Raw genomic sequence first — 139,754 nt, forward strand, 5'->3', positions numbered from 1 at the left:
GGGATCTGTGCTTTCCCAGAGACGCAACATCTCATGGCGCTCGGCCGCGGTAGAGCCTCTTGCCGAAAAGGCAAACGTCCGGCTCCTTCTCCCACAAGGAAGGGCCCAGCCCTGAAAGCTGTTGCTGCTCTTCACGGACGCTTGGCGCCCTATCTACAGGCACAACAGCAGTGGGGATCTGTGCTTTCCCAGAGATGCAACATCTCATGGCGCTCGGCCGCGGCAGAGCCTCTTGCCGAAAAGGCAAACGTCCGGCTCCTTCTCCCACAAGGAAGGGCCCAGCCCTGAAAGCTGTTGCTGCTCTTCATGGTCCCTTGGTGCCCTATCTGCAGGCAGAACAGCAGTGGGGATCTGTGCTTTCCCAGAGACCCTACATCTCATGGAGCTCGGCTGCAGCAGAGCCTCTTGCCGAAAAGGCAAATGTCCGGCTCCTTCTCCCACAAGGAAGGGCCCAGCCCTGAAAGCTGTTGCTGCTCTTCACGGTGCCTTGGCGCCCTTTCTACAGGCACAACAGCAGTGGGGATCTGTGCTTTCCCAGAGACGCAACTTCTCATGGCACTCGGCCGCGGCAGAACCTCTGCCGAAAAGGCGAACGTCCGGCTCCTTCTCCCACAAGGAAGGGCCCAGCCCTGAAAGCTGTTGCTCCGCTTCTCCTACCCTTGTCGCCCTATCTACAGGCAGAACAGCAGTGGGGATCTGTGCTTTCCCAGAGACGCAACATCTCATGGCGCTCGGCCGCGGCAGAGCCTCTTGCCGAAAAGGCAAACGTCCGGCTCCTTCTCCCACAACGAAGGGCCCAGCCCTGAAAGCTGTTGCTGCTCTTCACGGTGCCTTGGCGCCCTATCTACAGGCACAACAGCAGTGGGGATCTGTGCTTTCCCAGAGACGCAACATCTCATGGCGCTCGGCCGCGGCAGAGCCTCTTGCCGAAAAGGCAAACGTCCAGCTCCTTCTCCCACAAGGAAGGGCCCAGCCCTGAAAGCTGTTGCTGCTCTTCACCTACCCTTGACGCCCTATCTACACGCAGAACAGCAGTGGGGATCTGTGCTTTCCCAGAGACGCAACATCTCATGGCGCTCTGCCGCGGCAGAGCCTCTTGCCAAAAAGGCAAATGTCCGGCTCCTTCTCCCACAAGGAAGGGCCCAGCCCTGAAAGCTGTTGCTGCTCTTCACCTACCCTTGGCGCCCTATCTACACGCAGAACAGCAGTGGGGATCTGTGCTTTCCCAGAGACGCAACATCTCATGGCGCTCGGCCGCGGCAGAGCCTCTTGCCGAAAAGGCAAATGTCCGGCTCCTTCTCCCACAAGGAAGGGCCCAGCCCTGAAAGCTGTTGCTGCTCTTCACGGACGCTTGGCGCCCTATCTACAGGCACAACAGCAGTGGGGATCTGTGCTTTCCCCGAGACCCTACATCTCATGGCGCTCGGCTGCAGCAGAGCCTCTTGCCGAAAAGGCAAATGTCCGGCTCCTTCTCCCACAACGAAGGGCCCAGCCCTGAAAGCTGTTGCTGCTCTTCACGGTGCCTTGGCGCCCTATCTACAGGCACAAGAGCACTGGGGATCTGTGCTTACCAGAGACGCAACTTCTCATGGCGCTCGGCCGCGGCAGAGCCTCTTGCCGAAAAGGCGAACGTCCGGCTCCTTCTCCCACAAGGAAGGGCCCAGCCCTGAAAGCTGTTGCTCCGCTTCTCCTACCCTTGTCGCCCTATCTACAGGCAGAACAGCAGTGGGGATCTGTGCTTTCCCAGAGGCGCAACATCTCATGGCGCTCGGCCGCGGCAGAGCCTCTTGCCGAAAAGGCAAACGTCCGGCTCCTTCTCCCACAAGGAAGAGCCCAGCCCTGAAAACTGTTGCTGCTCTTCATGGTGCCTTGGCGCCCTATCTACAGGCACAACAGCAGTGGGGATCTGTGCTTTCCCAGAGATGCAACATCTCATGGCGCTCGGCCGCGGTAGAGCCTCTTGCCGAAAAGGCAAACGTCCGGCTCCTTCTCCCACAAGGAAGAGCCCAGCCCTGAAAACTGTTGCTGCTCTTCATGGTGCCTTGGCGCCCTATCTACAGGCACAACAGCAGTGGGGATCTGTGCTTTCCCAGAGATGCAACATCTCATGGCGCTCGGCCGCGGTAGAGCCTCTTGCCGAAAAGGCAAACGTCCGGCTCCTTCTCCCACAAGGAAGGGCCCAGCCCTGAAAGCTGTTGCTGCTCTTCACCTACCCTTGACGCCCTATCTACACGCAGAACAGCAGTGGGGATCTGTGCTTTCCCAGAGACGCAACATCTCATGGTGTTCGTCCGCGGCAGAGCCTCTTGCCGAAAAGGCAAATGTCCGGCTCCTTCTCCCACAAGGAAGGGCCCAGCCTTGAAAGCTGTTGCTGCTCTTCACGGTGCCTTGGCGCCCTATCTACAGGCACAAGAGCACTGGGGATCTGTGCTTTCCCAGAGACGCAACATCTCATGGCGCTCGGCCGCGGCAGAGCCTCTTGCCGAAAAGGCAAACGTCCGGCTCCTTCTCCCACAACGAAGGGCCCAGCCCTGAAAGCTGTTGCTGCTCTTCACGGTGCCTTGGCGCCCTATCTACAGGCACAACAGCAGTGGGGATCTGTGCTTTCCCAGAGACGCAACATCTCATGGTGTTCGTCCGCGGCAGAGCCTCTTGCCGAAAACGCAAACGTCCGGCTCCTTCTCCCACAACGAAGGGCCCAGCCCTGAAAGCTGTTGCTGCTCTTCACCTACCCTTGACGCCCTATCTACACGCAGAACAGCAGTGGGGATCTGTGCTTTCCCAGAGACGCAACATCTCATGGCGCTCTGCCGCGGCAGAGCCTCTTGCCAAAAAGGCAAATGTCCGGCTCCTTCTCCCACAAGGAACGGCCCAGCCCTGAAAGCTGTTGCTGCTCTTCACCTACCCTTGGCGCCCTATCTACACGCAGAACAGCAGTGGGGATCTGTGCTTTCCCAGAGACGCAACATCTCATGGCGCTCGGCCGCGGCAGAGCCTCTTGCCGAAAAGGCAAATGTCCGGCTCCTTCTCCCACAACGAAGGGCCCAGCCCTGAAAGCTGTTGCTGCTCTTCACGGTGCCTTGGCGCCCTATCTACAGGCACAAGAGCACTGGGGATCTGTGCTTTCCCAGAGACGCAACTTCTCATGGCGCTCGGCCGCGGCAGAGCCTCTTGCCGAAAAGGCGAACGTCCGGCTCCTTCTCCCACAAGGAAGGGCCCAGCCCTGAAAGCTGTTGCTCCGCTTCTCCTACCCTTGTCGCCCTATCTACAGGCACAAGAGCACTGGGGATCTGTGCTTTCCCAGAGACGCCACTTCTCATGGCGCTCGGCCGCGGCAGAGCCTCTTGCCGAAAAGGCAAACGTCCGGCTCCTTCTCCCACAAGGAAGGGCCCAGCCCTGAAAACTGTTGCTGCTCTTCATGGTGCCTTGGCGCCCTATCTACAGGCACAACAGCAGTGGGGATCTGTGCTTTCCCAGAGACGCAACATCTCATGGCGCTCGGCCGCGGTAGAGCCTCTTGCCGAAAAGGCAAATGTCCGGCTCCTTCTCCCACAAGGAAGGGCCCAGCCCTGAAAGCTGTTGCTGCTCTTCACGGTGCCTTGGTGCCCTATCTACAGGCACAACAGCAGTGGGGATCTGTGCTTTCCCAGAGATGCAACATCTCATGGCGCTCGGCCGCGGCAGAGCCTCTTGCCGAAAAGGCAAACGTCCGGCTCCTTCTCCCACAAGGAAGGGCCCAGCCCTGAAAGCTGTTGCTGCTCTTCATGGTCCCTTGGTGCCCTATCTACAGGCAGAACAGCAGTGGGGATCTGTGCTTTCCCAGAGACCCTACATCTCATGGAGCTCGGCTGCAGCAGAGCCTCTTGCCGAAAAGGCAAATGTCCGGCTCCTTCTCCCACAACGAAGGGCCCAGCCCTGAAAGCTGTTGCTGCTCTTCACGGTGCCTTGGCGCCCTATCTACAGGCACAACAGCAGTGGGGATCTGTGCTTTCCCAGAGACGCAACTTCTCATGGCACTCGGCCGCGGCAGAACCTCTGCCGAAAAGGCGAACGTCCGGCTCCTTCTCCCACAAGGAAAGGCCCAGCCCTGAAAGCTGTTGCTCCGCTTCTCCTACCCTTGTCGCCCTATCTACAGGCAGAACAGCAGTGGGGATCTATGCTTTCCCAGAGACTCAACATCTCATGGCGCTCGGCCGCGGCAGAGCCTCTTGCCGAAAAGGCAAACGTCCGGCTCCTTCTCCCACAAGGAAGAGCCCAGCCCTGAAAACTGTTGCTGCTCTTCATGGTGCCTTGGCGCCCTATCTACAGGCACAACAGCAGTGGGGATCTGTGCTTTCCCAGAGATACAACATCTCATGGCGCTCGGCCGCGGTAGAGCCTCTTGCCGAAAAGGCAAACGTCCGGCTCCTTCTCCCACAAGGAAGGGCCCAGCCCTGAAAGCTGTTGCTGCTCTTCACGGTGCCTTGGCGCCCTATCTACAGGCACAACAGCAGTGGGGATCTGTGCTTTCCCAGAGACGCAACATCTCATGGTGTTCGTCCGCGGCAGAGCCTCTTGCCGAAAACGCAAACGTCCGGCACCTTCTCCCACAACGAAGGGCCCAGCCCTGAAAGCTGTTGCTGTTCTTCATGGTGCCTTGGTGCCCTATCTACAGGCACAACAGCAGTGGGGATCTGTGCTTTCCCAGAGACCCTACATCTCATGGAGCTCGGCTGCAGCAGAGCCTCTTGCCGAAAAGGCAAATGTCCGGCTCCTTCTCCCACAACGAAGGGCCCAGCCCTGAAAGCTGTTGCTGCTCTTCACGGTGCCTTGGCGCCCTATCTACAGGCACAAGAGCACTGGGGATCTGTTCTTTCCCAGAGACGCAACTTCTCATGGCACTCGGACGCGGCAGAACCTCTGCCGAAAAGGCGAATGTCCGGCTCCTTCTCCCACAAGGAAGGGCCCAGCCCTGAAAGCTGTTGCTCCGCTTCTCCTACCCTTGTCGCCCTATCTACAGGCAGAACAGCAGTGGGGATCTATGCTTTCCCAGAGACTCAACATCTCATGGCGCTCGGCCGCGGCAGAGCCTCTTGCCGAAAAGGCAAACGTCCGGCTCCTTCTCCCACAACGAAGGGCCCAGCCCTGAAAGCTGTTGCTGCTCTTCACCTACCCTTGACGCCCTATCTACACGCAGAACAGCAGTGGGGATCTGTGCTTTCCCAGAGACGCAACATCTCATGGTGTTCGTCCGCGGCAGAGCCTCTTGCCGAAAAGGCAAATGTCCGGCTCCTTCTCCCACAAGGAAGGGCCCAGCCCTGAAAGCTGTTGCTGCTCTTCACGGTGCCTTGGCGCCCTATCTACAGGCACAACAGCAGTGGGGATCTGTGCTTTCCCAGAGACGCAACATCTCATGGCGCTCGGCCGCGGCAGAGCCTCTTGCCGAAAAGGCAAACGTCCGGCTCCTTCTCCCACAACGAAGGGCCCAGCCCTGAAAGCTGTTGCTGCTCTTCACGGTGCCTTGGCGCCCTATCTACAGGCACAAGAGCACTGGGGATCTGTGCTTTCCCAGAGACGCAACATCTCATGGCGCTCGGCCGCGGCAGAGCCTCTTGCCGAAAAGGCAAACGTCCGGCTCCTTCTCCCACAACGAAGGGCCCAGCCCTGAAAGCTGTTGCTGCTCTTCACGGTGCCTTGGCGCCCTATCTACAGGCACAAGAGCACTGGGGATCTGTGCTTTCCCAGACACGCAACATCTCATGGCGCTCGGCCGCGGCAGAGCCTCTTGCCGAAAAGGCAAACGTCCGGCTCCTTCTCCCACAAGGAAGGGCCCAGCCCTGAAAGCTGTTGCTGCTCTTCACGGTGCCTTGGCGCCCTATCTACAGGCACAACAGCAGTGGGGATCTGTGCTTTCCCAGAGACGCAACATCTCATGGTGTTCGTCCGCGGCAGAGCCTCTTGCCGAAAAGGCAAATGTCCGGCTCCTTCTCCCACAAGGAAGGGCCCAGCCCTGAAAGCTGTTGCTGCTCTTCACGGTGCCTTGGCGCCCTATCTACAGGCACAACAGCAGTGGGGATCTGTGCTTTCCCAGAGACGCAACATCTCATGGCGCTCGGCCGCGGCAGAGCCTCTTGCCGAAAAGGCAAACGTCCGGCTCCTTCTCCCACAACGAAGGGCCCAGCCCTGAAAGCTGTTGCTGCTCTTCACGGTGCCTTGGCGCCCTATCTACAGGCACAAGAGCACTGGGGATCTGTGCTTTCCCAGAGACGCAACTTCTCATGGCGCTCGGCCGCGGCAGAGCCTCTTGCCGAAAAGGCAAACGTCCGGCTCCTTCTCCCACAAGGAAGGGCCCAGCCCTGAAAGCTGTTGCTCCGCTTCTCCTACCCTTGTCGCCCTATCTACAGGCAGAACAGCAGTGGGGATCTGTGCTTTCCCAGAGACGCAACATCTCATGGTGTTCGTCCGCGGCAGAGCCTCTTGCCGAAAAGGCAAATGTCCAGCTCCTTCTCCCACAAGGAAGGGCCCAGCCCTGAAAGCTGTTGCTGCTCTTCACGGTGCCTTGGCGCCCTATCTACAGGCACAACAGCAGTGGGGATCTGTGCTTTCCCAGAGACGCAACATCTCATGGCGCTCGGCCGCGGCAGAGCCTCTTGCCGAAAAGGCAAACGTCCGGCTCCTTCTCCCACAACGAAGGGCCCAGCCCTGAAAGCTGTTGCTGCTCTTCACGGTGCCTTGGCGCCCTATCTACAGGCACAACAGCAGTGGGGATCTGTGCTTTCCCAGAGACGCAACATCTCATGGTGTTCGTCCGCGGCAGAGCCTCTTGCCGAAAACGCAAACGTCCGGCTCCTTCTCCCACAACGAAGGGCCCAGCCCTGAAAGCTGTTGCTGTTCTTCATGGTGCCTTGGTGCCCTATCTACAGGCACAACAGCAGTGGGGATCTGTGCTTTCCCAGAGACGCAACATCTCATGGCGCTCGGCCGCGGCAGAGCCTCTTGCCGAAAAGGCAAACGTCCAGCTCCTTCTCCCACAAGGAAGGGCCCAGCCCTGAAAGCTGTTGCTGCTCTTCACCTACCCTTGACGCCCTATCTACACGCAGAACAGCAGTGGGGATCTGTGCTTTCCCAGAGACGCAACATCTCATGGCGCTCTGCCGCGGCAGAGCCTCTTGCCAAAAAGGCAAATGTCCGGCTCCTTCTCCCACAAGGAACGGCCCAGCCCTGAAAGCTGTTGCTGCTCTTCACCTACCCTTGGCGCCCTATCTACACGCAGAACAGCAGTGGGGATCTGTGCTTTCCCAGAGACGCAACATCTCATGGCGCTCGGCCGCGGCAGAGCCTCTTGCCGAAAAGGCAAATGTCCGGCTCCTTCTCCCACAAGGAAGGGCCCAGCCCTGAAAGCTGTTGCTGCTATTCACGGACGCTTGGCGCCCTATCTACAGGCACAACAGCAGTGGGGATCTGTGCTTTCCCAGAGACGCAACTTCTCATGGCACTCGGCCGCGGCAGAACCTCTGCCGAAAAGGCAAACGTCCGGCTCCTTCTCCCACAAGGAAGAGCCCAGCCCTGAAAACTGTTGCTGCTCTTCATGGTGCCTTGGCGCCCTATCTACAGGCACAACAGCAGTGGGGATCTGTGCTTTCCCAGAGATACAACATCTCATGGCGCTCGGCCGCGGTAGAGCCTCTTGCCGAAAAGGCAAACGTCCGGCTCCTTCTCCCACAAGGAAGGGCCCAGCCCTGAAAGCTGTTGCTGCTCTTCACCTACCCTTGACGCCCTATCTACACGCAGAACAGCAGTGGGGATCTGTGCTTTCCCAGAGACTCAACATCTCATGGTGTTCGTCCGCGGCAGAGCCTCTTGCCGAAAAGGCAAATGTCCGGCTCCTTCTCCCACAAGGAAGGGCCCAGCCCTGAAAGCTGTTGCTGCTCTTCACGGTGCCTTGGCGCCCTATCTACAGGCACAACAGCAGTGGAGATCTGTGCTTTCCCAGAGACGCAACATCTCATGGCGCTCGGCCGCGGCAGAGCCTCTTGCCGAAAAGGCAAACGTCCGGCTCCTTCTCCCACAAGGAAGGGCCCAGCCCTGAAAGCTGTTGCTGCTCTTCACGGTGCCTTGGCGCCCTATCTACAGGCACAACAGCAGTGGGGATCTGTGCTTTCCCAGAGACGCAACATCTCATGGTGTTCGTCCGCGGCAGAGCCTCTTGCCGAAAACGCAAACGTCCGGCTCCTTCTCCCACAACGAAGGGCCCAGCCCTGAAAGCTGTTGCTGTTCTTCATGGTGCCTTGGTGCCCTATCTACAGGCACAACAGCAGTGGGGATCTGTGCTTTCCCAGAGACCCTACATCTCATGGAGCTCGGCTGCAGCAGAGCCTCTTGCCGAAAAGGCAAATGTCCGGCTCCTTCTCCCACAACGAAGGGCCCAGCCCTGAAAGCTGTTGCTGCTCTTCACGGTGCCTTGGCGCCCTATCTACAGGCACAACAGCAGTGGGGATCTGTTCTTTCCCAGAGACGCAACTTCTCATGGCACTCGGCCGCGGCAGAACCTCTGCCGAAAAGGCGAATGTCCGGCTCCTTCTCCCACAAGGAAGGGCCCAGCCCTGAAAGCTGTTGCTCCGCTTCTCCTACCCTTGTCGCCCTATCTACAGGCAGAACAGCAGTGGGGATCTATGCTTTCCCAGAGACTCAACATCTCATGGCGCTCGGCCGCGGCAGAGCCTCTTGCCGAAAAGGCAAACGTCCGGCTCCTTCTCCCACAACGAAGGGCCCAGCCCTGAAAGCTGTTGCTGCTCTTCACCTACCCTTGACGCCCTATCTACACGCAGAACAGCACTGGGGATCTGTGCTTTCCCAGAGACGCAACATCTCATGGTGTTCGTCCGCGGCAGAGCCTCTTGCCGAAAAGGCAAATGTCCGGCTCCTTCTCCCACAAGGAACGGCCCAGCCCTGAAAGCTGTTGCTGCTCTTCACGGTGCCTTGGCGCCCTATCTACAGGCACAACAGCAGTGGGGATCTGTGCTTTCCCAGAGACGCAACATCTCATGGCGCTCGGCCGCGGCAGAGCCTCTTGCCGAAAAGGCAAACGTCCGGCTCCTTCTCCCACAAGGAAGGGCCCAGCCCTGAAAGCTGTTGCTGCTCTTCACGGTGCCTTGGCGCCCTATCTACAGGCACAAGAGCACTGGGGATCTGTGCTTTCCCAGAGACGCAACATCTCATGGCGCTCGGCCGCGGCAGAGCCTCTTGCCGAAAAGGCAAACGTCCGGCTCCTTCTCCCACAAGGAAGGGCCCAGCCCTGAAAGCTGTTGCTGCTCTTCACGGTGCCTTGGCGCCCTATCTACAGGCACAACAGCAGTGGGGATCTGTGCTTTCCCAGACACGCAACATCTCATGGCGCTCGGCCGCGGCAGAGCCTCTTGCCGAAAAGGCAAACGTCCGGCTCCTTCTCCCACAAGGAAGGGCCCAGCCCTGAAAGCTGTTGCTGCTCTTCACCTACCCTTGACGCCCTATCTACACGCAGAACAGCAGTGGGGATCTGTGCTTTCCCAGAGACGCAACATCTCATGGTGTTCGTCCGCGGCAGAGCCTCTTGCCGAAAAGGCAAATGTCCGGCTCCTTCTCCCACAAGGAAGGGCCCAGCCCTGAAAGCTGTTGCTGCTCTTCACGGTGCCTTGGCGCCCTATCTACAGGCACAACAGCAGTGGGGATCTGTGCTTTCCCAGAGACGCAACATCTCATGGCGCTCGGCCGCGGCAGAGCCTCTTGCCGAAAAGGCAAACGTCCGGCTCCTTCTCCCACAAGGAAGGGCCCAGCCCTGAAAGCTGTTGCTGCTCTTCACGGTGCCTTGGCGCCCTATCTACAGGCACAAGAGCACTGGGGATCTGTGCTTTCCCAGAGACGCAACTTCTCATGGCGCTCGGCCGCGGCAGAGCCTCTTGCCGAAAAGGCGAACGTCCGGCTCCTTCTCCCACAAGGAAGAGCCCAGCCCTGAAAACTGTTGCTGCTCTTCATGGTGCCTTGGCGCCCTATCTACAGGCACAACAGCAGTGGGGATCTGTGCTTTCCCAGAGATACAACATCTCATGGCGCTCGGCCGCGGTAGAGCCTCTTGCCGAAAAGGCAAACGTCCGGCTCCTTCTCCCACAAGGAAGGGCCCAGCCCTGAAAGCTGTTGCTGCTCTTCACCTACCCTTGACGCCCTATCTACACGCAGAACAGCAGTGGGGATCTGTGCTTTCCCAGAGACTCAACATCTCATGGTGTTCGTATGCGGCAGAGCCTCTTGCCGAAAAGGCAAACGTCCGGCTCCTTCTCCCACAAGGAAGGGCCCAGCCCTGAAAGCTGTTGCTGCTCTTCACGGTGCCTTGGCGCCCTATCTACAGGCACAACAGCAGTGGGGATCTGTGCTTTCCCAGAGACGCAACATCTCATGGTGTTCGTCCGCGGCAGAGCCTCTTGCCGAAAACGCAAACGTCCGGCTCCTTCTCCCACAACGAAGGGCCCAGCCCTGAAAGCTGTTGCTGTTCTTCATGGTGCCTTGGTGCCCTATCTACAGGCACAACAGCAGTGGGGATCTGTGCTTTCCCAGAGACCCTACATCTCATGGAGCTCGGCTGCAGCAGAGCCTCTTGCCGAAAAGGCAAATGTCCGGCTCCTTCTCCCACAACGAAGGGCCCAGCCCTGAAAGCTGTTGCTGCTCTTCACGGTGCCTTGGCGCCCTATCTACAGGCACAACAGCAGTGGGGATCTGTTCTTTCCCAGAGACGCAACTTCTCATGGCACTCGGCCGCGGCAGAACCTCTGCCGAAAAGGCGAATGTCCGGCTCCTTCTCCCACAAGGAAGGGCCCAGCCCTGAAAGCTGTTGCTCCGCTTCTCCTACCCTTGTCGCCCTATCTACAGGCAGAACAGCAGTGGGGATCTATGCTTTCCCAGAGACTCCACATCTCATGGCGCTCGGCCGCGGCAGAGCCTCTTGCCGAAAAGGCAAACGTCCGGCTCCTTCTCCCACAACGAAGGGCCCAGCCCTGAAAGCTGTTGCTGCTCTTCACCTACCCTTGACGCCCTATCTACACGCAGAACAGCAGTGGGGATCTGTGCTTTCCCAGAGACGCAACATCTCATGGTGTTCGTCCGCGGCAGAGCCTCTTGCCGAAAAGGCAAATGTCCGGCTCCTTCTCCCACAAGGAACGGCCCAGCCCTGAAAGCTGTTGCTGCTCTTCACGGTGCCTTGGCGCCCTATCTACAGGCACAACAGCAGTGGGGATCTGTGCTTTCCCAGAGACGCAACATCTCATGGTGCTCGGCCGCGGCAGAGCCTCTTGCCGAAAAGGCAAACGTCCGGCTCCTTCTCCCACAACGAAGGGCCCAGCCCTGAAAGCTGTTGCTGCTCTTCACGGTGCCTTGGCGCCCTATCTACAGGCACAAGAGCACTGGGGATCTGTGCTTTCCCAGAGACGCAACATCTCATGGCGCTCGGCCGCGGCAGAGCCTCTTGCCGAAAAGGCAAACGTCCGGCTCCTTCTCCCACAAGGAAGGGCCCAGCCCTGAAAGCTGTTGCTGCTCTTCACGGTGCCTTGGCGCCCTATCTACAGGCACAACAGCAGTGGGGATCTGTGCTTTCCCAGACACGCAACATCTCATGGCGCTCGGCCGCGGCAGAGCCTCTTGCCGAAAAGGCAAACGTCCGGCTCCTTCTCCCACAAGGAAGGGCCCAGCCCTGAAAGCTGTTGCTGCTCTTCACCTACCCTTGACGCCCTATCTACACGCAGAACAGCAGTGGGGATCTGTGCTTTCCCAGAGACGCAACATCTCATGGTGTTCGTCCGCGGCAGAGCCTCTTGCCGAAAAGGCAAATGTCCGGCTCCTTCTCCCACAAGGAAGGGCCCAGCCCTGAAAGCTGTTGCTGCTCTTCACGGTGCCTTGGTGCCCTATCTACAGGCACAACAGCAGTGGGGATCTGTGCTTTCCCAGAGACGCAACATCTCATGGCGCTCGGCCGCGGCAGAGCCTCTTGCCGAAAAGGCAAACGTCCGGCTCCTTCTCCCACAAGGAAGGGCCCAGCCCTGAAAGCTGTTGCTGCTCTTCACGGTGCCTTGGCGCCCTATCTACAGGCACAAGAGCACTGGGGATCTGTGCTTTCCCAGAGACGCAACTTCTCATGGCGCTCGGCCGCGGCAGAGCCTCTTGCCGAAAAGGCGAACGTCCGGCTCCTTCTCCCACAAGGAAGGGCCCAGCCCTGAAAGCTGTTGCTCCGCTTCTCCTACCCTTGTCGCCCTATCTACAGGCAGAACAGCAGTGGGGATCTGTGCTTTCCCAGAGACGCAACATCTCATGGTGTTCGTCCGCGGCAGAGCCTCTTGCCGAAAAGGCAAATGTCCAGCTCCTTCTCCCACAAGGAAGGGCCCAGCCCTGAAAGCTGTTGCTGCTCTTCACGGTGCCTTGGCGCCCTATCTACAGGCACAACAGCAGTGGGGATCTGTGCTTTCCCAGAGACGCAACATCTCATGGCGCTCGGCCGCGGCAGAGCCTCTTGCCGAAAAGGCAAACGTCCGGCTCCTTCTCCCACAAGGAAGGGCCCAGCCCTGAAAGCTGTTGCTGCTCTTCACGGTGCCTTGGCGCCCTATCTACAGGCACAACAGCAGTGGGGATCTGTGCTTTCCCAGAGACGCAACATCTCATGGTGTTCGTCCGCGGCAGAGCCTCTTGCCGAAAAGGCAAACGTCCGGCTCCTTCTCCCACAAGGAAGGGCCCAGCCCTGAAAGCTGTTGCTGCTCTTCACGGTGCCTTGGTGCCCTATCTACAGGCACAACAGCAGTGGGGATCTGTGCTTTCCCAGAGACGCAACATCTCATGGCGCTCGGCCGCGGCAGAGCCTCTTGCCGAAAAGGCAAACGTCCAGCTCCTTCTCCCACAAGGAAGGGCCCAGCCCTGAAAGCTGTTGCTGCTCTTCACCTACCCTTGACGCCCTATCTACACGCAGAACAGCAGTGGGGATCTGTGCTTTCCCAGAGACGCAACATCTCATGGCGCTCTGCCGTGGCAGAGCCTCTTGCCAAAAAGGCAAATGTCCGGCTCCTTCTCCCACAAGGAACGGCCCAGCCCTGAAAGCTGTTGCTGCTCTTCACCTACCCTTGGCGCCCTATCTACACGCAGAACAGCAGTGGGGATCTGTGCTTTCCCAGAGACGCAACATCTCATGGCGCTCGGCGGCAGCAGAGCCTCTTGCCGAAAACGCAAATGTCCGGTTCCTTCTCCCACAAGGAAGGGCCCAGCCCTGAAAGCTGTTGCTGCTATTCACGGACGCTTGGCGCCCTATCTACAGGCACAACAGCAGTGGGGATCTGTGCTTTCCCAGAGACGCAACTTCTCATGGCACTCGGCCGCGGCAGAACCTCTGCCGAAAAGGCGAACGTCCGGCTACTTCTCCCACAAGGAAGGGCCCAGCCCTGAAAGCTGTTGCTCCGCTTCTCCTACCCTTGTCGCCCTATCTACAGGCAGAACAGCAGTGGGGATCTATGCTTTCCCAGAGACTCAACATCTCATGGCGCTCGGCCGCGGCAGAGCCTCTTGCCGAAAAGGCAAATGTCCGGCTCCTTCTCCCACAAGGAACGGCCCAGCCCTGAAAGCTGTTGCTGCTCTTCACCTACCCTTGGCGCCCTATCTACAGGCACAAGAGCACTGGGGATCTGTGCTTTCCCAGAGACGCAACATCTCATGGCGCTCGGCGGCAGCAGAGCCTCTTGCCGAAAACGCAAATGTCCGGTTCCTTCTCCCACAAGGAAGGGCCCAGCCCTGAAAGCTGTTGCTGCTATTCACGGACGCTTGGCGCCCTATCTACAGGCACAACAGCAGTGGGGATCTGTGCTTTCCCAGAGACGCAACTTCTCATGGCACTCGGCCGCGGCAGAACCTCTGCCGAAAAGGCGAACGTCCGGCTACTTCTCCCACAAGGAAGGGCCCAGCCCTGAAAGCTGTTGCTCCGCTTCTCCTACCCTTGTCGCCCTATCTACAGGCAGAACAGCAGTGGGGATCTATGCTTTCCCAGAGACTCAACATCTCATGGCGCTCGGCCGCGGCAGAGCCTCTTGCCGAAAAGGCAAACGTCCGGCTCCTTCTACCACAAGGAAGGGCCCAGCCCTGAAAGCTGTTGCTGCTCTTCACCTACCCTTGACGCCCTATCTACACGCAGAACAGCAGTGGGGATCTGTGCTTTCCCAGAGACGCAACATCTCATGGTGTTCGTCCGCGGCAGAGCCTCTTGCCGAAAAGGCAAATGTCCGGCTCCTTCTCCCACAAGGAACGGCCCAGCCCTGAAAGCTGTTGCTGCTCTTCACGGTGCCTTGGCGCCCTATCTACAGGCACAACAGCAGTGGGGATCTGTGCTTTCCCAGAGACGCAACATCTCATGGCGCTCGGCCGCGGCAGAGCCTCTTGCCGAAAAGGCAAACGTCCGGCTCCTTCTCCCACAACGAAGGGCCCAGCCCTGAAAGCTGTTGCTGCTCTTCACGGTGCCTTGGCGCCCTATCTACAGGCACAAGAGCACTGGGGATCTGTGCTTTCCCAGAGACGCAACATCTCATGGCGCTCGGCCGCGGTAGAGCCTCTTGCCGAAAAGGCAAACGTCCGGCTCCTTCTCCCACAACGAAGGGCCCAGCCCTGAAAGCTGTTGCTGCTCTTCACGGTGCCTTGGTGCCCTATCTACAGGCACAAGAGCACTGGGGATCTGTGCTTTCCCAGAGACGCAACATCTCATGGCGCTCGGCCGCGGCAGAGCCTCTTGCCGAAAAGGCAAACGTCCGGCTCCTTCTCCCACAAGGAAGGGCCCAGCCCTGAAAGCTGTTGCTGCTCTTCACCTACCCTTGACGCCCTATCTACACGCAGAACAGCAGTGGGGATCTGTGCTTTCCCAGAGACGCAACATCTCATGGTGTTCGTCCGCGGCAGAGCCTCTTGCCGAAAAGGCAAATGTCCGGCTCCTTCTCCCACAAGGAAGGGCCCAGCCCTGAAAGCTGTTGCTGCTCTTCACGGTGCCTTGGCGCCCTATCTACAGGCACAACAGCAGTGGGGATCTGTGCTTTCCCAGAGACGCAACATCTCATGGCGCTCGGCCGCGGCAGAGCCTCTTGCCGAAAAGGCAAACGTCCGGCTCCTTCTCCCACAAGGAAGGGCCCAGCCCTGAAAACTGTTGCTGCTCTTCACGGACGCTTGGCGCCCTATCTACAGGCACAACAGCAGTGGGGATCTGTGCTTTCCCAGAGATGCAACATCTCATGGCGCTCGGCCGCGGCAGAGCCTCTTGCCGAAAAGGCAAACGTCCGGCTCCTTCTCCCACAAGGAAGGGCCCAGCCCTGAAAGATGTTGCTGCTCTTCATGGTCCCTTGGTGCCCTATCTACAGGCAGAACAGCAGTGGGGATCTGTGCTTTCCCCGAGACCCTACATCTCATGGAGCTCGGCTGCAGCAGAGCCTCTTGCCGAAAAGGCAAATGTCCGGCTCCTTCTCCCACAAGGAAGGGCCCAGCCCTGAAAGCTTTTGCTGCTCTTCACGGTGCCTTGGCGCCCTATCTACAGGCACAACAGCAGTGGGGATCTGTGCTTTCCCAGAGACGCAACATCTCATGGTGTTCGTCCGCGGCAGAACCTCTGCCGAAAAGGCGAACGTCCGGCTCCTTCTCCCACAAGGAAGGGCCCAGCCCTGAAAGCTGTTGCTCCGCTTCTCCTACCCTTGTCGCCCTATCTACAGGCAGAACAGCAGTGGGGATCTGTGCTTTCCCAGAGACGCAACATCTCATGGCGCTCGGCCGCGGCAGAGCCTCTTGCCGAAAAGGCAAACGTCCGGCTCCTTCTCCCACAACGAAGGGCCCAGCCCTGAAAGCTGTTGCTGCTCTTCACGGTGCCTTGGCGCCCTATCTACAGGCACAAGAGCACTGGGGATCTGTGCTTTCCCAGAGACGCAACATCTCATGGCGCTCGGCCGCGGTAGAGCCTCTTGCCGAAAAGGCAAACGTCCGGCTCCTTCTCCCACAAGGAAGGGCCCAGCCCTGAAAGCTGTTGCTGCTCTTCACCTACCCTTGACGCCCTATCCACACGCAGAACAGCAGTGGGGATCTGTGCTTTCCCAGAGACGCAACATCTCATGGTGTTCGTCCGCGGCAGAGCCTCTTGCCCAAAAGGCAAATGTCCGGCTCCTTCTCCCACAAGGAAGGGCCCAGCCCTGAAAGCTGTTGCTGCTCTTCACGGTGCCTTGGCGCCCTATCTACAGGCACAAGAGCACTGGGGATCTGTGCTTTCCCAGAGACGCAACATTTCATGGCGCTCGGCCGCGGCAGAGCCTCTTGCCGAAAAGTCAAACGTCCGGCTCCTTCTCCCACAAGGAAGGGCCCAGCCCTGAAAGCTGTTGCTGCTCTTCACGGTGCCTTGCGCCCTATCTACAGGCACAAGAGCACTGGGGATCTGTGCTTTCCCAGACACGCAACATCTCATGGCGCTCGGCCGCGGCAGAGCCTCTTGCCGAAAAGGCAAACGTCCGGCTCCTTCTCCCACAAGGAAGGGCCCAGCCCTGAAAGCTGTTGCTGCTCTTCACCTACCCTTGGCGCCCTATCTACAGGCACAACAGCAGTGGGGATCTGTGCTTTCCCAGAGACGCAACATCTCATGGCGCTCGGCCGCGGCAGAGCCTCTTGCCGAAAAGGCAAACGTCCGGCTCCTTCTCCCACAAGGAAGGGCCCAGCCCTGAAAGCTGTTGCTGCTCTTCATGGTCCCTTGGTGCCCTATCTACAGGCACAACAGCAGTGGGGATCTGTGCTTTCCCCGAGACCCAACATCTCATGGAGCTCGGCTGCAGCAGAGCCTCTTGCCGAAAAGGCAAACGTCCGGCTCCTTCTCCCACAAGGAAGGGCCCAGCCCTGAAAGCTGTTGCTGCTCTTCACGGTGCCTTGGCGCCCTATCTACAGGCACAACAGCAGTGGGGATCTGTGCTTTCCCAGAGACGCAACTTCTCATGGCGCTCGGCCGCGGCAGAGCCTCTTGCCGAAAAGGCGAACGTCCGGCTCCTTCTCCCACAAGGAAGGGCCCAGCCCTGAAAGCTGTTGCTCCGCTTCTCCTACCCTTGTCGCCCTATCTACAGGCAGAACAGCAGTGGGGATCTGTGCTTTCCCAGAGACGCAACATCTCATGGCGCTCGGCCGCGGCAGAGCCTCTTGCCGAAAAGGCAAACGTCCGGCTCCTACTCCCACAAGGAAGGGCCCAGCCCTGAAAACTGTTGCTGCTCTTCATGGTGCCTTGGCGCCCTATCTACAGGCACAACAGCAGTGGGGATCTGTGCTTTCCCAGAGACGCAACATCTCATGGCGCTCGGCCGCGGTAGAGCCTCTTGCCGAAAAGGCAAACGTCCGGCTCCTTCTCCCACAAGGAAGGGCCCAGCCCTGAAAGCTGTTGCTGCTCTTCACCTACCCTTGACGCCCTATCTACACGCAGAACAGCAGTGGGGATCTGTGCTTTCCCAGAGACTCAACATCTCATGGTGTTCGTCCGCGGCAGAGCCTCTTGCCGAAAAGGCAAATGTCCGGCTCGTTCTCCCACAAGGAAGGGCCCAGCCCTGAAAGCTGTTGCTGCTCTTCACCTACCCTTGGCGCCCTATCTACAGGCACAACAGCAGTGGGGATCTGTGCTTTCCCAGAGACGCAATATCTCTTGGCGCTCGGCCGCGGCAGAGCCTCTTGCCGAAAAGGCAAACGTCCGGCTCCTTCTCCCACAAGGAAGGGCCCAGCCCTGAAAGCTGTTGCTGCTCTTCATGGTGCCTTGGTGCCCTATCTACAGGCACAACAGCAGTGGGGATCTGTGCTTTCCCCGAGACCCAACATCTCATGGCGCTCGGCGGCGGCAGAGCCTCTTGCCGAAAAGGCAAACGTCCGGCTCCTTCTCCCACAAGGAAGGGCCCAGCCCTGAAAGCTGTTCCTGCTCTTCACCTACCCTTGACGCCCTATCTACACGCAAAACAGCAGTGGGGATCTGTGCTTTCCCAGAGACGCAACATCTCATGGCGCTCGGCCGCGGCAGAGCCTCTTGCCGAAAAGGCAAACGTCCGGCTCCTTCTCCCACAACGAAGGGCCCAGCCCTGAAAGCTGTTGCTGCTCTTCACCTACCCTTGTCACCCTATCTACACGCAGAACAGCAGTGGGGATCTGTGCTTTCCCAGAGACGCAACATCTCATGGTGTTCGTCCGCGGCAGAGCCTCTTGCCGAAAAGGCAAATGTCCGGCTACTTCTCCCACAAGGAAGGGCCCAGCCCTGAAAGCTGTTGCTGCTCTTCACGGTGCCTTGGTACCCTATTTACAGGCACAACAGCAGTGGGGATCTGTGCTTTCCCAGAGACGCAACATCTCATGGCGCTCGGCCGCGGCAGAGCCTCTTGCCGAAAAGGCAAACGTCCGGCTCCTTCTCCCACAAGGAAGGGCCCAGCCCTGAAAGCTGTTGCTGCTCTTCACCTACCCTTGTCGCCCTATCTACACGCAGAACAGCAGTGGGGATCTGTGCTTTCCCAGAGACGCAACTTCTCATGGCGCTCGTCCGCGGCAGAGCCTCTTGCCGAAAAGGCAAACGTCCGGCTCCTTCTCCCACAAGGAAGGGCCCAGCCCTGAAACCTGTTGCTGCTCTTCACGGTGCCTTGGTGCCCTATCTACAGGCACAACAGCAGTGGGGATCTGTGCTTTCCCAGAGACGCAACATCTCATGGAGCTCGGCTGCAGCATAGCCTCTTGCTGAAAAGGCAAACGTCCGGCTCCTTCTCCCACAAGGAAGGGCCCAGCCCTGAAAGCTGTTGCTGCTCTTCACCTACCCTTGACGCCCTATCTACACGCAGAACAGCAGTGGGGATCTGTGCTTTCCCAGAGACGCAACATCTCATGGTGTTCGTCCGCGGCAGAGCCTCTTGCCGAAAAGGCAAATGTCCGGCTCCTTCTCCCACAAGGAAGGGCCCAGCCCTGAAAGCTGTTGCTGCTCTTCACGGTGCCTTGGTGCCCTATCTACAGGCACAACAGCAGTGGGGATCTGTGCTTTCCCAGAGACGCAACATCTCATGGCGCTCGGCCGCGGCAGAGCCTCTTGCCGAAAAGGCAAACGTCCGGCTCCTTCTCCCACAAGGAAGGGCCCAGCCCTGAAAGCTGTTGCTGCTCTTCACGGTGCCTTGGCGCCCTATCTACAGGCACAACAGCAGTGGGGATCTGTGCTTTCCCAGAGACGCAACTTCTCATGGCGCTCGGCCGCGGCAGAGCCTCTTGCCGAAAAGGCAAACGTCCGGCTCCTTCTCCCACAAGGAAGGGCCCAGCCCTGAAAGCTGTTGCTGCTCTTCACCTACCCTTGACGCCCTATCTACACGCAGAACAGCAGTGGGGATCTGTGCTTTCCCAGAGACGCAACATCTCATGGTGTTCGTCCGCGGCAGAGCCTCTTGCCGAAAAGGCTAATGTCCGGCTCCTTCTCCCACAAGGAAGGGCCCAGCCCTGAAAGCTGTTGCTGCTCTTCACGGTGCCTTGGCGCCCTATCTACAGGCAGAACAGCAGTGGGGATCTGTGCTTTCCCAGAGACTCAACTTCTCATGGCGCTCGGCCGCGGCAGAGCCTCTTGCCGAAAAGGCAAACGTCCGGCTCCTTCTCCCACAAGGAAGGGCCCAGCCCTGAAAGCTGTTGCTCCGCTTCTCCTACCCTTGTCGCCCTATGTACAGGCACAACAGCAGTGGGGATCTGTGCTTTCCCAGAGACACAACATCTCTTGGCGCTCAGCCGCGGCAGAGCCTCTTGCCGAAAATGCAAACGTCCGGCTCCTTCTCCCACAAGGAAGGGCCCAGTCCTGAAAGCTGTTGCTGCTCTTATCCTACCCTTGGCAACCTATCTACAGGCACAACAGCAGTGGGGATCTGTGCTTACCAGAGACGCAACATCTCATGGCGCTTGGCCCCGGCAGAGCCTCTTGCCGAAAAAGCAAACGTCCAGCTCCTTCTCCCACAAGGAAGGGCCCAGCCCTGAAAGCTGTTGCTGCTCTTCACGGTGCCTTGGTGCCCTATCTACAGGCACAACAGCAGTGGGGATCTGTGCTTTCCCAGAGACGCAACATCTCATGGCGCTCGGCCGCGGCAGAGCCTCTTGCCGAAAAGGCAAACGTCCGGCTCCTTCTCCCACAAGGAAGGGCCCAGCCCTGAAAGCTGTTGCTGCTCTTCACGGTGCCTTGGCGCCCTATCTACAGGCACAACAGCAGTGGGGATCTGTGCTTTCCCAGAGACGCAACTTCTCATGGCGCTCGGCCGCGGCAGAGCCTCTTGCCGAAAAGGCAAACGTCCGGCTCCTTCTCCCACAAGGAAGGGCCCAGCCCTGAAAGCTGTTGCTGCTCTTCACCTACCCTTGACGCCCTATCTACACGCAGAACAGCAGTGGGGATCTGTGCTTTCCCAGAGACGCAACATCTCATGGTGTTCGTCCGCGGCAGAGCCTCTTGCCGAAAAGGCTAATGTCCGGCTCCTTCTCCCACAAGGAAGGGCCCAGCCCTGAAAGCTGTTGCTGCTCTTCACGGTGCCTTGGCGCCCTATCTACAGGCAGAACAGCAGTGGGGATCTGTGCTTTCCCAGAGACTCAACTTCTCATGGCGCTCGGCCGCGGCAGAGCCTCTTGCCGAAAAGGCGAACGTCCGGCTCCTTCTCCCACAAGGAAGGGCCCAGCCCTGAAAGCTGTTGCTCCGCTTCTCCTACCCTTGTCGCCCTATGTACAGGCACAACAGCAGTGGGGATCTGTGCTTTCCCAGAGACACAACATCTCTTGGCGCTCAGCCGCGGCAGAGCCTCTTGCCGAAAATGCAAACGTCCGGCTCCTTCTCCCACAAGGAAGGGCCCAGTCCTGAAAGCTGTTGCTGCTCTTATCCTACCCTTGGCAACCTATCTACAGGCACAACAGCAGTGGGGATCTGTGCTTACCAGAGACGCAACATCTCATGGCGCTTGGCCCCGGCAGAGCCTCTTGCCGAAAAAGCAAACGTCCAGCTCCTTCTCCCACAAGGAAGGGCCCAGCCCTGAAAGCTGTTGCTGCTCTTCACCTACCCATGGCGCCGTATCTACAGGCACAACAGCAGTGGGGATCTGTGCTTTCCCAGAGATGCAACATCTCATGGCGCTCGGCCGCGGCAGAGCCTCTTGCCGAAAAGGCAAACGTCCGGCTCCTTCTCCCACAAGGAAGGGCCCAGCCCTGAAAGCTGTTGCTGCTCTTCACGGTGCCTTGGCGCCCTATCTACAGGCACAAGAGCACTGGGGATCTGTGCTTTCCCAGAGACGCAACATCTCATGCCGCTCGGCCGCGGCAGAGCCTCTTGCCGAAAAGGCAAACGTCCGGCTCCTTCTCCCACAAGGAAGGGCCCAGCCCTGAAAGCTGTTGCTGCTCTTCACCTACCCTTGGCGCCCTATCTACAGGCACAACAGCAGTGGGGATCTGTGCTTTCCCAGAAACGCAACATCTCATGGCGCTCGGCCGCGGCAGAGCCTCTTGCCGAAAAGGCGAACGTCCGGCTCCTTCTCCCACAAGGAAGGGCCCAGCCCTGAAAGCTGTTGCTCCGCTTCTCCTACCCTTGTCGCCCTATGTACAGGCACAACAGCAGTGGGGATCTGTGCTTTCCCAGAGACACAACATCTCTTGGCGCTCAGCCGCGGCAGAGCTTCTTGCCGAAAAGGCAAACGTCCAGCTCCTTCTCCCACAAGGAAGGGCCCAGTCCTGAAAGCTGTTGCTGCTCTTATCCTACCCTTGGCAACCTATCTACAGGCACAACAGCAGTGGGGATCTGTGCTTACCAGAGACGCAACATCTCATGGCGCTTGGCCCCGGCAGAGCCTCTTGCCGAAAAAGCAAACGTCCAGCTCCTTCTCCCACAAGGAAGGGCCCAGCCCTGAAAGCTGTTGCTGCTCTTCACCTACCCATGGCGCCGTATCTACAGGCACAACAGCAGTGGGGATCTGTGCTTTCCCAGAGATGCAACATCTCATGGCGCTCGGCCGCGGCAGAGCCTCTTGCCGAAAAGGCAAACGTCCGGCTCCTTCTCCCACAAGGAAGGGCCCAGCCCTGAAAGCTGTTGCTGCTCTTCACGGTGCCTTGGCGCCCTATCTACAGGCACAAGAGCACTGGGGATCTGTGCTTTCCCAGAGACGCAACATCTCATGCCGCTCGGCCGCGGCAGAGCCTCTTGCCGAAAAGGCAAACGTCCGGCTCCTTCTCCCACAAGGAAGGGCCCAGCCCTGAAAGCTGTTGCTGCTCTTCACCTACCCTTGGCGCCCTATCTACAGGCACAACAGCAGTGGGGTCTGTGCTTTCCCAGAAACGCAACATCTCATGGCGCTCGGCCGCGGCAGAGCCTCTTGCCGAAAAGGCAAACGTCCGGCTCCTTCTCCCACAAGGAAGGGCCCAGCCCTGAAAGCTGTTGCTGCTCTTCATGGTGCCTTGGCGCCCTATCTACAGGCACAACAGCAGTGGGGATCTGTGCTTTCCCAGAGACACAACATCTCTTGGCGCTCAGCCGCGGCAGAGCTTCTTGCCGAAAATGCAAACGTCCGGCTCCTTCTCCCACAAGGAAGGGCCCAGCCCTGAAAGCTGTTGCTGCTCTTATCCTACCCTTGGCAACCTATCTACAGGCACAACAGCAGTGGGGATCTGTTCTTACCAGAGACGCAACATCTCATGGCGCTCGGCCCCGGCAGAGCCTCTTGCCGAAAAAGCAAACGTCCAGCTCCTTCTCCCACAAGGAAGGGCCCAGCCCTGAAAGCTGTTGCTGCTCTTATCCTACCCTTGGCAACCTATCTACAGGCACAACAGCAGTGGGGATCTGTGCTTTCCCAGAGACGCAACATCTCATGGCGCTCGGCCCCGGCAGAGCCTCTTGCCTAAAAAGCAAACGTCCAGCTCCTTCTCCCACAAGGAAGGGCCCAGCCCTGAAAGCTGTTGCTGCTCTTCACCTACCCATGGCGCCGTATCTACAGGCACAACAGCAGTGGGGATCTGTGCTTTCCCAGAGATGCAACATCTCATGGCGCTCGGCCGCGGCAGAGCCTCTTGCCGAAAAGGCAAACGTCCGGCTCCTTCTCCCACAACGAAGGGCCCAGCCCTGAAAGCTGTTGCTGCTCTTCACGGACGCTTGGCGCCCTATCTACAGGCACAAGAGCACTGGGGATCTGTGCTTTCCCAGAGACGCAACATCTCATGCCGCTCGGCCGCGGCAGAGCCTCTTGCCGAAAAGGCAAACGTCCGGCTCCTTCTCCCACAAGGAAGGGCCCAGCCCTGAAAGCTGTTGCTGCTCTTCACCTACCCTTGGCGCCCTATCTACAGGCACAACAGCAGTGGGGATCTGTGCTTTCCCAGAAACGCAACATCTCATGGCGCTCGGCCGCGGCAGAGCCTCTTGCCGAAAAGGCAAACGTCCGGCTCCTTCTCCCACAAGGAAGGGCCCAGCCCTGAAAGCTGTTGCTGCTCTTCATGGTGCCTTGGCGCCCTATCTACAGGCACAACAGCAGTGGGGATCTGTGCTTTCCCAGAGACACAACATCTCTTGGCGCTCAGCCGCGGCAGAGCTTCTTGCCGAAAATGCAAACGTCCGGCTCCTTCTCCCACAAGGAAGGGCCCAGCCCTGAAAGCTGTTGCTGCTCTTATCCTACCCTTGGCAACCTATCTACAGGCACAACAGCAGTGGGGATCTGTTCTTACCAGAGACGCAACATCTCATGGCGCTCGGCCCCGGCAGAGCCTCTTGCCGAAAAAGCAAACGTCCAGCTCCTTCTCCCACAAGGAAGGGCCCAGCCCTGAAAGCTGTTGCTGCTCTTATCCTACCCTTGGCAACCTATCTACAGGCACAACAGCAGTGGGGATCTGTGCTTTCCCAGAGACGCAACATCTCATGGCGCTCGGCCCCGGCAGAGCCTCTTGCCTAAAAAGCAAACGTCCAGCTCCTTCTCCCACAAGGAAGGGCCCAGCCCTGAAAGCTGTTGCTGCTCTTCACCTACCCATGGCGCCGTATCTACAGGCACAACAGCAGTGGGGATCTGTGCTTTCCCAGAGATGCAACATCTCATGGCGCTCGGCCGCGGCAGAGCCTCTTGCCGAAAAGGCAAACGTCCGGCTCCTTCTCCCACAACGAAGGGCCCAGCCCTGAAAGCTGTTGCTGCTCTTCACGGACGCTTGGCGCCCTATCTACAGGCACAACAGCAGTGGGGATCTGTGCTTTCCCAGAGATGCAACATCTCATGGCGCTCGGCCGCGGCAGAGCCTCTTGCCGAAAAGGCAAACGTCCGGCTCCTTCTCCCACAAGGAAGGGCCCAGCCCTGAAAGCTGTTGTTGCTCTTCACTGTTCCTTGGTGCCCTATCTACAGGCACAACAGCAGTGGGGATCTGTGCTTTCCCAGAGACGCAACATCTCTTGGCGCTCAGCCGCGGCAGAGCTTCTTGCCGAAAATGCAAACGTCCGGCTCCTTCTCCCACAAGGAAGGGCCCAGCCCTGAAAGCTGTTGCTGCTCTTATCCTACCCTTGGCAACCTATCTACAGGCACAACAGCAGTGGGGATCTGTGCTTTCCCAGAGACGCAACATCTCATGGCGCTCGGCCCCGGCAGAGCCTCTTGCCGAAAAAGCAAACGTCCAGCTCCTTCTCCCACAAGGAAGGGCCCAGCCCTGAAAGCTGTTGCTGCTCTTCACCTACCCATGGCGCCGTATCTACAGGCACAACAGCAGTGGGGATCTGTGCTTTCCCAGAGACGCAACATCTCTTGGCGCTCAGCCGCGGCAGAGCTTCTTGCCGAAAATGCAAACGTCCGGCTCCTTCTCCCACAAGGAAGGGCCCAGCCCTGAAAGCTGTTCCTGCTCTTATCCTACCCTTGGCAACCTATCTACAGGCACAACAGCAGTGGGGATCTGTGCTTTCCCAGAGACGCAACATCTCATGGCGCTCGGCTGTGGCAGAGCCTCTTGCCGAAAAAGCAAACGTCCAGCTCCTTCTCCCACAAGGAAGGGCCCAGCCCTGAAAGCTGTTGCTGCTCTTCACCTACCCATGGCGCCGTATCTACAGGCACAACAGCAGTGGGGATCTGTGCTTTCCCAGAGATGCAACATCTCATGGCGCTCGGCCGCGGCAGAGCTTCTTGCCGAAAAGGCAAAAGTCCGGCTCCTTCTCCCACAAGGAAGGGCCCGGCCCTGAAAGCTGTTGCTGCTCTTCATGGTCCCTTGGTGCCCTATCTACAGGCAGAATAGCAGTGGGGATCTGTGCTTTCCCCGAGACCCAACATCTCATGGAGCTTGGCTGCAGCAGAGCCTCTTGCCGAAAAGGCAAATGTCCGGCTGCTTCTCCCACAAGGAAGGGCCCAGCCCTGAAAGCTGTTGCTGCTCTTCACGGTGCCTTGGCGCCCTATCTACAGGCACAACAGCAGTGGGGATCTGTGCTTTCCCAGAGACTCAACTTCTCATGGCGCTCGGCCGCGGCAGAGCCTCTTGCCGAAAAGGCGAACGTCCGGCTCCTTCTCCCACAAGGAAGGGCCCAGCCCTGAAAGCTGTTGCTCCGCTTCTCCTACCCTTGTCGCCCTATGTACAGGCACAACAGCAGTGGGGATCTGTGCTTTCCCAGAGACACAACATCTCTTGGCGCTCAGCCGCGGCAGAGCTTCTTGCCGAAAATGCAAACGTCCGGCTCCTTCTCCCACAAGGAAGGGCCCAGCCCTGAAAGCTGTTGCTGCTCTTATCCTACCCTTGGCAACCTATCTACAGGCACAACAGCAGTGGGGATCTGTGCTTACCAGAGACGCAACATCTCATGGCGCTCGGCCCCGGCAGAGCCTCTTGCCGAAAAAGCAAACGTCCAGCTCCTTCTCCCACAAGGAAGGGCCCAGCCCTGAAAGCTGTTGCTGCTCTTCACCTACCCATGGCGCCGTATCTACAGGCACAACAGCAGTGGGGATCTGTGCTTTCCCAGAGATGCAACATCTCATGGCGCTCGGCCGCGGCAGAGCCTCTTGCCGAAAAGGCAAACGTCCGGCTCCTTCTCCCACAAGGAAGGGCCCAGCCCTCAAAGCTGTTGCTGCTCTTCACCTACCCTTGGCGCTCTATCTACACGCAGAACAGCAGTGGGGATCTGTGCTTTCCCAGAGACGCAACATCTCATGGCGCTCGGCGGCAGCAGAGCCTCTTGCCGAAAAGGCAATCGTCCGGCTCCTTCTCCCACAAGGAAGGGCCCAGCCCTGAAAGCTGTTGCTGCTCTTCACCTACCCTTGTCGCCCTATCTACACGCAGAACAGCAGTGGGGATCTGTGCTTTCCCAGAGACGCAACATCTCATGGTGTTCGTCCGCGGCAGAGCCTCTTGCCGAAAAGGCAAACGTCCGGCTCCTTCTCCCACAAGGAAGGGCCCAGCCCTGAAAGCTGTTGCTGCTCTTCACGGTTCTGTGGTGCCCTATCTACAGGCAGAACAGCAGTGGGGATCTGTGCTTTCCCAGAGATGCAACATCTCATGGCGCTCGGCCGCGGCAGAGCCTCATGCCGAAAAGGCAAACGTCCGGCTCCTTCTCCCCCAAGGAAGGGCCCAGCCCTGAAAGCTGTTGCTGCTCTTCACGGTTCTGTGGTGCCCTATCTACAGGCACAACAGCAGTGGGGATCTGTGCTTTCCCAGAGACGCAACATCTCATGGAGCTCGGCTGCAGCAGAGCCTCTTGCCGAAAAGGCAAATGTCCGGCTGCTTCTCCCACAAGGAAGGGCCCAGCCCTGAAAGCTGTTGCTGCTCTTCACGGTGCCTTGGCGCCCTATCTACAGGCAGAACAGCAGTGGGGATCTGTGCTTTCCCAGAGACTCAACTTCTCATGGCGCTCGGCCGCGGCAGAGCCTCTTGCCGAAAAGGCGAACGTCCGGCTCCTTCTCCCACAAGGAAGGGCCCAGCCCTGAAAGCTGTTGCTGCTCTTCACGGACCCTTGGCGCCCTATCTACAGGCACAACAGCAGTGGGGATCTGTGCTTTCCCAGAGACACAACATCTCTTGGCGCTCAGCCGCGGCAGAGCTTCTTGCCGAAAATGCAAACGTCCGGCTCCTTCTCCCACAAGGAAGGGCCCAGCCCTGAAAGCTGTTGCTGCTCTTATCCTACCCTTGGCAACCTATCTACAGGCACAACAGCAGTGGGGATCTGTGCTTACCAGAGACGCAACATCTCATGGCGCTTGGCCCCGGCAGAGCCTCTTGCCGAAAAAGCAAACGTCCAGCTCCTTCTCCCACAAGGAAGGGCCCAGCCCTGAAAGCTGTTGCTGCTCTTCACCTACCCATGGCGCCGTATCTACAGGCACAACAGCAGTGGGGATCTGTGCTTTCCCAGAGATGCAACATCTCATGGCGCTCGGCCGCGGCAGAGCCTCTTGCCGAAAAGGCAAACGTCCGGCTCCTTCTCCCACAACGAAGGGCCCAGCCCTGAAAGCTGTTGCTGCTCTTCACGGTGTCTTGGTGCCCTATCTACAGGCACAACAGCAGTGGGGATCTGTGCTTTCGCAGAGACGCAACATCCCATAGCGCTCGGCCGCGGCAGAGCCTCTTGCCGAAAAGGCAAACGTCCGGCTCCTTCTCCCACAAGGAAGGGCCCAGCCCTGAAAGCTGTTGCTGCTCTTATCCTACCCTTGGCAACCTATCTACAGGCACAACAGCAGTGGGGATCTGTGCTTTCCCAGAGACGCAACATCTCATGGCGCTCGGCCCCGGCAGAGCCTCTTGCCTAAAAAGCAAACGTCCAGCTCCTTCTCCCACAAGGAAGGGCCCAGCCCTGAAAGCTGTTGCTGCTCTTCACCTACCCATGGCGCCGTATCTACAGGCACAACAGCAGTGGGGATCTGTGCTTTCCCAGAGATGCAACATCTCATGGCGCTCGGCCGCGGCAGAGCCTCTTGCCGAAAAGGCAAACGTCCGGCTCCTTCTCCCACAAGGAAGGGCCCAGCCCTGAAAGCTGTTGCTGCTCTTATCCTACCCTTGGCAACCTATCTACAGGCACAACAGCAGTGGGGATCTGTGCTTTCCCAGAGACGCAACATCTCATGGCGCTCGGCCCCGGCAGAGCCTCTTGCCTAAAAAGCAAACGTCCAGCTCCTTCTCCCACAAGGAAGGGCCCAGCCCTGAAAGCTGTTGCTGCTCTTCACCTACCCATGGCGCCGTATCTACAGGCACAACAGCAGTGGGGATCTGTGCTTTCCCAGAGATGCAACATCTCATGGCGCTCGGCCGCGGCAGAGCCTCTTGCCGAAAAGGCAAACGTCCGGCTCCTTCTCCCACAAGGAAGGGCCCAGCCCTGAAAGCTGTTGCTGCTCTTCACGGACGCTTGGTGCCCTATCTACAGGCACAACAGCAGTGGGGATCTGTGCTTTCCCAGACATGCAACATCTCATGGCGCTCGGCCGCGGCAGAGCCTCTTGCCGAAAAGGCAAACGTCCGGCTCCTTCTCCCACAAGGAAGGGCCCAGCCCTGAAAGCTGTTGCTGCTCTTCACCTACCCTTGGCGCCCTATCTACAGGCACAACAGCAGTGGGGTCTGTGCTTTCCCAGAAACGCAACATCTCATGGCGCTCGGCCGCGGCAGAGCCTCTTGCCGAAAAGGCAAACGTCCGGCTCCTTCTCCCACAAGGAAGGGCCCAGCCCTGAAAGCTGTTGCTGCTCTTATCCTACCCTTGGCAACCTATCTACAGGCACAACAGCAGTGGGGATCTGTTCTTACCAGAGACGCAACATCTCATGGCGCTCGGCCGCGGCAGAGCCTCTTGCCGAAAAGGCAAACGTCCGGCTCCTTCTCCCACAACGAAGGGCCCAGCCCTGAAAGCTGTTGCTGCTCTTCACGGTGTCTTGGTGCCCTATCTACAGGCACAACAGCAGTGGGGATCTGTGCTTTCGCAGAGACGCAACATCCCATAGCGCTCGGCCGCGGCAGAGCCTCTTGCCGAAAAGGCAAACGTCCGGCTCCTTCTCCCACAAGGAAGGGCCCAGCCCTGAAAGCTGTTGCTGCTCTTATCCTACCCTTGGCAACCTATCTACAGGCACAACAGCAGTGGGGATCTGTGCTTTCCCAGAGACGCAACATCTCATGGCGCTCGGCCCCGGCAGAGCCTCTTGCCTAAAAAGCAAACGTCCAGCTCCTTCTCCCACAAGGAAGGGCCCAGCCCTGAAAGCTGTTGCTGCTCTTCACCTACCCATGGCGCCGTATCTACAGGCACAACAGCAGTGGGGATCTGTGCTTTCCCAGAGACGCAACATCTCATGGCGCTCGGCCGCGGCAGAGCCTCTTGCCGAAAAGGCAAACGTCCGGCTCCTTCTCCCACAAGGAAGGGCCCAGCCCTGAAATCTGTTGCTGCTCTTCACGGACGCTTGGTGCCCTATCTACAGGCACAACAGCAGTGGGGATCTGTGCTTTCCCAGAGATGCAACATCTCATGGCGCTCGGCCGCGGCAGAGCCTCTTGCCGAAAAGGCAAACGTCCGGCTCCTTCTCCCACAAGGAAGGGCCCAGCCCTGAAAGCTGTTGCTGCTCTTCACGGTGTCTTGGTGCCCTATCTACAGGCACAACAGCAGTGGGGATCTGTGCTTTCCCAGAGACGCAACATCTCATGGCGCTCAGACGCGGCAGAGCTTCTTGCTGAAAATGCAAACGTCCGGCTCCTTCTCCCACAAGGAAGGGCCCAGCCCTGAAAGCTGTTGCTGCTCTTCACCTACCCTTGGCAAACTATCTACAGGCACAACAGCAGTGGGGATCTGTGCTTTCCCAGAGACGCAACATCTCATGGTGCTCGGCCCCGGCAGAGCCTCTTGCCGAAAAAGGCAAACGTCCAGCTCCTTCTCCCACAAGGAAGGGCCCAGCCCTGAAAGCTGTTGCTGCTCTTCACCTACCCATGGCGCCGTATCTACAGGCACAACAGCAGTGGGGATCTGTGCTTTCCCAGAGATGCAACATCTCATGGCGCTCGGCCGCGGCAGAGCCTCTTGCTGAAAAGGCAAACGTCCGGCTCCTTCTCCCACAAGGAAGGGCCCAGCCCTGAAAGCTGTTGCTGCTCTTCACGGTGCCTTGGCGCCCTATCTACAGGCAGAACAGCACTGGGGATCTGTGCTTTCCCAGAGACGCAACATCTCATGCCGCTCGGCCCCGGCAGAGCCTCTTGCCGAAAAGGCAAACGTCCGGCTCCTTCTCCCACAAGGAAGGGCCCAGCCCTGAAAGCTGTTGCTGCTCTTCACCTACCCTTGGCGCCCTATCTACACGCAGAACAGCAGTGGGGATCTGTGCTTTCCCAGAGACGCAACATCTCATGGCGCTCGGCCGCGGCAGAGCCTCTTGTCGAAAAGGCAAACGTCCGGCTCCTTCTCCCACAAGGAAGGGCCCAGCCCTGAAAGCTGTTGCTGCTCTTCACGGACGCTTGGCGCCCTATCTACAGGCACAACAGCAGTGGGGATCTGTGCTTTCCCAGAGATGCAACATCTCATGGCGCTCGGCCGCGGCAGAGCCTCTTGCCGAAAAGGCAAACGTCCGGCTCCTTCTCCCACAAGGAAGGGCCCAGCCCTGAAACCTGTTGCTGCTCTTCACCTACCCTTGGCGCCCTATCTACAGGCACAACAGCAGTGGGGATCTGTGCTTTCCCAGAGACGCAATATCTCATCGCGCTCGGCCGCGGCAGAGCCTCTTGCCGAAAAGGCAAACGTCCGGCTCCTTCTCCCACAAGGAAGGGCCCAGCCCTGAAAGCTGTTGCTGCTCTTCATGGTGCCTTGGCACCCTATCTACAGGCACAACAGCAGTGGGGATCTGTGCTTTCCCCGAGACCCAACATCTCATGGCGCTCGGCGGCGGCAGAGCCTCTTGCCGAAAAGGCAAACGTCCGGCTCCTTCTCCCACAAGGAAGGGCCCAGCCCTGAAAGCTGTTGCTGCTCTTCACCTACCCTTGACGCTCTATCTACAGGCAGAACAGCAGTGGGGATCTGTGCTTTCCCAGAGACGCAACATCTCATGGCGCTCGGCCGCGGCAGAGCCTCTTGCCAAAAAGGCAAACGTCCGGCTCCTTCTCCCACAAGGAAGAGCCCAGCCCTGAAAGCTGTTGCTGCTCTTCACGGTGCCTTGGTGCCCTATCTACAGGCACAACAGCAGTGGGGATCTGTGCTTTCCCAGAGACGCAACTTCTCATGGCGCTCGGCCGCGGCAGAGCCTCTTGCCGAAAAGGCAAACGTCCGGCTCCTTTTCCAACAAGGAAGGGCCCAGCCCTGAAAGCTGTTGCTTCTCTTCACGGTTCTGTGGTGCCCTATCTACAGGCACAACAGCAGTGGGGATCTGTGCTTTCCCAGAGACGCAACATCTCATGGTGCTCGGCCGCGGCTTAGCCTCTTGCCGAAAAGTCAAACGTCCGGCTCCTTCTCCAACAAGGAAGGGCCCAGCCCTGAAAGCTGTTGCTCCTCTTCACCTACCCTTGTCGCGCTATCTACAGGCACAACAGCAGTGGGGATCTGTGCTTTCCCAGAGACGCAACATCTCATGGCGCTCGGCTGCGGCAGAGCCTCTTGCCGAAAAGGCAAACGTCCGGCTCCTTCTCCCACAAGGAAGGGCCCAGCCCTGAAACCTGTTCCTGCTCTTCACGGTGCCTTGGTGCCCTATCTACAGGCACAACAGCAGTGGGGATCTGTGCTTTCCCAGAGACGCAACATCTCATGGAGCTCGGCTGCAGCAGAGCCTCTTGCCGAAAAGGCAAACGTCCGGCTCCTTCTCCCACAAGGAAGGGCCCAGCCCTGAAAGCTGTTGCTGCTCTTCAACTACCCTTGACGCCCTATCTACACGCAGAACAGCAGTGGGGATCTGTGCTTTCCCAGAGACGCAACATCTCATGGCGCTCGGCCGCGGCAGAGCCTCTTGCCGAAAAGGCAAACGTCCGGCTCCTTCTCCCACAAGGAAGGGCCCAGCCCTGAAAGCTGTTGCTGCTCTTCACCTACACTTGGCGCCCTATCTACAGGCACAACAGCAGTGGGGATCTGTGCTTTCCCAGAGACGCAACATCTCATGGCGCTCGGCCGCGGCAGAGCCTCTTGCCGAAAAGGCAAACGTCCGGCTCCTTCTCCCACAAGGAAGGGCCCAGCCCTCAAAGCTGTTGCTGCTCTTCACGTACCCTTGACGCCCTATCTACAGGCACAACAGCAGTGGGGATCTGTGCTTTCCCAGAGACGCAACATCTCATGGCGCTCGGCGGCGGCAGAGCCTCTTGCCGAAAAGGCAAACGTCCGGCTCTTTCTCCCACAAGGAAGGGCCCAGCCCTGAAAGCTGTTGCTCCTCTTCACGGTTCCTTGGTGCCCTATCTACAGGCACAACAGCAGTGGGGATCTGTGCTTTCCCAGAGACGCAACATCTCATGGCGCTCGGCCGCAGCAGAGCCTCTTGCCGAAAAGGCAAACGTCCGGCTCCTTCTCCCACAAGGAAGGGCCCAGCCCTGAAAGCTGTTGCTGCTCTTCACCTACCCTTGACGCCCTATCTACACGCAGAACAGCAGTGGGGATCTGTGCTTTCCCAGAGAGGCAACATCTCATGGCGCTTGGCCGCGGCAGAGCCTCTTGCCGAAAAGGCAAACGTCCGGCTCCTTCTCCCACAAGGAAGGGCCCAGCCCTGAAAGCTGTTGCTGCTCTTCACCTACACTTGGCGCCCTATCTACAGGCACAACAGCAGTGGCGATCTGTGCTTTCCCAGAGACGCAACATCTCATGGCGCTCGGCCGCGGCAGAGCCTCTTGCCGAAAAGGCAAACGTCCGGCTCCTTCTCCCACAAGGAAGGGCCCAGCCCTGAAAGCTGTTGCTGCTCTTCACGGTTCCTTGGTGCCCTATCTACAGGCACAACAGCAGTGGGGATCTGTGCTTTCCCAGAGACGCAACATCTCATGGCGCTCGGCGGCGGCAGAGCCTCTTGCCGAAAAGGCAAACGTCCGGCCCCTTCTCCCACAAGGAAGGGCCCAGCCCTGAAAGCTGTTGCTGCTCTTCACGTACCCTTGACGCCCTATCTACAGGCACAACAGCAGTGGGGATCTGTGCTTTCCCAGAGACGCAACATCTCATGGTGTTCGTCCGCGGCAGAGCCTCTTGCCGAAAACGCAAACGTCCGGCTCCTTCTCCCACAAGGAAGGGCCCAGCCCTGAAAGCTGTTGCTGTTCTTCATCGTGCCTTGGTGCCCTATCTACAGGCACAACAGCAGTGGGGATCTGTGCTTTCCCAGAGACGCAACATCTCATGGCGCTCGGCCGCGGCAGAGCCTCTTGCCGAAAAGGCAAACGTCCAGCTCCTTCTCCCACAAGGAAGGGCCCAGCCCTGAAAGCTGTTGCTGCTCTTCACCTACCCTTGACGCCCTATCTACACGCAGAACAGCAGTGGGGATCTGTGCTTTCCCAGAGACGCAACATCTCATGGCGCTCTGCCGCGGCAGAGCCTATTGCCAAAAAGGCAAATGTCCGGCTCCTTCTCCCACAAGGAACGGCCCAGCCCTGAAAGCTGTTGCTGCTCTTCACCTACCCTTGGCGCCCTATCTACACGCAGAACAGCAGTGGGGATCTGTGCTTTCCCAAAGACGCAACATCTCATGGCCCTCGGCCGCGGCAGAGCCTCTTGCCGAAAAGGCAAATGTCCGGCTCCTTCTCCCACAAGGAAGGGCCCAGCCCTGAAAGCTGTTGCTGCTCTTCACGGTGCCTTGGCGCCCTATCTACAGGCACAACAGCAGTGGGGATCTGTGCTTTCCCAGAGACGCAACATCTCATGGTGCTCGGCCGCGGCAGAGCCTCTTGCCGAAAAGGCAAACGTCCGGCTCCTTCTCCCACAAGGAAGGGCCCAGCCCTGAAATCTGTTGCTGCTCTTCACGGACGCTTGGTGCCCTATCTACAGGCACAACAGCAGTGGGGATCTGTGCTTTCCCAGAGATGCAACATCTCATGGCGCTCGGCCGCGGCAGAGCCTCTTGCCGAAAAGGCAAACGTCCGGCTCCTTCTCCCACAAGGAAGGGCCCAGCCCTGAAAGCTGTTGCTGCTCTTCATGGTTCTGTGGTGCCCTATCTACAGGCAGAACAGCAGTGGGGATCTGTGCTTTCCCAGAGACCCTACATCTCATGGAGCTCGGCTGCAGCAGAGCCTCTTGGCGAAAAGGCAAATGTCCGGCTCCTTCTCCCACAAGGAAGGGCCCAGCCCTGAAACCTGTTGCTGCTCTTCACGGTGCCTTGGCGCCCTTTCTACAGGCACAACAGCAGTGGGGATCTGTGCTTTCCCAGAGACGCAACTTCTCATGGCACTCGGCCGCGGCAGAACCTCTGCCGAAAAGCCGAACGTCCGCCTCCTTCTCCCACAAGGAAGGGCCCAGCCCTGAAAGCTGTTGCTCCTCTTCTCCTACCCTTGTCGCCCTATCTACAGGCAGAACAGCAGTGGGGATCTGTGCTTTCCCAGAGACTCAACATCTCATGGCGCTCGGCCGCGGCAGAGCCTCTTGCCGAAAAGGCAAACGTCCGGCTCCTTCTCCCACAAGGAAGGGCCCAGCCCTGAAAACTGTTGCTGCTCTTCATGGTGCCTTGGCGCCCTATCTACAGGCACAACAGCAGTGGGGATCTGTGCTTTCCCAGAGACGCAACATCTCATGGCGCTCGGCCGCGGCAGAGCCTCTTGCCGAAAAGGCAAACGTCCGGCTCCTTCTCCCACAACGAAGGGCCCAGCCCTGAAAGCTGTTGCTGCTCTTTACGGTGCCTTGGCGCCCTATCTACAGGCACAAGAGCACTGGGGATCTGTGCTTTCCCAGAGACGCAACATCTCATGGCGCTCGGCCGCGGCAGAGCCTCTTGCCGAAAAGGCAAACGTCCGGCTCCTTCTCCCACAAGGAAGGGCCCAGCCCTGAAAACTGTTGCTGCTCTTCATGGTGCCTTGGCGCCCTATCTACAGGCACAACAGCAGTGGGGATCTGTGCTTTCCCAGAGACGCAACATCTCATGGCGCTCGGCCGCGGCAGAGCCTCTTGCCGAAAAGGCAAACGTCCGGCTCCTTCTCCCACAAGGAAGGGCCCAGCCCTGAAAGCTGTTGCTGCTCTTCACCTACCCTTGGCGCCCTATCTACACGCAGAACAGCAGTGGGGATCTGTGCTTTCCCAGAGACGCAACATCTCATGGCGCTCGGCCGCGGCAGAGCCTCTTGCCGAAAAGGCAAACGTCCGGCTCCTTCTCCCACAAGGAAGGGCCCAGCCCTGAAAGCTGTTGCTGCTCTTCACCTACCCTTGACGCCCTATCTACACGCAGAACAGCAGTGGGGATCTGTGCTTTCCCAGAGAGGCAACATCTCATGGCGCTTGGCCGCGGCAGAGCCTCTTGCCGAAAAGGCAAATGTCCGGCTCCTTCTCCCACAAGGAAGGGCCCAGCCCTGAAAGCTGTTGCTGCTCTTCACCTACACTTGGCGCCCTATCTACAGGCACAACAGCAGTGGGGATCTGTGCTTTCCCAGAGACGCAACATCTCATGGCGCTCGGCCGCGGCATAGCCTCTTGCCGAAAAGGCAAACGTCCGGCTCCTACTCCCACAAGGAAGGGCCCAGCCCTGAAAGCTGTTGCTGCTCTTCACGGTTCCTTGGTGCCCTATCTACAGGCACAACAGCAGTGGGGATCTGTGCTTTCCCAGAGACGCAACATCTCATGGCGCTCGGCCGCGGCAGAGCCTCTTGCCGAAAAGGCAAACGTCCGGCTCCTTCTCCCACAAGGAAGGGCCCAGCCCTGAAAGCTGTTGCTGCTCTTCACATACCCTTGACGCCCTATCTACAGGCACAACAGCAGTGGGGATCTGTGCTTTCCCAGAGACGCAACATCTCATGGTGTTCGTCCGCGGCAGAGCCTCTTGCCGAAAACGCAAACGTCCGGCTCCTTCTCCCACAAGGAAGGGCCCAGCCCTGAAAGCTGTTGCTGTTCTTCATGTTGCCTTGGTGCCCTATCCAGAGGCACAACAGCAGTGGGGATCTGTGCTTTCCCAGAGACGCAACATCTCATGGCGCTCGGCCGCGGCAGAGCCTCTTGCCGAAAAGGCAAACGTCCAGCTCCTTCTCCCACAAGGAAGGGCCCAGCCCTGAAAGCTGTTGCTGCTCTTCACCTACCCTTGGCGCCCTATCTACAGGCACAACAGCAGTGGGGATCTGTGCTTTCCCAGAGACGCAACATCTCATGGCGCTCTGCCGCGGCAGAGCCTATTGCCAAAAAGGCAAATGTCCGGCTCCTTCTCCCACAAGGAACGGCCCAGCCCTGAAAGCTGTTGCTGCTCTTCACCTACCCTTGGCGCCCTATCTACACGCAGAACAGTAGTGGCGATCTGTGCTTTCCCAGAGACGCAACATCTCATGGCGCTCGGCCGCGGCAGAGCCTCTTGCCGAAAAGGCAAACGTCCGGCTCCTTCTCCCACAAGGAAGGGCCCAGCCCTGAAAGCTGTTGCTGCTCTTCACGGTTCCTTGGTGCCCTATCTACAGGCACAACAGCAGTGGGGATCTGTGCTTTCCCAGAGACGCAACATCTCATGGCGCTCGGCGGCGGCAGAGCCTCTTGCCGAAAAGGCAAACGTCCGGCCCCTTCTCCCACAAGGAAGGGCCCAGCCCTGAAAGCTGTTGCTGCTCTTCACGTACCCTTGACGCCCTATCTACAGGCACAACAGCAGTGGGGATCTGTGCTTTCCCAGAGACGCAACATCTCATGGTGTTCGTCCGCGGCAGAGCCTCTTGCCGAAAACGCAAACGTCCGGCTCCTTCTCCCACAAGGAAGGGCCCAGCCCTGAAAGCTGTTGCTGTTCTTCATCGTGCCTTGGTGCCCTATCTACAGGCACAACAGCAGTGGGGATCTGTGCTTTCCCAGAGACGCAACATCTCATGGCGCTCGGCCGCGGCAGAGCCTCTTGCCGAAAAGGCAAACGTCCAGCTCCTTCTCCCACAAGGAAGGGCCCAGCCCTGAAAGCTGTTGCTGCTCTTCACCTACCCTTGACGCCCTATCTACACGCAGAACAGCAGTGGGGATCTGTGCTTTCCCAGAGACGCAACATCTCATGGCGCTCTGCCGCGGCAGAGCCTATTGCCAAAAAGGCAAATGTCCGGCTCCTTCTCCCACAAGGAACGGCCCAGCCCTGAAAGCTGTTGCTGCTCTTCACCTACCCTTGGCGCCCTATCTACACGCAGAACAGCAGTGGGGATCTGTGCTTTCCCAGAGAGGCAACATCTCATGGCGCTTGGCCGCGGCAGAGCCTCTTGCCGAAAAGGCAAATGTCCGGCTCCTTCTCCCACAAGGAAGGGCCCAGCCCTGAAAGCTGTTGCTGCTCTTCACCTACACTTGGCGCCCTATCTACAGGCACAACAGCAGTGGGGATCTGTGCTTTCCCAGAGACGCAACATCTCATGGCGCTCGGCCGCGGCAGAGCCTCTTGCCGAAAAGGCAAACGTCCGGCTCCTACTCCCACAAGGAAGGGCCCAGCCCTGAAAGCTGTTGCTGCTCTTCACCTACCCTTGGCGCCCTATCTACAGGCACAACAGCAGTGGGGAGCTGTGCTTTCCCAGAGACGCAACATCTCATGGCGCTCGGCCGCGGCAGAGCCTCTTGCCGAAAAGGCAAACGTCCGGCTCCTTCTCCCACAAGGAAGGGCCCAGCCCTGAAAGCTGTTGCTGCTCTTCACATACCCTTGACGCCCTATCTACAGGCACAACAGCAGTGGGGATCTGTGCTTTCCCAGAGACGCAACATCTCATGGTGTTCGTCCGCGGCAGAGCCTCTTGCCGAAAACGCAAACGTCCGGCTCCTTCTCCCACAAGGAAGGGCCCAGCCCTGAAAGCTGTTGCTGTTCTTCATGTTGCCTTGGTGCCCTATCCAGAGGCACAACAGCAGTGGGGATCTGTGCTTTCCCAGAGACGCAACATCTCATGGCGCTCGGCCGCGGCAGAGCCTCTTGCCGAAAAGGCAAACGTCCAGCTCCTTCTCCCACAAGGAAGGGCCCAGCCCTGAAAGCTGTTGCTGCTCTTCACCTACCCTTGGCGCCCTATCTACAGGCACAACAGCAGTGGGGATCTGTGCTTTCCCAGAGACGCAACATCTCATGGCGCTCTGCCGCGGCAGAGCCTATTGCCAAAAAGGCAAATGTCCGGCTCCTTCTCCCACAAGGAACGGCCCAGCCCTGAAAGCTGTTGCTGCTCTTCATGGTGCCTTGGCGCCCTATCTACAGGCACAACAGCAGTGGGGATCTGTGCTTTCCCAGAGACGCAACATCTCATGGCGCTCGGCCGTGGCAGAGCCTCTTGCCGAAAAGGCAAACGTCCGGCTCCTTCTCCCACAAGGAAGGGCCCAGCCCTGAAAGCTGTTGCTGCTCTTCACGGTTCCTTGGTGCCCTATCTACAGGCACAACAGCAGTGGGGATCTGTGCTTTCCCAGAGACGCAACATCTCATGGCGCTCGGCGGCGGCAGAGCCTCTTGCCGAAAAGGCAAACGTCCGGCCCCTTCTCCCACAAGGAAGGGCCCAGCCCTGAAAGCTGTTGCTGCTCTTCACGTACCCTTGACGCCCTATCTACAGGCACAACAGCAGTGGGGATCTGTGCTTTCCCAGAGACGCAACATCTCATGGTGTTCGTCCGCGGCAGAGCCTCTTGCCGAAAACGCAAACGTCCGGCTCCTTCTCCCACAAGGAAGGGCCCAGCCCTGAAAGCTGTTGCTGTTCTTCATCGTGCCTTGGTGCCCTATCTACAGGCACAACAGCAGTGGGGATCTGTGCTTTCCCAGAGACGCAACATCTCATGGCGCTCGGCCGCGGCAGAGCCTCTTGCCGAAAAGGCAAACGTCCAGCTCCTTCTCCCACAAGGAAGGGCCCAGCCCTGAAAGCTGTTGCTGCTCTTCACCTACCCTTGACGCCCTATCTACACGCAGAACAGCAGTGGGGATCTGTGCTTTCCCAGAGACGCAACATCTCATGGCGCTCTGCCGCGGCAGAGCCTATTGCCAAAAAGGCAAATGTCCGGCTCCTTCTCCCACAAGGAACGGCCCAGCCCTGAAAGCTGTTGCTGCTCTTCACCTACCCTTGGCGCCCTATCTACACGCAGAACAGCAGTGGGGATCTGTGCTTTCCCAAAGACGCAACATCTCATGGCCCTCGGCCGCGGCAGAGCCTCTTGCCGAAAAGGCAAATGTCCGGCTCCTTCTCCCACAAGGAAGGGCCCAGCCCTGAAAGCTGTTGCTGCTCTTCACGGTGCCTTGGCGCCCTATCTACAGGCACAACAGCAGTGGGGATCTGTGCTTTCCCAGAGACGCAACATCTCATGGCGCTCGGCCGCGGCATAGCCTCTTGCCGAAAAGGCAAACGTCCGGCTCCTTCTCCCACAAGGAAGGGCCCAGCCCTGAAATCTGTTGCTGCTCTTCACGGACGCTTGGTGCCCTATCTACAGGCACAACAGCAGTGGGGATCTGTGCTTTCCCAGAGATGCAACATCTCATGGCGCTCGGCCGCGGCAGAGCCTCTTGCCGAAAAGGCAAACGTCCGGCTCCTTCTCCCACAAGGAAGGGCCCAGCCCTGAAAGCTGTTGCTGCTCTTCATGGTTCTGTGGTGCCCTATCTACAGGCAGAACAGCAGTGGGGATCTGTGCTTTCCCAGAGACCCTACATCTCATGGAGCTCGGCTGCAGCAGAGCCTCTTGGCGAAAAGGCAAACGTCCGGCTCCTTCTCCCACAAGGAAGGGCCCAGCCCTGAAACCTGTTGCTGCTCTTCACGGTGCCTTGGCGCCCTTTCTACAGGCACAACAGCAGTGGGGATCTGTGCTTTCCCAGAGACGCAACTTCTCATGGCACTCGGCCGCGGCAGAACCTCTGCCGAAAAGGCGAACGTCCGCCTCCTTCTCCCACAAGGAAGGGCCCAGCCCTGAAAGCTGTTGCTCCTCTTCTCCTACCCTTGTCGCCCTATCTACAGGCAGAACAGCAGTGGGGATCTGTGCTTTCCCAGAGACTCAACATCTCATGGCGCTCGGCCGCGGCAGAGCCTCTTGCCGAAAAGGCAAACGTCCGGCTCCTTCTCCCACAAGGAAGGGCCCAGCCCTGAAAACTGTTGCTGCTCTTCATGGTGCCTTGGCGCCCTATCTACAGGCACAACAGCAGTGGGGATCTGTGCTTTCCCAGAGACGCAACATCTCATGGCGCTCGGCCGTGGCAGAGCCTCTTGCCGAAAAGGCAAACGTCCGGCTCCTTCTCCCACAACGAAGGGCCCAGCCCTGAAAGCTGTTGCTGCTCTTTACGGTGCCTTGGCGCCCTATCTACAGGCACAAGAGCACTGGGGATCTGTGCTTTCCCAGAGACGCAACATCTCATGGCGCTCGGCCGCGGCAGAGCCTCTTGCCGAAAAGGCAAACGTCCAGCTCCTTCTCCCACAAGGAAGGGCCCAGCCCTGAAAGCTGTTGCTGCTCTTCACCTACCCTTGGCGCCCTATCTACAGGCACAACAGCAGTGGGGATCTGTGCTTTCCCAGAGACGCAACATCTCATGGCGCTCTGCCGCGGCAGAGCCTATTGCCAAAAAGGCAAATGTCCGGCTCCTTCTCCCACAAGGAACGGCCCAGCCCTGAAAGCTGTTGCTGCTCTTCACCTACCCTTGGCGCCCTATCTACACGCAGAACAGCAGTGGGGATCTGTGCTTTCCCAGAGACGCAACATCTCATGGCCCTCGGCCGCGGCAGAGCCTCTTGCCGAAAAGGCAAATGTCCGGCTCCTTCTCCCACAAGGAAGGGCCCAGCCCTGAAAGCTGTTGCTGCTCTTCACGGTGCCTTGGCGCCCTATCTACAGGCACAACAGCAGTGGGGATCTGTGCTTTCCCAGAGACGCAACATCTCATGGCGCTCGGCCGCGGCAGAGCCTCTTGCCGAAAAGGCAAACGTCCGGCTCCTTCTCCCACAAGGAAGGGCCCAGCCCTGAAAGCTGTTGCTGCTCTTCACGGACGCTTGGCGCCCTATCTACAGGCACAACAGCAGTGGGGATCTGTGCTTTCCCAGAGATGCAACATCTCATGGCGCTCGGCCGCGGCAGAGCCTCTTGCCGAAAAGGCAAACGTCCGGCTCCTTCTCCCACAAGGAAGGGCCCAGCCCTGAAACCTGTTGCTGCTCTTCACCTACCCTTGGCGCCCTATCTACAGGCACAACAGCAGTGGGGATCTGTGCTTTCCCAGAGACGCAATATCTCATCGCGCTCGGCCGCGGCAGAGCCTCTTGCCGAAAAGGCAAACGTCCGGCTCCTTCTCCCACAAGGAAGGGCCCAGCCCTGAAAGCTGTTGCTGCTCTTCATGGTGCCTTGGCGCCCTATCTACAGGCACAACAGCAGTGGGGATCTGTGCTTTCCCCGAGACCCAACATCTCATGGCGCTCGGCGGCGGCAGAGCCTCTTGCCGAAAAGGCAAACGTCCGGCTCCTTCTCCCACAAGGAAGGGCCCAGCCCTGAAAGCTGTTGCTGCTCTTCACCTACCCTTGACGCCCTATCTACAGGCAGAACAGCAGTGGGGATCTGTGCTTTCCCAGAGACGCAACATCTCATGGCGCTCGGCCGCGGCAGAGCCTCTTGCCGAAAAGGCAAACGTCCGGCTCCTTCTCCCACAAGGAAGAGCCCAGCCCTGAAAGCTGTTGCTGCTCTTCACGGTGCCTTGGTGCCCTATCTACAGGCACAACAGCAGTGGGGATCTGTGCTTTCCCAGAGACGCAACTTCTCATGGCGCTCGGCCGCGGCAGAGCCTCTTGCCGAAAAGGCAAACGTCCGGCTCCTTTTCCAACAAGGAAGGGCCCAGCCCTGAAAGCTGTTGCTTCTCTTCACGGTTCTGTGGTGCCCTATCTACAGGCACAACAGCAGTGGGGATCTGTGCTTTCCCAGAGACGCAACATCTCATGGCGCTCGGCCGCGGCAGGGCCTCTTGCTGAAAAGGCAAACATCCGGCTCCTTCTCCAACAAGGAAGGGCCCAGCCCTGAAAGCTGTTGCTCCTCTTCACCTACCCTTGTCGCGCTATCTACAGGCACAACAGCAGTGGGGATCTGTGCTTTCCCAGAGACGCAACATCTCATGGCGCTCGGCTGCGGCAGAGCCTCTTGCCGAAAAGGCAAACGTCCGGCTCCTTCTCCCACAAGGAAGGGCCCAGCCCTGAAACCTGTTCCTGCTCTTCACGGTGCCTTGGTGCCCTATCTACAGGCACAACAGCAGTGGGGATCTGTGCTTTCCCAGAGAGGCAACATCTCATGGCGCTAGGCTGCAGCAGAGCCTCTTGCCGAAAAGGCAAACGTCCGGCTCCTTCTCCCACAAGGAAGGGCCCAGCCCTGAAAGCTGTTGCTGCTCTTCACGGTTCTGTGGTGCCCTATCTACAGGCACAACAGCAGTGGGGATCTGTGCTTTCCCAGAGACGCAACATCTCATGGCGCTCGGCCGCGGCAGGGCCTCTTTCCGAAAAGGCAAACATCCGGCTCCTTCTCCAACAAGGAAGGGCCCAGCCCTGAAAGCTGTTGCTCCTCTTCACCTACCCTTGTCGCGCTATCTACAGGCACAACAGCAGTGGGGATCTGTGCTTTCCCAGAGACGCAACATCTCATGGCGCTCGGCTGCGGCAGAGCCTCTTGCCGAAAAGGCAAACGTCCGGCTCCTTCTCCCACAAGGAAGGGCGCAGCCCTGAAACCTGTTCCTGCTCTTCACGGTGCCTTGGTGCCCTATCTACAGGCACAACAGCAGTGGGGATCTGTGCTTTCCCAGAGACGCAACATCTCATGGAGCTCGGCTGCAGCAGAGCCTCTTACCGAAAAGGCAAACGTCCGGCTCCTTCTCCCACAAGGAAGGGCCCAGCCCTGAAAGCTGTTGCTGCTCTTCACCTACCCTTGTCGCCCTATCTACACGCAGAACAGCAGTGGGGATCTGTGCTTTCCCAGAGACGCAACATCTCATGGCGCTCGGCTGCGGCAGAGCCTCTTGCCGAAAAGGCAAACGTCCGGCTCCTTCTCCCACAGGAAGGGCCCAGCCCTGAAACCTGTTGCTGCTCTTCACGGTGCCTTGGTGCCCTATCTACAGGCACAACAGCAGTGGGGATCTGTGCTTTCCCACAGACGCAACATCTCATGGAGCTCGGCTGCAGCAGAGCCTCTTGCCGAAAAGGAAAACGTCCGGCTCCTTCTCCCACAAGGAAGGGCCCAGCCCTGAAAGCTGTTGCTGCTCTTCACCTACCCTTGGCGCCCTATCTACAGGCAGAACAGCAGTGGGGATCTGTGCTTTCCCAGAGACGCAACATCTCATGGCGCTCGGCCGCGGCAGAGCCTCATGCCGAAAAGGCAAACGTCCGGCTCCTTCTCCCACAAGGAAGGGCCCAGCCCTGAAAGCTGTTGCTGCTCTTCACGGTGCCTTGGTGCCATATCTACAGGCACAACAGCAGTGGGGATCTGTGCTTTCCCACAGACGCAACATCTCATGGCGCTCGGCCGCGGCAGAGCCTCTTGCCGAAAAGGCAAACGTCCGGCTCCTTCTCCCACAAGGAAGGGCCCAGCCCTGAAAGCTGTTGTTGCTCTTCACGGTTCCTTGGTGCCCTATCTACAGGCACAACAGCAGTGGGGATCTGTGCTTTCCCAGAGACGCAACATCTCTTGGCGCTCAGCCGCGGCAGAGCTTCTTGCCGAAAATGCAAACGTCCGGCTCCTTCTCCCACAAGGAAGGGCCCAGCCCTGAAAGCTGTTGCTGCTCTTATCCTACCCTTGGCAACCTATCTACAGGCACAACAGCAGTGGGGATCTGTGCTTTCCCAGAGACGCAACATCTCATGGCACTCGGCCCCGGAAGAGCCTCTTGCCGGAAAAGCAAACGTCCAGCTCCTTCTCCCACAAGGAAGGGCCCAGCCCTGAAAGCTGTTGCTGCTCTTCACCTACCCATGGCGCCGTATCTACAGGCACAACAGGAGTGGTGATCTGTGCTTTCCCAGAGATGCAACATCTCATGGCGCTCGGCCGCGGCAGAGCCTCTTGCCGAAAAGGCAAACGTCCGGATCCTTCTCCCACAAGGAAGGGCCCAGCCCTGAAAGCTGTTGCTGCTCTTCATGGTCCCTTGGTGCCCTATCTACAGGCAGAACAGCACTGGGGATCTGTGCTTTCCCCGAGACCCAACATCTCATGGCGCTCGGCCGCGGTAGAGCCTCTTGCCGAAAAGGCAAACGTCCGGCTCCTTCTCCCACAAGGAAGGGCCCAGCCCTGAAAGCTGTTGCTGCTCTTAACCTACCCTTGATGCCCTATCTACAGGCACAACAGCAGTGGGGATCTGTGCTTTCCCAGAGACGCAACATCTCATGGTGTTCGTCCGCGGCAGAGCCTCTTGCCGAAAAGGCAAATGTCCGGCTCCTTCTCCCACAAGGAAGGGCCCAGCCCTGAAAGCTGTTGCTGCTCTTCACGGTGCCTTGGCGCCCTATCTACAGGCACAAGAGCACTGGGGATCTCTGCTTTCCCAGAGACGCAACATCTCATGCCGCTCGGCGGCGGCAGAGCCTCTTGCCGAAAAGGCAAACGTCCGGCTCCTTCTCCCACAAGGAAGGGCCCAGCCCTGAAAGCTGTTGCTGCTCTTCACCTACCCTTGGCGCCCTATCTACACGCAGAACAGCAGTGGGGATCTGTGCTTTCCCAGAGACGCAACATCTCATGGCGCTCGGCCGCGGCAGAGCCTCTTGTCGAAAAGGCAAACGTCCGGCTCCTTCTCCCACAAGGAAGGGCCCAGCCCTGAAAGCTGTTGCTGCTCTTCACGGACGCTTGGCGCCCTATCTACAGGCACAACAGCAGTGGGGATCTGTGCTTTCCCAGAGATGCAACATCTCATGGCACTCGGCCGCGGCAGAGCCTCTTGCCGAAAAGGCAAACGTCCGGCTCCTTCTCCCACAAGGAAGGGCCCAGCCGTGAAAGCTGTTGCTGCTCTTCATGGTCCCTTGGTGCCCTATCTACAGGCAGAACAGCAGTGGGGATCTGTGCTTTCCCCGAGACCCAACATCTCATGGAGCTCGGCTGCAGCAGAGCCTCTTGCCGAAAAGGTAAATGTCCGGCTCCTTCTCCCACAAGGAAGGGCCCAGCCCTGAAAGCTGTTGCTGCTCTTCACGGTGCCTTGGCGCCCTATCTACAGGCACAACAGCAGTGGGGATCTGTGCTTTCCCAGAGACGCAACATCTCTTGGCGCTCAGCCGCGGCAGAGCTTCTTGCCTAAAATACAAACGTCCGGCTCCTTCTACCACAAGGAAGGGCCCAGCCCTGAAAGCTGTTGCTGCTCTTCACGGACCCTTGGCGCCCTATCTACAGGCACAACAGCAGTGGGGATCTGTGCTTTCCCAGAGACGCAACATCTCATGGCGCTCGGCCGCGGCATAGCCTCTTGCCGAAAAGGCAAATGTCCGGCTCCTTCTCCCACAAGGAAGGGCCCAGCCCTGAAAGCTGTTGCTGCTCTTCACGGTGCCTTGGTGCCCTATCTACAGGCACAACAGCAGTGGGGATCTGTGCTTTCCCAGAGACGCAACATCTCATGGCGCTCGGCCGCGGCAGAGCCTCTTGCCGAAAAGGCAAACGTCCGGCTCCTTCTCCCACAACGAAGGGCCCAGCCCTGAAAGCTGTTGCTGCTCTTCACGGTGCCTTGGCGCCCTATCTACAGGCACAAGAGCAGTGGGGATCTGTGCTTTCCCAGAGACGCAACATCTCATGGCGCTCGGCCGCGGCAGAGCCTCTTGCCGAAAAGGCAAACGTCCGGCTCCTTCTCCCACAAGGAAGGGCCCAGCCCTGAAAACTGTTGCTGCTCTTCATGGTGCCTTGGCGCCCTATCTACAGGCACAACAGCAGTGGGGATCTGTGCTTTCCCAGAGACGCAACATCTCATGGCGCTCGGCCGCGGCAGAGCCTCTTGCCGAAAAGGCAAACGTCCGGCTCCTTCTCCCACAACGAAGGGCCCAGCCCTGAAAGCTGTTGCTGCTCTTTACGGTGCCTTGGCGCCCTATCTACAGGCACAAGAGCACTGGGGATCTGTGCTTTCCCAGAGACGCAACATCTCATGGCGCTCGGCCGCGGCAGAGCCTCTTGCCGAAAAGGCAAACGTCCGGCTCCTTCTCCCACAAGGAAGGGCCCAGCCCTGAAAGCTGTTGCTGCTCTTCACCTACCCTTGGCGCCCTATCTACACGCAGAACAGCAGTGGGGATCTGTGCTTTCCCAGAGACGCAACATCTCATGGCGCTCGGCCGCGGCAGAGCCTCTTGCCGAAAAGGCAAACGTCCGGCTCTTTCTCCCACAAGGAAGGGCCCAGCCCTGAAAGCTGTTGCTGCTCTTCACCTACCCTTGACGCCCTATCTACACGCAGAACAGCAGTGGGGATCTGTGCTTTCCCAGAGAGGCAACATCTCATGGCGCTTGGCCGCGGCAGAGCCTCTTGCCGAAAAGGCAAATGTCCGGCTCCTTCTCCCACAAGGAAGGGCCCAGCCCTGAAAGCTGTTGCTGCTCTTCACCTACACTTGGCGCCCTATCTACAGGCACAACAGCAGTGGGGATCTGTGCTTTCCCAGAGACGCAACATCTCATGGCTCTCGGCCGCGGCATAGCCTCTTGCCGAAAAGGCAAACGTCCGGCTCCTACTCCCACAAGGAAGGGCCCAGCCCTGAAAGCTGTTGCTGCTCTTCACATACCCTTGACGCCCTATCTACAGGCACAACAGCAGTGGGGATCTGTGCTTTCCCAGAGACGCAACATCTCATGGTGTTCGTCCGCGGCAGAGCCTCTTGCCGAAAACGCAAACGTCCGGCTCCTTCTCCCACAAGGAAGGGCCCAGCCCTGAAAGCTGTTGCTGCTCTTCATGGTGCCTTGGTGCCCTATCTACAGGCAGAACAGCAGTGGGGATCTGTGCTTTCCCAGAGACCCTACATCTCATGGAGCTCGGCTGCAGCAGAGCCTCTTGGCGAAAAGGCAAATGTCCGGCTCCTTCTCCCACAAGGAAGGGCCCAGCCCTGAAACCTGTTGCTGCTCTTCACGGTGCCTTGGCGCCCTTTCTACAGGCACAACAGCAGTGGGGATCTGTGCTTTCCCAGAGACGCAACTTCTCATGGCACTCGGCCGCGGCAGAACCTCTGCCGAAAAGGCGAACGTCCGCCTCCTTCTCCCACAAGGAAGGGCCCAGCCCTGAAAGCTGTTGCTCCTCTTCTCCTACCCTTGTCGCCCTATCTACAGGCAGAACAGCAGTGGGGATCTGTGCTTTCCCAGAGACTCAACATCTCATGGCGCTCGGCCGCGGCAGAGCCTCTTGCCGAAAAGGCAAACGTCCGGCTCCTTCTCCCACAAGGAAGGGCCCAGCCCTGAAAGCTGTTGCTGCTCTTCACGGTTCTGTGGTGCCCTATCTACAGGCACAACAGCAGTGGGGATCTGTGCTTTCCCAGAGACGCAACATCTCATGGCGCTCGGCCGCGGCAGGGCCTCTTTCCGAAAAGGCAAACATCCGGCTCCTTCTCCAACAAGGAAGGGCCCAGCCCTGAAAGCTGTTGCTCCTCTTCACCTACCCTTGTCGCGCTATCTACAGGCACAACAGCAGTGGGGATCTGTGCTTTCCCAGAGACGCAACATCTCATGGCGCTCGGCTGCGGCAGAGCCTCTTGCCGAAAAGGCAAACGTCCGGCTCCTTCTCCCACAAGGAAGGGCGCAGCCCTGAAACCTGTTCCTGCTCTTCACGGTGCCTTGGTGCCCTATCTACAGGCACAACAGCAGTGGGGATCTGTGCTTTCCCAGAGACGCAACATCTCATGGAGCTCGGCTGCAGCAGAGCCTCTTACCGAAAAGGCAAACGTCCGGCTCCTTCTCCCACAAGGAAGGGCCCAGCCCTGAAAGCTGTTGCTGCTCTTCACCTACCCTTGTCGCCCTATCTACACGCAGAACAGCAGTGGGGATCTGTGCTTTCCCAGAGACGCAACATCTCATGGCGCTCGGCTGCGGCAGAGCCTCTTGCCGAAAAGGCAAACGTCCGGCTCCTTCTCCCACAGGAAGGGCCCAGCCCTGAAACCTGTTGCTGCTCTTCACGGTGCCTTGGTGCCCTATCTACAGGCACAACAGCAGTGGGGATCTGTGCTTTCCCACAGACGCAACATCTCATGGAGCTCGGCTGCAGCAGAGCCTCTTGCCGAAAAGGAAAACGTCCGGCTCCTTCTCCCACAAGGAAGGGCCCAGCCCTGAAAGCTGTTGCTGCTCTTCACCTACCCTTGGCGCCCTATCTACAGGCAGAACAGCAGTGGGGATCTGTGCTTTCCCAGAGACGCAACATCTCATGGCGCTCGGCCGCGGCAGAGCCTCATGCCGAAAAGGCAAACGTCCGGCTCCTTCTCCCACAAGGAAGGGCCCAGCCCTGAAAGCTGTTGCTGCTCTTCACGGTGCCTTGGTGCCATATCTACAGGCACAAGAGCACTGGGGATCTGTGCTTTCCCAGAGACGCAACATCTCATGGCGCTCGGCCGCGGCAGAGCCTCTTGCCGAAAAGGCAAACGTCCGGCTCCTTCTCCCACAAGGAAGGGCCCAGCCCTGAAAGCTGTTGCTGCTCTTCACCTACCCTTGGCGCCCTATCTACACGCAGAACAGCAGTGGGGATCTGTGCTTTCCCAGAGACGCAACATCTCATGGCGCTCGGCCGCGGCAGAGCCTCTTGCCGAAAAGGCAAACGTCCGGCTCTTTCTCCCACAAGGAAGGGCCCAGCCCTGAAAGCTGTTGCTGCTCTTCACCTACCCTTGACGCCCTATCTACACGCAGAACAGCAGTGGGGATCTGTGCTTTCCCAGAGAGGCAACATCTCATGGCGCTTGGCCGCGGCAGAGCCTCTTGCCGAAAAGGCAAATGTCCGGCTCCTTCTCCCACAAGGAAGGGCCCAGCCCTGAAAGCTGTTGCTGCTCTTCACCTACACTTGGCGCCCTATCTACAGGCACAACAGCAGTGGGGATCTGTGCTTTCCCAGAGACGCAACATCTCATGGCTCTCGGCCGCGGCATAGCCTCTTGCCGAAAAGGCAAACGTCCGGCTCCTACTCCCACAAGGAAGGGCCCAGCCCTGAAAGCTGTTGCTGCTCTTCACATACCCTTGACGCCCTATCTACAGGCACAACAGCAGTGGGGATCTGTGCTTTCCCAGAGACGCAACATCTCATGGTGTTCGTCCGCGGCAGAGCCTCTTGCCGAAAACGCAAACGTCCGGCTCCTTCTCCCACAAGGAAGGGCCCAGCCCTGAAAGCTGTTGCTGCTCTTCATGGTGCCTTGGTGCCCTATCTACAGGCAGAACAGCAGTGGGGATCTGTGCTTTCCCAGAGACCCTACATCTCATGGAGCTCGGCTGCAGCAGAGCCTCTTGGCGAAAAGGCAAATGTCCGGCTCCTTCTCCCACAAGGAAGGGCCCAGCCCTGAAACCTGTTGCTGCTCTTCACGGTGCCTTGGCGCCCTTTCTACAGGCACAACAGCAGTGGGGATCTGTGCTTTCCCAGAGACGCAACTTCTCATGGCACTCGGCCGCGGCAGAACCTCTGCCGAAAAGGCGAACGTCCGCCTCCTTCTCCCACAAGGAAGGGCCCAGCCCTGAAAGCTGTTGCTCCTCTTCTCCTACCCTTGTCGCCCTATCTACAGGCAGAACAGCAGTGGGGATCTGTGCTTTCCCAGAGACTCAACATCTCATGGCGCTCGGCCGCGGCAGAGCCTCTTGCCGAAAAGGCAAACGTCCGGCTCCTTCTCCCACAAGGAAGGGCCCAGCCCTGAAAGCTGTTGCTGCTCTTCACGGTTCTGTGGTGCCCTATCTACAGGCACAACAGCAGTGGGGATCTGTGCTTTCCCAGAGACGCAACATCTCATGGCGCTCGGCCGCGGCAGGGCCTCTTTCCGAAAAGGCAAACATCCGGCTCCTTCTCCAACAAGGAAGGGCCCAGCCCTGAAAGCTGTTGCTCCTCTTCACCTACCCTTGTCGCGCTATCTACAGGCACAACAGCAGTGGGGATCTGTGCTTTCCCAGAGACGCAACATCTCATGGCGCTCGGCTGCGGCAGAGCCTCTTGCCGAAAAGGCAAACGTCCGGCTCCTTCTCCCACAAGGAAGGGCGCAGCCCTGAAACCTGTTCCTGCTCTTCACGGTGCCTTGGTGCCCTATCTACAGGCACAACAGCAGTGGGGATCTGTGCTTTCCCAGAGACGCAACATCTCATGGAGCTCGGCTGCAGCAGAGCCTCTTACCGAAAAGGCAAACGTCCGGCTCCTTCTCCCACAAGGAAGGGCCCAGCCCTGAAAGCTGTTGCTGCTCTTCACCTACCCTTGTCGCCCTATCTACACGCAGAACAGCAGTGGGGATCTGTGCTTTCCCAGAGACGCAACATCTCATGGCGCTCGGCTGCGGCAGAGCCTCTTGCCGAAAAGGCAAACGTCCGGCTCCTTCTCCCACAGGAAGGGCCCAGCCCTGAAACCTGTTGCTGCTCTTCACGGTGCCTTGGTGCCCTATCTACAGGCACAACAGCAGTGGGGATCTGTGCTTTCCCACAGACGCAACATCTCATGGAGCTCGGCTGCAGCAGAGCCTCTTGCCGAAAAGGAAAACGTCCGGCTCCTTCTCCCACAAGGAAGGGCCCAGCCCTGAAAGCTGTTGCTGCTCTTCACCTACCCTTGGCGCCCTATCTACAGGCAGAACAGCAGTGGGGATCTGTGCTTTCCCAGAGACGCAACATCTCATGGCGCTCGGCCGCGGCAGAGCCTCATGCCGAAAAGGCAAACGTCCGGCTCCTTCTCCCACAAGGAAGGGCCCAGCCCTGAAAGCTGTTGCTGCTCTTCACGGTGCCTTGGTGCCATATCTACAGGCACAACAGCAGTGGGGATCTGTGCTTTCCCACAGACGCAACATCTCATGGCGCTCGGCCGCGGCAGAGCCTCATGCCGAAAAGGCAAACGTCCGGCTCCTTCTCCCACAAGGAAGGGCCCAGCCCTGAAAGCTGTTGTTGCTCTTCACGGTTCCTTGGTGCCCTATCTACAGGCACAACAGCAGTGGGGATCTGTGCTTTCCCAGAGACGCAACATCTCTTGGCGCTCAGCCGCGGCAGAGCTTCTTGCCGAAAATGCAAACGTCCGGCTCCTTCTCCCACAAGGAAGGGCCCAGCCCTGAAAGCTGTTGCTGCTCTTATCCTACCCTTGGCAACCTATCTACAGGCACAACAGCAGTGGGGATCTGTGCTTTCCCAGAGACGCAACATCTCATGGCACTCGGCCCCGGAAGAGCCTCTTGCCGGAAAAGCAAACGTCCAGCTCCTTCTCCCACAAGGAAGGGCCCAGCCCTGAAAGCTGTTGCTGCTCTTCACCTACCCATGGCGCCGTATCTACAGGCACAACAGGAGTGGTGATCTGTGCTTTCCCAGAGATGCAACATCTCATGGCGCTCGGCCGCGGCAGAGCCTCTTGCCGAAAAGGCAAACGTCCGGATCCTTCTCCCACAAGGAAGGGCCCAGCCCTGAAAGCTGTTGCTGCTCTTCATGGTCCCTTGGTGCCCTATCTACAGGCAGAACAGCACTGGGGATCTGTGCTTTCCCCGAGACCCAACATCTCATGGCGCTCGGCCGCGGTAGAGCCTCTTGCCGAAAAGGCAAACGTCCGGCTCCTTCTCCCACAAGGAAGGGCCCAGCCCTGAAAGCTGTTGCTGCTCTTAACCTACCCTTGATGCCCTATCTACAGGCACAACAGCAGTGGGGATCTGTGCTTTCCCAGAGACGCAACATCTCATGGTGTTCGTCCGCGGCAGAGCCTCTTGCCGAAAAGGCAAATGTCCGGCTCCTTCTCCCACAAGGAAGGGCCCAGCCCTCAAAGCTGTTGCTGCTCTTCACGGTGCCTTGGCGCCCTATCTACAGGCACAAGAGCACTGGGGATCTCTGCTTTCCCAGAGACGCAACATCTCATGCCGCTCGGCGGCGGCAGAGCCTCTTGCCGAAAAGGCAAACGTCCGGCTCCTTCTCCCACAAGGAAGGGCCCAGCCCTGAAAGCTGTTGCTGCTCTTCACCTACCCTTGGCGCCCTATCTACACGCAGAACAGCAGTGGGGATCTGTGCTTTCCCAGAGACGCAACATCTCATGGCGCTCGGCCGCGGCAGAGCCTCTTGTCGAAAAGGCAAACGTCCGGCTCCTTCTCCCACAAGGAAGGGCCCAGCCCTGAAAGCTGTTGCTGCTCTTCACGGACGCTTGGCGCCCTATCTACAGGCACAACAGCAGTGGGGATCTGTGCTTTCCCAGAGATGCAACATCTCATGGCACTCGGCCGCGGCAGAGCCTCTTGCCGAAAAGGCAAACGTCCGGCTCCTTCTCCCACAAGGAAGGGCCCAGCCGTGAAAGCTGTTGCTGCTCTTCATGGTCCCTTGGTGCCCTATCTACAGGCAGAACAGCAGTGGGGATCTGTGCTTTCCCCGAGACCCAACATCTCATGGAGCTCGGCTGCAGCAGAGCCTCTTGCCGAAAAGGTAAATGTCCGGCTCCTTCTCCCACAAGGAAGGGCCCAGCCCTGAAAGCTGTTGCTGCTCTTCACGGTGCCTTGGCGCCCTATCTACAGGCACAACAGCAGTGGGGATCTGTGCTTTCCCAGAGACGCAACATCTCTTGGCGCTCAGCCGCGGCAGAGCTTCTTGCCTAAAATACAAACGTCCGGCTCCTTCTACCACAAGGAAGGGCCCAGCCCTGAAAGCTGTTGCTGCTCTTCACGGACCCTTGGCGCCCTATCTACAGGCACAACAGCAGTGGGGATCTGTGCTTTCCCAGAGACGCAACATCTCATGGCGCTCGGCCGCGGCATAGCCTCTTGCCGAAAAGGCAAATGTCCGGCTCCTTCTCCCACAAGGAAGGGCCCAGCCCTGAAAGCTGTTGCTGCTCTTCACGGTGCCTTGGTGCCCTATCTACAGGCACAAGAGCACCTTGGATCTGTGCTTTCCCAGAGACGCAACATCTCATGGCGCTCGGCCGCGGCAGAGCCTCTTGCCGATAAGGCAAACGTCCGGCTCCTTCTCCCACAACGAAGGGCCCAGCCCTGAAAGCTGTTGCTGCTCTTCACGGTGCCTTGGCGCCCTATCTACAGGCACAAGAGCAGTGGGGATCTGTGCTTTCCCAGAGACGCAACATCTCATGGCGCTCGGCCGCGGCAGAGCCTCTTGCCGAAAAGGCAAACGTCCGGCTCCTTCTCCCACAAGGAAGGGCCCAGCCCTGAAAACTGTTGCTGCTCTTCATGGTGCCTTGGCGCCCTATCTACAGGCACAACAGCAGTGGGGATCTGTGCTTTCCCAGAGACGCAACATCTCATGGCGCTCGGCCGCGGCAGAGCCTCTTGCCGAAAAGGCAAACGTCCGGCTCCTTCTCCCACAACGAAGGGCCCAGCCCTGAAAGCTGTTGCTGCTCTTTACGGTGCCTTGGCGCCCTATCTACAGGCACAAGAGCACTGGGGATCTGTGCTTTCCCAGAGACGCAACATCTCATGGCGCTCGGCCGCGGCAGAGCCTCTTGCCGAAAAGGCAAACGTCCGGCTCCTTCTCCCACAAGGAAGGGCCCAGCCCTGAAAGCTGTTGCTGCTCTTCACCTACCCTTGGCGCCCTATCTACACGCAGAACAGCAGTGGGGATCTGTGCTTTCCCAGAGACGCAACATCTCATGGCGCTCGGCCGCGGCAGAGCCTCTTGCCGAAAAGGCAAACGTCCGGCTCCTTCTCCCACAAGGAAGGGCCCAGCCCTGAAAGCTGTTGCTGCTCTTCACCTACCCTTGACGCCCTATCTACACGCAGAACAGCAGTGGGGATCTGTGCTTTCCCAGAGAGGCAACATCTCATGGCGCTTGGCCGCGGCAGAGCCTCTTGCCGAAAAGGCAAATGTCCGGCTCCTTCTCCCACAAGGAAGGGCCCAGCCCTGAAAGCTGTTGCTGCTCTTCACCTACACTTGGCGCCCTATCTACAGGCACAACAGCAGTGGGGATCTGTGCTTTCCCAGAGACGCAACATCTCATGGCGCTCGGCCGCGGCATAGCCTCTTGCCGAAAAGGCAAACGTCCGGCTCCTACTCCCACAAGGAAGGGCCCAGCCCTGAAAGCTGTTGCTGCTCTTCACGGTTCCTTGGTGCCCTATCTACAGGCACAACAGCAGTGGGGATCTGTGCTTTCCCAGAGACGCAGCATCTCATGGCGCTCGGCCGCGGCAGAGCCTCTTGCCGAAAAGGCAAACGTCCGGCTCCTTCTCCCACAAGGAAGGGCCCAGCCCTGAAAGCTGTTGCTGCTCTTCACATACCCTTGACGCCCTATCTACAGGCACAACAGCAGTGGGGATCTGTGCTTTCCCAGAGACGCAACATCTCATGGTGTTCGTCCGCGGCAGAGCCTCTTGCCGAAAACGCAAACGTCCGGCTCCTTCTCCCACAAGGAAGGGCCCAGCCCTGAAAGCTGTTGCTGCTCTTCATGGTGCCTTGGTGCCCTATCTACAGGCAGAACAGCAGTGGGGATCTGTGCTTTCCCAGAGACCCTACATCTCATGGAGCTCGGCTGCAGCAGAGCCTCTTGGCGAAAAGGCAAATGTCCGGCTCCTTCTCCCACAAGGAAGGGCCCAGCCCTGAAACCTGTTGCTGCTCTTCACGGTGCCTTGGCGCCCTTTCTACAGGCACAACAGCAGTGGGGATCTGTGCTTTCCCAGAGACGCAACTTCTCATGGCACTCGGCCGCGGCAGAACCTCTGCCGAAAAGGCGAACGTCCGCCTCCTTCTCCCACAAGGAAGGGCCCAGCCCTGAAAGCTGTTGCTCCTCTTCTCCTACCCTTGTCGCCCTATCTACAGGCAGAACAGCAGTGGGGATCTGTGCTTTCCCAGAGACTCAACATCTCATGGCGCTCGGCCGCGGCAGAGCCTCTTGCCGAAAAGGCAAACGTCCGGCTCCTTCTCCCACAAGGAAGGGCCCAGCCCTGAAAACTGTTGCTGCTCTTCATGGTGCCTTGGCGCCCTATCTACAGGCACAACAGCAGTGGGGATCTGTGCTTTCCCAGAGACGCAACATCTCATGGCGCTCGGCCGTGGCAGAGCCTCTTGCCGAAAAGGCAAACGTCCGGCTCCTTCTCCCACAACGAAGGGCCCAGCCCTGAAAGCTGTTGCTGCTCTTTACGGTGCCTTGGCGCCCTATCTACAGGCACAAGAGCACTGGGGATCTGTGCTTTCCCAGAGACGCAACATCTCATGGCGCTCGGCCGCGGCAGAGCCTCTTGCCGAAAAGGCAAACGTCCGGCTCCTACTCCCACAAGGAAGGGCCCAGCCCTGAAAGCTGTTGCTGCTCTTCACGGTTCCTTGGTGCCCTATCTACAGGCACAACAGCAGTGGGGATCTGTGCTTTCCCAGAGACGCAACATCTCATGGCGCTCGGCCGCGGCAGAGCCTCTTGCCGAAAAGGCAAACGTCCGGCTCCTTCTCCCACAAGGAAGGGCCCAGCCCTGAAAGCTGTTGCTGCTCTTCACATACCCTTGACGCCCTATCTACAGGCACAACAGCAGTGGGGATCTGTGCTTTCCCAGAGACGCAACATCTCATGGTGTTCGTCCGCGGCAGAGCCTCTTGCCGAAAACGCAAACGTCCGGCTCCTTCTCCCACAAGGAAGGGCCCAGCCCTGAAAGCTGTTGCTGTTCTTCATGGTGCCTTGGTGCCCTATCCAGAGGCACAACAGCAGTGGGGATCTGTGCTTTCCCAGAGACGCAACATCTCATGGCGCTCGGCCGCGGCAGAGCCTCTTGCCGAAAAGGCAAACGTCCAGCTCCTTCTCCCACAAGGAAGGGCCCAGCCCTGAAAGCTGTTGCTGCTCTTCACCTACCCTTGGCGCCCTATCTACAGGCACAACAGCAGTGGGGATCTGTGCTTTCCCAGAGACGCAACATCTCATGGCGCTCTGCCGCGGCAGAGCCTATTGCCAAAAAGGCAAATGTCCGGCTCCTTCTCCCACAAGGAACGGCCCAGCCCTGAAAGCTGTTGCTGCTCTTCACCTACCCTTGGCGCCCTATCTACACGCAGAACAGCAGTGGGGATCTGTGCTTTCCCAGAGAGGCAACATCTCATGGCGCTTGGCCGCGGCAGAGCCTCTTGCCGAAAAGGCAAATGTCCGGCTCCTTCTCCCACAAGGAAGGGCCCAGCCCTGAAAGCTGTTGCTGCTCTTCACGGTGCCTTGGCGCCCTATCTACAGGCACAACAGCAGTGGGGATCTGTGCTTTCCCAGAGACGCAACATCTCATGGCGCTCGGCCGCGGCAGAGCCTCTTGCCGAAAAGGCAAACGTCCGGCTCCTTCTCCCACAAGGAAGGGCCCAGCCCTGAAAGCTGTTGCTGCTCTTCACGGACGCTTGGCGCCCTATCTACAGGCACAACAGCAGTGGGGATCTGTGCTTTCCCAGAGATGCAACATCTCATGGCGCTCGGCCGCGGCAGAGCCTCTTGCCGAAAAGGCAAACGTCCGGCTCCTTCTCCCACAAGGAAGGGCCCAGCCCTGAAACCTGTTGCTGCTCTTCACGGTGCCTTGGCGCCCTATCTACAGGCACAACAGCAGTGGGGATCTGTGCTTTCCCAGAGACGCAATATCTCATCGCGCTCGGCCGCGGCAGAGCCTCTTGCCGAAAAGGCAAACGTCCGGCTCCTTCTCCCACAAGGAAGGGCCCAGCCCTGAAAGCTGTTGCTGCTCTTCATGGTGCCTTGGCGCCCTATCTACAGGCACAACAGCAGTGGGGATCTGTGCTTTCCCCGAGACCCAACATCTCATGGCGCTAGGCGGCGGCAGAGCCTCTTGCCGAAAAGGCAAACGTCCGGCTCCTTCTCCCACAAGGAAGGGCCCAGCCCTGAAAGCTGTTGCTGCTCTTCACCTACCCTTGACGCCCTATCTACAGGCAGAACAGCAGTGGGGATCTGTGCTTTCCCAGAGACGCAACATCTCATGGCGCTCGGCCGCGGCAGAGCCTCTTGCCGAAAAGGCAAACGTCCGGCTCCTTCTCCCACAAGGAAGAGCCCAGCCCTGAAAGCTGTTGCTGCTCTTCACGGTGCCTTGGTGCCCTATCTACAGGCACAACAGCAGTGGGGATCTGTGCTTTCCCAGAGACGCAACTTCTCATGGCGCTCGGCCGCGGCAGAGCCTCTTGCCGAAAAGGCAAACGTCCGGCTCCTTTTCCAACAAGGAAGGGCCCAGCCCTGAAAGCTGTTGCTTCTCTTCACGGTTCTGTGGTGCCCTATCTACAGGCACAACAGCAGTGGGGATCTGTGCTTTCCCAGAGACGCAACATCTCATGGCGCTCGGCCGCGGCAGGGCCTCTTGCTGAAAAGGCAAACATCCGGCTCCTTCTCCAACAAGGAAGGGCCCAGCCCTGAAAGCTGTTGCTCCTCTTCACCTACCCTTGTCGCGCTATCTACAGGCACAACAGCAGTGGGGATCTGTGCTTTCCCAGAGACGCAACATCTCATGGCGCTCGGCTGCGGCAGAGCCTCTTGCCGAAAAGTCAAACGTCCGGCTCCTTCTCCCACAAGGAAGGGCCCAGCCCTGAAACCTGTTCCTGCTCTTCACGGTGCCTTGGTGCCCTATCTACAGGCACAACAGCAGTGGGGATCTGTGCTTTCCCAGAGAGGCAACATCTCATGGCGCTAGGCTGCAGCAGAGCCTCTTGCCGAAAAGGCAAACGTCCGGCTCCTTCTCCCACAAGGAAGGGCCCAGCCCTGAAAGCTGTTGCTGCTCTTCACGGTTCTGTGGTGCCCTATCTACAGGCACAACAGCAGTGGGGATCTGTGCTTTCCCAGAGACGCAACATCTCATGGCGCTCGGCCGCGGCAGGGCCTCTTTCCGAAAAGGCAAACATCCGTCTCCTTCTCCAACAAGGAAGGGCCCAGCCCTGAAAGCTGTTGCTCCTCTTCACCTACCCTTGTCGCGCTATCTACAGGCACAACAGCAGTGGGGATCTGTGCTTTCCCAGAGACGCAACATCTCATGGCGCTCGGCTGCGGCAGAGCCTCTTGCCGAAAAGGCAAACGTCCGGCTCCTTCTCCCACAAGGAAGGGCGCAGCCCTGAAACCTGTTCCTGCTCTTCACGGTGCCTTGGTGCCCTATCTACAGGCACAACAGCAGTGGGGATCTGTGCTTTCCCAGAGACGCAACATCTCATGGAGCTCGGCTGCAGCAGAGCCTCTTACCGAAAAGGCAAACGTCCGGCTCCTTCTCCCACAAGGAAGGGCCCAGCCCTGAAAGCTGTTGCTGCTCTTCACCTACCCTTGTCGCCCTATCTACACGCAGAACAGCAGTGGGGATCTGTGCTTTCCCAGAGACGCAACATCTCATGGCGCTCGGCTGCGGCAGAGCCTCTTGCCGAAAAGGCAAACGTCCGGCTCCTTCTCCCACAGGAAGGGCCCAGCCCTGAAACCTGTTGCTGCTCTTCACGGTGCCTTGGTGCCCTATCTACAGGCACAACAGCAGTGGGGATCTGTGCTTTCCCACAGACGCAACATCTCATGGAGCTCGGCTGCAGCAGAGCCTCTTGCCGAAAAGGCAAACGTCCGGCTCCTTCTCCCACAAGGAAGGGCCCAGCCCTGAAAGCTGTTGCTGCTCTTCACCTACCCTTGACGCCCTATCTACAGGCAGAACAGCAGTGGGGATCTGTGCTTTCCCAGAGACGCAACATCTCATGGCGCTCGGCGGCGGCAGAGCCTCTTGCCGAAAAGGCAAACGTCCGGCTCCTTCTCCCACAAGGAAGGGCCCAGCCCTGAAAGCTGTTGCTGCTCTTCACCTACCCTTGGCGCCCTATCTACAGGCAGAACAGCAGTGGGGATCTGTGCTTTCCCAGAGACGCAACATCTCATGGCGCTCGGCCGCGGCAGAGCCTCATGCCGAAAAGGCAAATGTCCGGCTCCTTCTCCCACAAGGAAGGGCCCAGCCCTCAAAGCTGTTGCTGCTCTTCACGGTGCCTTGGCGCCCTATCTACAGGCACAAGAGCACTGGGGATCTCTGCTTTCCCAGAGACGCAACATCTCATGCCGCTCGGCGGCGGCAGAGCCTCTTGCCGAAAAGGCAAACGTCCGGCTCCTTCTCCCACAAGGAAGGGCCCAGCCCTGAAAGCTGTTGCTGCTCTTCACCTACCCTTGGCGCCCTATCTACACGCAGAACAGCAGTGGGGATCTGTGCTTTCCCAGAGACGCAACATCTCATGGCGCTCGGCCGCGGCAGAGCCTCTTGTCGAAAAGGCAAACGTCCGGCTCCTTCTCCCACAAGGAAGGGCCCAGCCCTGAAAGCTGTTGCTGCTCTTCACGGACGCTTGGCGCCCTATCTACAGGCACAACAGCAGTGGGGATCTGTGCTTTCCCAGAGATGCAACATCTCATGGCACTCGGCCGCGGCAGAGCCTCTTGCCGAAAAGGCAAACGTCTGGCTCCTTCTCCCACAAGGAAGGGCCCAGCCGTGAAAGCTGTTGCTGCTCTTCATGGTCCCTTGGTGCCCTATCTACAGGCAGAACAGCAGTGGGGATCTGTGCTTTCCCCGAGACCCAACATCTCATGGAGCTCGGCTGCAGCAGAGCCTCTTGCCGAAAAGGTAAATGTCCGGCTCCTTCTCCCACAAGGAAGGGCCCAGCCCTGAAAGCTGTTGCTGCTCTTCACGGTGCCTTGGCGCCCTATCTACAGGCACAACAGCAGTGGGGATCTGTGCTTTCCCAGAGACGCAACATCTCTTGGCGCTCAGCCGCGGCAGAGCTTCTTGCCTAAAATACAAACGTCCGGCTCCTTCTACCACAAGGAAGGGCCCAGCCCTGAAAGCTGTTGCTGCTCTTCACGGACCCTTGGCGCCCTATCTACAGGCACAACAGCAGTGGGGATCTGTGCTTTCCCAGAGACGCAACATCTCATGGCGCTCGGCCGCGGCATAGCCTCTTGCCGAAAAGGCAAATGTCCGGCTCCTTCTCCCACAAGGAAGGGCCCAGCCCTGAAAGCTGTTGCTGCTCTTCACGGTGCCTTGGTGCCCTATCTACAGGCACAAGAGCACCTTGGATCTGTGCTTTCCCAGAGACGCAACATCTCATGGCGCTCGGCCGCGGCAGAGCCTCTTGCCGATAAGGCAAACGTCCGGCTCCTTCTCCCACAACGAAGGGCCCAGCCCTGAAAGCTGTTGCTGCTCTTCACGGTGCCTTGGCGCCCTATCTACAGGCACAAGAGCAGTGGGGATCTGTGCTTTCCCAGAGACGCAACATCTCATGGCGCTCGGCCGCGGCAGAGCCTCTTGCCGAAAAGGCAAACGTCCGGCTCCTTCTCCCACAAGGAAGGGCCCAGCCCTGAAAGCTGTTGCTGCTCTTCACCTACCCTTGACGCCCTATCTACACGCAGAACAGCAGTGGGGATCTGTGCTTTCCCAGAGACGCAACTGCTCATGGTGTTCGTCCGCGGCAGAGCCTCTTGCCGAAAAGGCAAACGTCCGGCTCCTTCTCCCACAAGGAAGGGCCCAGCCCTGAAAGCTGTTGCTGCTCTTCACGGTTCCTTGGTGCCCTATCTACAGGCACAACAGCAGTGGGGATCTGTGCTTTCCCAGAGACGCAACATCTCATGGCGCTCGGCCGCGGCAGAGCCTCTTGCCGAAAAGGCAAATGTCCGGCTCCTTCTCCCACAAGGAAGGGCCCAGCCCTCAAAGCTGTTGCTGCTCTTCACGTACCCTTGACGCCCTATCTACAGGCACAACAGCAGTGGGGATCTGTGCTTTCCCAGAGACGCAACATCTCATGGCGCTCGGCGGCGGCAGAGCCTCTTGCCGAAAAGGCAAACGTCCGGCTCCTTCTCCCACAAGGAAGGGCCCAGCCCTGAAAGCTGTTGCTGCTCTTCACCTACACTTGGCGCCCTATCTACAGGCACAACAGCAGTGGGGATCTGTGCTTTCCCAGAGACGCAACATCTCATGGCGCTCGGCCGCGGCAGAGCCTCTTGCCGAAAAGGCAAACGTCCGGCTCCTTCTCCCACAAGGAAGGGCCCAGCCGTGAAAGCTGTTGCTGCTCTTCACGGTTCCTTGGTGCCCTATCTACAGGCACAACAGCAGTGGGGATCTGTGCTTTCCCAGAGACGCAACATCTCATGGCGCTCGGCGGCGGCAGAGCCTCTTGCCGAAAAGGCAAACGTCCGGCCCCTTCTCCCACAAGGAAGGGCCCAGCCCTGAAAGCTGTTGCTGCTCTTCACGTACCCTTGACGCCCTATCTACAGGCACAACAGCAGTGGGGATCTGTGCTTTCCCAGAGACGCAACATCTCATGGTGTTCGTCCGCGGCAGAGCCTCTTGCCGAAAATGCAAACGTCCGGCTCCTTCTCCCACAAGGAAGGGCCCAGCCCTGAAAGCTGTTGCTGTTCTTCATCGTGCCTTGGTGCCCTATCTACAGGCACAACAGCAGTGGGGATCTGTGCTTTCCCAGAGACGCAACATCTCATGGCGCTCGGCCGCGGCAGAGCCTCTTGCCGAAAAGGCAAACGTCCAGCTCCTTCTCCCACAAGGAAGGGCCCAGCCCTGAAAGCTGTTGCTGCTCTTCACCTACCCTTGATGCCCTATCTACACGCAGAACAGCAGTGGGGATCTGTGCTTTCCCAGAGACGCAACATCTCATGGCGCTCTGCCGCGGCAGAGCCTATTGCCAAAAAGGCAAATGTCCGGCTCATTCTCCCACAAGGAACGGCCCAGCCCTGAAAGCTGTTGCTGCTCTTCACCTACCCTTGGCGCCCTATCTACACGCAGAACAGCAGTGGGGATCTGTGCTTTCCCAAAGACGCAACATCTCATGGCCCTCGGCCGCGGCAGAGCCTCTTGCCGATAAGGCAAATGTCCGGCTCCTTCTCCCACAAGGAAGGGCCCAGCCCTGAAAGCTGTTGCTGCTCTTCACGGTGCCTTGGCGCCCTATCTACAGGCACAACAGCAGTGGGGATCTGTGCTTTCCCAGAGACGCAACATCTCATGGCGCTCGGCCACGGCATAGCCTCTTGCCGAAAAGGCAAACGTCCGGCTCCTTCTCCCACAAGGAAGGGCCCAGCCCTGAAAGCTGTTGCTGCTCTTCATGGTTCTGTGGTGCCCTATCTACAGGCAGAACAGCAGTGGGGATCTGTGCTTTCCCAGAGACCCTACATCTCATGGAGCTCGGCTGCAGCAGAGCCTCTTGGCGAAAAGGCAAATGTCCGGCTCCTTCTCCCACAAGGAAGGGCCCAGCCCTGAAAGCTGTTGCTGCTCTTCACGGTGCCTTGGCGCCCTTTCTACAGGCACAACAGCAGTGGGGATCTGTGCTTTCCCAGAGACGCAACTTCTCATGGCACTCGGCCGCGGCAGAACCTCTGCCGAAAAGGCGAACGTCCGCCTCCTTCTCCCACAAGGAAGGGCCCAGCCCTGAAAGCTGTTGCTCCTCTTCTCCTACCCTTGGCGCCCTATCTACAGGCACAACAGCAGTGGGGATCTGTGCTTTCCCAGAGACTCAACATCTCATGGCGCTCGGCCGCGGCAGAGCCTCTTGCCGAAAAGGCAAACGTCCGGCTCCTTCTCCCACAAGGAAGGGCCCAGCCCTGAAAGCTGTTGCTGCTCTTCATGGTGCCTTGGCGCCCTATCTACAGGCACAACAGCAGTGGGGATCTGTGCTTTCCCAGAGACGCAACATCTCATGGCGCTCGGCCGCGGCAGAGCCTCTTGCCGAAAAGGCAAACGTCCGGCTCCTTCTCCCACAACGAAGGGCCCAGCCCTGAAAGCTGTTGCTGCTCTTCACGGTGCCTTGGCGCCCTATCTACAGGCACAAGAGCACTGGGGATCTGTGCTTTCCCAGAGACGCAACATCTCATGGCGCTCGGCCGCGGCAGAGCCTCTTGCCGAAAAGGCAAACGTCCGGCTCCTTCTACCACAAGGAAGGGCCCAGCCCTGAAACCTGTTGCTGCTCTTCACCTACCCTTGGCGCCCTATCTACACGCAGAACAGCAGTGGGGATCTGTGCTTTCCCAGAGACGCAACATCTCATGGCGCTCGGCCGCGGCAGAGCCTCTTGTCGAAAAGGCAAACGTCCGGCTCCTTCTCCCACAAGGAAGGGCCCAGCCCTGAAAGCTGTTGCTGCTCTTCACCTACCCTTGGCGCCCTATCTACAGGCACAACAGCAGTGGGGATCTGTGCTTTCCCAGAGACGCAACATCTCATGGCGCTCGGCCGCGGCATAGCCTCTTGCCGAAAAGGCAAACGTCCGGCTCCTACTCCCACAAGGAAGGGCCCAGCCCTGAAAGCTGTTGCTGCTCTTCACGGTTCCTTGGTGCCCTATCTACAGGCACAACAGCAGTGGGGATCTGTGCTTTCCCAGAGACGCAACATCTCATGGCGCTCGGCCGCGGCAGAGCCTCTTGCCGAAAAGGCAAACGTCCGGCTCCTTCTCCCACAAGGAAGGGCCCAGCCCTGAAAGCTGTTGCTGCTCTTCACATACCCTTGACGCCCTATCTACAGGCACAACAGCAGTGGGGATCTGTGCTTTCCCAGAGACGCAACATCTCATGGTGTTCGTCCGCGGCAGAGCCTCTTGCCGAAAACGCAAACGTCCGGCTCCTTCTCCCACAAGGAAGGGCCCAGCCCTGAAAGCTGTTGCTGTTCTTCATGGTGCCTTGGTGCCCTATCTACAGGCACAACAGCAGTGGGGATCTGTGCTTTCCCAGAGACGCAACATCTCATGGCGCTCGGCCGCGGCAGAGCCTCTTGCCGAAAAGGCAAACGTCCAGCTCCTTCTCCCACAAGGAAGGGCCCAGCCCTGAAAGCTGTTGCTGCTCTTCACCTACCCTTGGCACCCTATCTACAGGCAGAACAGCAGTGGGGATCTGTGCTTTCCCAGAGACGCAACATCTCATGGCGCTCTGCCGCGGCAGAGCCTATTGCCAAAAAGGCAAATGTCCGGCTCCTTCTCCCACAAGGAACGGCCCAGCCCTGAAAGCTGTTGCTGCTCTTCACCTACCCTTGGTGCCCTATCTACACGCAGAACAGCAGTGGGGATCTGTGCTTTCCCAGAGACGCAACATCTCATGGCCCTCGGCCGCGGCAGAGCCTCTTGCCGAAAAGGCAAATGTCCGGCTCCTTCTCCCACAAGGAAGGGCCCAGCCCTGAAAGCTGTTGCTGCTCTTCACGGTGCCTTGGCGCCCTATCTACAGGCACAACAGCAGTGGGGATCTGTGCTTTCCCAGAGACGCAACATCTCATGGCGCTCGGCCGCGGCAGAGCCTCTTGCCGAAAAGGCAAATGTCCGGCTCCTTCTCCCACAAGGAAGGGCCCAGCCCTGAAATCTGTTGCTGCTCTTCACGGACGCTTGGCGCCCTATCTACAGGCACAACAGCAGTGGGGATCTGTGCTTTCCCAGAGATGCAACATCTCATGGCGCTCGGCCGCGGCAGAGCCTCTTGCCGAAAAGGCAAACGTCCGGCTCCTTCTCCCACAAGGAAGGGCCCAGCCCTGAAAGCTGTTGCTGCTCTTCATGGTCCCTTGGTGCCCTATCTACAGGCAGAACAGCAGTGGGGATCTGTGCTTTCCCCGAGACCCTACATCTCATGGAGCTCGGCTGCAGCAGAGCCTCTTGGCGAAAAGGCAAATGTCCGGCTCCTTCTCCCACAAGGAAGGGCCCAGCCCTGAAAGCTGTTGCTGCTCTTCACGGTGCCTTGGCGCCCTTTCTACAGGCACAACAGCAGTGGGGATCTGTGCTTTCCCAGAGACGCAACTTCTCATGGCACTCGGCCGCGGCAGAACCTCTGCCGAAAAGGCAAACGTCCGGCTCCTTCTCCCACAAGGAAGGGCCCAGCCCTGAAAGCTGTTGCTCCTCTTCTCCTACCCTTGTCGCCCTATCTACAGGCAGAACAGCAGTGGGGATCTGTGCTTTCCCAGAGACTCAACATCTCATGGCGCTCGGCCGCGGCAGAGCCTCTTGCCGAAAAGGCAAACGTCCGGCTCCTTCTCCCACAAGGAAGGGCCCAGCCCTGAAAGCTGTTGCTGCTCTTCACCTACCCTTGACGCCCTATCTACACGCAGAACAGCAGTGGGGATCTGTGCTTTCCCAGAGACGCAACATCTCATGGTGTTCGTCCGCGGCAGAGCCTCTTGCCGAAAAGGCAAATGTCCGGCTCCTTCTCCCACAAGGAAGGGCCCAGCCCTGAAAGCTGTTGCTGCTCTTCACGGTGCCTTGGCGCCCTATCTACAGGCACAACAGCAGTGGGGATCTGTGCTTTCCCAGAGACGCAACATCTCATGGCGCTCGGCCGCGGCATAGCCTCTTGCCGAAAAGGCAAACGTCCGGCTCCTTCTCCCACAACGAAGGGCCCAGCCCTGAAAGCTGTTGCTGCTCTTTACGGTGCCTTGGCGCCCTATCTACAGGCACAAGAGCACTGGGGATCTGTGCTTTCCCAGAGACGCAACATCTCATGGCGCTCGGCCGCGGCAGAGCCTCTTGCCGAAAAGGCAAACGTCCGGCTCCTTCTCCCACAAGGAAGGGCCCAGCCCTGAAATCTGTTGCTGCTCTTCACGGACGCTTGGTGCCCTATCTACAGGCACAACAGCAGTGGGGATCTGTGCTTTCCCAGAGATGCAACATCTCATGGCGCTCGGCCGCGGCAGAGCCTCTTGCCGAAAAGGCAAACGTCCGGCTCCTTCTCCCACAAGGAAGGGCCCAGCCCTGAAAGCTGTTGCTGCTCTTCATGGTTCTGTGGTGCCCTATCTACAGGCAGAACAGCAGTGGGGATCTGTGCTTTCCCAGAGACCCTACATCTCATGGAGCTCGGCTGCAGCAGAGCCTCTTGGCGAAAAGGCAAACGTCCGGCTCCTTCTCCCACAAGGAAGGGACCAGCCCTGAAACCTGTTGCTGCTCTTCACGGTGCCTTGGCGCCCTTTCTACAGGCACAACAGCAGTGGGGATCTGTGCTTTCCCAGAGACGCAACTTCTCATGGCACTCGGCCGCGGCAGAACCTCTGCCGAAAAGGCGAACGTCCGCCTCCTTCTCCCACAAGGAAGGGCCCAGCCCTGAAAGCTGTTGCTGCTCTTCACCTACCCTTGGCGCCCTATCTACACGCAGAACAGCAGTGGGGATCTGTGCTTTCCCAGAGACGCAACATCTCATGGCGCTCGGCCGCGGCAGAGCCTCTTGCCGAAAAGGCAAACGTCCGGCTCCTTCTCCCACAAGGAAGGGCCCAGCCCTGAAAGCTGTTGCTGCTCTTCACCTACCCTTGACGCCCTATCTACACGCAGAACAGCAGTGGGGATCTGTGCTTTCCCAGAGAGGCAACATCTCATGGCGCTAGGCCGCGGCAGAGCCTCTTGCCGAAAAGGCAAATGTCCGGCTCCTTCTCCCACAAGGAAGGGCCCAGCCCTGAAAGCTGTTGCTGCTCTTCACCTACACTTGGCGCCCTATCTACAGGCACAACAGCAGTGGGGATCTGTGCTTTCCCAGAGACGCAACATCTCATGGCGCTCGGCCGCGGCATAGCCTCTTGCCGAAAAGGCAAACGTCCGGCTCCTACTCCCACAAGGAAGGGCCCAGCCCTGAAAGCTGTTGCTGCTCTTCACGGTTCCTTGGTGCCCTATCTACAGGCACAACAGCAGTGGGGATCTGTGCTTTCCCAGAGACGCAACATCTCATGGCGCTCGGCCGCGGCAGAGCCTCTTGCCGAAAAGGCAAACGTCCGGCTCCTTCTCCCACAAGGAAGGGCCCAGCCCTGAAAGCTGTTGCTGCTCTTCACATACCCTTGACGCCCTATCTACAGGCACAACAGCAGTGGGGATCTGTGCTTTCCCAGAGACGCAACATCTCATGGTGTTCGTCCGCGGCAGAGCCTCTTGCCGAAAACGCAAACGTCCGGCTCCTTCTCCCACAAGGAAGGGCCCAGCCCTGAAAGCTGTTGCTGTTCTTCATGGTGCCTTGGTGCCCTATCCAGAGGCACAACAGCAGTGGGGATCTGTGCTTTCCCAGAGACGCAACATCTCATGGCGCTCGGCCGCGGCAGAGCCTCTTGCCGAAAAGGCAAACGTCCAGCTCCTTCTCCCACAAGGAAGGGCCCAGCCCTGAAAGCTGTTGCTGCTCTTCACCTACCCTTGGCGCCCTATCTACAGGCACAACAGCAGTGGGGATCTGTGCTTTCCCAGAGACGCAACATCTCATGGCGCTCTGCCGCGGCAGAGCCTATTGCCAAAAAGGCAAATGTCCGGCTCCTTCTCCCACAAGGAACGGCCCAGCCCTGAAAGCTGTTGCTGCTCTTCACCTACCCTTGGCGCCCTATCTACACGCAGAACAGCAGTGGGGATCTGTGCTTTCCCAGAGACGCAACATCTCATGGCCCTCGGCCGCGGCAGAGCCTCTTGCCGAAAAGGCAAATGTCCGGCTCCTTCTCCCACAAGGAAGGGCCCAGCCCTGAAAGCTGTTGCTGCTCTTCACGGTGCCTTGGCGCCCTATCTACAGGCACAACAGCAGTGGGGATCTGTGCTTTCCCAGAGACGCAACATCTCATGGCGCTCGGCCGCGGCGGAGCCTCTTGCCGAAAAGGCAAATGTCCGGCTCCTTCTCCCACAAGGAAGGGCCCAGCCCTGAAATCTGTTGCTGCTCTTCACGGACGCTTGGCGCCCTATCTACAGGCACAACAGCAGTGGGGATCTGTGCTTTCCCAGAGATGCAACATCTCATGGCGCTCGGCCGCGGCAGAGCCTCTTGCCGAAAAGGCAAACGTCCGGCTCCTTCTCCCACAAGGAAGGGCCCAGCCCTGAAAGCTGTTGCTGCTCTTCACCTACCCTTGACGCCCTATCTACACGCAGAACAGCAGTGGGGATCTGTGCTTTCCCAGAGACGCAACATCTCATGGTGTTCGTCCGCGGCAGAGCCTCTTGCCGAAAAGGCAAATGTCCGGCTCCTTCTCCCACAAGGAAGGGCCCAGCCCTGAAACCTGTTGCTGCTCTTCACGGTGCCTTGGCGCCCTATCTACAGGCACAACAGCAGTGGGGATCTGTGCTTTCCCAGAGACGCAACATCTCATGGCGCTCGGCCGCGCCATAGCCTCTTGCCGAAAAGGCAAACGTCCGGCTCCTTCTCCCACAACGAAGGGCCCAGCCCTGAAAGCTGTTGCTGCTCTTTACGGTGCCTTGGCGCCCTATCTACAGGCACAAGAGCACTGGGGATCTGTGCTTTCCCAGAGACGCAACATCTCATGGCGCTCGGCCGCGGCAGAGCCTCTTGCCGAAAAGGCAAACGTCCGGCTCCTTCTCCCACAAGGAAGGGCCCAGCCCTGAAAGCTGTTGCTGCTCTTCACCTACCCTTGGCGCCCTATCTACAGGCACAACAGCAGTGGGGATCTGTGCTTTCCCAGAGACGCAACATCTCATGGCGCTCTGCCGCGGCAGAGCCTATTGCCAAAAAGGCAAATGTCCGGCTCCTTCTCCCACAAGGAACGGCCCAGCCCTGAAAGCTGTTGCTGCTCTTCACCTACCCTTGGCGCCCTATCTACACGCAGAACAGCAGTGGGGATCTGTGCTTTCCCAGAGACGCAACATCTCATGGCCCTCGGCCGCGGCAGAGCCTCTTGCCGAAAAGGCAAATGTCCGGCTCCTTCTCCCACAAGGAAGGGCCCAGCCCTGAAAGCTGTTGCTGCTCTTCACGGTGCCTTGGCGCCCTATCTACAGGCACAACAGCAGTGGGGATCTGTGCTTTCCCAGAGACGCAACATCTCATGGCGCTCGGCCGCGGCGGAGCCTCTTGCCGAAAAGGCAAATGTCCGGCTCCTTCTCCCACAAGGAAGGGCCCAGCCCTGAAATCTGTTGCTGCTCTTCACGGACGCTTGGCGCCCTATCTACAGGCACAACAGCAGTGGGGATCTGTGCTTTCCCAGAGATGCAACATCTCATGGCGCTCGGCCGCGGCAGAGCCTCTTGCCGAAAAGGCAAACGTCCGGCTCCTTCTCCCACAAGGAACGGCCCAGCCCTCAAAGCTGTTGCTGCTCTTCATGGTCCCTTGGTGCCCTATCTACAGGCAGAACAGCAGTGGGGATCTGTGCTTTCCCCGAGACCCTACATCTCATGGAGCTCGGCTGCAGCAGAGCCTCTTGCCGAAAAGGCGAACGTCCGGCTCCTTCTCCCACAAGGAAGGGCCCAGCCCTGAAAGCTGTTGCTCCTCTTCTCCTACCCTTGTCGCCCTATCTACAGGCAGAACAGCAGTGGGGATCTGTGCTTTCCCAGAGACTCAACATCTCATGGCGCTCGGCCGCGGCAGAGCCTCTTGCCGAAAAGGCAAACGTCCGGCTCCTTCTCCCACAACGAAGGGCCCAGCCCTGAAAGCTGTTGCTGCTCTTCACCTACCCTTGACGCCCTATCTACACGCAGAACAGCAGTGGGGATCTGTGCTTTCCCAGAGACGCAACATCTCATGGTGTTCGTCCGCGGCAGAGCCTCTTGCCGAAAAGGCAAATGTCCGGCTCCTTCTCCCACAAGGAAGGGCCCAGCCCTGAAAGCTGTTGCTGCTCTTCACGGTGCCTTGGCGCCCTATCTACAGGCACAACAGCAGTGGGGATCTGTGCTTTCCCAGAGACGCAACATCTCATGGCGCTCGGCCGCGCCATAGCCTCTTGCCGAAAAGGCAAACGTCCGGCTCCTTCTCCCACAACGAAGGGCCCAGCCCTGAAAGCTGTTGCTGCTCTTTACGGTGCCTTGGCGCCCTATCTACAGGCACAAGAGCACTGGGGATCTGTGCTTTCCCAGAGACGCAACATCTCATGGCGCTCGGCCGCGGCAGAGCCTCTTGCCGAAAAGGCAAATGTCCGGCTCCTTCTCCCACAAGGAAGGGCCCAGCCCTGAAAGCTGTTGCTGCTCTTCACCTACCCTTGGCGCCCTATCTACACGCAGAACAGCAGTGGGGATCTGTGCTTTCCCAGAGACGCAACATCTCATGGCGCTCGGCCGCGGCAGAGCCTCTTGCCGAAAAGGCAAACGTCCGGCTCCTTCTCCCACAAGGAAGGGCCCAGCCCTGAAAGCTGTTGCTGCTCTTCACCTACCCTTGACGCCCTATCTACACTCAGAACAGCAGTGGGGATCTGTGCTTGCCCAGAGATGCAACATCTCATGGCGCTCGGACGCGGCAGAGCCTCTTGCCGAAAAGGCAAACGTCCGGCTCCTTCTCCCACAAGGAAGGGCCCAGCCCTGAAAGCTGTTGCTGCTCTTCATGGTCCCTTAGTGCCCTATCTACAGGCACAACAGCAGTGGGGATCTGTGCTTTCCCCGAGACCCAACATCTCATGGAGCTCAGCTGCAGCAGAGCCTCTTGCCGAAAAGGCAAACGTCCGGCTTCTTCTCCCACAAGGAAGGGCCCAGCCCTGAAAGCTGTTGCTGCTCTTCACGGTGCCTTGGCGCCCTATCTACAGGCACAACAGCAGTGGGGATCTGTTCTTTCCCAGAGACGCAACTTCTCATGGCGCTCGGCCGCGGCAGAGCCTCTTGCCGAAAAGGCGAACGTCCGGCTCCTTCTCCCACAAGGAAGGGCCCAGCCCTGAAAGCTGTTGCTCCGCTTCTCCTACCCTTGTCGCCCTATCTACAGGCACAACAGCAGTGGGGATCTGTGCTTTCCCAGACACGCAACATCTCATGGCGCTCGGCCGCGGCAGAGCCTCTTGCCGAAAAGGCAAACGTCCGGCTCCTTCTCCCACAAGGAAGGGCCCAGCCCTGAAAGCTGTTGCTGCTCTTCATGGTCCCTTGGCGCCCTATCTACAGGCACAACAGCAGTGGGGATCTGTGCTTTCCCCGAGACGCAACATCTCATGGCGCTCGGCCGCGGCAGAGCCTCTTGCCGAAAAGGCAAACGTCCGGCTCCTTCTCCCACAAGGAAGGGCCCAGCCCTGAAAGCTGTTGCTGCTCTTCACCTACCCTTGACGCCCTATCTACACGCAGAACAGCAGTGGGGATCTGTGCTTTCCCAGAGACGCAACATCTCATGGCGCTCGGCCCCGGCAGAGCCTCTTGCCGAAAAGGCAAACGTCTGGCTCCTTCTCCCACAAGGAAGGGCCCAGCCCTGAAACCTGTTGCTGCTCTTCACGGTGCCTTGGTGCCCTATCTACAGGCACAACAGCAGTGGGGATCTGTGCTTTCCCAGAGACGCAACATCTCATGGAGCTCAGCTGCAGCAGAGCCTCTTGCCGAAAAGGAAAACGTCCGGCTCCTTCTCCCACAAGGAAGGGCCCAGACCTGAAAGCTGTTGCTGCTCCTCATGGTCCCTTGGTGCCCTATCTACAGGCACTACAGCAGTGGGGATCTGTGCTTTCCCAGAGACGCAACATCTCATGGAGCTCGGCTGCAGCAGAGCCTCTTGCCGAAAAGGCAAACGTCCGGCTCCTTCTCCCACAACGAAGGGCCCAGCCCTCAAAGCTGTTGCTGCTCTTCACGGTACCTTGGCGCCCTATCTACAGGCACAACAGCAGTGGGGATCTGTGCTTTCCCAGAGACGCAACTTCTCATGGTGCTCGGCGGCGGCAGATCCTCTTGCCGAAAAGGCAAACGTCCGGCTCCTTCTCCCACAAGGAAGGGCCCAGCCCTGAAAGCTGTTGCTGCTCTTCACCTACCCTTGACGCCCTATCTACACGCAGAACAGCAGTGGGGATCTGTGCTTTCCCAGAGACGCAACATCTCATGGTGTTCGTCCGCGGCAGAGCCTCTTGCCGAAAAGGCAAATGTCCGGCTCCTTCTCCCACAAGGAAGGGCCCAGCCCTGAAAGCTGTTGCTGCTCTTCACGGTGCCTTGGCGCCCTATCTACAGGCACAACAGCAGTGGGGATCTGTGCTTTCCCAGAGACGCAACATCTCATGGCGCTCGGCCGCGGCATAGCCTCTTGCCGAAAAGGCAAACGTCCGGCTCCTTCTCCCACAACGAAGGGCCCAGCCCTGAAAGCTGTTGCTGCTCTTTACGGTGCCTTGGCGCCCTATCTACAGGCACAAGAGCACTGGGGATCTGTGCTTTCCCAGAGACGCAACATCTCATGGCGCTCGGCCGCGGCAGAGCCTCTTGCCGAAAAGGCAAACGTCCGGCTCCTTCTCCCACAAGGAAGGGCCCAGCCCTGAAAGCTGTTGCTGCTCTTCACCTACCCTTGGCGCCCTATCTACACGCAGAACAGCAGTGGGGATCTGTGCTTTCCCAGAGACGCAACATCTCATGGCGCTCGGCCGCGGCAGAGCCTCTTGCCGAAAAGGCAAACGTCCGGCTCCTTCTCCCACAAGGAAGGGCCCAGCCCTGAAAGCTGTTGCTGCTCTTCACCTACCCTTGACGCCCTATCTACACGCAGAACAGCAGTGGGGATCTGTGCTTTCCCAGAGACGCAACATCTCATGGCGCTCGGCCCCGGCAGAGCCTCTTGCCGAAAAGGCAAACGTCTGGCTCCTTCTCCCACAAGGAAGGGCCCAGCCCTGAAACCTGTTGCTGCTCTTCACGGTGCCTTGGTGCCCTATCTACAGGCACAACAGCAGTGGGGATCTGTGCTTTCCCAGAGACGCAACATCTCATGGAGCTCAGCTGCAGCAGAGCCTCTTGCCGAAAAGGAAAACGTCCGGCTCCTTCTCCCACAAGGAAGGGCCCAGACCTGAAAGCTGTTGCTGCTCCTCATGGTCCCTTGGTGCCCTATCTACAGGCACTACAGCAGTGGGGATCTGTGCTTTCCCAGAGACGCAACATCTCATGGAGCTCGGCTGCAGCAGAGCCTCTTGCCGAAAAGGCAAACGTCCGGCTCCTTCTCCCACAAGGAAGGGCCCAGCCCTCAAAGCTGTTGCTGCTCTTCACGGTACCTTGGCGCCCTATCTACAGGCACAACAGCAGTGGGGATCTGTGCTTTCCCAGAGACGCAACTTCTCATGGTGCTCGGCGGCGGCAGAGCCTCTTGCCGAAAAGGCAAACGTCCGGCTCCTTCTCCCACAAGGAAGGGCCCAGCCCTGAAAGCTGTTGCTGCTCTTCACCTACCCTTGGCGCCGTGTCTACAGGCACAACAGCAGTGGGGATCTGTGCTTTCCCAGAGACGCAACATCTCATGGAGCTCGGCTGCAGCAGAGCCTCTTGCCGAAAAGGCAAACGTCCGGCTCCTTCTCCCACAAGGAAGGGCCCAGCCCTGAAAGCTGTTGCTGCTCTTCACCTACCCTTGGCACCCTATCTACAGGCACAACAGCAGTGGGGATCTGTGCTTTCCCAGAGACGCAATATCTCATGGCGCTCGGCCGCGGCAGAGCCTCTTGCCGAAAAGGCAAACGTCCGGCTCCTTCTCCCACAAGGAAGGGCCCTCCCCTGAAAGCTGTTGCTGCTCTTCACCTACCCTTGACGCCCTATCTACACGCAGAACAGCAGTGGGGATCTGTGCTTTCCCCGAGACCCAACATCTCATGGCGCTCGGCCGCGGCAGAGCCTCTTGCCGAAAAGGCAAACGTCCGGCTCCTTCTCCCACAAGGAAGGGCCCACCCCTGAAAGCTGTTGCTGCTCTTCACCTACCCTTGACGCCCTATCTACACGCAGAACAGCAGTGGGGATCTGTGCTTTCCCAGAGACGCAACATCTCATGGCGCTCGGCCGCGGCAGAGCCTCTTGCCGAAAAGGCAAACGTCTGGCTCCTTCTCCCACAAGGAAGGGCCCAGCCCTGAAAGCTGTTGCTGCTCTTCACCTACCCTTGGCGCTCTATCTACACGCAGAACAGCAGTGGGGATCTGTGCTTTCCCAGAGACGCAACATCTCATGGAGCTCAGCTGCAGCAGAGCCTCTTGCCGAAAAGGAAAACGTCCGGCTCCTTCTCCCACAAGGAAGGGCCCAGCCCTGAAACCTGTTCCTGCTCTTCACCTACCCTTGACGCCCTATCTACACGCAGAACAGCAGTGGGGATCTGTGCTTTCCCAGAGACGCAACATCTCATGGCGCTCGGCCGCGGCAGAGCCTCTTGCCGAAAAGGCAAACGTCCGGCTCCTTCTCCCACAAGGAAGGGCCAGCCCTGAAAGCTGTTGCTGCTCTTCATGGTGCCTTGGTGCCCTATCTACAGGCACAACAGCAGTGGGGATCTGTGCTTTCCCAGAGACGCAACATCTCATGGCGCTCGGCCGCGGCAGAGCCTCTTGCCGAAAAGGCAAACGTCCGGCTCCTTCTCCCACAAGGAAGGGCCCAGCCCTGAAAGCTGTTGCTGCTCCTCATGGTCCCTTGGTGCCCTATCTACAGGCACTACAGCAGTGGGGATCTGTGCTTTCCCAGAGACGCAACATCTCATGGAGCTCGGCTGCAGCTGAGCCTCTTGCCGAAAAGGCAAACGTCCGGCTCCTTCTCCCACAAGGAAGGGCCCAGTCCTGAAAGCTGTTGCTGCTCTTCACGGTACCTTGGCGCCCTATCTACAGGCACAACAGCAGTGGGGATCTGTGCTTTCCCAGAGACGCAACTTCTCACGGTGCTCGGCGGCGGCAGAGCCTCTTGCCGAAAAGGCAAACGTCCGGCTCCTTCTCCCACAAGGAAGGGCCCAGCCCTGAAAGCTGTTGCTGCTCTTTTTGGTTCTGTGGTGCCCTATCTAAAGTCAGAACAGCAGTGGGGATCTGTGCTTTCCCAGAGACGCAACATCTCATGGCGCTCGGCCGCGGCAGAGCCTCTTGCTGAAAAGGCAAACCTCCGGCTCCTTCTCCCACAAGGAACGGCCCAGCCCTGAAAGCTGTTGCTCCTCTTCTCCTACCCTTGTTGCCCTATCTACAGGCACAACAGCAGTGGGGATCTGTGCTTTCCCAGAGACGCAACATCTCATGGCGCTCGGCCGCGGCAGAGCCTCTTGCCGAAAAGGCAAACGTCCGGCTCCTTCTCCCACAAGGAAGGGCCCAGCCCTGAAAGCTGTTGCTGCTCTTCATGGTGCCTTGGCGCCCTATCTACAGGCACAACAGCAGTGGGGATCTGTGCTTTCCCCGAGACCCAACATCTCATGGCGCTCGGCCGCGGCAGAGCCTCTTGCCGAAAAGGCAAACGTCCGGCTCCTTCTCCCACAAGGAAGGGCCCACCCCTGAAAGCTGTTGCTGCTCTTCACCTACCCTTGGCGCCCTATCTACACGCAGAACAGCAGTGGGGATCTGTGCTTTCCCAGAGACGCAACATCTCATGGCGCTCGGGCCGCGGCAGAGCCTCTTGCCGAAAAGGCAAACGTCCGGCTCCTTCTCCCACAAGGAAGGGCCCAGCCCTGAAAGCTGTTGCTGCTCTTCACCTACCCTTGACGCCCTATCTACACGCAGAACAGCAGTGGGGATCTGTGCTTTCCCAGAGACGCAACATCTCATGGTGTTCGTCCGCGGCAGAGCCTCTTGCCGAAAAGGCAAATGTCCGGCTCCTTCTCCTACAAGGAAGGGCCCAGCCCTGAAAGCTGTTGCTGCTCTTCACGGTGCCTTGGGCGCCCTATCTACAGGCACAACAGCAGTGGGGATCTGTGCTTTCCCAGAGACGCAACTTCTCATGGCACTCGGCCGCAGCAGAGCCTCTTGCCGAAAAGGCAAACGTCCGGCTCCTTCTCCCACAAGGAAGGGCCCAGCCCTGAAAGCTGTTGCTGCTCTTCACCTACCCTTGACGCCCTATCTACACACAGAACAGCAGTGGGGATCTGTGCTTTCCCAGAGACGCAACATCTCATGGCGCTCGGCCGCGGCAGAGCATCTTGCCGAAAAGGCAAACGTCCGGCTCCTTCTCCCACAAGGAAGGGCCAGCCCTGAAAGCTGTTGCTGCTCTTCACGGTGCCTTGGTGCCCTATCTACAGGCACAACAGCAGTGGGGATCTGTGCTTTCCCAGAGACGCAACATCTCATGGCGCTCGGCCGCGGCAGAGCCTCTTGCCGAAAAGGCAAACGTCCCGGCTCCTTCTCCCACAAGGAAGGGCCCAGCCCTGAAAGCTGTTGCTGCTCTTCACGGACCCTTGGCGCCCTATCTACAGGGACAACAGCAATGGGGATCTGTGCTTTCCCAGAGATGCAACATCTCATGGCGCTCGGCCACGGCAGAGCCTCTTGCCGAAAAGGCAAACGTCCGGCTCCTTCTCCCACAAGGAAAGGGCCCAGCCCTGAAACCTGTTGCTGCTCTTCACGGTGCCTTGGTGCCCTATCTACAGGCACTACAGCAGTGGGGATCTGTGCTTTCCCAGAGACGCAACATCTCATGGAGCTCGGCTGCAGCAGAGCCTCTTGCCGAAAAGGCAAATGTCCGGCTCCTTCTCCCACAAGGAAGGGCCCAGCCCTGAAAGCTGTTGCTGCTCTTCATGGTGCCTTGGTGCCATATCTACAGGCACAACAGCAGTGGGGATCTGTGCTTTCCCAGAGACGCAACATCTCATGGCGCTCGGCCCGCGGCAGAGCCTCTTGCCGAAAAGGCAAACGTCCGGCTCCTTCTCCCACAAGGAAGGGCCCAGCCCTGAAAGCTGTTGCTGCTCTTCACCTACCCTTGGCGCCCTATCTACAGGCACAACAGCAGTGGGGATTTGTGCTTTCCCAGAGACGCAATATCTCTTGGCGCTCGGTCGCGGCACAGCCTCTTGCCGAAAAGGCAAACGTCCGGCTCCTTCTCCCACAAGGAAGGGTCCAGCCCTGAAAGCTATTGCTGCTCTTCACGGTGCCATGGCGCCCTATCTACAGGTACAACAGCAGTGGGGATCTGTGCTTTCCAGAGACGCAACATCTCATGGCGCTCGGCCGCGGCAGAGCCTCTTGCCGAAAAGGCAAACGTCCGGCTCCTTCTCCCACAAGGAAGGGCCCAGCCCTGAAAGCTGTTGCTGCTCTTCACCTACCCTTGACGCCCTATCTACACGCAGAACAGCAGTGGGGATCTGTGCTTTCCCAGAGACGCAACATCTCATGGCGCTCGGCCACGCCAGAGCCTCTTGCCGAAAAGGCAAAAGTCCGGCTCCTTCTCCCACAAGGAACGGCCCAGCCCTGAAAGCTGTTGCTGCTCTTCACCTACCCTTTGCGCTCTATCTACACGCAGAACAGCAGTGGGGATCTGTGCTTTCCCAGAGACGCAACATCTCATGGCGCTTGGCCGCGGCAGAGCCTCTTGCCGAAAAGGCAAACGTCCGGCTCCTTCTCCAACAAGGAAGGGCCCAGCCCTGAAAGGTGTTGCTGCTCCTCATGGTCCCTTGGTGCCCTATCTACAGGCACTACAGCAGTGGGGATCTGTGCTTTCCCAGAGACGCAACATCTCATGGAGCTCGGCTGCAGCAGAGCCTCTTGCCGAAAAGGCAAACGTCCGGCTCCTTTCTCCCACAAGGAAGGGCCCAGTCCTGAAAGCTGTTGCTGCTCTTCACGGTACCTTGGCGCCCTATCTACAGGCACAACAGCAGTGGGGATCTGTGCTTTCCCAGAGACGCAACTTCTCATGGTGCTCGGCGGCGGCAGAGCCTCTTGCTGAAAAGGCAAACCTCCGGCTCCTTCTCCCACAAGGAAGGGCCCAGCCCTGAAAGCTGTTGCTGCTCTTCATGGTTCTGTGGTGCCCTATCTAAAGTCAGAACAGCAGTGGGGATCTGTGCTTTCCCAGAGACGCAACATCTCATGGCGCTCGGCCGCGGCAGAGCCTCTTGCTGAAAAGGCAAACATCCGGCTCCTTCTCCCACAAGGAACGGCCCAGCCCTGAAAGCTGTTGCTCCTCTTCTCCTACCCTTGTTGCCCTATCTACAGGCACAACAGCAGTGGCGATCTGTGCTTTCCCAGAGACGCAACATCTCATGGCGCTCGGCCGCGGCAGAGCCTCTTGCCGAAAAGGCAAACGTCCGGCTCCTTCTCCCACAAGGAAGGGCCCAGCCCTGAAAGCTGTTGCTGCTCTTCATGGTCCCTTGGCACCCTATCTACACTCAGAACAGCAGTGGGGATCTGTGCTTTCCCAGAGACGCAACATCTCATGGCGCTCGGCCGCGGCAGAGCCTCATGCCGAAAAGGCAAACGTCCGGCTCCTTCTCCCACAAGGAAGGGCCCAGCCCTGAAAGCTGTTGCTGCTCTTCACGGTGCCTTGGTGCCATATCTACAGGCACAACAGCAGTGGGGATCTGTGCTTTCCCAGAGACGCAACATCTCATGGCGCTCGGCCGCGGCAGAGCCTCTTGCCGAAAAGGCAAACGTCCGGCTCCTTCTCCCACAAGGAAGGGCCCAGCCCTGAAAGCTGTTGCTGCTCTTCACGGTGCCTTGGTGCCCTATCTACAGGCACAACAGCAGTGGGGATCTGTGGTTTCCCAGAGACGCAATATCTCATGGCGCTCGGCCGCGGCAGAGCCTCTTGCCGAAAAGGCAAACGTCCGGCTCCTTCTCCCACAGGGAAGGGCCCAGCCCTGAAAGCTGTTGCTGCTCTTCATGGTGCCTTGGCGCCCTATCTACAGGCACAACAGCAGTGGGGATCTGTGCTTTCCCCGAGACCCAACATCTCATGGCGCTCGGCGACGGCAGAGCCTCTTGCCGAAAAGGCAAACGTCCGGCTCCTTCTCCCACAAGGAAGGGCCCACCCCTGAAAGCTGTTGCTGCTCTTCACCTACCCTTGACGCCCTATCTACACGCAGAACAGCAGTGGGGATCTGTGCTTTCCCAGAGACGCAACATCTCATGGCGCTCGGCCGCGGCAGAGCCTCTTGCTGAAAAGGCAAACGTCCGGCTCCTTCTCCCACAAGGAAGGGCCCAGCCCTGAAAGCTGTTGCTGCTCTTCACCTACCCTTGACGCCCTATCTACACGCAGAACAGCAGTGGGGATCTGTGCTTTCCCAGAGACGCAACATCTCATGGTGTTCGTCCGCGGCAGAGCCTCTTGCCGAAAAGGCAAATGTCCGGCTCCTTCTCCTACAAGGAAGGGCCCAGCCCTGAAGCTGTTGCTGTTCTTCTCGGTGCCTTGGCGCCCTATCTACAGGCACAACAGCAGTGGGGATCTGTGCTTTCCCAGAGACGCAACTTCTCATGGCACTCGGCCGCAGCAGAGCCTCTTGCCGAAAAGGCAAACGTCCGGCTCCTTCTCCCACAAGGAAGGGCCCAGCCCTGAAAGCTGTTGCTCCTCTTCACCTACCCTTGACGCCCTATCTACACACAGAACAGCAGTGGGGATCTGTGCCTTTCCAGAGACGCAACATCTCATGGCGCTCGGCCGCGGCAGAGCATCTTGCCGAAAAGGCAAACGTCCGGCTCCTTCTCCCACAAGGAAGGGCCCAGCCCTGAAAGCTGTTGCTGCTCTTCACGGTGCCTTGGTGCCCTATCTACAGGCACAAGATCAGTGGGGATCTGTGCTTTCCCAGAGACGCAACATCTCATGGCGCTTTGCCGCGGCAGAGCCTCTTGCCGAAAAGGCAAACGTCCGGCTCCTTCTCCCACAAGGAAGGGCCCAGCCCTGAAAGCTGTTGCTGCTCTTCACGGACCCTTGGCGCCCTATCTACAGGGACAACAGCAGTGGGGATCTGTGCTTTCCCAGAGATGCAACATCTCATGGCGCTCGGCCGCGGCAGAGCCTCTTGCCGAAAAGGCAAACGTCCGGCTCCTTCTCCCACAAGGAAGGGCCCAGCCCTGAAAGCTGTTGCTGCTCTTCACGGTGCCTTGGTGCCCTATCTACAGGCACAACAGCAGTGGGGATCTGTGGTTTCCCAGAGACGCAATATCTCATGGCGCTCGGCCGCGGCAGAGCCTCTTGCCGAAAAGGCAAACGTCCGGCTCCTTCTCCCACAGGGAAGGGCCCAGCCCTGAAAGCTGTTGCTGCTCTTCATGGTGCCTTGGCACCCTATCTACAGGCACAACAGCAGTGGGGATCTGTGCTTTCCCCGAGACCCAACATCTCATGGCGCTCGGCGACGGCAGAGCCTCTTGCTGAAAAGGCAAACGTCCGGCTCCTTCTCCCACAAGGAAGGGCCCACCCCTGAAAGCTGTTGCTGCTCTTCACCTACCCTTGACGCCCTATCTACACGCAGAACAGCAGTGGGGATCTGTGCTTTCCCAGAGACGCAACATCTCATGGCGCTCGGCCGCGGCAGAGCCTCTTGCTGAAAAGGCAAACGTCCGGCTCCTTCTCCCACAAGGAAGGGCCCAGCCCTGAAAGCTGTTGCTGCTCTTCACCTACCCTTGACGCCCTATCTACACGCAGAACAGCAGTGGGGATCTGTGCTTTCCCAGAGACGCAACATCTCATGGTGTTCGTCCGCGGCAGAGCCTCTTGCCGAAAAGGCAAATGTCCGGCTCCTTCTCCTACAAGGAAGGGCCCAGCCCTGAAAGCTGTTGCTGCTCTTCACGGTGCCTTGGCGCCCTATTTACAGGCACAACAGCAGTGGGGATCTGTGCTTTCCCAGAGACGCAACATCTCATGGAGCTCGGCTGCAGCAGAGCCTCTTGCCGAAAAGGCAAATGTCCGGCTCCTTCTCCCACAAGGAAGGGCCCACCCCTGAAAGCTGTTGCTGCGCTTCATGGTGCCTTGGTGCCATATCTACAGGCACAACAGCAGTGGGGATCTGTGCTTTCCCAGAGACGCAACATGTCATGGCGCTCGGCCGCGGCAGAGCCTCTTGCCGAAAAGGCAAACGTCCGGCTCCTTCTCCCACAAGGAAGGGCCCAGCCCTGAAAGCTGTTGCTGCTCTTCACGGTGCCTTGGTGCCCTATCTACAGGCACAACAGCAGTGGGGATTTGTGCTTTCCCAGAGACGCAATATCTCTTGGCGCTCGGTCGCGGCAGAGCCTCTTGCCGAAAAGGCAAACGTCCGGCTCCTTCTCCCACAAGGAAGGGCCCAGCCCTGAAAGCTATTGCTGCTCTTCACGGTGCCTTGGCGCCCTATCTACAGGTACAACAGCAGTGGGGATCTGTGCTTTCCCAGAGACGCAACATCTCATGGCGCTCGGCCGCGGCAGATCCTCTTGCCGAAAATGCATACGTCCAGCTCCTTCTCCCACAAGGAAGGGCCCAGCCCTGAAACCTGTTGCTGCTCTTCACGGACGCTTGGCGCCCTATCTACAGGCACAACAGCAGTGGGGATCTGTGCTTTCCCAGAGACGCAACTTCTCATGGAGCTCGGCCGCAGCAGAGCCTCTTGCCGAAAAGGCAAACGTCCGGCTCCTTCTCCCACAAGGAAGGGCCCGGCCCTCAAAGCTGTTGCTGCTCTTCACGGTTCTGTGGTGCCCTATCTACAGGCACAACAGCAGTGGGGATCTGTGCTTTCCCAGAGACGCAACTTCTCATGGCGCTCGGCCGCGGCAGAGCCTCTTGCCGAAAAGGCAAACGTCCGGCTCCTTCTCCCACAAGGAAGGGCCCACCCCTGAAAGCTGTTGCTGCTCTTCACCTACCCTTGGTGCCCTATCTACAGGCACAACAGCAGTGGGGATCTGTGCTTTCCCAGAGACGCAACATCTCATGGCGCTCGGCCGCGGCAGAGCCTCTTGCCGAAAAGGCAAACGTCCGGCTCCTTCTCCCACAAGGAACGACCCAGCCCTGAAAGCTTTTGCTGCTCTTCACCTACCCTTGGCGCTCTATCTACACGCAGAACAGCAGTGGGGATCTGTTCTTTCCCAGAGACGCAACATCTCATGGCGCTCGGCCGCGGTAGAGCCTCTTGCCGAAAAGGCAAACGTCCGGCTCCTTCTCCCACAAGGAAGGGCCCAGCCCTGAAAGCTGTTGCTGCTCTTCACCTACCCTTGACGCCCTATCTACACGCAGAACAGCAGTGGGGATCTGTGCTTTCCCAGAGACGCAACATCTCATGGCGCTCGGCCGCGGCAGAGCCTCTTGCCGAAAAGGCAAATGTCCGGCTCCTTCTCCCACAAGGAAGGGCCCAGCCCTGAAAGCTGTTGCTCCTCTTCACCTACCCTTGTCGCGCTATCTACAGGCACAACAGCAGTGGGGATCTGTGCTTTCCCAGAGACGCAACATCTCATGACGCTCGGCCGCGGCAGAGCCTCTTGCCGAAAAGGCAAACGTCCGGCTCCTTCTCCCACAAGGAAGGGCCCAGCCCTGAAACCTGTTGCTGCTCTTCACGGTGCCTTGGTGCCCTGTCTACAGGCACAACAGCAGTGGGGATCTGTGCTTTCCCAGAGACGCAACATCTCATGGAGCTCGGCTGCAGAAGAGCCTCTTGCCGAAAAGGCAAACGTCCGGCTCCTTCTCCCACAAGGAAGGGCCCAGCCCTGAAAGCTGTTGCTGCTCTTCACCTACCCTTGACGCCCTATCTACACGCAGAACAGCAGTGGGGATCTGTGCTTTCCCAGAGACGCAGCTTCTCATGGTGCTCGGCCCGCAGCAGAGGCTCTTGCCGAAAAGGCAAACGTCCGGCTCCTTCTCCCACAAGGAAGGGCCCAGCCCTGAAAGCTGTTGCTGCTCTTCATGGTTCTGTGGTGCCCTATCTACAGGCAGAACAGTAGTGGGGATCTGTGCTTTCCCAGAGACGCAACATCTCATGGCGCTCGGCCGCGGCAGAGCCTCTTGCCGAAAAGGCAAACGTCCGGCTCCTTCTCCCACAAGGAAGGGCCCAGCCCTGAAAGCTGTTGCTGCTCTTCACCTACCCTTGGCGCCCTATCTACAGGCACAACAGCAGTGGGGATCTGTGCTTTCCCAGAGACGCAATATCTCTTGGCGCTCGGCCGCGGCAGAGCCTCTTGCCGAAAAGGCAAACGTCCGGCTCCTTCTCCCACAGGGAAGGGCCCAGCCCTGAAAGCTGTTGCTGCTCTTCATGGTGCCTTGGCGCCCTATCTACAGGCAGAACAGCAGTGGGGATCTGTGCTATCCCCGAGACCCAACATCTCATGGCGCTCGGCGGCGGCAGAGCCTCTTGCCGAAAAGGCAAACGTCCGGCTGCTTCTCCCACAAGGAAGGGCCCAGCCCTGAAAGCTGTTGCTGCTCTTCACCTACCCTTGACGCCCTATCTACACACAGAACAGCAGTGGGGATCTGTGCTTTCCCAGACACGCAATATCTCATGGCGCTCGGCAGCGGCAGAGCCTCTTGCCGAAAAGGCAAATGTCCAGCTCCTTCTCCCACACGGAAGGGCCCAGCCCTGACAGCTGTTGCTGCTCTTCACGGTGCCTTGGCGCCCTATCTACAGGCAGAACAGCAGTGGGGATCTGTGCTTTCCCAGAGATGCATCAGCTCATGGCGCTCGGCCGCGGCAGAGCCTTTTGCCGAAAAGGCAAACATCCGGCTCCTTCTCCAACAAGGAAGGGCCCAGCCCTGAAAGCTGTTGCTCCTCTTCACCTACCCTTGTCGCGCTATCTACAGGCACAACAGCAGTGGGGATCTGTGCTTTCCCAGAGACGCAACTTCTCATGGCGCTCGGCCGCGGCAGAGCCTCTTGCCGAAAAGGCAAACGTCCGGCTCCTTCTCCCACAAGGAAGGGCCCAGCCCTGAAAGCTCTTGCTGCTCTTCACGGTGCCTTTGTGCCCTATCTACAGGCACAACAGCAGTGGGGATCTGTGCTTTCCCAGAGACGCAACATCTCATGGAGCTCGGCTGCAGCAGAGCCTCTTGCCGAAAAGGCAAACGTCCGGCTCCTTCTCCCACAAGGAAGGGCCCAGCCCTGAAAGCTGTTGCTGCTCTTCACCTACCCTTGGTGCCCTATCTACAGGCACAACAGCAGTGGGGATCTGTGCTTTCCCAGAGACGCAACATCTCATGGCGCTTGGCAGCGGCATAGCCTCTTGCCGAAAAGGCAAACGTCCGGCTCCTTCTCCCACAAGGAAGGGCCCGGCCCTCAAAGCTGTTGCTGCTCTTCACGGACCCTTGGCGCCCTATCTACAGGCACAACAGCACTGGGGATCTGTGCTTTCCCAGAGATGCAACATCTCATGGCGCTCGGCCGCAGCAGAGCCTCTTGCCGAAAAGGCAAACGTCCGGCTCCTTCTCCCACAAGGAAGGGCCCAGCCCTGAAAGCTGTTGCTGCTCTTCACGGTTCCTTGGTGCCCTATCTACAGGCACAACAGCAGTGGGGATCTGTGCTTTCCCAGAGACGCAACATCTCATGGCGCTCGGCCGCAGCAGAGCCTCTTGCCGAAAAGGCAAACGTCCGGCTCCTTCTCCCACAAGGAAGGGCCCAGCCCTGAAAGCTGTTGCTGCTCTTCACGGTTCTGTGGTGCCCTATCTACAGGCAGAACAGCAGTGGTGATCTGTGCTTTCCCAGAGACGCAAAATCTCATGGTGCTCGGCCGCGGCAGAGCCTCTTGCCGAAAAGGCAAACCTCCGGCTCATTCTCCCACAAGGAAGGGCCCAGCCCTGAAAGCTGTTGCTGCTCTTCACGGTGCCTTGGCGCCCTATCTACAGGCACAACAGCAGTGGGGATCTGTGATTTCCCAGAGACGCAACATCTCATGGCGCTCGGCCGCGGCAGAGCCTCTTGCCGAAAAGATAAACGTCCGGCTCCTTCTCCCACAAGGAAGGGCCCAGCCCTGAAAGCTGTTGCTGCTCTTCATGGTGCCTTGGTGCCATATCTACAGGCACAACAGCAGTGGGGATCTGTGCTTTCCCAGAGACGCAACATCTCATGGCGCTCGGCCGCGGAAGAGCCTCTTGCCGAAAAGGCAAACGTCCGGCTCCTTCTACCACAAGGATGGGCCCAGCCCTGAAAGCTGTTGCTGTTCTTCTCGGTGCCTTGGCGCCCTATCTACAGGGACAACAGCAGTGGGGATCTGTGCTTTCCCAGAGACGCAACATCTCATGGCGCTCGGCGGCGGCAGAGCCTCTTGCCGAAAAGGCAAACGTCCGGCTCCTTCTCCCACAAGGAAGTGCCCAGCCCTGAAAGCTGTTGATGCTCTTCACGGTGCCTTGGCACCCTATCTACAGGTACAACAGCAGTGGGGATCTGTGCTTTCCCAGAGACGCAACATCTCATGGCGCTTGGCAGCGGCATAGCCTCTTGCCGAAAAGGCAAACGTCCGGCTCCTTCTCCCACAAGGAAGGGCCCGGCCCTCAAAGCTGTTGCTTCTCTTCACGGACCCTTGGCGCCCTATCTACAGGCACAACAGCAGTGGGGATCTGTGCTTTCCCAGAGATGCAACATCTCATGGCGCTCGGCCGCAGCAGAGCCTCTTGCCGAAAAGGCAAACGTCCGGCTCATTCTCCCACAAGGAAGGGCCCAGCCCTGAAAGCTGTTGCTGCTCTTCACGGTTCCTTGGTGCCCTATCTACAGGCACAACAGCAGTGGGGATCTGTGCTTTCCCAGAGACGCAACATCTCATGGCGCTCGGCCGCAGCAGAGCCTCTTGCCGAAAAGGCAAACGTCCGGCTCCTTCTCCCACAAGGAAGGGCCCAGCCCTGAAAGCTGTTGCTGCTCTTCACGGTTCTGTGGTGCCCTATCTACAGGCAGAACAGCAGTGGTGATCTGTGCTTTCCCAGAGACGCAAAATCTCATGGTGCTCGGCCGCGGCAGAGCCTCTTGCCGAAAAGGCAAACCTCCGGCTCATTCTCCCACAAGGAAGGGCCCAGCCCTGAAAGCTGTTGCTGCTCTTCACGGTGCCTTGGCGCCCTATCTACAGGCACAACAGCAGTGGGGATCTGTGCTTTCCCAGAGACGCAACATCTCATGGCGCTCGGCCGCGGCAGAGCCTCTTGCCGAAAAGATAAACGTCCGGCTCCTTCTCCCACAAGGAAGGGCCCAGCCCTGAAAGCTGTTGCTGCTCTTCATGGTGCCTTGGTGCCATATCTACAGGCACAACAGCAGTGGGGATCTGTGCTTTCCCAGAGACGCAACATCTCATGGCGCTCGGCCGCGGAAGAGCCTCTTGCCGAAAAGGCAAACGTCCGGCTCCTTCTACCACAAGGATGGGCCCAGCCCTGAAAGCTGTTGCTGTTCTTCTCGGTGCCTTGGCGCCCTATCTACAGGGACAACAGCAGTGGGGATCTGTGCTTTCCCAGAGACGCAACATCTCATGGCGCTCGGCGGCGGCAGAGCCTCTTGCCGAAAAGGCAAACGTCCGGCTCCTTCTCCCACAAGGAAGTGCCCAGCCCTGAAAGCTGTTGATGCTCTTCACGGTGCCTTGGCACCCTATCTACAGGTACAACAGCAGTGGGGATCTGTGCTTTCCCAGAGACGCAACATCTCATGGCACTCGGCCGCGGCAGAGCCTCTTGCCGAAAAGGCAAACGTCCGGCTCCTTCTCCCACAAGGAAGGGCTCAGCCCTGAAAGCTGTTGCTGCTCTTCACCTACCCTTGGCGCCCTATCTACACGCAGAACAGCAGTGGGGATCTGTGCTTTCCGGAGACGCAACATCTCATGGCGCTCGGCCGCGGCAGAGCCTCTTGCCGAAAAGGCAAACGTCCGGCTCCTTCTCCCACAAGGAAGGGCCCAGCCCTGAAAGCTGTTGCTGCTCTTCACGGACCCTTGGCGCCCTATCTACAGGCACAACAGCAGTGGGGATCTGTGCTTTCCCAGAGACGCAACATCTCATGGCGCTCGGCGGCGGCAGAGCCTCTTGCCGAAAAGGCAAACGTCCGGCTCCTTCTCCCACAGGGAAGGGCCCAGCCCTGAAAGCTGTTGATGCTCTTCACGGTGCCTTGGCACCCTATCTACAGGTACAACAGCAGTGGGGATCTGTGCTTTCCCAGAGACGCAACATCTCATGGCGCTCGGCCGCGGCAGAGCCTCTTGCCGAAAAGGCAAACGTCCGGCTCCTTCTCCCACAAGGAAGGGCTCAGCCCTGAAAGCTGTTGCTGCTCTTCACCTACCCTTGGCGCCCTATCTACACGCAGAACAGCAGTGGGGATCTGTGCTTTCCCGGAGAGGCAACATCTCATCGCGCTTGGCCGCGGCAGAGCCTCTTGCCGAAAAGGCAAATGTCCGGCTCCTTCTCCCACAAGGAAGGGCCCAGCCCTGAAAGCTGATGCTGCTCTTCACCTACCCTTGGCGCTCTATCTACAGGCACAACAGCAGTGGGGATCTGTGCTTTCCCAGAGACGCAACATCTCATGGCGCTCGGCCGCGGCAGAGCCTCTTGCCGAAAAGGCAAACGTCCGGCTCCTTCTCCCACAAGGAAGGGCCCAGCCCTGAAAGCTGTTGCTGCTCTTCACGGACCCTTGTCGCCCTATCTACAGGCAGAACAGCAGTGGGGATCTGTGCTTTCCCAGAGACGCAACATCTCATGGCGCTCGGCCGCAGCAGAGCCTCTTGCCGAAAAGGCAAACGTCCGGCTCCTTCTCCCACAAGGAAGGGCCCAGCCCTGAAAGCTCTTGCTGCTCTTCACGATGCCTTGGCGCCCTATCTACAGGGACAACAGCAGTGGGGATCTGTGCTTTCCCAGAGACGCAACATCTCATGGCGCTCGGCGGCGGCAGAGCCTCTTGCCGAAAAGGCAAACGTCCGGCTCCTTCTCCCACAAGGAAGGTCCCAGCCCTGAAAGCTGATGCTGCTCTTCACGGTGCCTTGGCGCCCTATCTACAGGTACAACAGCAGTGGGGATCTGTGCTTTCCCAGAGACGCAACATCTCATGGCGCTCGGCCGCGGCAGAGCCTCTTGCCGAAAAGGCAAACGTCCGGCTCCTTCTCCCACAAGGAAGGGCTCAGCCCTGAAAGCTGTTGCTGCTCTTCACCTACCCTTGGCGCCCTATCTACACGCAGAACAGCAGTGGGGATCTGTGCTTTCCCAGAGACGCAACATCTCATCGCGCTTGGCCGCAGCATAGCCTCTTGCCGAAAAGGCAAATGTCCGGCTCCTTCTCCCACAAGGAAGGGCCCAGCCCTGAAAGCTGATGCTGCTCTTCACCTACTCTTGGCGCTCTATCTACACGCAGAACAGCAGTGGGGATCTGTGCTTTCCCAGAGACGCAATATCTCTTGGCGCTCGGTCGCGGCAGAGCCTCTTGCCGAAAAGGCAAACGTCCGGCTCCTTCTCCCACAAGGAAGGGCCCAGCCCTGAAAGCTATTGCTGCTCTTCACGGTGCCTTGGCGCCCTATCTACAGGCACAACAGCAGTGGGGATCTGTGCTTTCCCAGAGACGCAACATCTCATGGCGCTCGGCCGCGGCAGAGCCTCTTGCCGAAAATGCATACGTCCAGCTCCTTCTCCCACAAGGAAGGGCCCAGCCCTGAAACCTGTTGCTGCTCTTCACGGTGCCTTGGCGCCCTATCTACAGGCACAACAGCAGTGGGGATCTGTGCTTTCCCAGAGACGCAACTTCTCATGGAGCTCGGCCGCGGCAGAGCCTCTTGCCGAAAAGGCAAACGTCCGGCTCCTTCTCCCACAAGGAAGGGCCCAGCCCTGAAAGCTGTTGCTGCTGTTCACGGTTCTGTGGTGCCCTATCTACAGGCACAACAGCAGTGGGGATCTGTGCTTTCCCAGAGACGCAACACCTCATGGTGCTCGGCCGCGGCAGAGCCTCTTGCCGAAAAGGCAAACGTCCGGCTCCTTCTCCCACAAGGAAGGGCCCACCCCTGAAAGCTGTTGCTGCTCTTCACCTACCCTTGGTGCCCTATCTACAGGCACAACAGCAGTGGGGATCTGTGCTTTCCCAGAGACGCAACATCTCATGGCGCTCGGCCGCGGTAGAGCCTCTTGCCGAAAAGGCAAACGTCCGGCTCCTTCTCCCACAAGGAAGGGCCCAGCCCTGAAAGCTGTTGCTGCTCTTCACCTACCCTTGACGCCCTATCTACAGGCACAACAGCAGTGGGGATCTGTGCTTTCCCAGAGACGCAACATCTCATGGCGCTCGGCCGCGGCAGAGCCTCTTGCCGAAAAGGCAAATGTCCGGCTCCTTCTCCCACAAGGAAGGGCCCAGCCCTCAAAGCTGTTGCTCCTCTTCACCTACCCTTGTCGTGCTATCTACAGGCACAACAGCAGTGGGGATCTGTGCTTTCCCAGAGACGCAACATCTCATGACGCTCGGCCGCGGCAGAGCCTCTTGCCGAAAAGGCAAACGTCCGGCTCCTTCTCCCACAAGGAAGGGCCCAGCCCTGAAACCTGTTGCTGCTCTTCACGGTGCCTTGGTGCCCTATCTACAGGCACAACAGCAGTGGGGATCTGTGCTTTCCCAGAGACGCAACATCTCATGGAGCTCGGCTGCAGAAGAGCCTCTTGCCGAAAAGGCAAACGTCCGGCTCCTTCTCCCACAAGGAAGGGCCCAGCCCTGAAAGCTGTTGCTGCTCTTCACCTACCCTTGACGCCCTATCTACACGCAGAACAGCAGTGGGGATCTGTGCTTTCCCAGAGACGCAGCTTCTCATGGTGCTCGGCCGCAGCAGAGGCTCTTGCCGAAAAGGCAAACGTCCGGCTCCTTCTCCCACAAGGAAGGGCCCAGCCCTGAAAGCTATTGCTGCTCTTCACGGTGCCTTGGCGCCCTATCTACAGGTACAACAGCAGTGGGGATCTGTGCTTTCCCAGAGACGCAACATCTCATGGCGCTCGGCCGCGGCAGAGCCTCTTGCCGAAAATGCATACGTCCAGCTCCTTCTCCCACAAGGAAGGGCCCAGCCCTGAAACCTGTTGCTGCTCTTCACGGTGCCTTGGCGCCCTATCTACAGGCACAACAGCAGTGGGGATCTGTGCTTTCCCAGAGACGCAACTTCTCATGGCGCTCGGCCGCAGCAGAGCCTCTTGCCGAAAAGGCAAACGTCCGGCTCCTTCTCCCACAAGGAAGGGCCCAGCCCTGAAAGCTGTTGCTGCTCTTCACGGTTCTGTGGTGCCCTATCTACAGGCACAACAGCAGTGGGGATCTGTGCTTTCCCAGAGACACAACACCTCATGGTGCTCGGCCGCGGCAGAGCCTCTTGCCGAAAAGGGAAACGTCCGGCTCCTTCTCCCACAAGGAAGGGCCCACCCCTGAAAGCTGTTGCTGCTCTTCACCTACCCTTGGTGCCCTATCTACAGGCACAACAGCAGTGGGGATCTGTGCTTTCCCAGAGACGCAACATCTCATGGCGCTCGGCCGCGGCAGAGCCTCTTGCCGAAAAGGCAAACGTCCGGCTCCTTCTCCCACAAGGAACGACCCAGCCCTGAAAGCTTTTGCTGCTCTTCACCTACCCTTGGCGCTCTATCTACACGCAGAACAGCAGTGGGGATCTGTTCTTTCCCAGAGACGCAACATCTCATGGCGCTCGGCCGCGGTAGAGCCTCTTGCCGAAAAGGCAAACGTCCGGCTCCTTCTCCCACAAGGAAGGGCCCAGCCCTGAAAGCTGTTGCTGCTCTTCACCTACCCTTGACGCCCTATCTACACGCAGAACAGCAGTGGGGATCTGTGCTTTCCCAGAGACGCAACATCTCATGGCGCTCGGCCGCGGCAGAGCCTCTTGCCGAAAAGGCAAATGTCCGGCTCCTTCTCCCAGAAGGAAGGGCCCAGCCCTGAAAGCTGTTGCTCCTCTTCACCTACCCTTGTCGCGCTATCTACAGGCACAACAGCAGTGGGGATCTGTGCTTTCCCAGAGACGCAACATCTCATGACGCTCGGCCGCGGCAGAGCCTCTTGCCGAAAAGGCAAACGTCCGGCTCCTTCTCCCACAAGGAAGGGCCCAGCCCTGAAACCTGTTGCTGCTCTTCACGGTGCCTTGGTGCCCTATCTACAGGCACAACAGCAGTGGGGATCTGTGCTTTCCCAGAGACGCAACATCTCATGGAGCTCGGCTGCAGAAGAGCCTCTTGCCGAAAAGGCAAACGTCCGGCTCCTTCTCCCACAAGGAAGGGCCCAGCCCTGAAAGCTGTTGCTGCTCTTCACCTACCCTTGACGCCCTATCTACACGCAGAACAGCAGTGGGGATCTGTGCTTTCCCAGAGACGCAGCTTCTCATGGTGCTCGGCCGCAGCAGAGGCTCTTGCCGAAAAGGCAAACGTCCGGCTGCTTCTCCCACAAGGAAGGGCCCAGCCCTGAAAGCTGTTGCTGCTCTTCACCTACCCTTGGTGCCCTATCTACAGGCACAACAGCAGTGGGGATCTGTGCTTTCCCAGAGACGCAACATCTCATGGCGCTTGGCCGCGGCATAGCCTCTTGCCAAAAAGGCAAACGTCCGGCTCCTTCTCCCACAAGGAAGGGCCCGGCCCTCAAAGCTGTTGCTGCTCTTCACGGACCCTTGGCGCCCTATCTACAGGCACAACAGCACTGGGGATCTGTGCTTTCCCAGAGATGCAACATCTCATGGCGCTCGGCCGCAGCAGAGCCTCTTGCCGAAAAGGCAAACGTCCGGCTCCTTCTCCCACAAGGAAGGGCCCAGCCCTGAAAGCTGTTGCTGCTCTTCACGGTTCCTTGGTGCCCTATCTACAGGCACAACAGCAGTGGGGATCTGTGCTTTCCCAGAGACGCAACATCTCATGGCGCTCGGCCGCAGCAGAGCCTCTTGCCGAAAAGGCAAACGTCCGGCTCCTTCTCCCACAAGGAAGGGCCCAGCCCTGAAAGCTGTTGCTGCTCTTCACGGTTCTGTGGTGCCCTATCTACAGGCAGAACAGCAGTGGTGATCTGTGCTTTCCCAGAGACGCAAAATCTCATGGTGCTCGGCCGCGGCAGAGCCTCTTGCCGAAAAGGCAAACCTCCGGCTCATTCTCCCACAAGGAAGGGCCCAGCCCTGAAAGCTGTTGCTGCTCTTCACGGTGCCTTGGCGCCCTATCTACAGGCACAACAGCAGTGGGGATCTGTGCTTTCCCAGAGACGCAACATCTCATGGCGCTCGGCCGCGGCAGAGCCTCTTGCCGAAAAGGCAAACGTCCGGCTCCTTCTCCCACAAGGAAGGGCCCAGCCCTGAAAGCTGTTGCTGCTCTTCATGGTGCCTTGGTGCCATATCTACAGGCACAACAGCAGTGGGGATCTGTGCTTTCCCAGAGACGCAACATCTCATGGCGCTCGGCCGCGGAAGAGCCTCTTGCCGAAAAGGCAAACGTCCGGCTCCTTCTACCACAAGGATGGGCCCAGCCCTGAAGCTGTTGCTGTTCTTCTCGGTGCCTTGGCGCCCTATCTACACGCAGAACAGCAGTGGGGATCTGTGCTTTCCCAGAGACGCAACATCTCATGGCGCTCGGCGGCGGCAGAGCCTCTTGCCGAAAAGGCAAACGTCCGGCTCCTTCTCCCACAAGGAAGGGCCCAGCCCTGAAAGCTGTTGATGCTCTTCACGGTGCCTTGGCACCCTATCTACAGGTACAACAGCAGTGGGGATCTGTGCTTTCCCAGAGACGCAACATCTCATGGCGCTCGGCCGCGGCAGAGCCTCTTGCCGAAAAGGCAAACGTCCGGCTCCTTCTCCCACAAGGAAGGGCTCAGCCCTGAAAGCTGTTGCTGCTCTTCATGGTCCCTTGGTGCCCTATCTACACGCAGAACAGCAGTGGGGATCTGTGCTTTCCCAGAGACGCAACATCTCATGGCGCTCGGCCGCGGCAGAGCCTCTTGCCGAAAAGGCAAATGTCCGGCTCCTTCTCCCACAAGGAAGGGCCCAGCCCTGAAAGCTGTTGCTCCTCTTCACCTACCCTTGTCGCGCTATCTACAGGCACAACAGCAGTGGGGATCTGTTCTTTCCCAGAGACGCAACATCTCATGGCGCTCGGCCGCGGTAGAGCCTCTTGCCGAAAAGGCAAACGTCCGGCTCCTTCTCCCACAAGGAAGGGCCCAGCCCTGAAAGCTGTTGCTGCTCTTCACCTACCCTTGACGCCCTATCTACACGCAGAACAGCAGTGGGGATCTGTGCTTTCCCAGAGACGCAACATCTCATGGCGCTCGGCCGCGGCAGAGCCTCTTGCCGAAAAGGCAAATGTCCGGCTCCTTCTCCCAGAAGGAAGGGCCCAGCCCTGAAAGCTGTTGCTCCTCTTCACCTACCCTTGTCGCGCTATCTACAGGCACAACAGCAGTGGGGATCTGTGCTTTCCCAGAGACGCAACATCTCATGACGCTCGGCCGCGGCAGAGCCTCTTGCCGAAAAGGCAAACGTCCGGCTCCTTCTCCCACAAGGAAGGGCCCAGCCCTGAAACCTGTTGCTGCTCTTCACGGTGCCTTGGTGCCCTATCTACAGGCACAACAGCAGTGGGGATCTGTGCTTTCCCAGAGACGCAACATCTCATGGAGCTCGGCTGCAGAAGAGCCTCTTGCCGAAAAGGCAAACGTCCGGCTCCTTCTCCCACAAGGAAGGGCCCAGCCCTGAAAGCTGTTGCTGCTCTTCACCTACCCTTGACGCCCTATCTACACGCAGAACAGCAGTGGGGATCTGTGCTTTCCCAGAGACGCAGCTTCTCATGGTGCTCGGCCGCAGCAGAGGCTCTTGCCGAAAAGGCAAACGTCCGGCTCCTTCTCCCACAAGGAAGGGCCCAGCCCTGAAAGCTGTTGCTGCTCTTCATGGTTCTGTGGTGCCCTATCTACAGGCAGAACAGTAGTGGGGATCTGTGCTTTCCCAGAGACGCAACATCTCATGGCGCTCGGCCGCGGCAGAGCCTCTTGCCGAAAAGGCAAACGTCCGGCTCCTTCTCCCACAGGGAAGGGCCCAGCCCTGAAAGCTGTTGCTGCTCTTCACCTACCCTTGGCGCCCTATCTACAGGCACAACAGCAGTGGGGATCTGTGCTTTCCCAGAGACGCAATATCTCTTGGCGCTCGGCCGCGGCAGAGCCTCTTGCCGAAAAGGCAAACGTCCGGCTCCTTCTCCCACAGGGAAGGGCCCAGCCCTCAAAGCTGTTGCTGCTCTTCATGGTGCCTTGGCGCCCTATCTACAGGCAGAACAGCAGTGGGGATCTGTGCTATCCCCGAGACCCAACATCTCATGGCGCTCGGCGGCGGCAGAGCCTCTTGCCGAAAAGGCAAACGTCCGGCTGCTTCTCCCACAAGGAAGGGCCCAGCCCTGAAAGCTGTTGCTGCTCTTCACCTACCCTTGACGCCCTATCTACACGCAGAACAGCAGTGGGGATCTGTGTTTTCCCAGAGACGCAATATCTCATGGCGCTCGGCAGCGGCAGAGCCTCTTGCCGAAAAGGCAAATGTCCGGCTCCTTCTCCCACACGGAAGGGCCCAGCCCTGACAGCTGTTGCTGCTCTTCACGGTGCCTTGGCGCCCTATCTACAGGCAGAACAGCAGTGGGGATCTGTGCTTTCCCAGAGACGCATCAGCTCATGGCGCTCGGCCGCGGCAGAGCCTTTTGCCGAAAAGGCAAACATCCGGCTCCTTCTCCAACAAGGAAGGGCCCAGCCCTGAAAGCTGTTGCTCCTCTTCACCTACCCTTGTCGCGCTATCTACAGGCACAAGAGCAGTGGGGATCTGTGCTTTCCCAGAGACGCAACTTCTCATGGCGCTCGGCCGCGGCAGAGCCTCTTGCCGAAAAGGCAAACGTCTGGCTCCTTCTCCCACAAGGAAGGGCCCAGCCCTGACAGCTCTTGCTGCTCTTCACGGTGCCTTTGTGCCCTATCTACAGGCACAACAGCAGTGGGGATCTGTGCTTTCCCAGAGACGCAACATCTCATGGAGCTCGGCTGCAGCAGAGCCTCTTCCCGAAAAGGCAAACGTCCGGCTGCTTCTCCCACAAGGAAGGGCCCAGCCCTGAAAGCTGTTGCTGCTCTTCACCTGCCCTTGGTGCCCTATCTACAGGCACAACAGCAGTGGGGATCTGTGCTTTCCCAGAGACGCAACATCTCATGGCGCTTGGCCGCGGCATAGCCTCTTGCCAAAAAGGCAAACGTCCGGCTCCTTCTCCCACAAGGAAGGGCCCGGCCCTCAAAGCTGTTGCTGCTCTTCACGGACCCTTGGCGCCCTATCTACAGGCACAACAGCACTGGGGATCTGTGCTTTCCCAGAGATGCAACATCTCATGGCGCTCGGCCGCAGCAGAGCCTCTTGCCGAAAAGGCAAACGTCCGGCTCCTTCTCCCACAAGGAAGGGCCCAGCCCTGAAAGCTGTTGCTGCTCTTCACGGTTCCTTGGTGCCCTATCTACAGGCACAACAGCAGTGGGGATCTGTGCTTTCCCAGAGACGCAACATCTCATGGCGCTCGGCCGCAGCAGAGCCTCTTGCCGAAAAGGCAAACGTCCGGCTCCTTCTCCCACAAGGAAGGGCCCAGCCCTGAAAGCTGTTGCTGCTCTTCACGGTTCTGTGGTGCCCTATCTACAGGCAGAACAGCAGTGGTGATCTGTGCTTTCCCAGAGACGCAAAATCTCATGGTGCTCGGCCGCGGCAGAGCCTCTTGCCGAAAAGGCAAACCTCCGGCTCATTCTCCCACAAGGAAGGGCCCAGCCCTGAAAGCTGTTGCTGCTCTTCACGGTGCCTTGGCGCCCTATCTACAGGCACAACAGCAGTGGGGATCTGTGCTTTCCCAGAGACGCAACATCTCATGGCGCTCGGCCGCGGCAGAGCCTCTTGCCGAAAAGGCAAACGTCCGGCTCCTTCTCCCACAAGGAAGGGCCCAGCCCTGAAAGCTGTTGCTGCTCTTCATGGTGCCTTGGTGCCATATCTACAGGCACAACAGCAGTGGGGATCTGTGCTTTCCCAGAGACGCAACATCTCATGGCGCTCGGCCGCGGAAGAGCCTCTTGCCGAAAAGGCAAACGTCCGGCTCCTTCTACCACAAGGATGGGCCCAGCCCTGAAGCTGTTGCTGTTCTTCTCGGTGCCTTGGCGCCCTATCTACACGCAGAACAGCAGTGGGGATCTGTGCTTTCCCAGAGACGCAACATCTCATGGCGCTCGGCGGCGGCAGAGCCTCTTGCCGAAAAGGCAAACGTCCGGCTCCTTCTCCCACAAGGAAGGGCCCAGCCCTGAAAGCTGTTGATGCTCTTCACGGTGCCTTGGCACCCTATCTACAGGTACAACAGCAGTGGGGATCTGTGCTTTCCCAGAGACGCAACATCTCATGGCGCTCGGCCGCGGCAGAGCCTCTTGCCGAAAAGGCAAACGTCCGGCTCCTTCTCCCACAAGGAAGGGCTCAGCCCTGAAAGCTGTTGCTGCTCTTCATGGTCCCTTGGTGCCCTATCTACACGCAGAACAGCAGTGGGGATCTGTGCTTTCCCAGAGACGCAACATCTCATGGCGCTCGGCCGCGGCAGAGCCTCTTGCCGAAAAGGCAAATGTCCGGCTCCTTCTCCCACAAGGAAGGGCCCAGCCCTGAAAGCTGTTGCTCCTCTTCACCTACCCTTGTCGCGCTATCTACAGGCACAACAGCAGTGGGGATCTGTGCTTTCCCAGAGACGCAACATCTCATGACGCTCGGCCGCGGCAGAGCCTCTTGCCGAAAAGGCAAACGTCCGGCTCCTTCTCCCACAAGGAAGGGCCCAGCCCTGAAACCTGTTGCTGCTCTTCACGGTGCCTTGGTGCCCTATCTACAGGCACAACAGTAGTGGGGATCTGTGCTTTCCCAGAGACGCAACATCTCATGGAGCTCGGCTGCAGAAGAGCCTCTTGCCGAAAAGGCAAACGTCCGGCTCCTTCTCCCACAAGGAAGGGCCCAGCCCTGAAAGCTGTTGCTGCTCTTCACCTACCCTTGACGCCCTATCTACACGCAGAACAGCAGTGGGGATCTGTGCTTTCCCAGAGACGCAGCTTCTCATGGTGCTCGGCCGCAGCAGAGGCTCTTGCCGAAAAGGCAAACGTCCGGCTCCTTCTCCCACAAGGAAGGGCCCAGCCCTGAAAGCTATTGCTGCTCTTCACGGTGCCTTGGCGCCCTATCTACAGGTACAACAGCAGTGGGGATCTGTGCTTTCCCAGAGACGCAACATCTCATGGCGCTCGGCCGCGGCAGAGCCTCTTGCCGAAAATGCATACGTCCAGCTCCTTCTCCCACAAGGAAGGGCCCAGCCCTGAAACCTGTTGCTGCTCTTCACGGTGCCTTGGCGCCCTATCTACAGGCACAACAGCAGTGGGGATCTGTGCTTTCCCAGAGACGCAACTTCTCATGGAGCTCGGCCGCAGCAGAGCCTCTTGCCGAAAAGGCAAACGTCCGGCTCCTTCTCCCACAAGGAAGGGCCCAGCCCTGAAAGCTGTTGCTGCTCTTCACGGTTCTGTGGTGCCCTATCTACAGGCACAACAGCAGTGGGGATCTGTGCTTTCCCAGAGACACAACACCTCATGGTGCTCGGCCGCGGCAGAGCCTCTTGCCGAAAAGGCAAACGTCCGGCTCCTTCTCCCACAAGGAAGGGCCCACCCCTGAAAGCTGTTGCTGCTCTTCACCTACCCTTGGTGCCCTATCTACAGGCACAACAGCAGTGGGGATCTGTGCTTTCCCAGAGACGCAACATCTCATGGCGCTCGGCCGCGGCAGAGCCTCTTGCCGAAAAGGCAAACGTCCGGCTCCTTCTCCCACAAGGAACGACCCAGCCCTGAAAGCTTTTGCTGCTCTTCACCTACCCTTGGCGCTCTATCTACACGCAGAACAGCAGTGGGGATCTGTTCTTTCCCAGAGACGCAACATCTCATGGCGCTCGGCCGCGGTAGAGCCTCTTGCCGAAAAGGCAAACGTCCGGCTCCTTCTCCCACAAGGAAGGGCCCAGCCCTGAAAGCTGTTGCTGCTCTTCACCTACCCTTGACGCCCTATCTACACGCAGAACAGCAGTGGGGATCTGTGCTTTCCCAGAGACGCAACATCTCATGGCGCTCGGCCGCGGCAGAGCCTCTTGCCGAAAAGGCAAATGTCCGGCTCCTTCTCCCAGAAGGAAGGGCCCAGCCCTGAAAGCTGTTGCTCCTCTTCACCTACCCTTGTCGCGCTATCTACAGGCACAACAGCAGTGGGGATCTGTGCTTTCCCAGAGACGCAACATCTCATGACGCTCGGCCGCGGCAGAGCCTCTTGCCGAAAAGGCAAACGTCCGGCTCCTTCTCCCACAAGGAAGGGCCCAGCCCTGAAACCTGTTGCTGCTCTTCACGGTGCCTTGGTGCCCTATCTACAGGCACAACAGCAGTGGGGATCTGTGCTTTCCCAGAGACGCAACATCTCATGGAGCTCGGCTGCAGAAGAGCCTCTTGCCGAAAAGGCAAACGTCCGGCTCCTTCTCCCACAAGGAAGGGCCCAGCCCTGAAAGCTGTTGCTGCTCTTCACCTACCCTTGACGCCCTATCTACACGCAGAACAGCAGTGGGGATCTGTGCTTTCCCAGAGACGCAACATCTCATGGCGCTCGGCCGCGGCAGAGCCTCTTGCCGAAAATGCATACATCCAGCTCCTTCTCCCACAAGGAAGGGCCCAGCCCTGAAACCTGTTGCTGCTCTTCACGGTGCCTTGGCGCCCTATCTACAGGCACAACAGCAGTGGGGATCTGTGCTTTCCCAGAGACGCAACTTCTCATGGAGCTCGGCCGCAGCAGAGCCTCTTGCCGAAAAGGCAAACGTCCGGCTCCTTCTCCCACAAGGAAGGGCCCAGCCCTGAAAGCTGTTGCTGCTCTTCACGGTTCTGTGGTGCCCTATCTACAGGCACAACAGCAGTGGGGATCTGTGCTTTCCCAGAGACACAACACCTCATGGTGCTCGGCCGCGGCAGAGCCTCTTGCCGAAAAGGCAAACGTCCGGCTCCTTCTCCCACAAGGAAGGGCCCACCCCTGAAAGCTGTTGCTGCTCTTCACCTACCCTTGGTGCCCTATCTACAGGCACAACAGCAGTGGGGATCTGTGCTTTCCCAGAGACGCAACATCTCATGGCGCTCGGCCGCGGCAGAGCCTCTTGCCGAAAAGGCAAACGTCCGGCTCCTTCTCCCACAAGGAACGACCCAGCCCTGAAAGCTTTTGCTGCTCTTCACCTACCCTTGGCGCTCTATCTACACGCAGAACAGCAGTGGGGATCTGTTCTTTCCCAGAGACGCAACATCTCATGGCGCTCGGCCGCGGTAGAGCCTCTTGCCGAAAAGGCAAACGTCCGGCTCCTTCTCCCACAAGGAAGGGCCCAGCCCTGAAAGCTGTTGCTGCTCTTCACCTACCCTTGACGCCCTATCTACACGCAGAACAGCAGTGGGGATCTGTGCTTTCCCAGAGACGCAACATCTCATGGCGCTCGGCCGCGGCAGAGCCTCTTGCCGAAAAGGCAAATGTCCGGCTCCTTCTCCCAGAAGGAAGGGCCCAGCCCTGAAAGCTGTTGCTCCTCTTCACCTACCCTTGTCGCGCTATCTACAGGCACAACAGCAGTGGGGATCTGTGCTTTCCCAGAGACGCAACATCTCATGACGCTCGGCCGCGGCAGAGCCTCTTGCCGAAAAGGCAAACGTCCGGCTCCTTCTCCCACAAGGAAGGGCCCAGCCCTGAAACCTGTTGCTGCTCTTCACGGTGCCTTGGTGCCCTATCTACAGGCACAACAGCAGTGGGGATCTGTGCTTTCCCAGAGACGCAACATCTCATGGAGCTCGGCTGCAGAAGAGCCTCTTGCCGAAAAGGCAAACGTCCGGCTCCTTCTCCCACAAGGAAGGGCCCAGCCCTGAAAGCTGTTGCTGCTCTTCACCTACCCTTGACGCCCTATCTACACGCAGAACAGCAGTGGGGATCTGTGCTTTCCCAGAGACGCAGCTTCTCATGGTGCTCGGCCGCAGCAGAGGCTCTTGCCGAAAAGGCAAACGTCCGGCTCCTTCTCCCACAAGGAAGGGCCCAGCCCTGAAAGCTGTTGCTGCTCTTCATGGTTCTGTGGTGCCCTATCTACAGGCAGAACAGTAGTGGGGATCTGTGCTTTCCCAGAGACGCAACATCTCATGGCGCTCGGCCGCGGCAGAGCCTCTTGCCGAAAAGGCAAACGTCCGGCTCCTTCTCCCACAGGGAAGGGCCCAGCCCTGAAAGCTGTTGCTGCTCTTCACCTACCCTTGGCGCCCTATCTACAGGCACAACAGCAGTGGGGATCTGTGCTTTCCCAGAGACGCAATATCTCTTGGCGCTCGGCCGCGGCAGAGCCTCTTGCCGAAAAGGCAAAACGTCCGGCTCCTTCTCCCACAGGGAAGGGCCCACCCCTGAAAGCTGTTGCTGCTCTTCATGGTTCTGTGGTGCCCTATCTAAAGTCAGAACAGCAGTGGGGATCTGTGCTATCCCCGAGACCCAACATCTCATGGCGCTCGGCGGCGGCAGAGCCTCTTGCCGAAAAGGCAAACGTCCGGCTGCTTCTCCCACAAGGAAGGGCCCAGCCCTGAAAGCTGTTGCTGCTCTTCACCTACCCTTGACGCCCTATCTACACGCAGAACAGCAGTGGGGATCTGTGCTTTCCCAGAGACGCAATATCTCATGGCGCTCGGCAGCGGCAGAGCCTCTTGCCGAAAAGGCAAACGTCCGGCTCCTTCTCCCACACGGAAGGGCCCAGCCCTGACAGCTGTTGCTGCTCTTCACGGTGCCTTGGCGCCCTATCTACAGGCAGAACAGCAGTGGGGATCTGTGCTTTCCCAGAGACGCATCAGCTCATGGCGCTCGGCCGCGGCAGAGCCTTTTGCCGAAAAGGCAAACATCCGGCTCCTTCTCCAACAAGGAAGGGCCCAGCCCTGAAAGCTGTTGCTCCTCTTCACCTACCCTTGTCGCGCTATCTACAGGCACAAGAGCAGTGGGGATCTGTGCTTTCCCAGAGACGCAACTTCTCATGGCGCTCGGCCGCGGCAGAGCCTCTTGCCGAAAAGGCAAACGTCCGGCTCCTTCTCCCACAAGGAAGGGCCCAGCCCTGACAGCTCTTGCTGCTCTTCACGGTGCCTTTGTGCCCTATCTACAGGCACAACAGCAGTGGGGATCTGTGCTTTCCCAGAGACGCAACATCTCATGGAGCTCGGCTGCAGCAGAGCCTCTTCCCGAAAAGGCAAACGTCCGGCTGCTTCTCCCACAAGGAAGGGCCCAGCCCTGAAAGCTGTTGCTGCTCTTCACCTACCCTTGGTGCCCTATCTACAGGCACAACAGCAGTGGGGATCTGTGCTTTCCCAGAGACGCAACATCTCATGGCGCTTGGCCGCGGCATAGCCTCTTGCCAAAAAGGCAAACGTCCGGCTCCTTCTCCCACAAGGAAGGGCCCGGCCCTCAAAGCTGTTGCTGCTCTTCACGGACCCTTGGCGCCCTATCTACAGGCACAACAGCACTGGGGATCTGTGCTTTCCCAGAGATGCAACATCTCATGGCGCTCGGCCGCAGCAGAGCCTCTTGCCGAAAAGGCAAACGTCCGGCTCCTTCTCCCACAAGGAAGGGCCCAGCCCTGAAAGCTGTTGCTGCTCTTCACGGTTCCTTGGTGCCCTATCTACAGGCACAACAGCACTGGGGATCTGTGCTTTCCCAGAGACGCAACATCTCATGGCGCTCGGCCGCAGCAGAGCCTCTTGCCGAAAAGGCAAACGTCCGGCTCCTTCTCCCACAAGGAAGGGCCCAGCCCTGAAAGCTGTTGCTGCTCTTCACGGTTCTGTGGTGCCCTATCTACAGGCAGAACAGCAGTGGTGATCTGTGCTTTCCCAGAGACGCAAAATCTCATGGTGCTCGGCCGCGGCAGAGCCTCTTGCCGAAAAGGCAAACCTCCGGCTCATTCTCCCACAAGGAAGGGCCCAGCCCTGAAAGCTGTTGCTGCTCTTCACGGTGCCTTGGCGCCCTATCTACAGGCACAACAGCAGTGGGGATCTGTGCTTTCCCAGAGACGCAACATCTCATGGCGCTCGGCCGCGGCAGAGCCTCTTGCCGAAAAGGCAAACGTCCGGCTCCTTCTCCCACAAGGAAGGGCCCAGCCCTGAAAGCTGTTGCTGCTCTTCATGGTGCCTTGGTGCCATTATCTACAGGCACAACAGCAGTGGGGATCTGTGCTTTCCCAGAGACGCAACATCTCATGGCGCTCGGCCGCGGAAGAGCCTCTTGCCGAAAAGGCAAACGTCCGGCTCCTTCTACCACAAGGATGGGCCAGCCCTGAAGCTGTTGCTGTTCTTCTCGGTGCCTTGGCGCCCTATCTACACGCAGAACAGCAGTGGGGATCTGTGCTTTCCCAGAGACGCAACATCTCATGGCGCTCGGCGGCGGCAGAGCCTCTTGCCGAAAAGGCAAACGTCCGGCTCCTTCTCCCACAAGGAAGGGCCCAGCCCTGAAAGCTGTTGATGCTCTTCACGGTGCCTTGGCACCCTATCTACAGGTACAACAGCAGTGGGGATCTGTGCTTTCCCAGAGACGCAACATCTCATGGCGCTCGGCCGCGGCAGAGCCTCTTGCCGAAAAGGCAAACGTCCGGCTCCTTCTCCCACAAGGAAGGGCTCAGCCCTGAAAGCTGTTGCTGCTCTTCACCTACCCTTGGCGCCCTATCTACACGCAGAACAGCAGTGGGGATCTGTGCTTTCCGGAGACGCAACATCTCATGGCGCTCGGCCGCGGCAGAGCCTCTTGCCGAAAAGGCAAACGTCCGGCTCCTTCTCCCACAAGGAAGGGCCCAGCCCTGAAAGCTGTTGCTGCTCTTCACGGACCCTTGTCGCCCTATCTACAGGCACAACAACAGTGGGGATCTGTGCTTTCCCAGAGACGCAACATCTCATGGCGCTCGGCCCGCGGCAGAGCCTCTTGCCGAAAAGGCAAACGTCCGGCTCCTTCTACCACAAGGATGGGCCCAGCCGTGAAAGCTGTTGCTGTTCTTCTCGGTGCCTTGGCGCCCTATCTACAGGCACAACAGCAGTGGGGATCTGTGCTTTCCCAGAGACGCAACATCTCATGGCGCTCGGCGGCGGCAGAGCCTCTTGCCGAAAAGGCAAACGTCCGGCTCCTTCTCCCACAGGGAAGGGCCCAGCCCTGAAAGCTGTTCATGCTCTTCACGGTGCCTTGGCACCCTATCTACAGGTACAACAGCAGTGGGGATCTGTGCTTTCCCAGAGACGCAACATCTCATGGCGCTCGGCCGCGGCAGAGCCTCTTGCCGAAAAGGCAAACGTCCGGCTCCTTCTCCCACAAGGAAGGGCTCAGCCCTGAAAGCTGTTGCTGCTCTTCACCTACCCTTGTCGCCCTATCTACACGCAGAACAGCAGTGGGGATCTGTGCTTTCCCGGAGAGGCAACATCTCATCGCGCTCGGCCGCGGCAGAGCCTCTTGCCGAAAAGGCAAATGTCCGGCTCCTTCTCCCACAAGGAAGGGCCCAGCCCTGAAAGCTGATGCTGCTCTTCACCTACCCTTGGTGCTCTATCTACACGCAGAACAGCAGTGGGGATCTGTGCTTTCCCAGAGACGCAACATCTCATGGCGCTCGGCCGCGGCAGAGCCTCTTGCCGAAAAGGCAAACGTCCGGCTCCTTCTCCCACAAGGAAGGACCCAGCCCTGAAAGCTGTTGCTGCTCTTCACGGACCCTTGTCGCCCTATCTACAGGCAGAACAGCAGTGGGGATCTGTGCTTTCCCAGAGACGCAACATCTCATGGCGCTCGGCCGCAGCAGAGCCTCTTGCCGAAAAGGCAAACGTCCGGCTCTATCTCCCACAAGGAAGGGCCCAGCCCTGAAAGCTGTTGCTGCTCTTCACGGTGCCTTGGCGCCCTATCTACAGGGACAACAGCAGTGGGGATCTGTGCTTTCCCAGAGACGCAACATCTCATGGCGCTCGGCGGCGGCAGAGCCTCTTGCCGAAAAGGCAAACGTCCGGCTCCTTCTCCCACAAGGAAGGGCCCAGTCCTGAAAGCTGTTGATGCTCTTCACGGTGCCTTGGCGCCCTATCTACAGGTACAACAGCAGTGGGGATCTGTGCTTTCCCAGAGACGCAACATCTCATGGCGCTCGGCCGCGGCAGAACCTCTTGCCGAAAAGGCAAACGTCCGGCTCCTTCTCCCACAAGGAAGGGCTCAGCCCTGAAAGCTGTTGCTGCTCTTCACCTACCCTTGGCGCCCTATCTACACGCAGAACAGCAGTGGGGATCTGTGCTTTCCCAGAGACGCAACATCTCATCGCGCTTGGCCGCAGCATAGCCTCTTGCCGAAAAGGCAAATGTCCGGCTCCTTCTCCCACAAGGAAGGGCCCAGCCCTGAAAGCTGATGCTGCTCTTCACCTACTCTTGGCGCTCTATCTACACGCAGAACAGCAGTGGGGATCTGTGCTTTCCCAGAGATGCAACATCTCATGGAGCTCGGCCGCGGCAGAGCCTCTTGCCGAAAAGGCAAACGTCCGGCTCCTTCTCCCACAAGGAAGGGCCCAGCCCTGAAAGCTGTTGCTGCTCTTCACCTACCCTTGTCGCCCTATCTACAGGCAGAACAGCAGTGGGGATCTGTGCTTTCCCAGAGACGCAACATCTCATGGCGCTCGGCCGCGGCAGAGCCTCATGCCGAAAAGGCAAACGTCCGGCTCCTTCTCCCACAAGGAACGGCCCAGCCCTTGAAGCTGTTGCTGCTCTTCACGGTTCCTTGGTGCCCTATCTACAGGCACAACAGCAGTGGGGATCTGTGCTTTCCCAAAGATGCAACTTCTCATGGCGCTCGGCCACGGCAGAGCCTATTGCCGAAAAGGCAAACGTCCGGCTCCTTCTCCCACAAGGAAGGGCCCAGCCCTGAAAGCTGTTGCTGCTCTTCATGGTGCCTTGGTGCCCTATCTACAGGCACTACAGCAGTGGGGATCTGTGCTTTCCCAGAGACGCAACATCTCATGGAGCTCGGCTGCAGCAGAGCCTCTTGCCGAAAAGGCAAATGTCCGGCTCCTTCTCCCACAAGGAAGGGCGCAGCCCTCAAAGCTGTTGCTGCTCTTCACCTACCCTTGGCGCCCTATCTACAGGCACAACAGCAGTGGGGATCTGTGCTTTCCCAGAGACGCAACTTCTCATGGTGCTCGGCCGCAGCAGAGCCTCTTGCCGAAAAGGCAAACGTCCGGCTCCTTCTCCCACAAGGAAGGGCCCAGCCCTGAAAGCTGTTGCTGCTCTTCACGGTGCCTTGGTGCCATATCTACAGGCACAACAGCAGTGGGGATCTGTGCTTTCCCAGAGACGCAACATCTCATGGCGCTCGGCCGCGGCAGAGCCTCTTGCCGAAAAGTCAAACGTCCGGCTCCTTCTCCCACAAGGAAGGGCCCAGTCCTGAAAGCTGTTGATGCTCTTCACGGTGCCTTGGCGCCCTATCTACAGGTACAACAGCAGTGGGGATCTGTGCTTTCCCAGAGACGCAACATCTCATGGCGCTCGGCTGCGGCAGAGCCTCTTGCCAAAAAGGCAAACGTCCGGCTCCTTCTCCCACAAGGAAGGGCTCAGCCCTGAAAGCTGTTGCTGCTCTTCACCTACCCTTGGCGCCCTATCTACACGCAGAACAGCAGTGGGGATCTGTGCTTTCCCAGAGACGCAACATCTCATCGCGCTTGGCCGCAGCATAGCCTCTTGCCGAAAAGGCAAATGTCCGGCTCCTTCTCCCACAAGGAAGGGCCCAGCCCTGAAAGCTGATGCTGCTCTTCACCTACTCTTGGCGCTCTATCTACACGCAGAACAGCAGTGGGGATCTGTGCTTTCCCATAGACGCAACATCTCATGGCGCTCGGCCGCGGCAGAGCCTCTTGCCGAAAAGGCAAACGTACGGCTCCTTCTCCCACAAGGAAGGGCCCAGTCCTGAAAGCTGATGCTGCTCTTCATGGTACCTTGGCGCCCTATCTACAGGCACAACAGCAGTGGGGATCTGTGCTTTCCCAGAGACGCAACATCTCATGGCGCTCGGCCGCGGCAGAGCCTCTTGCCGAAAAGGCAAACGTCCGGCTCCTTCTCCCACAAGGTACGGCCCAGCCCTGAAAGCTGTTGCTGCTCTTCACCTACCCTTGGCGCCCTGTCTACACACAGAATAGCAGTGGGGATCTGTGCTTTCCCAGAGACGCAACATCTCATGGCGCTCGGCCGCAGCAGAGGCTCTTGCCGAAAACGCAAACGTACGGCTCCTTCTCCCACAAGGAAGGGCCCAGCCCTGAAAGCTGTTGCTGCTCTTCACGGACCCTTGGCACCCTATCTACAGGCACAACCGCAGTGGGGATCTGTGCTTTCCCAGAGACGCAACATCTCATGGCGCTCGGCCGCAGCAGAGCCTCTTGCCTAAAAGGCAAACGTCCAGCTCCTTCTCCCACAAGGAAGGGCCCAGCCCTGAAAGCTGTTGCGGCTCTTCACCTACCCTTGGTGCCCTACCTACAGGCACAACAGCAGTGGGGATCTGTGCTTTCCCAGAGACGCAACATCTCATGGCGCTCGGCCGCGGCAGAGCCTCTTGCCGAAAAGGCAAACGTCCGGCTCCTTCTCCCACAAGGAAGGGCCCAGTCCTGAAAGCTGTTGCTGATCTTCACGGTGCCTTGGTGCCCTATCTACAGGCAGAACAGCAGTGGGGATCTGTGCTTTCCCAGAGATGCAACATCTCATGGCGCTCGGCCACGGCAGAGCCTCTTGCCGAAAAGGCAAACGTCCGGCTCCTTCTCCCACAAGGAAGGGTCCAGCCCTGAAAGCTGTTGCTGCTCTTCATGGTCCCTTGGTTCCCTATCTACAGGCACTACAGCAGTGGGGATCTGTGCTTTCCCAGAGACGCAACATCTCATGGAGCTCGGCTGCAGCAGAGCCTCTTGCCAAAAAGGCAAATGTCCGGCTCCTTCTCCCACAAGGAAGGGCCCAGCCCTGAAAGCTGTTGCTGCTCTTCACCTACCCTTGTCGCCCTATCTACAGGCACAACAGCAGTGGGGATCTGTGCTTTCCCAGAGACGCAACTTCCTATGGTGCTCGGCCGCAGCAGAGCCTCTTGCCGAAAAGGCAAACGTCCGGCTCCTTCTCCCACAAGGAAGGGCCCAGCCCTGAAAGCTGTTGCTGCTCTTCATGGTGCCTTGGCGCCCTATCTACAGGCACAACAGCAGTGGGGATCTGTGCTTTCCCAGAGACGCAACATCTCATGGCGCTCGGCCGCGGCAGAGCCTCTTGCCGAAAAGGCAAACGTCCGGCTCCTTATCCCACAGGGAAGGGCCCAGCCCTGAAAGCTGTTGCTGCTCTTCACGGTTCTGTGGTGCCCTATCTAAAGGCACAAGAGCACTGGGGATCTGTGCTTTCCCAGAGACGCAACATCTCATGGCGCTTTGCCGCGGCAGAGCCTCTTGCCGAAAAGGCAAACGTCCGGCTCCTTCTCCCACAAGGAAGGGCCCAGCCCTGAAACCTGTTGCTGCTCTTCACGGTTCCTTGGCGCCCTATCTACAGGCACAAGAGCAGTGGGGATCTGTGCTTTCCCAGAGACGCAACATCTCATGGCGCTCGGCCGCGGCAGAGCCTCTTGCCGAAAAGGCAAACGTCCGGCTCCTTCTCCCACAAGGAAGGGCCCAGCCCTGAAAGCTGTTGCTGCTCTTCACCTACCCTTGGCGCCCTATCTACAGGGACAAGAGCACTGGGGATCTGTGCTTTCCCAGAGACGCAATATCTCTTGGCGCTCGGCCGCGGCAGAGCCTCTTGCCGAAAAGGCAAACGTCCGGCTCCTTCTCCCACAAGGAAGGGCCCAGCCCTGAAACCTGTTGCTGCTCTTCATGGTGCCTTGGCGCCCTATCTACAAGTACAACAGCAGTGGGGATCTGTGCTTTCCCAGAGACGCAACATCTCATGGCGCTCGGCCGCGGCAGAGCCTCTTGCCGAAAAGGTAAACGTCCGGCTCCTTCTCCCACAAGGAAGGGCCCAGCCCTGAAAGCTGTTGCTGCTCTTCACGGACCCTTGGCACCCTATCTACAGGCACAACAGCAGTGGGGATCTGTGCTTTCCCAGAGATGCAACATCTCATGGCGCTCGGCCGCGGCAGAGCCTCTTGCCGAAAAGGCAAACGTCCGGCTCCTTCTCCCACAAGGAAGGGCCCAGCCCTGAAACCTGTTGCTGCTCTTCACCTACCCTTGGTGCTCTATCTACACGCAGAACAGCAGTGGGGATATGTGCTTTCCCAGAGACGCAACATCTCATGGCGCTCGGCCGCGGCAGAGCCTCTTGCCGAAAAGGCAAACGTCCGGCTCCTTCTCCCACAAGGAAGGGCCCAGCCCTGAAAGCTGTTGCTGCTCTTCACGGTTCCTTGGTGCCCTATCTACAGGCACAACAGCAGTGGGGATCTGTGCTTTCCCAGAGACGCAACATCTCATGGCGCTCGGCTGCAGCAGAGCCTCTTGCCAAAAAGGCAAATGTCCGGCTCCTTCTACCATAAGGAAGGGCCCAGCCCTGAAAGCTGTTGCTGCTCTTCACGGTGCCTTGGCGCCCTATCTACAGGCACAACAGCAGTGGGGATCTGTGCTATCCCAGAGACGCAACTTCTCATGGTGCTCGGCCGCAGCAGAGCCTCTTGCCGAAAAGGCAAACGTCCGGCTCCTTCTCCCACAAGGAAGGGCCCAGCCCTCAAAGCTGTTGCTGCTCTTCATGGTGCCTTGGCGCCCTATCTACAGGCACAACAGCAGTGGGGATCTGTGCTTTCCCAGAGACGCAACATCTCATGGTGTTCGTCCGCGGCAGAGCCTCTTGCCGAAAAGGCAAATGTCCGGCTCATTCTCCCACAAGGAAGGGCCCAGCCCTGAAAGCTGTTGCTGCTCTTCACCTACCCTTGGCGCCCTATCTACAGGGACAAGAGCACTGGGGATCTGTGCTTTCCCAGAGACGCAACATCTCATGGCGCTCGGCCGTGGCAGAGCCTCTTGCCGAAAAGGCAAACGTCCGGCTCCTTCTCCCACAAGGAAGGGCCCAGCCCTCAAAGCTGTTGCTGCTCTTCATGGTCCCTTGGTGCCCTATCTACAGGCAGAACAGCAGTGGGGATCTGTGCTTTCCCAGAGACGCAACATCTCATGGCGCTCGGCCGCGGCAGAGCCTCTTGCCGAAAAGTCAAACGTCCGGCTCCTTCTCCCACAAGGAAGGGCTCAGCCCTGAAAGCTGTTGCTGCTCTTCACCTACCCTTGGCGCCCTATCTACACGCAGAACAGCAGTGGGGATCTGTGCTTTCCCAGAGACGCAACATCTCATGGCGCTCGGCCGCGGCAGAGGCTCTTGCCGAAAAGGCAAACGTCCGGCTCCTTCTCCCACAAGGAAGGGCCCAGCCCTGAAAGCTGTTGCTGCTCTTCACGGACCCTTGGCACCCTATCTAGAGGCACAACAGCAGTGGGGATCTGTGCTTTCCCAGAGACGCAACATCTCATGGCGCTCGGCCGCGGCAGAGCCTCTTGCCGAAAAGGCAAACGTCCGGCTCCTTCTCCCAGCAAGGAAGGGCCCAGACCTGAAAGCTGTTGCTGCTCTTCATGGTCCCTTGGTGCCCTATCTACAGGCACTACAGCAGTGGGGATCTGTGCTTTCCCAGAGACGCAACATCTCATGGCGCTCGGCCACGGCAGAGCCTCTTGCCGAAAAGGCAAACGTCCGGCTCCTTCTCCCACAAGGAAGGGCCCAGCCCTGAAAGCTGTTGCTGCTCTTCATGGTCCCTTGGTGCCCTATCTACAGGCACTACAGCAGTGGGGATCTGTGCTTTCCCAGAGACGCAACATCTCATGGAGCTCGGCTGCAGCAGAGCCTCTTGCCAAAAAGGCAAATGTCCGGCTCCTTCTCCCACAAGGAAGGGCCCAGCCCTGAAAGCTGTTGCTGCTCTTCACGGTTCTGTGGTGCCCTATCTACAGGGACAAGAGCACTGGGGATCTGTGCTTTCCCAGAGACGCAATATCTCTTGGCGCTCGGCCGCGGCAGAGCCTCTTGCCGAAAAGGCAAACGTCCGGCTCCTTCTCCCACAAGGAAGGGCCCAGCCCTGAAACCTGTTGCTGCTCTTCATGGTGCCTTGGCGCCCTATCTACAAGTACAACAGCAGTGGGGATCTGTGCTTTCCCAGAGACGCAACATCTCATGGCGCTCGGCCGCGGCAGAGCCTCTTGCCGAAAAGGCAAACGTCCGGCTCCTTCTCCCACAAGGAAGGGCCCAGCCCTGAAAGCTGTTGCTGCTCTTCACGGACCCTTGGCACCCTATCTACAGGCACAACAGCAGTGGGGATCTGTGCTTTCCCAGAGACGCAACATCTCATGGCGCTCGGCCGCGGCAGAGCCTCTTGCCGAAAAGGCAAACGTCCGGCTCCTTCTCCCACAAGGAAGGGCCCAGCCCTGAAACCTGTTGCTGCTCTTCACCTACCCTTGGTGCTCTATCTACACGCAGAACAGCAGTGGGGATATGTGCTTTCCCAGAGACGCAACATCTCATGGCGCTCGGCCGCGGCAGAGCCTCTTGCCGAAAAGGCAAACGTCCGGCTCCTTCTCCCACAAGGAAGGGCCCAGCCCTGAAAGCTGTTGCTGCTCTTCACGGTTCCTTGGTGCCCTATCTACAGGCACAACAGCAGTGGGGATCTGTGCTTTCCCAGAGACGCAACATCTCATGGCGCTCGGCCGCGGCAGAGCCTCTTGCCGAAAAGGCAAACGTCCGGCTTCTTCTCCCACAAGGAAGGGCCCAGCCCTGAAAGCTGTTGCTGCTCTTCACCTACCCTTGGCGCCCTATCTACACGCAGAACAGCAGTGGGGATCTGTGCTTTCCCAGAGACGCAACATCTCATGGCGCTCGGCTGCAGCAGAGCCTCTTGCCAAAAAGGCAAATGTCCGGCTCCTTCTACCATAAGGAAGGGCCCAGCCCTGAAAGCTGTTGCTGCTCTTCACGGTGCCTTGGCGCCCTATCTACAGGCACAACAGCAGTGGGGATCTGTGCTATCCCAGAGACGCAACTTCTCATGGTGCTCGGCCGCAGCAGAGCCTCTTGCCGAAAAGGCAAACGTCCGGCTCCTTCTCCCACAAGGAAGGGCCCAGCCCTCAAAGCTGTTGCTGCTCTTCACGGTGCCTTGGCGCCCTATCTACAGGCACAACAGCAGTGGGGATCTGTGCTTTCCCAGAGACGCAACATCTCATTGTGTTCGTCCGCGGCAGAGCCTCTTGCCGAAAAGGCAAATGTCCGGCTCATTCTCCCACAAGGAAGGGCCCAGCCCTGAAAGCTGTTGCTGCTCTTCACCTACCCTTGGCGCCCTATCTACAGGGACAAGAGCACTGGGGATCTGTGCTTTCCCAGAGACGCAACATCTCATGGCGCTCGGCCGTGGCAGAGCCTCTTGCCGAAAAGGCAAACGTCCGGCTCCTTCTCCCACAAGGAAGGGCCCAGCCCTCAAAGCTGTTGCTGCTCTTCATGGTCCCTTGGTGCCCTATCTACAGGCAGAACAGCAGTGGGGATCTGTGCTTTCCCAGAGACGCAACATCTCATGGCGCTCGGCCGCGGCAGAGCCTCTTGCCGAAAAGTCAAACGTCCGGCTCCTTCTCCCACAAGGAAGGGCTCAGCCCTGAAAGCTGTTGCTGCTCTTCACCTACCCTTGGCGCCCTATCTACACGCAGAACAGCAGTGGGGATCTGTGCTTTCCCAGAGACGCAACATCTCATGGCGCTCGGCCGCGGCAGAGCCTCTTGCCGAAAAGGCAAACGTCCGGCTCCTTCTCCCAGCAAGGAAGGGCCCAGACCTGAAAGCTGTTGCTGCTCTTCATGGTCCCTTGGTGCCCTATCTACAGGCACTACAGCAGTGGGGATCTGTGCTTTCCCAGAGACGCAACATCTCATGGCGCTCGGCCACGGCAGAGCCTCTTGCCGAAAAGGCAAACGTCCGGCTCCTTCTCCCACAAGGAAGGGCCCAGCCCTGAAAGCTGTTGCTGCTCTTCATGGTCCCTTGGTGCCCTATCTACAGGCACTACAGCAGTGGGGATCTGTGCTTTCCCAGAGACGCAACATCTCATGGAGCTCGGCTGCAGCAGAGCCTCTTGCCAAAAAGGCAAATGTCCGGCTCCTTCTCCCACAAGGAAGGGCCCAGCCCTGAAAGCTGTTGCTGCTCTTCACGGTTCTGTGGTGCCCTATCTACAGGGACAAGAGCACTGGGGATCTGTGCTTTCCCAGAGACGCAATATCTCTTGGCGCTCGGCCGCGGCAGAGCCTCTTGCCGAAAAGGCAAACGTCCGGCTCCTTCTCCCACAAGGAAGGGCCCAGCCCTGAAACCTGTTGCTGCTCTTCATGGTGCCTTGGCGCCCTATCTACAAGTACAACAGCAGTGGGGATCTGTGCTTTCCCAGAGACGCAACATCTCATGGCGCTCGGCCGCGGCAGAGCCTCTTGCCGAAAAGGTAAACGTCCGGCTCCTTCTCCCACAAGGAAGGGCCCAGCCCTGAAAGCTGTTGCTGCTCTTCACGGACCCTTGGCACCCTATCTACAGGCACAACAGCAGTGGGGATCTGTGCTTTCCCAGAGACGCAACATCTCATGGCGCTCGGCCGCGGCAGAGCCTCTTGCCGAAAAGGCAAACGTCCGGCTCCTTCTCCCACAAGGAAGGGCCCAGCCCTGAAACCTGTTGCTGCTCTTCACCTACCCTTGGTGCTCTATCTACACGCAGAACAGCAGTGGGGATATGTGCTTTCCCAGAGACGCAACATCTCATGGCGCTCGGCCGCGGCAGAGCCTCTTGCCGAAAAGGCAAACGTCCGGCTCCTTCTCCCACAAGGAAGGGCCCAGCCCTGAAAGCTGTTGCTGCTCTTCACGGTTCCTTGGTGCCCTATCTACAGGCACAACAGCAGTGGGGATCTGTGCTTTCCCAGAGACGCAACATCTCATGGCGCTCGGCCGCGGCAGAGCCTCTTGCCGAAAAGGCAAACGTCCGGCTCCTTCTCCCACAAGGAAGGGCCCAGCCCTGAAAGCTGTTGCTGCTCTTCACCTACCCTTGGCGCCCTATCTACACGCAGAACAGCAGTGGGGATCTGTGCTTTCCCAGAGACGCAACATCTCATGGCGCTCGGCTGCAGCAGAGCCTCTTGCCGAAAAGGCAAACGTCCGGCTCCTTCTCCCACAAGGAAGGGCCCAGCCCTCAAAGCTGTTGCTGCTCTTCACGGTGCCTTGGCGCCCTATCTACAGGCACAACAGCAGTGGGGATCTGTGCTTTCCCAGAGACGCAACATCTCATGGTGTTCGTCCGCGGCAGAGCCTCTTGCCGAAAAGGCAAATGTCCGGCTCATTCTCCCACAAGGAAGGGCCCAGCCCTGAAAGCTGTTGCTGCTCTTCACCTACCCTTGGCGCCCTATCTACAGGGACAAGAGCACTGGGGATCTGTGCTTTCCCAGAGACGCAACATCTCATGGCGCTCGGCCGTGGCAGAGCCTCTTGCCGAAAAGGCAAACGTCCGGCTCCTTCTCCCACAAGGAAGGGCCCAGCCCTCAAAGCTGTTGCTGCTCTTCATGGTCCCTTGGTGCCCTATCTACAGGCAGAACAGCAGTGGGGATCTGTGCTTTCCCAGAGACGCAACATCTCATGGCGCTCGGCCGCGGCAGAGCCTCTTGCCGAAAAGTCAAACGTCCGGCTCCTTCTCCCACAAGGAAGGGCTCAGCCCTGAAAGCTGTTGCTGCTCTTCACCTACCCTTGGCGCCCTATCTACACGCAGAACAGCAGTGGGGATCTGTGCTTTCCCAGAGACGCAACATCTCATGGCGCTCGGCCGCGGCAGAGCCTCTTGCCGAAAAGGCAAACGTCCGGCTCCTTCTCCCAGCAAGGAAGGGCCCAGACCTGAAAGCTGTTGCTGCTCTTCATGGTCCCTTGGTGCCCTATCTACAGGCACTACAGCAGTGGGGATCTGTGCTTTCCCAGAGACGCAACATCTCATGGCGCTCGGCCACGGCAGAGCCTCTTGCCGAAAAGGCAAACGTCCGGCTCCTTCTCCCACAAGGAAGGGCCCAGCCCTGAAAGCTGTTGCTGCTCTTCATGGTCCCTTGGTGCCCTATCTACAGGCACTACAGCAGTGGGGATCTGTGCTTTCCCAGAGACGCAACATCTCATGGAGCTCGGCTGCAGCAGAGCCTCTTGCCAAAAAGGCAAATGTCCGGCTCCTTCTCCCACAAGGAAGGGCCCAGCCCTGAAAGCTGTTGCTGCTCTTCACGGTTCTGTGGTGCCCTATCTACAGGGACAAGAGCACTGGGGATCTGTGCTTTCCCAGAGACGCAATATCTCTTGGCGCTCGGCCGCGGCAGAGCCTCTTGCCGAAAAGGCAAACGTCCGGCTCCTTCTCCCACAAGGAAGGGCCCAGCCCTGAAACCTGTTGCTGCTCTTCATGGTGCCTTGGCGCCCTATCTACAAGTACAACAGCAGTGGGGATCTGTGCTTTCCCAGAGACGCAACATCTCATGGCGCTCGGCCGCGGCAGAGCCTCTTGCCGAAAAGGTAAACGTCCGGCTCCTTCTCCCACAAGGAAGGGCCCAGCCCTGAAAGCTGTTGCTGCTCTTCACGGACCCATGGCACCCTATCTACAGGCACAACAGCAGTGGGGATCTGTGCTTTCCCAGAGATGCAACATCTCATGGCGCTCGGCCGCGGCAGAGCCTCTTGCCGAAAAGGCAAACGTCCGGCTCCTTCTCCCACAAGGAAGGGCCCAGCCCTGAAACCTGTTGCTGCTCTTCACCTACCCTTGGTGCTCTATCTACACGCAGAACAGCAGTGGGGATATGTGCTTTCCCAGAGACGCAACATCTCATGGCGCTCGGCCGCGGCAGAGCCTCTTGCCGAAAAGGCAAACGTCCGGCTCCTTCTCCCACAAGGAAGGGCCCAGCCCTGAAAGCTGTTGCTGCTCTTCACGGTTCCTTGGTGCCCTATCTACAGGCACAACAGCAGTGGGGATCTGTGCTTTCCCAGAGACGCAATATCTCATGGCGCTCGGCCGCGGCAGAGCCTCTTGCCGAAAAGGCAAACGTCCGGCTCCTTCTCCCACAAGGAAGGGCCCAGCCCTGAAAGCTGTTGCTGCTCTTCACCTACCCTTGGCGCCCTATCTACACGCAGAACAGCAGTGGGGATCTGTGCTTTCCCAGAGACGCAACATCTCATGGCGCTCGGCTGCAGCAGAGCCTCTTGCCAAAAAGGCAAATGTCCGGCTCCTTCTACCATAAGGAAGGGCCCAGCCCTGAAAGCTGTTGCTGCTCTTCACGGTGCCTTGGCGCCCTATCTACTGGCACAACAGCAGTGGGGATCTGTGCTATCCCAGAGACGCAACTTCTCATGGTGCTCGGCCGCAGCAGAGCCTCTTGCCGAAAAGGCAAACGTCCGGCTCCTTCTCCCACAAGGAAGGGCCCAGCCCTCAAAGCTGTTGCTGCTCTTCATGGTGCCTTGGCGCCCTATCTACAGGCACAACAGCAGTGGGGATCTGTGCTTTCCCAGAGACGCAACATCTCATGGTGTTCGTCCGCGGCAGAGCCTCTTGCCGAAAAGGCAAATGTCCGGCTCATTCTCCCACAAGGAAGGGCCCAGCCCTGAAAGCTGTTGCTGCTCTTCACCTACCCTTGGCGCCCTATCTACAGGGACAAGAGCACTGGGGATCTGTGCTTTCCCAGAGACGCAACATCTCATGGCGCTCGGCCGTGGCAGAGCCTCTTGCCGAAAAGGCAAACGTCCGGCTCCTTCTCCCACAAGGAAGGGCCCAGCCCTGACAGCTGTTGCTGCTCTTCATGGTCCCTTGGTGCCCTATCTACAGGCAGAACAGCAGTGGGGATCTGTGCTTTCCCAGAGACGCAACATCTCATGGCGCTCGGCCGCGGCAGAGCCTCTTGCCGAAAAGTCAAACGTCCGGCTCCTTCTCCCACAAGGAAGGGCTCAGCCCTGAAAGCTGTTGCTGCTCTTCACCTACCCTTGGCGCCCTATCTACACGCAGAACAGCAGTGGGGATCTGTGCTTTCCCAGAGACGCAACATCTCATGGCGCTCGGCCGCGGCAGAGGCTCTTGCCGAAAAGGCAAACGTCCGGCTCCTTCTCCCACAAGGAAGGGCCCAGCCCTGAAAGCTGTTGCTGCTCTTCACGGACCCTTGGCACCCTATCTAGAGGCACAACAGCAGTGGGGATCTGTGCTTTCCCAGAGACGCAACATCTCATGGCGCTCGGCCGCGGCAGAGCCTCTTGCCGAAAAGGCAAACGTCCGGCTCCTTCTCCCAGCAAGGAAGGGCCCAGACCTGAAAGCTGTTGCTGCTCTTCATGGTCCCTTGGTGCCCTATCTACAGGCACTACAGCAGTGGGGATCTGTGCTTTCCCAGAGACGCAACATCTCATGGCGCTCGGCCACGGCAGAGCCTCTTGCCGAAAAGGCAAACGTCCGGCTCCTTCTCCCACAAGGAAGGGCCCAGCCCTGAAAGCTGTTGCTGCTCTTCATGGTCCCTTGGTGCCCTATCTACAGGCACTACAGCAGTGGGGATCTGTGCTTTCCCAGAGACGCAACATCTCATGGAGCTCGGCTGCAGCAGAGCCTCTTGCCAAAAAGGCAAATGTCCGGCTCCTTCTCCCACAAGGAAGGGCCCAGCCCTGAAAGCTGTTGCTGCTCTTCACGGTTCTGTGGTGCCCTATCTACAGGGACAAGAGCACTGGGGATCTGTGCTTTCCCAGAGACGCAATATCTCTTGGCGCTCGGCCGCGGCAGAGCCTCTTGCCGAAAAGGCAAACGTCCGGCTCCTTCTCCCACAAGGAAGGGCCCAGCCCTGAAACCTGTTGCTGCTCTTCATGGTGCCTTGGCGCCCTATCTACAGGGACAAGAGCACTGGGGATCTGTGCTTTCCCAGAGACGCAACATCTCATGGCGCTCGGCCGTGGCAGAGCCTCTTGCCGAAAAGGCAAACGTCCGGCTCCTTCTCCCACAAGGAAGGGCCCAGCCCTCAAAGCTGTTGCTGCTCTTCATGGTCCCTTGGTGCCCTATCTACAGGCAGAACAGCAGTGGGGATCTGTGCTTTCCCAGAGACGCAACATCTCATGGCGCTCGGCCGCGGCAGAGCCTCTTGCCGAAAAGGCAAACGTCCGGCTCCTTCTCCCACAAGGAAGGGCTCAGCCCTGAAAGCTGTTGCTGCTCTTCACCTACCCTTGGCGCCCTATCTACACGCAGAACAGCAGTGGGGATCTGTGCTTTCCCAGAGACGCAACATCTCATGGCGCTCGGCCGCGGCAGAGGCTCTTGCCGAAAAGGCAAACGTCCGGCTCCTTCTCCCACAAGGAAGGGCCCAGCCCTGAAAGCTGTTGCTGCTCTTCACGGACCCTTGGCACCCTATCTAGAGGCACAACAGCAGTGGGGATCTGTGCTTTCCCAGAGACGCAACATCTCATGGCGCTCGGCCGCGGCAGAGCCTCTTGCCGAAAAGGCAAACGTCCGGCTCCTTCTCCCAGCAAGGAAGGGCCCAGACCTGAAAGCTGTTGCTGCTCTTCATGGTCCCTTGGTGCCCTATCTACAGGCACTACAGCAGTGGGGATCTGTGCTTTCCCAGAGACGCAACATCTCATGGCGCTCGGCCACGGCAGAGCCTCTTGCCGAAAAGGCAAACGTCCGGCTCCTTCTCCCACAAGGAAGGGCCCAGCCCTGAAAGCTGTTGCTGCTCTTCACCTACCCTTGGCGCCCTATATACACGCAGAACAGCAGTGGGGATCTGTGCTTTCCCAGAGACGCAACATCTCATGGCGCTTGGCCGCGGCAGAGCCTCTTGCCGAAAAGGCAAACGTCCGGCTCCTTCTCCCACAAGGAAGGGCCCAGCCCTGAAAGCTGTTGCTGCTCTTCATGGCCCCTTGTTGCCCTATCTACAGGCACTACAGCAGTGGGGATCTGTGCTTTCCCAGAGACGCAACATCTCATGGCGCTCGGCTGCAGCAGAGCCTCTTGCCAAAAAGGCAAATGTCCGGCTCCTTCTACCATAAGGAAGGGCCCAGCCCTGAAAGCTGTTGCTGCTCTTCACGGTCCCTTGGCGCCCTATCTACAGGCACAACAGCAGTGGGGATCTGTGCTATCCCAGAGACGCAACTTCTCATGGTGCTCGGCCGCAGCAGAGCCTCTTGCCGAAAAGGCAAACGTCCGGCTCCTTCTCCCACAAGGAAGGGCCCAGCCCTCAAAGCTGTTGCTGCTCTTCATGGTGCCTTGGCGCCCTATCTACAGGCACAACAGCAGTGGGGATCTGTGCTTTCCCAGAGACGCAACATCTCATGGCGCTCGGCCGCGGCAGAGCCTCTTGCCGAAAAGGCAAATGTCCGGCTCATTCTCCCACAAGGAAGGGCCCAGCCCTGAAAGCTGTTGCTGCTCTTCACCTACCCTTGGCGCCCTATCTACAGGGACAAGAGCACTGGGGATCTGTGCTTTCCCAGAGACGCAACATCTCATGGCGCTCGGCCGTGGCAGAGCCTCTTGCCGAAAAGGCAAACGTCCGGCTCCTTCTCCCACAAGGAAGGGCCCAGCCCTCAAAGCTGTTGCTGCTCTTCATGGTCCCTTGGTGCCCTATCTACAGGCAGAACAGCAGTGGGGATCTGTGCTTTCCCAGAGACGCAACATCTCATGGCGCTCGGCCGCGGCAGAGCCTCTTGCCGAAAAGTCAAACGTCCGGCTCCTTCTCCCACAAGGAAGGGCTCAGCCCTGAAAGCTGTTGCTGCTCTTCACCTACCCTTGGCGCCCTATCTACACGCAGAACAGCAGTGGGGATCTGTGCTTTCCCAGAGACACAACATCTCATGGCGCTCGGCCGCGGCAGAGCCTCTTGCCGAAAAGGCAAACGTCCGGCTCCTTCTCCCACAAGGAAGGGCCCAGCCCTGAAAGCTGTTGCTGCTCTTCACGGACCCTTGGCACCCTATCTAGAGGCACAACAGCAGTGGGGATCTGTGCTTTCCCAGAGACGCAACATCTCATGGCGCTCGGCCGCGGCAGAGCCTCTTGCCGAAAAGGCAAACGTCCGGCTCCTTCTCCCAGCAAGGAAGGGCCCAGACCTGAAAGCTGTTGCTGCTCTTCATGGTCCCTTGGTGCCCTATCTACAGGCACTACAGCAGTGGGGATCTGTGCTTTCCCAGAGACGCAACATCTCATGGCGCTCGGCCACGGCAGAGCCTCTTGCCGAAAAGGCAAACGTCCGGCTCCTTCTCCCACAAGGAAGGGCCCAGCCCTGAAAGCTGTTGCTGCTCTTCACGGACCCTTGGCACCCTATCTAGAGGCACCACAGCAGTGGGGATCTGTGCTTTCCCAGAGACGCAACATCTCATGGCGCTCGGCCGCGGCAGAGCCTCTTGCCGAAAAGGCAAACGTCCGGCTCCTTCTCCCAGCAAGGAAGGGCCCAGATCTGAAAGCTGTTGCTGCTCTTCATGGTCCCTTGGTGCCCTATCTACAGGCACTACAGCAGTGGGGATCTGTGCTTTCACAGAGACGCAACATCTCATGGCGCTCGGCCGCGGCAGAGCCTCTTGCCGAAAAGGCAAACGTCCGGCTCCTTCTCCCACAAGGAAGGGCCCAGCCCTGAAAGCTGTTGCTGCTCTTCACCTACCCTTGGCGCCCTATATACACGCAGAACAGCAGTGGGGATCTGTGCTTTCCCAGAGACGCAACATCTCATGGCGCTTGGCCGCGGCAGAGCCTCTTGCCGAAAAGGCAAACGTCCGGCTCCTTCTCCCACAAGGAAGGGCCCAGCCCTGAAAGCTGTTGCTGCTCTTCATGGCCCCTTGTTGCCCTATCTACAGGCACTACAGCAGTGGGGATCTGTGCTTTCCCAGAGACGCAACATCTCATGGCGCTCGGCTGCAGCAGAGCCTCTTGCCAAAAAGGCAAATGTCCGGCTCCTTCTACCATAAGGAAGGGCCCAGCCCTGAAAGCTGTTGCTGCTCTTCACGGTCCCTTGGCGCCCTATCTACAGGCACAACAGCAGTGGGGATCTGTGCTATCCCAGAGACGCAACTTCTCATGGTGCTCGGCCGCAGCAGAGCCTCTTGCCGAAAAGGCAAACGTCCGGCTCCTTCTCCCACAAGGAAGGGCCCAGCCCTCAAAGCTGTTGCTGCTCTTCATGTTGCCTTGGCGCCCTATCTACAGGCACAACAGCAGTGGGGATCTGTGCTTTCCCAGAGACGCAACATCTCATGGTGTTCGTCCGCGGCAGAGCCTCTTGCCGAAAAGGCAAATGTCCGGCTCATTCTCCCACAAGGAAGGGCCCAGCCCTGAAAGCTGTTGCTGCTCTTCACCTACCCTTGGCGCCCTATCTACAGGGACAAGAGCACTGGGGATCTGTGCTTTCCCAGGACGCAACATCTCATGGCGCTCGGCCGTGGCAGAGCCTCTTGCCGAAAAGGCAAACGTCCGGCTCCTTCTCCCACAAGGAAGGGCCCAGCCCTCAAAGCTGTTGCTGCTCTTCATGGTCCCTTGGTGCCCTATCTACAGGCAGAACAGCAGTGGGGATCTGTGCTTTCCCAGAGACGCAACATCTCATGGCGCTCGGCCGCGGCAGAGACTCTTGCCGAAAAGTCAAACGTCCGGCTCCTTCTCCCACAAGGAAGGGCTCAGCCCTGAAAGCTGTTGCTGCTCTTCACCTACCCTTGGCGCCCTATCTACACGCAGAACAGCAGTGGGGATCTGTGCTTTCCCAGAGACACAACATCTCATGGCGCTCGGCCGCGGCAGAGCCTCTTGCCGAAAAGGCAAACGTCCGGCTCCTTCTCCCACAAGGAAGGGCCCAGCCCTGAAAGCTGTTGCTGCTCTTCACGGACCCTTGGCACCCTATCTAGAGGCACAACAGCAGTGGGGATCTGTGCTTTCCCAGAGACGCAACATCTCATGGCGCTCGGCCGCGGCAGAGCCTCTTGCCGAAAAGGCAAACGTCCGGCTCCTTCTCCCAGCAAGGAAGGGCCCAGACCTGAAAGCTGTTGCTGCTCTTCATGGTCCCTTGGTGCCCTATCTACAGGCACTACAGCAGTGGGGATCTGTGCTTTCCCAGAGACGCAACATCTCATGGCGCTCGGCCACGGCAGAGCCTCTTGCCGAAAAGGCAAACGTCCGGCTCCTTCTCCCACAAGGAAGGGCCCAGCCCTGAAAGCTGTTGCTGCTCTTCATGGTCCCTTGGTGCCCTATCTACAGGCACTACAGCAGTGGGGATCTGTGCTTTCCCAGAGACGCAACATCTCATGGAGCTCGGCTGCAGCAGAGCCTCTTGCCAAAAAGGCAAATGTCCGGCTCCTTCTCCCACAAGGAAGGGCCCAGCCCTGAAAGCTGTTGCTGCTCTTCACGGTTCTGTGGTGCCCTATCTACAGGCACAAGAGCACTGGGGATCTGTGCTTTCCCAGAGACGCAACATCTCATGGCGCTCGGCCGCGGCAGAGCCTCTTGCCGAAAAGGCAAACATCCGGCTCCTTCTCCAACAAGGAAGGGCCCAGCCCTGAAAGCTGTTGCTGCTCTTCATGGTGCCTTGGCGCCCTATCTACAGGCACAACAGCAGTGGGGATCTGTGCTTTCCCAGAGACGCAACATCCCATAGCCATCAGCCGCGGCAGAGCCTCTTGCCGAAAAGGCAAACGTCCGACTCCTTCTCCCACAAGATACGGCCCAGCCCTGAAAGCTGTTGCTGCTCTTCATGGTACCTTGGCGCCCTATCTACAGGCACAACAGCAGTGGGGATCTGTGCTTTCCCAGAGACGCAACATCTCATGGCGCTCGGCCCGCGGCAGAGCCTCTTGCCGAAAAGGCAAACGTCTGGCTCCTTCTCCCACAAGGAAGGGCCCAGCCCTGAAAGCTGTTGCTGCTCTTCACGGTTCTGTGGTGCCCTATCTACAGGCACAAGAGCACTGGGGATCTGTGCTTTCCCAGAGACGCAACATCTCATGGCGCTCGGCCGCGGCAGAGCCTCTTGCCGAAAAGGCAAACGTCCGGCTCCTTCTCCCACAAGGAAGGGCCCAGCCCTGAAAGCTGTTGCTGCTCTTCACGGTTCCTTGGTGCCCTATCTACAGGCACAACAGCAGTGGGGATCTGTGCTTTCCCAGAGACGCAACATCTCATGGCGCTCGGCCGTGGCAGAGCCTCTTGCCGAAAAGGCAAACGTCCGGCTCCTTCTCCCACAAGGAAGGGCCCAGCCCTGAAAGCTGTTGCTGCTCTTCACCTACCCTTGGCGCCCTATATACACGCAGAACAGCAGTGGGGATCTGTGCTTTCCCAGAGACGCAACATCTCATGGCGCTTGGCCGCGGCAGAGCCTCTTGCCGAAAAGGCAAACGTCCGGCTCCTTCTCCCACAAGGAAGGGCCCAGCCCTGAAAGCTGTTGCTGCTCTTCATGGCCCCTTGTTGCCCTATCTACAGGCACTACAGCAGTGGGGATCTGTGCTTTCCCAGAGACGCAACATCTCATGGCGCTCGGCTGCAGCAGAGCCTCTTGCCAAAAAGGCAAATGTCCGGCTCCTTCTACCATAAGGAAGGGCCCAGCCCTGAAAGCTGTTGCTGCTCTTCACGGTCCCTTGGCGCCCTATCTACAGGCACAACAGCAGTGGGGATCTGTGCTATCCCAGAGACGCAACTTCTCATGGTGCTCGGCCGCAGCAGAGCCTCTTGCCGAAAAGGCAAACGTCCGGCTCCTTCTCCCACAAGGAAGGGCCCAGCCCTCAAAGCTGTTGCTGCTCTTCATGTTGCCTTGGCGCCCTATCTACAGGCACAACAGCAGTGGGGATCTGTGCTTTCCCAGAGACGCAACATCTCATGGTGTTCGTCCGCGGCAGAGCCTCTTGCCGAAAAGGCAAATGTCCGGCTCATTCTCCCACAAGGAAGGGCCCAGCCCTGAAAGCTGTTGCTGCTCTTCACCTACCCTTGGCGCCCTATCTACAGGGACAAGAGCACTGGGGATCTGTGCTTTCCCAGGGACGCAACATCTCATGGCGCTCGGCCGTGGCAGAGCCTCTTGCCGAAAAGGCAAACGTCCGGCTCCTTCTCCCACAAGGAAGGGCCCAGCCCTCAAAGCTGTTGCTGCTCTTCATGGTCCCTTGGTGCCCTATCTACAGGCAGAACAGCAGTGGGGATCTGTGCTTTCCCAGAGACGCAACATCTCATGGCGCTCGGCCGCGGCAGAGCCTCTTGCCGAAAAGTCAAACGTCCGGCTCCTTCTCCCACAAGGAAGGGCTCAGCCCTGAAAGCTGTTGCTGCTCTTCACCTACCCTTGGCGCCCTATCTACACGCAGAACAGCAGTGGGGATCTGTGCTATCCCAGAGACGCAACATCTCATGGCGCTCGGCCGCGGCAGAGCCTCTTGCCGAAAAGGCAAACGTCCGGCTCCTTCTCCCACAAGGAAGGGCCCAGCCCTCAAAGCTGTTGCTGCTCTTCACGGACCCTTGGCACCCTATCTAGAGGCACAACAGCAGTGGGGATCTGTGCTTTCCCAGAGACGCAACATCTCATGGCGCTCGGCCGCGGCAGAGCCTCTTGCCGAAAAGGCAAACGTCCGGCTCCTTCTCCCAGCAAGGAAGGGCCCAGACCTGAAAGCTGTTGCTGCTCTTCATGGTCCCTTGGTGCCCTATCTACAGGCACTACAGCAGTGGGGATCTGTGCTTTCCCAGAGACGCAACATCTCATGGCGCTCGGCCACGGCAGAGCCTCTTGCCGAAAAGGCAAACGTCCGGCTCCTTCTCCCACAAGGAAGGGCCCAGCCCTGAAAGCTGTTGCTGCTCTTCATGGTCCCTTGGTGCCCTATCTACAGGCACTACAGCAGTGGGGATCTGTGCTTTCCCAGAGACGCAACATCTCATGGAGCTCGGCTGCAGCAGAGCCTCTTGCCAAAAAGGCAAATGTCCGGCTCCTTCTCCCACAAGGAAGGGCCCAGCCCTGAAAGCTGTTGCTGCTCTTCACGGTTCTGTGGTGCCCTATCTACAGGCACAAGAGCACTGGGGATCTGTGCTTTCCCAGAGACGCAACATCTCATGGCGCTCGGCCGCGGCAGAGCCTCTTGCCGAAAAGGCAAACATCCGGCTCCTTCTCCAACAAGGAAGGGCCCAGCCCTGAAAACTGTTGCTGCTCTTCATGGTGCCTTGGCGCCCTATCTACAGGCACAACAGCAGTGGGGATCTGTGCTTTCCCAGAGACGCAACATCCCATAGCCATCAGCCGCGGCAGAGCCTCTTGCCGAAAAGGCAAACGTCCGACTCCTTCTCCCAAAAGATACGGCCCAGCCCTGAAAGCTGTTGCTGCTCTTCATGGTACCTTGGCGCCCTATCTACAGGCACAACAGCAGTGGGGATCTGTGCTTTCCCAGAGACGCAACATCTCATGGCGCTCGGCCGCGGCAGAGCCTCTTGCCGAAAAGGCAAACATCCGGCTCCTTCTCCAACAAGGAAGGGCCCAGCCCTGAAAGCTGTTGCTGCTCTTCACCTACCCTTGGCGCCCTATATACACGCAGAACAGCAGTGGGGATCTGTGCTTTCCCAGAGACGCAACATCTCATGGCGCTTGGCCGCGGCAGAGCCTCTTGCCGAAAAGGCAAACGTCCGGCTCCTTCTCCCACAAGGAAGGGCCCAGCCCTGAAAGCTGTTGCTGCTCTTCATGGCCCCTTGTTGCCCTATCTACAGGCACTACAGCAGTGGGGATCTGTGCTTTCCCAGAGACGCAACATCTCATGGCGCTCGGCTGCAGCAGAGCCTCTTGCCAAAAAGGCAAATGTCCGGCTCCTTCTACCATAAGGAAGGGCCCAGCCCTGAAAGCTGTTGCTGCTCTTCACGGTCCCTTGGCGCCCTATCTACAGGCACAACAGCAGTGGGGATCTGTGCTATCCCAGAGACGCAACTTCTCATGGTGCTCGGCCGCAGCAGAGCCTCTTGCCGAAAAGGCAAACGTCCGGCTCCTTCTCCCACAAGGAAGGGCCCAGCCCTCAAAGCTGTTGCTGCTCTTCATGTTGCCTTGGCGCCCTATCTACAGGCACAACAGCAGTGGGGATCTGTGCTTTCCCAGAGACGCAACATCTCATGGTGTTCGTCCGCAGCAGAGCCTCTTGCCGAAAAGGCAAATGTCCGGCTCATTCTCCCACAAGGAAGGGCCCAGCCCTGAAAGCTGTTGCTGCTCTTCACCTACCCTTGGCGCCCTATCTACAGGGACAAGAGCACTGGGGATCTGTGCTTTCCCAGGGACGCAACATCTCATGGCGCTCGGCCGTGGCAGAGCCTCTTGCCGAAAAGGCAAACGTCCGGCTCCTTCTCCCACAAGGAAGGGCCCAGCCCTCAAAGCTGTTGCTGCTCTTCATGGTCCCTTGGTGCCCTATCTACAGGCAGAACAGCAGTGGGGATCTGTGCTTTCCCAGAGACGCAACATCTCATGGCGCTCGGCCGCGGCAGAGCCTCTTGCCGAAAAGTCAAACGTCCGGCTCCTTCTCCCACAAGGAAGGGCTCAGCCCTGAAAGCTGTTGCTGCTCTTCACCTACCCTTGGCGCCCTATCTACACGCAGAACAGCAGTGGGGATCTGTGCTATCCCAGAGACGCAACATCTCATGGCGCTCGGCCGCGGCAGAGCCTCTTGCCGAAAAGGCAAACGTCCGGCTCCTTCTCCCACAAGGAAGGGCCCAGCCCTGAAAGCTGTTGCTGCTCTTCACGGACCCTTGGCACCCTATCTAGAGGCACAACAGCAGTGGGGATCTGTGCTTTCCCAGAGACGCAACATCTCATGGCGCTCGGCCGCGGCAGAGCCTCTTGCCGAAAAGGCAAACGTCCGGCTCCTTCTCCCAGCAAGGAAGGGCCCAGACCTGAAAGCTGTTGCTGCTCTTCATGGTCCCTTGGTGCCCTATCTACAGGCACTACAGCAGTGGGGATCTGTGCTTTCCCAGAGACGCAACATCTCATGGCGCTCGGCCACGGCAGAGCCTCTTGCCGAAAAGGCAAACGTCCGGCTCCTTCTCCCACAAGGAAGGGCCCAGCCCTGAAAGCTGTTGCTGCTCTTCATGGTCCCTTGGTGCCCTATCTACAGGCACTACAGCAGTGGGGATCTGTGCTTTCCCAGAGACGCAACATCTCATGGAGCTCGGCTGCAGCAGAGCCTCTTGCCAAAAAGGCAAATGTCCGGCTCCTTCTCCCACAAGGAAGGGCCCAGCCCTGAAAGCTGTTGCTGCTCTTCACGGTTCTGTGGTGCCCTATCTACAGGCACAAGAGCACTGGGGATCTGTGCTTTCCCAGAGACACAACATCTCATGGCGCTCGGCCGCGGCAGAGCCTCTTGCCGAAAAGGCAAACATCCGGCTCCTTCTCCAACAAGGAAGGGCCCAGCCCTGAAAGCTGTTGCTGCTCTTCATGGTGCCTTGGCGCCCTATCTACAGGCACAACAGCAGTGGGGATCTGTGCTTTCCCAGAGACGCAACATCCCATAGCCATCAGCCGCGGCAGAGCCTCTTGCCGAAAAGGCAAACGTCCGACTCCTTCTCCCACAAGATACGGCCCAGCCCTGAAAGCTGTTGCTGCTCTTTATGGTACCTTGGCGCCCTATCTACAGGCACAACAGCAGTGGGGATCTGTGCTTTCCCAGAGACGCAACATCTCATGGCGCTCGGCGGCGGCAGAGCCTCTTGCCGAAAAGGCAAACGTCTGGCTCCTTCTCCCACAAGGAAGGGCCCAGCCCTGAAAGCTGTTGCTGCTCTTCACAGTTCTGTGGTGCCCTATCTACAGGCACAAGAGCACTGGGGATCTGTGCTTTCCCAGAGACGCAACATCTCATGGCGCTCGTCCGCGGCAGAGCCTCTTGCAGAAAAGGCAAACATCCGGCTCCTTCTCCAACAAGGAAGGGCCCAGCCCTGAAAACTGTTGCTGCTCTTCATGGTGCCTTGGCGCCCTATCTACAGGCACAACAGCAGTGGGGATCTGTGCTTTCCCAGAAACGCAACATCCCATAGCCATCAGCCGCGGCAGAGCCTCTTGCCGAAAAGGCAAACGTCCGACTCCTTCTCCCAAAAGATACGGCCCAGCCCTGAAAGCTGTTGCTGCTCTTCATGGTACCTTGGCGCCCTATCTACAGGCACAACAGCAGTGGGGATCTGTGCTTTCCCAGAGACGCAACATCTCATGGCGCTCGGCCGCGGCAGAGCCTCTTGCCGAAAAGGCAAACATCCGGCTCCTTCTCCAACAAGGAAGGGCCCAGCCCTGAAAGCTGTTGCTGCTCTTCATGGTGCCTTGGCGCCCTATCTACAGGCACAACAGCAGTGGGGATCTGTGCTTTCCCAGAGACGCAACATCCCATAGCCATCAGCCGCGGCAGAGCCTCTTGCCGAAAAGGCAAACGTCCGACTCCTTCTCCCACAGGATACGGCCCAACCCTGAAAGCTGTTGCTGCTCTTCACGGTTCTGTGGTGCCCTATCTACAGGCACAAGAGCACTGGGGATCTGTGCTTTCCCAGAGACGCAACATCTCATGGCGCTCGGCCGCGGCAGAGCCTCTTGCCGAAAAGGCAAACGTCCGGCTCCTTCTCCCACAAGGAAGGGCCCAGCCCTGAAAGCTGTTGCTGCTCTTCACCTACCCTTGGCGCCCTATATACACGCAGAACAGCAGTGGGGATCTGTGCTTTCCCAGAGACACAACATCTCATGGCGCTCGGCCGCGGCAGATCCTCTTGCCGAAAAGGCAAACGTCCGGCTCCTTCTCCCACAAGGAAGGGCCCAGCCCTGAAAGCTGTTGCTGCTCTTCATGGTCCCTTGTTGCCCTATCTACAGGCACTACAGCAGTGGGGATCTGTGCTTTCCCAGAGACGCAACATCTCATGGCGCTCGGCGGCGGCAGAGCCTCTTGCCGAAAAGGCAAACGTCCGGCTCCTTCTCCCACAAGATACGGCCCAGCCCTGAAAGCTGATGCTGCTCTTCATGGTACCTTGGCGCCCTATCTACAGGCACAACAGCAGTGGGGATCTGTGCTTTCCCAGAGACGCAACATCTCATGGCGCTCGGCCGCGGCAGAGCCTCTTGCCGAAAAGGCAAACGTCCGGCTCCTTCTCCCACAAGATACGGCCCATCCCTGAAAGCTGTTGCTGCTCTTCACCTACCCTTGGCGCCCTGTCTACACACAGAACAGCAGTGGGGATCTGTGCTTTCCCAGAGACGCAACATCTCATGGCGCTCGGCCGCAGCAGAGGCTCTTGCCGAAAAGGCAAACATCCGGCTCCTTCTCCCACAAGGAAGGGCCCAGCCCTGAAAGCTGTTGCTGCTCTTCACGGACCCTTGGCACCCTATCTACAGGCACAACCGCAGTGGGGATCTGTGCTTTCCTAGAGACGCAACATCTCATGGCGCTCGGCCGCAGCAGAGCCTCTTGCCTAAAAGGCAAACGTCCAGCTCCTTCTCCCACAAGGAAGGGCCCAGCCCTGAAAGCTGTTGCTGCTCTTTATGGTGCCTTGGTGCCCTATCTACAGGCACAACAGCAGTGGGGTTCTCTGCTTTCCCCGAGACCCAACATCTCATGGCGCTCGGCGGCGGCAGAGCCTCTTGCCGAAAAGGCAAACGTCCGGCTCCTTCTCCCACAAGGAAGGGCCCAGCCCTGAAAGCTGTTGCTGCTCTTCACCTACCCTTGGCGCCCTACCTACACGCAGAACAGCAGTGGGGATCTGTGCTTTCCCAGAGACGCAACATCTCATGGCGCTTGGCCGCGGCAGAGCCTCTTGCCGAAAAGGCAAACGTCCGGCTCCTTCTCCCACAAGGAAGGGCCCAGCCCTGAAAGCTGTTGCTGCTCTTCACGGTTCCTTGGTGCCCTATCTACAGGCACAACAGCAGTGGGGATCTGTGCTTTCCCAGAGACGCAACATCTCATGGCGCTCGGCCGCGGCAGAGCCTCTTGCCGAAAAGGCAAACGTCCGGCTCCTTCTCCCACAAGGAAGGGCCCAGCCCTGAAAAATGTTGCTGATCTTCACGGTGCCTTGGTGCCCTATCTACAGGCAGAACAGCAGTGGGGATCTGTGCTTTCCCAGAGATGCAACATCTCATGGCGCTCGGCCACGGCAGAGCCTCTTGCCGAAAAGGCAAACGTCCGGCTCCTTCTCCCACAAGGAAGGGCCCAGCCCTGAAAGCTGTTGCTGCTCTTCACGGTTCTGTGGTGCCCTATCTACAGGCACAAGAGCACTGGGGATCTGTGCTTTCCCAGAGACGCAACATCTCATGGCGCTTTGCCGCGGCAGAGCCTCTTGCCGAAAAGGCAAACGTCCGGCTCCTTCTCCCACAAGGAAGGGCCCAGCCCTGAAACCTGTTGCTGCTCTTCACGGTTCCTTGGCGCCCTATCTACAGGCACAAGAGCAGTGGGGATCTGTGCTTTCCCAGAGACGCAACATCTCATGGCGTTCGGCCGCGGCAGAGCCTCTTGCCGAAAAGGCAAACGTCCGGCTCCTTCTCCCACAAGGAAGGGCCCAGCCCTGAAAGCTGTTGCTGCTCTTCACCTACCCTTGGCGCCCTATATACACGCAGAACAGCAGTGGGGATCTGTGCTTTCCCAGAGACGCAACATCTCATGGCGCTTGGCCGCGGCAGAGCCTCTTGCCGAAAAGGCAAACGTCCGGCTCCTTCTCCCACAAGGAAGGGCCCAGCCCTGAAAGCTGTTGCTGCTCTTCATGGCCCCTTGTTGCCCTATCTACAGGCACTACAGCAGTGGGGATCTGTGCTTTCCCAGAGACGCAACATCTCATGGCGCTCGGCTGCAGCAGAGCCTCTTGCCAAAAAGGCAAATGTCCGGCTCCTTCTACCATAAGGAAGGGCCCAGCCCTGAAAGCTGTTGCTGCTCTTCACGGTCCCTTGGCGCCCTATCTACAGGCACAACAGCAGTGGGGATCTGTGCTATCCCAGAGACGCAACTTCTCATGGTGCTCGGCCGCAGCAGAGCCTCTTGCCGAAAAGGCAAACGTCCGGCTCCTTCTCCCACAAGGAAGGGCCCAGCCCTCAAAGCTGTTGCTGCTCTTCATGTTGCCTTGGCGCCCTATCTACAGGCACAACAGCAGTGGGGATCTGTGCTTTCCCAGAGACGCAACATCTCATGGTGTTCGTCCGCGGCAGAGCCTCTTGCCGAAAAGGCAAATGTCCGGCTCATTCTCCCACAAGGAAGGGCCCAGCCCTGAAAGCTGTTGCTGCTCTTCACCTACCCTTGGCGCCCTATCTACAGGGACAAGAGCACTGGGGATCTGTGCTTTCCCAGGGACGCAACATCTCATGGCGCTCGGCCGTGGCAGAGCCTCTTGCCGAAAAGGCAAACGTCCGGCTCCTTCTCCCACAAGGAAGGGCCCAGCCCTCAAAGCTGTTGCTGCTCTTCATGGTCCCTTGGTGCCCTATCTACAGGCAGAACAGCAGTGGGGATCTGTGCTTTCCCAGAGACGCAACATCTCATGGCGCTCGGCCGCGGCAGAGCCTCTTGCCGAAAAGTCAAACGTCCGGCTCCTTCTCCCACAAGGAAGGGCTCAGCCCTGAAAGCTGTTGCTGCTCTTCACCTACCCTTGGCGCCCTATCTACACGCAGAACAGCAGTGGGGATCTGTGCTATCCCAGAGACGCAACATCTCATGGCGCTCGGCCGCGGCAGAGCCTCTTGCCGAAAAGGCAAACGTCCGGCTCCTTCTCCCACAAGGAAGGGCCCAGCCCTGAAAGCTGTTGCTGCTCTTCACGGACCCTTGGCACCCTATCTAGAGGCACAACAGCAGTGGGGATCTGTGCTTTCCCAGAGACGCAACATCTCATGGCGCTCGGCCGCGGCAGAGCCTCTTGCCGAAAAGGCAAACGTCCGGCTCCTTCTCCCAGCAAGGAAGGGCCCAGACCTGAAAGCTGTTGCTGCTCTTCATGGTCCCTTGGTGCCCTATCTACAGGCACTACAGCAGTGGGGATCTGTGCTTTCCCAGAGACGCAACATCTCATGGCGCTCGGCCACGGCAGAGCCTCTTGCCGAAAAGGCAAACGTCCGGCTCCTTCTCCCACAAGGAAGGGCCCAGCCCTGAAAGCTGTTGCTGCTCTTCATGGTCCCTTGGTGCCCTATCTACAGGCAATACAGCAGTGGGGATCTGTTCTTTCCCAGAGACGCAACATCTCATGGAGCTCGGCTGCAGCAGAGCCTCTTGCCAAAAAGGCAAATGTCCGGCTCCTTCTCCCACAAGGAAGGGCCCAGCCCTGAAAGCTGTTGCTGCTCTTCACGGTTCTGTGGTGCCCTATCTACAGGCACAAGAGCACTGGGGATCTGTGCTTTCCCAGAGACGCAACATCTCATGGCGCTCGGCCGCGGCAGAGCCTCTTGCCGAAAAGGCAAACATCCGGCTCCTTCTCCAACAAGGAAGGGCCCAGCCCTGAAAACTGTTGCTGCTCTTCATGGTGCCTTGGCGCCCTATCTACAGGCACAACAGCAGTGGGGATCTGTGCTTTCCCAGAGACGCAACATCCCATAGCCATCAGCCGCGGCAGAGCCTCTTGCCGAAAAGGCAAACGTCCGACTCCTTCTCCCAAAAGATACGGCCCAGCCCTGAAAGCTGTTGCTGCTCTTCATGGTACCTTGGCGCCCTATCTACAGGCACAACAGCAGTGGGGATCTGTGCTTTCCCAGAGACGCAACATCTCATGGCGCTCGGCCGCGGCAGAGCCTCTTGCCGAAAAGGCAAACATCCGGCTCCTTCTCCAACAAGGAAGGGCCCAGCCCTGAAAGCTGTTGCTGCTCTTCACCTACCCTTGGCGCCCTATATACACGCAGAACAGCAGTGGGGATCTGTGCTTTCCCAGAGACGCAACATCTCATGGCGCTTGGCCGCGGCAGAGCCTCTTGCCGAAAAGGCAAACGTCCGGCTCCTTCTCCCACAAGGAAGGGCCCAGCCCTGAAAGCTGTTGCTGCTCTTCATGGCCCCTTGTTGCCCTATCTACAGGCACTACAGCAGTGGGGATCTGTGCTTTCCCAGAGACGCAACATCTCATGGCGCTCGGCTGCAGCAGAGCCTCTTGCCAAAAAGGCAAATGTCCGGCTCCTTCTACCATAAGGAAGGGCCCAGCCCTGAAAGCTGTTGCTGCTCTTCACGGTCCCTTGGCGCCCTATCTACAGGCACAACAGCAGTGGGGATCTGTGCTATCCCAGAGACGCAACTTCTCATGGTGCTCGGCCGCAGCAGAGCCTCTTGCCGAAAAGGCAAACGTCCGGCTCCTTCTCCCACAAGGAAGGGCCCAGCCCTCAAAGCTGTTGCTGCTCTTCATGTTGCCTTGGCGCCCTATCTACAGGCACAACAGCAGTGGGGATCTGTGCTTTCCCAGAGACGCAACATCTCATGGTGTTCGTCCGCAGCAGAGCCTCTTGCCGAAAAGGCAAATGTCCGGCTCATTCTCCCACAAGGAAGGGCCCAGCCCTGAAAGCTGTTGCTGCTCTTCACCTACCCTTGGCGCCCTATCTACAGGGACAAGAGCACTGGGGATCTGTGCTTTCCCAGGGACGCAACATCTCATGGCGCTCGGCCGTGGCAGAGCCTCTTGCCGAAAAGGCAAACGTCCGGCTCCTTCTCCCACAAGGAAGGGCCCAGCCCTCAAAGCTGTTGCTGCTCTTCATGGTCCCTTGGTGCCCTATCTACAGGCAGAACAGCAGTGGGGATCTGTGCTTTCCCAGAGACGCAACATCTCATGGCGCTCGGCCGCGGCAGAGCCTCTTGCCGAAAAGTCAAACGTCCGGCTCCTTCTCCCACAAGGAAGGGCTCAGCCCTGAAAGCTGTTGCTGCTCTTCACCTACCCTTGGCGCCCTATCTACACGCAGAACAGCAGTGGGGATCTGTGCTATCCCAGAGACGCAACATCTCATGGCGCTCGGCCGCGGCAGAGCCTCTTGCCGAAAAGGCAAACGTCCGGCTCCTTCTCCCACAAGGAAGGGCCCAGCCCTGAAAGCTGTTGCTGCTCTTCACGGACCCTTGGCACCCTATCTAGAGGCACAACAGCAGTGGGGATCTGTGCTTTCCCAGAGACGCAACATCTCATGGCGCTCGGCCGCGGCAGAGCCTCTTGCCGAAAAGGCAAACGTCCGGCTCCTTCTCCCAGCAAGGAAGGGCCCAGACCTGAAAGCTGTTGCTGCTCTTCATGGTCCCTTGGTGCCCTATCTACAGGCACTACAGCAGTGGGGATCTGTGCTTTCCCAGAGACGCAACATCTCATGGCGCTCGGCCACGGCAGAGCCTCTTGCCGAAAAGGCAAACGTCCGGCTCCTTCTCCCACAAGGAAGGGCCCAGCCCTGAAAGCTGTTGCTGCTCTTCATGGTCCCTTGGTGCCCTATCTACAGGCACTACAGCAGTGGGGATCTGTGCTTTCCCAGAGACGCAACATCTCATGGAGCTCGGCTGCAGCAGAGCCTCTTGCCAAAAAGGCAAATGTCCGGCTCCTTCTCCCACAAGGAAGGGCCCAGCCCTGAAAGCTGTTGCTGCTCTTCACGGTTCTGTGGTGCCCTATCTACAGGCACAAGAGCACTGGGGATCTGTGCTTTCCCAGAGACGCAACATCTCATGGCGCTCGGCCGCGGCAGAGCCTCTTGCCGAAAAGGCAAACATCCGGCTCCTTCTCCAACAAGGAAGGGCCCAGCCCTGAAAGCTGTTGCTGCTCTTCATGGTGCCTTGGCGCCCTATCTACAGGCACAACAGCAGTGGGGATCTGTGCTTTCCCAGAGACGCAACATCCCATAGCCATCAGCCGCGGCAGAGCCTCTTGCCGAAAAGGCAAACGTCCGACTCCTTCTCCCACAAGATACGGCCCAGCCCTGAAAGCTGTTGCTGCTCTTTATGGTACCTTGGCGCCCTATCTACAGGCACAACAGCAGTGGGGATCTGTGCTTTCCCAGAGACGCAACATCTCATGGCGCTCGGCGGCGGCAGAGCCTCTTGCCGAAAAGGCAAACGTCTGGCTCCTTCTCCCACAAGGAAGGGCCCAGCCCTGAAAGCTGTTGCTGCTCTTCACAGTTCTGTGGTGCCCTATCTACAGGCACAAGAGCACTGGGGATCTGTGCTTTCCCAGAGACGCAACATCTCATGGCGCTCGTCCGCGGCAGAGCCTCTTGCAGAAAAGGCAAACATCCGGCTCCTTCTCCAACAAGGAAGGGCCCAGCCCTGAAAACTGTTGCTGCTCTTCATGGTGCCTTGGCGCCCTATCTACAGGCACAACAGCAGTGGGGATCTGTGCTTTCCCAGAAACGCAACATCCCATAGCCATCAGCCGCGGCAGAGCCTCTTGCCGAAAAGGCAAACGTCCGACTCCTTCTCCCAAAAGATACGGCCCAGCCCTGAAAGCTGTTGCTGCTCTTCATGGTACCTTGGCGCCCTATCTACAGGCACAACAGCAGTGGGGATCTGTGCTTTCCCAGAGACGCAACATCTCATGGCGCTCGGCCGCGGCAGAGCCTCTTGCCGAAAAGGCAAACATCCGGCTCCTTCTCCAACAAGGAAGGGCCCAGCCCTGAAAGCTGTTGCTGCTCTTCATGGTGCCTTGGCGCCCTATCTACAGGCACAACAGCAGTGGGGATCTGTGCTTTCCCAGAGACGCAACATCCCATAGCCATCAGCCGCGGCAGAGCCTCTTGCCGAAAAGGCAAACGTCCGACTCCTTCTCCCACAGGATACGGCCCAACCCTGAAAGCTGTTGCTGCTCTTCACGGTTCTGTGGTGCCCTATCTACAGGCACAAGAGCACTGGGGATCTGTGCTTTCCCAGAGACGCAACATCTCATGGCGCTCGGCCACGGCAGAGCCTCTTGCCGAAAAGGCAAACGTCCGGCTCCTTCTCCCACAAGGAAGGGCCCAGCCCTGAAAGCTGTTGCTGCTCTTCACCTACCCTTGGCGCCCTATATACACGCAGAACAGCAGTGGGGATCTGTGCTTTCCCAGAGACACAACATCTCATGGCGCTCGGCCGCGGCAGATCCTCTTGCCGAAAAGGCAAACGTCCGGCTCCTTCTCCCACAAGGAAGGGCCCAGCCCTGAAAGCTGTTGCTGCTCTTCATGGTCCCTTGTTGCCCTATCTACAGGCACTACAGCAGTGGGGATCTGTGCTTTCCCAGAGACGCAACATCTCATGGCGCTCGGCGGCGGCAGAGCCTCTTGCCGAAAAGGCAAACGTCCGGCTCCTTCTCCCACAAGATACGGCCCAGCCCTGAAAGCTGATGCTGCTCTTCATGGTACCTTGGCGCCCTATCTACAGGCACAACAGCAGTGGGGATCTGTGCTTTCCCAGAGACGCAACATCTCATGGCGCTCGGCCGCGGCAGAGCCTCTTGCCGAAAAGGCAAACGTCCGGCTCCTTCTCCCACAAGATACGGCCCATCCCTGAAAGCTGTTGCTGCTCTTCACCTACCCTTGGCGCCCTGTCTACACACAGAACAGCAGTGGGGATCTGTGCTTTCCCAGAGACGCAACATCTCATGGCGCTCGGCCGCAGCAGAGGCTCTTGCCGAAAAGGCAAACGTACGGCTCCTTCTCCCACAAGGAAGGGCCCAGCCCTGAAAGCTGTTGCTGCTCTTCACGGACCCTTGGCACCCTATCTACAGGCACAACCGCAGTGGGGATCTGTGCTTTCCTAGAGACGCAACATCTCATGGCGCTCGGCCGCAGCAGAGCCTCTTGCCTAAAAGGCAAACGTCCAGCTCCTTCTCCCACAAGGAAGGGCCCAGCCCTGAAAGCTGTTGCTGCTCTTTATGGTGCCTTGGTGCCCTATCTACAGGCACAACAGCAGTGGGGTTCTCTGCTTTCCCCGAGACCCAACATCTCATGGCGCTCGGCGGCGGCAGAGCCTCTTGCCGAAAAGGCAAACGTCCGGCTCCTTCTCCCACAAGGAAGGGCCCAGCCCTGAAAGCTGTTGCTGCTCTTCACCTACCCTTGGCGCCCTACCTACACGCAGAACAGCAGTGGGGATCTGTGCTTTCCCAGAGACGCAACATCTCATGGCGCTTGGCCGCGGCAGAGCCTCTTGCCGAAAAGGCAAACGTCCGGCTCCTTCTCCCACAAGGAAGGGCCCAGCCCTGAAAGCTGTTGCTGCTCTTCACGGTTCCTTGGTGCCCTATCTACAGGCACAACAGCAGTGGGGATCTGTGCTTTCCCAGAGACGCAACATCTCATGGCGCTCGGCCGCGGCAGAGCCTCTTGCCGAAAAGGCAAACGTCCGGCTCCTTCTCCCACAAGGAAGGGCCCAGCCCTGAAAAATGTTGCTGATCTTCACGGTGCCTTGGTGCCCTATCTACAGGCACTACAGCAGTGGGGATCTGTGCTTTCCCAGAGATGCAACATCTCATGGCGCTCGGCCACGGCAGAGCCTCTTGCCGAAAAGGCAAACGTCCGGCTCCTTCTCCCACAAGGAAGGGCCCAGCCCTGAAAGCTGTTGCTGCTCTTCACGGTTCTGTGGTGCCCTATCTACAGGCACAAGAGCACTGGGGATCTGTGCTTTCCCAGAGACGCAACATCTCATGGCGCTTTGCCGCGGCAGAGCCTCTTGCCGAAAAGGCAAACGTCCGGCTCCTTCTCCCACAAGGAAGGGCCCAGCCCTGAAACCTGTTGCTGCTCTTCACGGTTCCTTGGCGCCCTATCTACAGGCACAAGAGCAGTGGGGATCTGTGCTTTCCCAGAGACGCAACATCTCATGGCGTTCGGCCGCGGCAGAGCCTCTTGCCGAAAAGGCAAACGTCCGGCTCCTTCTCCCACAAGGAAGGGCCCAGCCCTGAAAGCTGTTGCTGCTCTTCACCTACCCTTGGCGCCCTATCTACAGGGACAAGAGCACTGGGGATCTGTGCTTTCCCAGAGACGCAATATCTCTTGGCGCTCGGTCACGGCAGAGCCTCTTGCCGAAAAGGCAAACGTCCGGCTCCTTCTCCCACAAGGAAGGGCCCAGCCCTCAAAGCTGTTGCTGCTCTTCATGGTGCCTTGGCGCCCTATCTACAGGCACAACAGCAGTGGGGATCTGTGCTTTCCCAGAGACGCAACATCTCATGGCGCTCAGCCGTGGCAGAGCCTCTTGCCGAAAAGGCAAACGTCCGGCTCCTTCTCCCACAAGGAAGGGCCCAGCCCTCAAAGCTGTTGCTGCTCTTCATGGTCCCTTGGTGCCCTATCTACAGGCAGAACAGCAGTGGGGATCTGTGCTTTCCCAGAGACGCAACATCTCATGGCGCTCGTCCGCGGCAGAGCCTCTTGCCGAAAAGTCAAACGTCCGGCTCCTTCTCCCACAAGGAAGGGCTCAGCCCTGAAAGCTGTTGCTGCTCTTCACCTACCCTTGGCGCCCTATCTACACGCAGAACAGCAGTGGGGATCTGTGCTTTCCCACAGACGCAACATCTCATGGCGCTCGGCCGCGGCAGAGCCTCTTGCCGAAAAGGCAAACGTCCGGCTCCTTCTCCCACAAGGAAGGGCCCAGCCCTGAAAGCTGTTGCTGCTCTTCACGGACCCTTGGCACCCTATCTAGAGGCACAACAGCAGTGGGGATCTGTGCTTTCCCAGAGACGCAACATCTCATGGCGCTCGGCCGCGGCAGAGCCTCTTGCCGAAAAGGCAAACGTCCGGCTCCTTCTCCCAGCAAGGAAGGGCCCAGACCTGAAAGCTGTTGCTGCTCTTCATGGTCCCTTGGTGCCCTATCTACAGGCACTACAGCAGTGGGGATCTGTGCTTTCCCAGAGACGCAACATCTCATGGCGCTCGGCCACGGCAGAGCCTCTTGCCGAAAAGGCAAACGTCCGGCTCCTTCTCCCACAAGGAAGGGCCCAGCCCTGAAAGCTGTTGCTGCTCTTCATGGTCCCCTTGGTGCCCTATCTACAGGCACTACAGCAGTGGGGATCTGTGCTTTCCCAGAGACGCAACATCTCATGGAGCTCGGCTGCAGCAGAGCCTCTTGCCAAAAAGGCAAATGTCCGGCTCCTTTTCCCACAAGGAAGGGCCCAGCCCTGAAAGCTGTTGCTGCTCTTCACGGTTCTGTGGTGCCCTATCTACAGGCACAAGAGCACTGGGGATCTGTGCTTTCCAGAGACGCAACATCTCATGGCGCTCGGCCGCGGCAGAGCCTCTTGCCGAAAAGGCAAACATCCGGCTCCTTCTCCAACAAGGAAGGGCCCAGCCCTGAAAGCTGTTGCTGCTCTTCATGGTGCCTTGGCGCCCTATCTACAGGCACAACAGCAGTGGGGATCTGTGCTTTCCAGAGACGCAACATCCCATAACCATCAGCCGCGGCAGAGCCTCTTGCCGAAAAGGCAAACGTCCGACTCCTTCTCCCAAAAGATACGGCCCAGCCCTGAAAGCTGTTGCTGCTCTTCATGGTACCTTGGCGCCCTATCTACAGGCACAACAGCAGTGGGGATCTGTGCTTTCCCAGAGACGCAACATCTCATGGCGCTCGGCGGCGGCAGAGCCTCTTGCCGAAAAGGCAAACGTCTGGCTCCTTCTCCCACAAGGAAGGGCCCAGCCCTGAAAGCTGTTGCTGCTCTTCACGGTGCCTTGGCGCCCTATCTACAGGCACAAGAGCACTGGGGATCTGTGCTTTCCCAGAGACGCAACATCTCATGGCGCTCGGCCGCGGCAGAGCCTCTTGCCGAAAAGGCAAACGTCCGGCTCCTTCTCCAACAAGGAAGGGCCCAGCCCTGAAAGCTGTTGCTGCTCTTCACGGTGCCTTGGCCCCCTATCTACAGGCACAACAGCAGTGGGGATCTGTGCTTTCCCAGAGACGCAACATCCCATAGCCATCAGCCGCGGCAGAGCCTCTTGCCCAAAAGGCAAACGTCCGACTCCTTCTCCCACAAGATACGGCCCAGCCCTGAAAGCTGTTGCTGCTCTTCATGGTACCTTGGCGCCCTATCTACAGGCACAACCAGCAGTGCGGATCTGTGCTTTCCCAGAGACGCAACATCTCATGGCGCTCGGCCGCGGCAGAGCCTCTTGCCGAAAAAGGCAAACGTCCGGCTCCTTCTCCCACAAGATACGGCCCAGCCCTGAAAGCTGATGCTGCTCTTCATGGTACCTTGGCGCCCTATCTACAGGCACAACAGCAGTGGGGATCTGTGCTTTCCCAGAGACGCAACATCTCATGGCGCTCGGCCCGCGGCAGAGCCTCTTGCCGAAAAGGCAAACGTCCGGCTCCTTCTCCCACAAGATACGGCCCATCCCTGAAAGCTGTTGCTGCTCTTCACCTACCCTTGGCGCCCTGTCTACACACAGAACAGCAGTGGGGATCTGTGCTTTCCCAGAGACGCAACATCTCATGGCGCTCGGCCGCAGCAGAGGCTCTTGCCGAAAAGGCAAACGTACCGCTCCTTCTCCCACAAGGAAGGGCCCAGCCCTGAAAGCTGTTGCTGCTCTTCACGGACCCTTGGCACCCTATCTACAGGCACAACCGCAGTGGGGATCTGTGCTTTCCCAGAGACGCAACATCTCATGGCGCTCGGCCGCAGCAGAGCCTCTTGCCTAAAAGGCAAACGTCCAGCTCCTTCTCCCACAAGGAAGGGCCCAGCCCTGAAAGCTGTTGCTGCTCTTTATGGTGCCTTGGTGCCCTATCTACAGGCACAACAGCAGTGGGGTTCTCTGCTTTCCCCGAGACCCAACATCTCATGGCGCTCGGCGGCGGCAGAGCCTCTTGCCGAAAAGGCAAACGTCCGGCTCCTTCTCCCACAAGGAAGGGCCCAGCCCTGAAAGCTGTTGCTGCTCTTCACCTACCCTTGGCGCCCTATCTACAGGCACAACAGCAGTGGGGATCTGTGCTTTCCCAGAGACGCAACATCTCATGGCGCTTGGCCGCGGCAGAGCCTCTTGCCGAAAAGGCAAACGTCCGGCTCCTTCTCCCACAAGGAAGGGCCCAGCCCTGAAAGCTGTTGCTGCTCTTCACGGTTCCTTGGTGCCCTATCTACAGGCACAACAGCAGTGGGGATCTGTGCTTTCCCAGAGACGCAACATCTCATGGCGCTCGGCCGCGGCAGAGCCTCTTGCCGAAAAGGCAAACGTCCGGCTCCTTCTCCCACAAGGAAGGGCCCAGCCCTGAAAGCTGTTGCTGATCTTCACGGTGCCTTGGTGCCCTATCTACAGGCAGAACAGCAGTGGGGATCTGTGCTTTCCCAGAGATGCAACATCTCATGGCGCTCGGCCACGGCAGAGCCTCTTGCCGAAAAGGCAAACGTCCGGCTCCTTCTCCCACAAGGAAGGGCCCAGCCCTGAAAGCTGTTGCTGCTCTTCACGGTTCTGTGGTGCCCTATCTACAGGCACAAGAGCACTGGGGATCTGTGCTTTCCCAGAGACGCAACATCTCATGGCGCTTTGCCGCGGCAGAGCCTCTTGCCGAAAAGGCAAACGTCCGGCTCCTTCTCCCACAAGGAAGGGCCCAGCCCTGAAACCTGTTGCTGCTCTTCACGGTTCCTTGGCGCCCTATCTACAGG

Source organism: Harpia harpyja, chromosome 14 (assembly GCF_026419915.1).
Source record: "Harpia harpyja isolate bHarHar1 chromosome 14, bHarHar1 primary haplotype, whole genome shotgun sequence".
NCBI classification, from domain to species: Eukaryota; Metazoa; Chordata; class Aves; order Accipitriformes; family Accipitridae; genus Harpia; species Harpia harpyja.